The 121,409-nt window shown below is 47.9% G+C and overlaps 26 protein-coding genes across 26 annotated transcripts; 11 read left to right on the top strand and 15 right to left on the bottom strand.

Annotated features, from left to right (window-relative positions):
* Nucleotides 1-2,425: 2,425 nt before the first annotated feature.
* Nucleotides 2,426-6,219, top strand: VC83_01902 (uncharacterized protein; the record flags this gene model as incomplete). The annotated part of the gene is made up of 2 exons (XM_024465574.1): nt 2,426-4,115; nt 4,955-6,219. The coding sequence occupies 2 exons, from the start codon at nt 2,426-2,428 to the stop codon at nt 6,217-6,219; spliced, it is 2,955 nt and encodes a 984-aa protein (XP_024326519.1).
* A 158-nt stretch (nt 6,220-6,377) lies between these two features.
* On the bottom strand, nt 6,378-10,369 carry SMC2 (Structural maintenance of chromosomes protein 2). Its single transcript, XM_024465573.1, has 5 exons — nt 10,293-10,369; nt 10,197-10,237; nt 10,022-10,142; nt 6,878-9,963; nt 6,378-6,818 (listed from the first exon to the last, which is right to left on the bottom strand). Exons 1-5 carry the CDS (start codon nt 10,317-10,319, stop codon nt 6,554-6,556), a joined length of 3,540 nt encoding a protein of 1,179 aa, XP_024326520.1. The 5' UTR covers nt 10,320-10,369; the 3' UTR covers nt 6,378-6,553.
* A 77-nt stretch (nt 10,370-10,446) lies between these two features.
* On the top strand, nt 10,447-11,655 carry VC83_01900 (uncharacterized protein). Its single transcript, XM_024465572.1, has 4 exons — nt 10,447-10,505; nt 10,562-10,971; nt 11,104-11,413; nt 11,473-11,655. The coding sequence occupies exons 2-4, from the start codon at nt 10,861-10,863 to the stop codon at nt 11,562-11,564; spliced, it is 513 nt and encodes a 170-aa protein (XP_024326521.1). The 5' UTR covers nt 10,447-10,505; nt 10,562-10,860; the 3' UTR covers nt 11,565-11,655.
* Nucleotides 11,656-12,394: 739 nt separating this feature from the next.
* VC83_01899 (uncharacterized protein) lies at nt 12,395-14,084 on the top strand. The gene is made up of 2 exons (XM_024465571.1): nt 12,395-13,685; nt 13,741-14,084. The coding sequence occupies exons 1-2, from the start codon at nt 12,584-12,586 to the stop codon at nt 14,043-14,045; spliced, it is 1,407 nt and encodes a 468-aa protein (XP_024326596.1). The 5' UTR covers nt 12,395-12,583; the 3' UTR covers nt 14,046-14,084.
* A 485-nt stretch (nt 14,085-14,569) lies between these two features.
* On the bottom strand, nt 14,570-16,722 carry OLE1 (stearoyl-CoA 9-desaturase). The gene is made up of 2 exons (XM_024465570.1): nt 16,128-16,722; nt 14,570-16,069 (listed from the first exon to the last, which is right to left on the bottom strand). Exons 1-2 carry the CDS (start codon nt 16,411-16,413, stop codon nt 14,934-14,936), a joined length of 1,422 nt encoding a protein of 473 aa, XP_024326597.1. The 5' UTR covers nt 16,414-16,722; the 3' UTR covers nt 14,570-14,933.
* A 753-nt stretch (nt 16,723-17,475) lies between these two features.
* Nucleotides 17,476-20,565, bottom strand: VC83_01897 (uncharacterized protein; the record flags this gene model as incomplete). The annotated part of the gene is made up of 2 exons (XM_024465569.1): nt 17,476-19,262; nt 19,314-20,565. The coding sequence occupies 2 exons, from the start codon at nt 20,563-20,565 to the stop codon at nt 17,476-17,478; spliced, it is 3,039 nt and encodes a 1,012-aa protein (XP_024326603.1).
* A 1,612-nt stretch (nt 20,566-22,177) lies between these two features.
* PIM1 (ATP-dependent Lon protease pim1) lies at nt 22,178-25,554 on the bottom strand (the record flags this gene model as incomplete). Its single annotated transcript, XM_024465568.1, has 2 exons — nt 22,178-22,342; nt 22,396-25,554. 2 exons carry the CDS (start codon nt 25,552-25,554, stop codon nt 22,178-22,180), a joined length of 3,324 nt encoding a protein of 1,107 aa, XP_024326604.1.
* A 349-nt stretch (nt 25,555-25,903) lies between these two features.
* On the bottom strand, nt 25,904-29,604 carry BRO1 (bck1-like resistance to osmotic shock). Its single transcript, XM_024465567.1, has 4 exons — nt 28,875-29,604; nt 28,388-28,817; nt 27,146-28,303; nt 25,904-27,096 (listed from the first exon to the last, which is right to left on the bottom strand). The coding sequence occupies exons 1-4, from the start codon at nt 29,150-29,152 to the stop codon at nt 25,993-25,995; spliced, it is 2,970 nt and encodes a 989-aa protein (XP_024326602.1). The 5' UTR covers nt 29,153-29,604; the 3' UTR covers nt 25,904-25,992.
* Nucleotides 29,605-30,221: 617 nt separating this feature from the next.
* Nucleotides 30,222-32,439, bottom strand: VC83_01894 (uncharacterized protein). Its single transcript, XM_024465566.1, has 3 exons — nt 32,028-32,439; nt 30,708-31,969; nt 30,222-30,660 (listed from the first exon to the last, which is right to left on the bottom strand). Exons 1-3 carry the CDS (start codon nt 32,235-32,237, stop codon nt 30,459-30,461), a joined length of 1,674 nt encoding a protein of 557 aa, XP_024326954.1. The 5' UTR covers nt 32,238-32,439; the 3' UTR covers nt 30,222-30,458.
* A 140-nt stretch (nt 32,440-32,579) lies between these two features.
* On the bottom strand, nt 32,580-33,616 carry VC83_01893 (uncharacterized protein). The gene is made up of 3 exons (XM_024465565.1): nt 33,253-33,616; nt 32,926-33,196; nt 32,580-32,875 (listed from the first exon to the last, which is right to left on the bottom strand). Exons 1-3 carry the CDS (start codon nt 33,475-33,477, stop codon nt 32,832-32,834), a joined length of 540 nt encoding a protein of 179 aa, XP_024326600.1. The 5' UTR covers nt 33,478-33,616; the 3' UTR covers nt 32,580-32,831.
* A 5,527-nt stretch (nt 33,617-39,143) lies between these two features.
* On the top strand, nt 39,144-40,811 carry VC83_01892 (uncharacterized protein; the record flags this gene model as incomplete). The annotated part of the gene is made up of 2 exons (XM_024465564.1): nt 39,144-39,224; nt 40,629-40,811. The coding sequence occupies 2 exons, from the start codon at nt 39,144-39,146 to the stop codon at nt 40,809-40,811; spliced, it is 264 nt and encodes an 87-aa protein (XP_024326601.1).
* On the top strand, nt 40,346-45,218 carry VC83_01891 (uncharacterized protein). The gene is made up of 6 exons (XM_024465563.1): nt 40,346-40,570; nt 40,629-40,911; nt 41,223-41,678; nt 41,748-42,758; nt 42,813-43,144; nt 43,205-45,218. Exons 3-6 carry the CDS (start codon nt 41,335-41,337, stop codon nt 44,770-44,772), a joined length of 3,255 nt encoding a protein of 1,084 aa, XP_024326598.1. The 5' UTR covers nt 40,346-40,570; nt 40,629-40,911; nt 41,223-41,334; the 3' UTR covers nt 44,773-45,218.
* Nucleotides 45,219-55,412: 10,194 nt separating this feature from the next.
* On the bottom strand, nt 55,413-56,848 carry VC83_01890 (uncharacterized protein; the record flags this gene model as incomplete). Its single annotated transcript, XM_024465562.1, has 3 exons — nt 55,413-55,966; nt 56,049-56,468; nt 56,608-56,848. The coding sequence occupies 3 exons, from the start codon at nt 56,846-56,848 to the stop codon at nt 55,413-55,415; spliced, it is 1,215 nt and encodes a 404-aa protein (XP_024326599.1).
* Nucleotides 56,849-58,164: 1,316 nt separating this feature from the next.
* On the bottom strand, nt 58,165-60,804 carry VC83_01889 (uncharacterized protein). Its single transcript, XM_024465561.1, has 3 exons — nt 60,627-60,804; nt 58,780-60,523; nt 58,165-58,726 (listed from the first exon to the last, which is right to left on the bottom strand). The coding sequence occupies exons 2-3, from the start codon at nt 60,476-60,478 to the stop codon at nt 58,524-58,526; spliced, it is 1,902 nt and encodes a 633-aa protein (XP_024326832.1). The 5' UTR covers nt 60,479-60,523; nt 60,627-60,804; the 3' UTR covers nt 58,165-58,523.
* Nucleotides 60,805-61,435: 631 nt separating this feature from the next.
* NOG1 (Nucleolar GTP-binding protein 1) lies at nt 61,436-63,502 on the bottom strand (the record flags this gene model as incomplete). The annotated part of the gene is made up of 3 exons (XM_024465560.1): nt 61,436-61,477; nt 61,534-63,317; nt 63,373-63,502. The coding sequence occupies 3 exons, from the start codon at nt 63,500-63,502 to the stop codon at nt 61,436-61,438; spliced, it is 1,956 nt and encodes a 651-aa protein (XP_024326831.1).
* Nucleotides 63,503-64,104: 602 nt separating this feature from the next.
* On the bottom strand, nt 64,105-65,477 carry DDI1 (DNA damage-inducible protein 1; the record flags this gene model as incomplete). Its single annotated transcript, XM_024465559.1, has 2 exons — nt 64,105-64,808; nt 64,871-65,477. 2 exons carry the CDS (start codon nt 65,475-65,477, stop codon nt 64,105-64,107), a joined length of 1,311 nt encoding a protein of 436 aa, XP_024326839.1.
* Nucleotides 65,478-65,734: 257 nt separating this feature from the next.
* Nucleotides 65,735-67,042, top strand: VC83_01886 (uncharacterized protein; the record flags this gene model as incomplete). Its single annotated transcript, XM_024465558.1, has 4 exons — nt 65,735-66,144; nt 66,401-66,805; nt 66,857-66,943; nt 66,998-67,042. Exons 1-4 carry the CDS (start codon nt 65,857-65,859, stop codon nt 67,040-67,042), a joined length of 825 nt encoding a protein of 274 aa, XP_024326838.1. The 5' UTR covers nt 65,735-65,856.
* Nucleotides 67,043-67,168: 126 nt separating this feature from the next.
* RRP8 (25S rRNA (adenine645-N1)-methyltransferase) lies at nt 67,169-68,734 on the bottom strand (the record flags this gene model as incomplete). Its single annotated transcript, XM_024465557.1, has 1 exon — nt 67,169-68,734. One exon carries the CDS (start codon nt 68,732-68,734, stop codon nt 67,169-67,171), a length of 1,566 nt encoding a protein of 521 aa, XP_024326841.1.
* An 11,193-nt stretch (nt 68,735-79,927) lies between these two features.
* VC83_09598 (uncharacterized protein) lies at nt 79,928-82,899 on the top strand. Its single transcript, XM_024473011.1, has 4 exons — nt 79,928-80,573; nt 80,624-80,834; nt 80,893-81,853; nt 81,901-82,899. The coding sequence occupies exons 2-4, from the start codon at nt 80,691-80,693 to the stop codon at nt 82,314-82,316; spliced, it is 1,521 nt and encodes a 506-aa protein (XP_024328779.1). The 5' UTR covers nt 79,928-80,573; nt 80,624-80,690; the 3' UTR covers nt 82,317-82,899.
* A 1,249-nt stretch (nt 82,900-84,148) lies between these two features.
* On the top strand, nt 84,149-84,982 carry VC83_01884 (uncharacterized protein; the record flags this gene model as incomplete). The annotated part of the gene is made up of 1 exon (XM_024465556.1): nt 84,149-84,982. One exon carries the CDS (start codon nt 84,149-84,151, stop codon nt 84,980-84,982), a length of 834 nt encoding a protein of 277 aa, XP_024326840.1.
* A 685-nt stretch (nt 84,983-85,667) lies between these two features.
* VC83_01883 (uncharacterized protein) lies at nt 85,668-87,488 on the bottom strand (the record flags this gene model as incomplete). The annotated part of the gene is made up of 1 exon (XM_024465555.1): nt 85,668-87,488. The coding sequence occupies exon 1, from the start codon at nt 86,838-86,840 to the stop codon at nt 85,668-85,670; it is 1,173 nt and encodes a 390-aa protein (XP_024326835.1). The 5' UTR covers nt 86,841-87,488.
* A 20,617-nt stretch (nt 87,489-108,105) lies between these two features.
* On the top strand, nt 108,106-111,834 carry VC83_01882 (uncharacterized protein). Its single transcript, XM_024465554.1, has 6 exons — nt 108,106-108,464; nt 108,532-109,770; nt 109,819-110,473; nt 110,521-110,583; nt 110,634-111,378; nt 111,433-111,834. Exons 1-6 carry the CDS (start codon nt 108,332-108,334, stop codon nt 111,790-111,792), a joined length of 3,195 nt encoding a protein of 1,064 aa, XP_024326834.1. The 5' UTR covers nt 108,106-108,331; the 3' UTR covers nt 111,793-111,834.
* PUP2 (proteasome component pup2) lies at nt 111,835-113,100 on the bottom strand. Its single transcript, XM_024465553.1, has 4 exons — nt 112,900-113,100; nt 112,820-112,832; nt 112,221-112,746; nt 111,835-112,150 (listed from the first exon to the last, which is right to left on the bottom strand). The coding sequence occupies exons 1-4, from the start codon at nt 112,922-112,924 to the stop codon at nt 111,977-111,979; spliced, it is 738 nt and encodes a 245-aa protein (XP_024326896.1). The 5' UTR covers nt 112,925-113,100; the 3' UTR covers nt 111,835-111,976.
* On the top strand, nt 113,084-116,494 carry VC83_01880 (uncharacterized protein). The gene is made up of 2 exons (XM_024465552.1): nt 113,084-115,638; nt 115,692-116,494. Exons 1-2 carry the CDS (start codon nt 113,272-113,274, stop codon nt 116,097-116,099), a joined length of 2,775 nt encoding a protein of 924 aa, XP_024326836.1. The 5' UTR covers nt 113,084-113,271; the 3' UTR covers nt 116,100-116,494.
* VC83_01879 (uncharacterized protein) lies at nt 116,416-117,429 on the bottom strand (the record flags this gene model as incomplete). Its single annotated transcript, XM_024465551.1, has 2 exons — nt 116,931-117,429; nt 116,416-116,860 (listed from the first exon to the last, which is right to left on the bottom strand). The coding sequence occupies exons 1-2, from the start codon at nt 117,032-117,034 to the stop codon at nt 116,416-116,418; spliced, it is 549 nt and encodes a 182-aa protein (XP_024326725.1). The 5' UTR covers nt 117,035-117,429.
* A 1,450-nt stretch (nt 117,430-118,879) lies between these two features.
* VC83_01878 (uncharacterized protein) lies at nt 118,880-120,774 on the top strand (the record flags this gene model as incomplete). Its single annotated transcript, XM_024465550.1, has 13 exons — nt 118,880-118,890; nt 118,949-119,075; nt 119,143-119,304; nt 119,469-119,534; nt 119,750-119,769; nt 119,823-119,875; nt 119,931-119,993; nt 120,053-120,118; nt 120,172-120,330; nt 120,395-120,475; nt 120,535-120,617; nt 120,672-120,685; nt 120,735-120,774. 13 exons carry the CDS (start codon nt 118,880-118,882, stop codon nt 120,772-120,774), a joined length of 945 nt encoding a protein of 314 aa, XP_024326726.1.
* Between the last annotated feature and the right edge of the window lie 635 nt (nt 120,775-121,409).

Genomic DNA, 121,409 nt, shown 5'->3' with positions numbered 1-121,409 from the left:
TTCAATGATAAGGTATGTATATCACCCCTCCTCCCCTTATCTCCATTGCCTCATCCTCCCCCACCCCCCTTTAATGGCTATGCCTTTGGTTGACCATTATAGCAAGCATTGTTGCTACATTTTAGTCAATAGCGCTAATCTTAGACTCTAGGTCCTCAAGCTGCCTCTTGATGACTGCATCTAACTCCTCCCCCCCTTCCTCCCTTTGTGGTCTGCCTATCCAACTAGTGACAGTTTCTGACACTTATAAGGCATCTAAGCCCTATAGTGATAGGGTCCTCTAGGTCTAGAGGCATGCTAGGGGCGGCGGATGTAGTGTGCCTTCGTTAGCGTTGTGAGATGTGAGGGCGATGGGTTGTAGGGGGCAGGGTTGTAGAGTTAGACGTTCTAGGGTCTAGGGTTGTTTAGGGGGGGCTGCTAGCCTCACCATCTTCCTCTCTTTAGGAAGAACGAGACGCTACTTGTAAGAGCTGCATCTTGTCTGTCCAAAGTGCGAGAGAAAACTGCTGCCATGCTACGGATGCCTTAGTCTTAGCGTTCGCAGCCCCTTAGGCATTAAGTCGAGCCTTCTAGACTTTAAGACAGGCATCTTAGACAGCGATCTAGCTGTCTAAGGCATCTGTCATCAAAGACTGGTTATCATGCTCTCTGCTTAGAAGGAGAGCTAGGAACTCTCACCTATCACAGACTGCCTTAGCTACCACCTAGTGGAGCGTCTTATTCTCTTTGCCTTGGGATTCGAAGAGGCAGCAGCTTATTAGCCACTAGAACATCTTGTCAGTCTAGTGACTGAAGGCAGCTTGCTCTTAGAGGCAAAGCTGTAAGACGACTAAGACATCGTCATCTATAAGGCGGACAAGCCTCTAGCCTACTAGCATACTGCTGCTTTTAGTATTCTCGTTGTTAGTAGTTAGCTAACGCACAGTCTGCTACATAGAGGGGCTATGGGGGAAAATGGATTCATTAGTAAAGGGGTCATAGAGGGAAATAGTTGCAAAGTAAAAGGTAGTGGAAATGGTGGAAAGTGGCCGACTCACTTAGGTGGCTAACTCATATACATGTATGTTATAGGAGATAGCCCTAACTAGTAATCGTCATAACCAAAATTTCGCTGCATTAGAGCAATTTAACAACTGTTACTATTATACTTTTAGCATGTAACAGTAACATATTTAGTAAGGCGTACCTAATGCCAAGGTGCCCACTCTAGCCCCACATGCCCAAATAGAAAAGGGGACTGTCACACTATAACCGAACTCTGTCGCACTGTAGACCCATCTCTACCCTAGTAAATTATTAGTGTATCGTATGTAGTTAGCCATAATCAACAATTTGAACGACATCCTATGCTTAAAACAGGTGAATACTATATATTACTCTATGATAACTATAGAAGCTGACCCCTACAGATTATAGCTGGCAATGTAGATGGTGTTGAAGTGTATGATATCACTTGCAGCGGTAGTATAAGTCATCAAGTTGAGTTGAACAACAGTTCACTGGAATATGTGTTGTATTGTTGTTATTCTGAGTGAAGCTATCTACAGAACTATTTGTGGGTGGTCCGCAACCCGATTCGGTTGGCGAGCCACACGCCCAACCAATCAGTCTGAGCAACCTCCTCCTTCAACAACTATAGGGTATAACGCCCGTACGTGCGAGAGGCGCTAGGAATCAATTACAATTGAATAAGGGTCATTATGTAGGGTGGTGTAGTAGTAGTTGTAGTGATAGTTAAATTTTATTTTTGCTGGCGACTCGCTTGGGATGGCGACTCGCTTGTCAAATACGTTAATTATCAGAAGGGCACGGCTGAGCAGACTTCTGCTCAGTCGTGCCTTCTGATTACTAAAACGAGCAGTCACGGAGGCACGAAAATAGGGGCTGACCGGGGTGAGGCAGGGGTAGCGGCTTAGGCGGCTTGGCAATTACTACTACGGGTAATGGTCAGGCCGAAGGCCAGTCTGCTAAAACCCTCTAGTTATAGAAATATAATAATCAATTGAATATCTACTCTACTAGATAGGCTACGTGACTATCTACATGATTCCTGGGGGGTGGCCGAAACCCCGAGTTTCTTGACAGCTGTTGGTTATCAAACCAGTGAACCAATGGGATAGGCTTGGGAAGCGCCCGCAAAAACAGAACAAATTCATTGACAAATCCCGCATCATCCCCGGAATCTCCATCAGAATGCAATTTAAAGTGGCCCCATATAGAATGCATGCACTCTAAATGACCACAGGTAGAATGATGCACTCTAACTTATCGCCTTGACCCTCCTACAAATACCTGTCCTTGCCACCACATAACCATTCACCTTATTACGCTTCTCACCTAAACAAAAGCGCATGCTGAGCCTCAATTGCACTTAATTGACTTCACTCCTATTTATGCGGAATTATTTCATAAAACACGGCTCGATATGGTGTCTATTCCGATTCGTCGTTTCACTAATCTTCGTCATGACCGTCCTGACATTTCTGATTCTATGCTACTGAACTCCAATAATCAAACCGAATTTACAGGAGTTGCTGATGTTGTTGTTGCCGGTGCTGGGATCATTGGGCTCTGCTACGCAATTCACCTTAAAAACATTTCCCCTCACTTGGAGATAGATGTTTTTGAAAAGAGCTCCTCACCTACGCAGAAGATCGGAGAGTCGACACTATCTTCTTTCTCGAGATTTGTTAGTGGAGATATTATTCCTCACGACTACTTTCTTCGTCTGTTTGGCTTGAAAGATGGATTACAGTTTTATTGTGTCGATGAGCGTGGTTTATCGGTTACATCAGAGGATATTGGAGGACTTGACCTGTCGTTTCAGCTTGATCGACGGATGTCTGAGTTGTTTTTGACCATGTGGGCTCAGAAGATAGGAATCAACGTATACCATGGTGTCGGTACTGATTTCAAAGTAATGCCGGAGGATGCTTTTGCCATATCTACTAATGGTGCTAAAGACGGCGCTGCTGCTCCCAACCAAGATAGTGGAACAGCAATGAATTATTTCATGGCTCCACGGGTCTCGCTAGACGACGCTTCGCATTCTCTTGGAACTTCTGTGAAAGCCAAATTAGTTTGCGATGCAACCGGATTTTCGAGGAGATTGACTTCCAAGTTTGGAAATCGAGAGACGTTTGGGGGGTGGAACTGTGATGCGTATTGGGCATATTTCCAAGAGACGGGCGTTAAAGCAGAGGATCGCCTTGCCCATTGGAACTACCCAGCAACCAAGCATATTTGCTTTCCAGAGGGCTGGGGATGGTTCATCAAGCTCATCTCTTGGGAGAAATCGCCACTGAGTAATCTTATGGATCTGATTTCCTATGTGATCGACAACGCTAAGCGTAATGTTGCTGCGTGCGACATCCCCTCGACGAAGGTTCTATCCGAAATGTTTGATTGTCCTTACGAGTTTATAACCTCTATTGGATGGGCAGTTAGGAACGATCACGAATTCCCCGATAATCTTGAAGAATACGGGGCTACTGAATCCGAGAGAAAATTCACCTATTTCAAGAGAAAGTACCCAACTTTGGAACGCCTTATGGATAACAGCTACGCTATTCTCCCTAACTACTACGGGAGGAAGACTTACTTTGTAAGAAAGTCCATGGCTTTCCAGAGCCCAGTAGTAGCCGGGGAGGGGTGGCTTGCGATTGGAAATTCTGCAGGTTTCACAAATCCTCTAATCTCACCTGGAATTAATGCTGGAATTGGTGGAGCATTTTATGCGGCTATGCTTACCCATGAAATACTTGCTGCGCCAGAGGGGAGCTCGTGGGCGATAATGAAGAAAAGTGCCAACGCATTCCAGGCTTATCATCACGATTTCATGATGCCTCGGCTCAATCAGATGAATAGGTGCTGGTACAACATGTTTCGAGACCACAGACTATTTGAGGCTTTGATTCCATCTTTCTGGGCGGTTGGAGTCCAAGAGATTGACTACCTTTACGGAGCTAGTTTTGTAGCTGAGGACATCAACTGGGTTGTCGGTGCTGGGACCGCCGACTTTCAAACATACTCCAAGGCGGTTTTAGATATCTTGGAGCCGTCTTTTGATGGTGTTGCTCCAACTGAAGACGCGGTGGAACAAGTTCAGGCTCTCAGTAAGCAATGGCGACAGCGTCTGCATGACAGGTATCCAGGGAATAAGTGGGGACGTTATCTTCGGAAATACGATGATTGTCTTCGTATCGTACCAGGAAAGCATGAGAGGGATATAGGCGGCAAGTATACATGTATACAATGTGTTGGATGCAAATATTGGATGCATAATTTCACCGATTTCTGCCTCGTCTGTGGGACTCCTAGGTATAATTAAATAGACAAGATTGCCTGCCGGTAGATTAGTTAAGAGTTATTTGAATTTCTATTTCAGGGGACACTCGCTGGTGTGTTCTTTTCTCCGTTGGCGACTTGGTGTTGTGTTTGACTAAATAAATATTGGAAATAAACCAGAAAATATTAATTCTGTCCAACCAACTTAACTGAACATAGCAAACTATGGTTGTCCTCCATATCGAATCTGTCGTAAACGTATAGCCATCAAAAGCCATCCCAAGACCATATGCACAGTATCAATCCTACCCTACTGCCGTACAATACCTTATAATCATCTAGCCCGCTTGTCTCCACAATTCAAGACTCTATCATGATATCATAGAATACGCAAGGCTATGACGTAGCCTTGCTTACAACCCCCACCATCCACCTCGAAGACTGAGTCACTGAGACTTCAATACTCATACTCGACGATTATAGAAACGGAGCATCCATTATCTAGTCAAATGACCAAAAAACGGCACCAAAGCTTGTACTCGAAACCCGCCAGCACAGCCCCTCACTCCTTCTCCACATCCACTGGCGCAACTGGTATTACCCCCCACAACCCTTCACGAACCCCTCATAGACCCCTCAAAGCACAGCTTGACCTAACTGCCGATAGCAAGTGATGCACCATCATCTGTCAATGATCTCCTGAAGACCCTGCGGCGATCTTATATCTCTCCCGAAAGCAGTCATGAACCGACCGTCCAAACACCCACGTTGCCACCCTCCCTTCGAAACCTCCTCGACCTCCCCTCCACCCCAACACCAAGGCCTCGTCGGCCGCAGCGCCTAGATGCAAATGGTCATAGGCTACCTGCTGGCCCTGCACCCCCGCAGAGCTGGCTCGATTCATCACGACACGCGCCCAAACCTGAGACGGAGAGCCATGGTGTCCAAGGCAGCCGCCGGCCGGCGCTGCACCACCTCCCTGGCATAACACGGAAGCCACGACCGGGATCGTTGGTAGGTTACAGTCTGCGGCGCATGGCGGAAGACTGGGACTTCCAGAACGAGTACAACCAATACCATCTAGCGTCCCTACCGACGCGACTGCGCACCTTGCTGCTCTCATATATCGCCCGCTACGGACCCGTGGACGGAGTGGGATACATCGGGCTGGAGCGGCTCTTGCAGCTCCCCGAAGATGACGATAGCGGACAAGAAGTTAATAATGAAGACTTCACCAGGCTGGATCTGGCATCCGCCGTTGCTAGCTCTGTCAGCCTTAAACATGTTATGCGCCTCATACACCCACCGACCAACGACTCCACTCCTGCCGTGGTGAGCTGGGACGCTCCATCACCACCCCAAAGCATCCGCGCCTCGCCACTCATAGGACTCACACACGTCTCGCTCGCCAATCCCGGCCCCGCAGCATCATGGGTTGCCCTATTGGCGTTTGCAGCCGCAACACCAACGCTCACACATGTGTCTCTTGCGTCGTGGCCAGCGCCAAACCTGACGCCGAATGCAACGGCGGTTAACGCAAAGATGAGCGCGAGGGGCTCGCCGGTGGTGAATCTCGCTGCGGAGGACAGGTATGCGCATTCTATTGATCTGGACTTCTCAGCTGCTGCGGCGATATTGCGGAGGCTGGCGAGGAGGTGGTATAGTCTTGAGTATCTGGATGTGGATGGCTGCGCGGAGTGGTGGAAGGCTTTGGGTTGGGGTACGGAAAAGGAGGGTATTGACTGGGCTGGTGACTGGGCGAGAGTGAGGTGCATAAGTATGAGGAATATGGAGGGAAGTCGGGGCGTTCGTACGAGTAGTCCCTTCGGTAAGTCGGCGGCGGCAAAGACGTTTGTTAGGGAGTTTGAAGCGTATGTGAGGAAGCATAGGGGCTGGATTGATATTATTAAAGATGAGGATAATGTGGTATGAGGTTGTTAATATGGGCATGGTTACGGCCGTGGGCAGTACTTGGAGTATGGCATGGAACTCCACGTTTCTTTCGTCAGAACAGTTGAGAATAATAGCATCAGCGGGGGTGTTTGAGATAGGGGGTGATGATAAAATAGAGTCTTCAGTTGTAAAGAATATGCATATAGTATAGTTCGAGCGGCATCACTCGTATTCTCCCAAAATAACTCCTGCTATCGATATACAAATACCCTCATTACTCGTTATAATATACCCCATCCCAAGCCTTCGAATGCACCTTCCCTTCCGTTCAACGCCCAAGAGCATGCCGGCTTTCCAGGCTCTAGCCTCTTATCTACTTGAAATCCGCCGCAGTCAATGCCTGCACCACACTCGTTCCCTCGCTGAAGCGCGTCCTGAAAATCCGATTCGCGTTTTGGAACATGCCGTCCTTGAGACTGACAACAATGAATTGAGAGCCCTTGAACCTAGTCTTGATCAAGCGCCCGATATTCTGCGTGTGCGACAGATCCAATGCAGCGTCGACTTCGTCCAAAATGTACATCGGCGCAGGTTTGAACTGAAGTAGAGCCATAATGAGTGAAAGTGCGATGAGAGACCTATTATTGAATCAGTGACTGTTTGGTGGATAGAGTAGAATATGCGAGGGAGAACATACCGCTGGCCACCAGATAACTCTGTTAGGCTCTGCTTCCATACTTTCCCGAGGGAGACCTTCACCTCTAGCCCCTCGTTAATAGTCTTCCCCTCGGGTGGGTCCAGTTTCGCAAAACTACCAGGTAATAATTCTGCAAAAATCGCACCAAAGTCTCCATTAACCTTCTCCCAAGTTTCCTGCAGAGCCTTCTTCTTGTACTCATCGAGGCTGATGATAGTCTCCTCAATCTTCTTCTTGTCCCGGATGACAGTCTTCATCATGTTCTTGAGGGCCACTTCTTTCTTCTCCACAGAATCAATCATATTCATAACCTTGGGGTTGATCTTCTTCTTCATTCCTTGGAAGCGCTCGGTCAGGTTCCGCAGACTGGCCTTGCATTCCGCAATATTCTGTCCTTGGAAATCGTATGGCGTGCCGCTGCGTCCAAAGTTCACCTTTTCATCTGAGATCCAGTCATACTCTTTTTCCATGTTTGAAATAATTTGGACCGCTGCTTGCTGCTCTTTGTTGAATTTCTCAATCTGGTGGCCGAGTTTCTGCATCTCGAGACCCTCTTCAGTAATCCGGCACGCCTTAGACCGAGACGCGTCTTCGAGAGAGCGCAGCTCATCATCGAAGCCAGACAATTTCGCTCGTTCGTCATTAAGCTGAGCCTCCGCAGCGTCGTGATCGCGTTGTGCTTGGCGGCCCTCCTTCATAAGTGCGTTAATTTCCTCGTCTTGGGTCTTCAACGCCAGCTCGGATTCTTGAAGTTGCTCCTGTGCGGCTGAGAGTTCTCCACCGATCTGTTCGGAGTCTAATCTCCACCCCTGGAGTTCTTTTTGCAAAACCTTGACTGCTGCCGAATCTTTAGTCAATGCTTTCCTTAACGTATCGAGGCTCTTCTGAAGTTCCACAAGCTTCCCGTCTTTATTGTTGTCAAAATCCTTCATATCCTTTTCAATGCGTTTGACGTCCTTCGTAGCCGCTTCTTGACGTGCCTTTGCTTCTGACAAGTCGGATTTGAGTTGAACAATATTTTCCTTCATGTTCTGTACCTCTTGGATGATGGAGGACGAAGAATTGCCGCCAATTTGTTCCTCGGTGAGCTTAATTTCGTGGCTCTTCAAATCCAGCTCTTGTCTAATCTTCTTCGCCTGGTCGAGCTTCTTCTGCTCACGTGCCATGATGGACTGGAGCTCTGCAAGCCTTTGCTCTGCCATCTTCAAATCCCTGGTCAACTCATTGAGCCTCTGCAGGGTCAGAAGAACGCCACTGGAGTTCGGGGCACTTCCTCCGGATAGTGTTCCGGATGGGTCGTACGAATCTCCCTGGACAGTAATACTCCTCATTCGTACGGATGGGTCAAAGGTAACACGTTTGGCTGTCTCGGCATCTGCACAGATCAAAGTATTTCCGAAGACATACTCCATTGCCGTTGACACCTCCTCATCATATCCGACCAATGACAGAGCGAGGTGGACCTTCTCCGGCGCAAGTTTCTTTGCTGCGCCAATTTTCTCTGCTGAGGCTTTGAACGCGGCAATCTTGTTGAGGGGAATGATCGTAACACGCTTCTTGAGCTTGCCCTTCTGTAACAACTGTGTTCCCGTAACTTCGGTGTCCACTACAACATTGTATAGGCGGCCACCAGCACAAATTTCAAGCGCAGTTCCTGCTTCAGACTTGTCCTTATCCAGAGTGAACAGTTGGGCAACCAATCCCTTTACCTTGGAGCGGTCGAAGTTGGGCGCAGGGTCTGAATAGTTGAAGTCGATATTTGCTACCTTCCGCCTCACTGTATCCGACTGCTGACGAAGAGTGCGAATTGTTTGCTGCAGCGAAGATTCCTCTTTGTACATCTCGTCTTCCTTTCCGGCTTCGAACCCAAGTTTGTTCAGGTTTGACTCTAACTTTTGGGCTTGACTCTTCAGTCCCTCGAGATCGTTGAGCAAACCCGCATTCTGTTCCTTGGCCTTTTTCGCCCGCGGTTCTTCTTCTTTGATCCGCTTCTCCAGGTGGGTTATCTTGAGCTTTGCTTGTTCTTGCTCTGTCGAAGCAGCACTGGCTCTATTCCTGGCGTCTTGGATTTGGCCTTGGTATCCACTCTCCTGGCCTTCTTTCGAGGCAACACCAGTCTGCAAAGTTTGCAAGAGCTCCTCCTTCGTTTCCACTTCTATAGATTGCTTCTCCAGTGCATCCTTTGCTTCCACAAATTGGAGTTGTAATTTGTCATAAATTTTCGTCTTCTCTTGCAGCTGTTTCTCCAACTCAGATACAGTCTTCTGCACCGACAGTTTCCGCTCTTTCTCTTCTCCCATGCTCGTTCGCTTCAGCTCGATCACGGTTGACAAGCGCACAATATCATGGGTGTGGTCTTTGACTTCCTTTTCAAGTGCTTGTGCCTTTCCACCCTTGCGGAGTTCCTTGTCGCGCTGACCCTTTACTCTTTTGATGTCTTCCTCAAGATTTGTGATTTCGGTCTTCATCCTCTCTGCCCCCTTTTCCAGCTCGGCCATACGTTGCTTCTTTGCTTCGAGGTCAGATGCGGACAACTTCAGTTTCTCCTGGTTCTTGATGTAGTCATGTGCTACAACAACTCTCGTCAGTCTCTCTAGGTCGTTTTGAGTTTGCTGGAAGTCCAAGAATGCCCGCTTCTCCGTCCGAAGTTTCTCCAGCTTCGGTTCGATTTCATCTTTGAGCAATTCCGTAATTTCCTGGACTTTCATCTCCTTCTTCGCCATAGTTTTGAAGGCCTTGTCCCTCCTATCCTCAAACATCCTTGTGCCGGCCGCTTCTTCGATCATAGCCAGAATCTCCACCGCCTTCATGTTAAGGACCTTCGTGATTCGTCCCTGCATAATGAGGAAGTTGGGGTTATTGATGTTGAGTTGGACCGATTGGAAAAGGTTCTGCACCGTCTGCTGCTGTGCTCGGTGGCCATTGATGAGGTATTTGCTGGTTCCTCCGAGGACAATCTGGCGAGTAACGCTGATCTGCGCATATTCTTCAAAGCCGATGGGCGACTTCTTCTTGTCTTTGTTGTCAAATACTATCGTCACACTTGCCTTGGTAACACCCGCTTGCCCGCGCTTATATATAAGATCCTAGAGTTCGTAAGCTTCCAGTTCCTGCAGCGTTGTTGTGTCCCACTGGGTTCTCTACCTGTAAGTTTTGGGCTCGGACTGTTGTCATGTTGGTGATACCCAGGACAAAACATATTGAATCGAGGATATTCGACTTTCCACTTCCGTTCAGACCAGTGATAGAGTTGAAGCTCTCGTCCCTATAGGTTATCAGTATACTTGTTGAGGAAATAGTGTCGGTTGCCATTGTTTACCATCCTGAAATGACTGTGCGTACAGCGTAGGACTTGAAGCCCTGTAATGAAGAGTAAGCATGCGGATTAAAAAATCGGCAACGAAAAATAACATACATCTATAATAACCTCGACGACCCTCATTCTGGCGACTTCGTAGATGTCGTGGGCTGCCTGGTGAGAATGGCTTATCGGGTCGTTGATGTGGGGAACGCGACTTGGACGTAAACAGACGCGACGAATTTCCACAAGGCTCAAATTAAGGCACCAACATATCCCCAGCATGCTCAATATCAACGGCATTTATGATCAAAACACAAATCTACACAGGTATTCTCAATCTTTTGACTTCTATACAATTTTCTGCTACTAAATAAACTCCATAGCCAACACGTTATCAGATTATTATAGTGACGATAGTCGAACTCAAATCCCCAGAGTATGGTAAGACCGAGAACAGGGGTACAAAGGTACGTACCAAGCCGAGGGTTGCTTCAATAGCCGCGGCCTTTATTTCCAGCGAAGGGGTTAGTTCGGACCTGTCAGTCACGCCCCCATTCCTACCTCTGTGGTCCATCTTACTACAAGATAGACATCATTTTTCTATATCCTGTGTATTCTGCGTATTCTGTGTATTCTTTTATCATTTAACGCTTCTTGTAATTCGAAATACCCCCGGCTACCAATGGCTAAATCCGATACCTCGCCTGCAGGCGCCAATGTCGCGGCAGATGAAGAGCACCGCCTCCTCGTGCAGGAATTCTTAAAGTCCGCCTCGTCAACAGAGTTGGGGAATGTAAGCTACTACTCCCCCAGTCCGCAGACAATGAAGAGAGAGGAGTCCTAGTTAGGTCCAAGAAATTCCCGGCTCTCAAGTGTGCCTGAGCCTCTCTATCGCATAGTATTCACATGACTGATTATCATCAAGGTCTGGGGAGAGTCAATCTGCATCACGGACTTGAAAGTCATCTCCGCCACGGCCAAGCCAACCGGAAGGGTGGTATTTGAATATACCTGCCAGGCCAGCCACGCCAACCGTCTGGGAAACCTACACGGCGGATGCGCCGCCACCCTCTTCGACATCGCCACCACGACAGCGCTGGTCCCCATCTCCAAGCCCGACTTCTGGAAATTCCTCGGCGTGAGCAGGACGCTGAATGTGACCTACCTGAGGCCCGTGCCGGTGGGCGAGACGGTGATTATTGAATGCGATGTTCTTGCCATTGGGAAACGATTGTGTAAGTAACTTCCCTGTCTTGAGATATATGGCGGTATGAGAAGCTCACTGTGGTTGTAGCTACGATAACAGGCACTATGAAGCGCAAGTCTGACGGCGCTCTTACTTGCATATGTGAGCATGGAAAGGTAAACATTGACGCGAAGATGTGATCTGCCTTATATGGTGTCGAAGGTTTCATAGGGACTACTGTATATAGACGCGCCGCACCTCATAGAATTTAGCGAGGATAAATGGGGTAGTTCTTGCTCGTAACTTTGTCTAGATGTATTTAGCTATATATTAGAAATATATGAGTGTGACTGTTGTTACGCTCCCCACGGTCTTCGTTCTGCCGCCCGGTTTCCTGGGGGTCTGACATGTATTCCACAAAATCTCCTCGGGTTGCGTACACGGATTTTGGTTCTATAGGCGTAGAATATTACAAGAGTAAAGGATTTATATACCCTGTATCACTCCTGTAAATATTCATCTGCCCACCGAATAATTTCCGCACCACCACCATCATCACCACGCCACCACCAATTCGGCCGCTCTAACGGCAATCTAGACGGTGACGAAGATACCGCTGATTCGCCAGCTTCAGCCCTCATTGTGGCCATGGCTTCGCTGCCTCTTCTCTCGGTGCCTGACCATGGCACCGTGTTCTACGAAATGGACGACGTCGTCCATGCCCTTGACGACTGGGCCGTAAAGGAGAAGTTCGTCTTCTGGGCCTAAGCGTCGAGACGCTGGCCGAGCTTCCTGGATTTGTGAGAAAGCTGCCCCTGGCGAGGTCACGGCAGCAAGGTCACGGCACGGAAGGCGGTGGGGTAGATAAATATTTACAGGGTAGATGTAGGGTATACGAATCTTTTACTCATATTACAAATGCGGTAGTTAGTTAACTTAATTACTATTTCATAAGTGTATGTCACGTGGCTGTGACCCCGAAATTTGTCTGTTCTCGGCCAATTTTTGTGTACGATCCAGATGAGCTCCCGCGGATTTCTCGGTGACTCAAATTTCTCTTCGTTCAATTCAATGATTTTCTATTATTTTCGTTTGTTCTTGTAACGTCATTCTGAACTACTTGGGAACTGTGGAAAACATACCACGCCAGGTCCGAGAACGGCCAATCGATCCAGCAATACCCTGCCACCTGCTTGCATAGCCTGAGCCTAGGGGCTCTATGTCGAACATGTCGTTCCTAAGTTTCCATACCGATACTCTCGATGTCCTTAATGTCGGCCGTTTCTTCAATCTTCAAGAGTATGATGGCAGCTACTATCGGCAATTACACTCTACCGTAGCAGATCTTCCAGTCGCAGCACTTTTTATCACACTACTCTTGATATGTGCACCTCTGATCATCGCGCTGGGTGTCTATGTATCCAACGCCGCAAAGGCAAAGGAAGACCAGCCCAGAGGTTGCCGGAAGTTGGGAATAAAGACCGCAAGCAACTTATGTAACGAATTTGACAAGAAATTCGCCCTGGGATGGCCACTCTCTACCAGCGAAGCTCCCACAAAGCGCTGGACTGTACAGAGCATGTGGATCTACCCCATCAAGAGCTGCAGAGGCGTAGAACTCGATCATGCAGACATCGTCACTACCGGCATGGAATACGATCGCCAATTCACTTTTGCCCAGCTGAAGAACCCTGCTCCGGCCGCCAAGACGGAGGAGAAGCAAACGGTACGGACGTGGGAGTTCATCACCCAGCGCAAGTTCCCGAGGCTCGCTACGGTCAAGGTGGAGGTATGGGTTCCTGATCAGATCAGTGCGGGTTATGACCCTGACAGTGATTATGTCGAGGGAGGCGGCGCTGTTGTCATACGCTTCCCCTACCAACAACCTGGATGGAGAGGAAAGCTTGAAAGGCTGTCGGCGAGACTCAGCGGATCAGTCCCAGAGAAGCAGTTCCGAGTCCCCTTTGACCCAACCCCTTCACAGGTGCAAAAATCTAGGTATAAATACGAAAACGTCATTATCTGGAAAGACACCGTCAACGCCCTCAACCTTGAAGTGGACGTCCCCGCAGAGTTACAAGAATATCTTGGTGTCACCAACAAACTGAGCTTGATCAGAGTCGACAACTCCACGCTGAGAGAAGTCTACAGATGCGCCCCCAAGGCCGAAGACCTGGGCTACCAGCCCGTAATGGGCTTTCAGGATGCGTACCCTCTGCACATCATGAACCTCGCCAGTGTGCGAGATCTTGAGGGGAAACTGCCCAAGGTCAAGGGCGTGCCTGGTTTATCGGCGAAGCGATTTCGTGCAAACATCATCGGTGAGAAATCATCCCAACCAATCCCATTCAGCTATAGGACTAATTGATATGCTAGTTACTGGACCAGAACCGTACGAAGAAGATACCTGGAAGAGAGTCCGGGTCGGATCCTACGAATTCGCCATCTCCTGCCGGACGGCGCGATGCAAGCTCCCAAACGTCGACCCAGTTTCAGGGGAAGTGCATGCCTCTGAGCCAGATCGCACGTTGCGTCGACTCAGGAATGTGGATGCAGGAGCTGGCAAATACGTCGGCTGCCTTGGTATGCAAGTTGTTCCGATAAGTAAGGAGAGTGTAATGGACGTTGGGGACGAGGTTGTCCCGCTGGAATACGGAGAGCATGTATACATAAACCAATAACGTTAGCTTGAATAATGATAGAAAAATGTTAGAATGAGAAACTCCAAAGTATCATAAACTTGTATTTTCACATGCCAATTGTTGACGTTGATATGGCGTCTGTGCGCATCAGATTTCATTCACACGTCGTCAATGTGGGGTACCACAAAAACCAGCAATATTCATTCCAACACAACACAAGACTTCTAAACATTGTTGAAGCTGTTACTCGAGTACATTCCTTTCTCAAAAGTCTCCACGGAGACTCCACGGAGACTTTTGAGAAAGGAATGTACTCGATTCAACAAGCTCTTCTGGTTTCTGTTGGGAGACCAGGGTGATGTGTGCCTCGGTAGGAACCGGATTTGCTTGTGAGAGATATTGAGCTCGCTCATTGATATGGATGAGCAACGACGTCAATATACTCCACGCATCGTATATCGCCAAGTGACGAATAACGCTTTGAGCCAAGTATAGGGGTATTATAGGGGTTTACGCTGATATTGTCACAGTGGTGAGATAGGTTGAAGTCACAGTGGTGGGAATCAATGAACACATGATAGGTTGGTCTTCAACTTCATATCATTTTTTAATAAGAACTATCTCTATTTTAAGGAGTCAACTATTCGCTGCTCCGAAGCCACCCCGCCACAACCCATTCAAAGGGGATATGGTGCCGCAAGTCATACATGTAAGTACAAGGATTCAATATTCGTGAATTAGCCTTTCCCGAAACGCCTCCCAGTTCTACGCATTCCAACGCTCAAAACAAATTGTGGGGCCACCATGAGTATCAATTTCTCAAGTTTGTGTCACCACGTAACTCCTCGCCTCCCTTCTCTGGCCGTCGTCGTCGTTACTGTAGCTCCGCTACATGATCCATCCACGCCGATATACTCGGTATGTAATCTAGGCGGCATCTGCTGATGCTACCGGCTCCGCAATGCGGGTGACCTGGCTACCAGCGCGGATGATCTTCTTCCCAGCGGAGTCGCTGACGAAGGAGATATCCTTGTTCTCACGCTGTGCCTGTTTCCAGATCTCAACCTCGGATCCTCCACGGAGGACACCGACACGCATCGTCGACAACAAGTTGTGTGCCGCATTGGAGTGGTTGTAGACGCCACCGTTGAAGATGGCCGTGGCATCCTTGCCAATACCGGAGTTGATCAATGCCTTGCCACCAGGGTGGTCCTTGATGAAATCACCAACGTCGTGAATGACACCGGCAACAGCAACGAGGGCGCGGCCGTCCTTGGCCTCCTTGACGTAGTCGTCCCAGCTAATGATGGGGAGCTGCTCGAGCGGAATGCCCCAGTTGAGAGTGGCGCGCTTCTGGTCGAGCTTCTTCTGGAGCTGCTGGACGCGGCCCTTCTCGATCTCGTTGGACTTGAACTGCTTGAGGTCGTAGGCGAGGCCGAGCTGCTTCCACACCCAGATGCTCCACTTGGTGGGATCATATTGGTGCCAGGTGATGGCGTTGCGGTAGTCGGACGGGAACTCGTGGTGGAAGTTGTGGTAGCCTTCACCGAGGGTGACGATGGCAGTGATGAAGTGATCACGGGGAGAGTTGCGGTCGTCGAAGGGCTGGTCACCGAGCCAGTGAGCGAGGGAGTTGACGCAGAAGGTTGCCTGCTGGACAACGAAGATTCTGAGAATTCCAGCGTAGACGAAACCGCCCATCCAGTCACCCCATCCGAGGCCGCAGACGAGCATAGGGAAGATCATGCCCATGGTGACGACAGTCTTGATGTAGTTGCGGTGTTGCCACACGACAATCGGGTCCTCGTTGAGATCGGTGATGTCGGTACGGCCGATACGCTTGGGGTTCTGCCTTATGACCATCCAGCCGAGATGCGAGTACAGGAGGCCCTTGCGGACGGAATATGGGTCCTTGTCGGTATCGGTGTATCTGTGATGAGCACGGTGGTCCCTCGCCCACCATCTGATGGAGCCCTCTACGGCACCGCCACCCATGGCAGCGAGGAAGACCTTGAGGGGAGTTGTTGCCGAGTACGAGCTATGGGCCCAGAGACGATGGTAACCTGTGTCATGTTAGTTGGGCTGCTCGACCAGAACGGATTTCAATGCTCGTCAACTTACCAGCAGTGATGCCGAGACCGGTCATGAAGTAGTAGGCAAACGCCCAGATGGCGGTCTTCCACTGAAGCGGAGTCCAGTATGCCATGACCATGCCGTACAGCGGGATGCCAATGATCATGACAACATTGAGCCAGTTGATGTGCTTGTACCAATTGGCAGCAGTCATGGGCTCCTCGGTGATATGAGGCTTCTTGGGGTCATATTTGGGGTTGCGGACAGGCTCCGTCGAGGAGGAAGCCATGTTGGAAGGCTGCTGATCAGCCGCCGTCTGAGATGGTTCTGCCATGGTCGTTTAGAGTATCGACACAGGTGGTGAGGTGAAGGAAAGAAGGGAAGATGGAAAGAGGGAAAGAAGGAAAGAGACGGGGAACTATATACCAGGGAGCTAAATAGTTTTGGTGGCCCAAGAAGTCAGCTCACCTGTGTACTCCTTTTTGGTAAGGCAGAGGAGCACGACACCACTGGATTCGGACAAGCAGGTCACGCAAATAGAAAAAAGAGGGGAAAGAAGAGGTGATGGAATTTAATTAAGAAGCCGAGAAGCCTAGGTAAACGATAATTGTTGAGGTTTTCGGTGAGAAACCATATGAAGGACGTGTGTGGGTTATACCACAAGAATACATGGGCTCACAGCATAATTAGTGTGTGAGAATAGGTACTGCTACTTCGACTACCACTAGAATGAAGTCATTTGCTCATTGAGATATAGTCTAGTTTTTGTATATACTTGCATTCCAAGTATTCCACAGCATTCTATATGCTCAGATGTACTTATATCGTTGTACCATTCCTGCGATCGTCCCACCTTCCCGCTGCAATGCCGTGTTGGGACTCTCTTCCCCAACAATTCTTTTCCGCCCCGTCCCCTGCTCCTCCGCCCCGTCCCCTGCTCCTCCGCCCCGTCCCCTGCTCCTCCGCCCTGTTCCTCCGCCCTGTTCCCTGCTCCTCCGCCCCGCCCCCTACTCCTCTGCCCCGCCCCCTACTCCTCCGCCCCGCCGAATGACTGAATCAACTGTCCGCTGATTGGCTAACAGTCACGACAGGCGCCAAAATATTCTCAACATCACCATCAAGGAATGTGAATGCTTCTCTTTTTGCACATACAGAGAACATATATCGTCGCAGCAGTACATATATCGTCGCAGCAGTACATATATATCGTTGTGATACCTTTTGTAAGAGCCTCAAGTTTCTTTTTGAATTTTTGTAACCCCAGGATATGCTATACAATTATACACAATAACAACACCATAACAACACAATAACGCCCGCCAAATAATCAAAAGCAAATCGCTACTAAATACAATGGCGTCCTGTAGTATCGTCCTGAATATCATCCCGAGTATCATCATCGCATGTCGGTCATTAAATCATCGTCGCTAATTCCCTGAGGAATCTGAGAATGCTCTAGGGTGCTGTGTCCCCCAATACCTGTCAGGTCGCCAATCGCTGCGTCCATCTGTTCCAAATTGTTGTCCTGGTGCTGCAGGCTGGTGCCTGTATTCGTTCTTAAACCCAATATCACAAACTCCTCGGTCGCGACTTCCCCGCACTCTTTTTCTTCATCACCTGGGATAGCTGATTGCCCCACAGCTTCTTCAGAGGCAATGCCGTTCCCTGTGATCTTATCGCCCGTGCTGTTGCTTGAGCCTCCAAGAACGGTATCGTCCTTGATTTTATCCTCTGCGGTATCGTTTGCATCCCAATCAGCGTGTTTGACGACCACGTTCTGCGTCTCTTCGATTCCATCTCCAGGGGCTACGTCGCGATCCTCGGCCATATTTCCAGTTATATAACTGACATCTCCGCTCATAATCTCGATATCGTCGCTTCTATACCCGGCTACAGTGCTGTTGTCCTCGGTTGCACTTTGGGCGTGGCCTGAATAGCTCATAACGGTCGCCGCAGAGTTGAGAGTAATTTCGCCGCCATTGTCAGGGGTAGCCACGTAGCTCTCTATAACATCTCTTTCCTTGTTGTCTGTATCTTCATGCGCCACTGTTGCGGCGAGGATTTGGATGTTTTGGTGGTTTCTGGAAACAGCGGTGTTGCTTTCGGTGGCATTCCTAAGAGACCCGAGCACGTCTTGGCTCTCGTCTCTAAGAGAAATGGCGCTGGCCTCAATTGCATCTCCATTAATTATGCTTGCATTTTCATTTGCAATTGCAGTGGTTATGTCTTTGGTGACCACAATCTCATGTGCAGGGGAGGAGGTGACATCCTCGGCCGCATTGTCGATATGACTCATATCCTCTGGTGAATTTTCTGTATGGTCGATGGCATGTCTATTCTCCCCTGAGTTGGTATGTTCATTATCTCCAACTACATCCTCAATATCAAAATGCACGGTCGCTTCGCCGCCACCAATGGCATCGTTGTCCGCTATGTCATGTGGCACTACAAAATCGTCGACCACGTTATCTGGCACACTTTCATTGACCTGGTATTCTTCCAGGTAGTGCCTTCCTGGCGATACGGTGACAATTCGAGGCTCATACTCATGCTCTTCAACGGCACTTCTCGGTGGAGACCGGCCTCTCCTAGGAAAGAAGTAAGCCTCGCCGGACATGTCAGTTGGTGCATTCACATACGTGTGTGTACCAGTTGATGGTGCCATCCCGCCTCTCTCGCTTGTTTGCGAGTCCATAAGTCGGAAATTATCAATATCATCCCTCTCCACAGCATTGGCTGGGTCGATATATTGGGACTCGGCACGGTCTGATGGCTGGTTGCCGTAATCCCTCCCGTGGTCATCGCTCTCTATTTCCGGAAACAAGCTCAAAAGTGACGTTGTGTGACACCGGGTTCTGGGGTCGTCGCTAAGGCATATTCCAACCAAGGCACGATAGTAGCTCGGAATCTCTTGCGGGGCAGAGGCAAGCGTAAGAGGTCGCGGTTGAATTTCAGGCTCGTCTTGCTGCATGGCCAGAGCCCATAAAACCATACCGAGCTGAAATATGTCAGACTTGACGCCAATGTACATCGAAATCCTTTGCTTGCTGTCGATTAGAGCAGCAACTTCAGGTGGCTCCCATCCGACTGGGCAACCTCGTCGGTTGATGTCAATAATCTTTGCATTATCCTCGCCATCGATGACAATATTAGATAGCGTGAAGTCTCCTTGTACAAAGCCAGCTAAAAGAAACGTCAGCGTCAGGCATAGGCAGTTTGGGAGTTGTTAAATACCTTCATGAATCTCTGATAATCCTTGGACGATTTGTTTCGCCCAGCATTCACGTCGCGGCCATGACAATTGGTCTTTACCATCGTAAATAACGTCGATCAAGGCTCCCTTCTCCGCAAAACTGATCAACAGACCTTTCAGCTGCGATCCATCATTACTTGTAATGACGCCTCCAAATTGGATAACACTGTCCGAACCAGAAAGTCGATGAAGTGCATTGACTTCATATAAGAATTCTTCCACCGTGTCAGGCCCCGGAATCTCCTTTTTGATAAACACACGCCCGTTAACCGTGACTTTGTAAACAAAGCCCGAAAGATGAGAATCGAACACAAGGTCTTGCTCCTTGACCCTCTGACAGTACAGATGATTAATGGCTGAGACTGGTGGAAATTGAATGACCTCGTGTATGTCTTCCGTGACATGCACGTGCAGCCTGTCGCTTTCCGTTTGAAGCTTCAAATTCGTGACAGTATCATAAAATTGGATGTCGGGTAGAGACTCCCGAATTGCCAGGTAGATCCTGGCACTTTTGTCACGTTGATACTGGGTCTTTTGCAGTTCTTCCTCCAATGAGCCCAGCGGTGCTTCCCGATAATCAAGAGATATTGTGACTCGGCGCCAGTGAGTCGGAGTTTCCGCATATGTAACGAAGAACTTCTCTCGGTTCGATCGATCTCGAAAGTGCATACTGAGATTGAGGATCCATCTCTTGTCGAGCTCCTCGTCGAGGAGTTCATCGGATCCAGCGATCGAATGTGGTCCAGGGTGCTCAGCAAAATCGTCTCTCAGAATTTCGGGCTCTGCTAATTCGGGGATCGCCTGTTGCTCCTCCGTTGTAATATCAGCATCATCGGTAGCCACTCCTATTAGGGTCGGTGCAGAGTTTCGCGGTAGAGACAATGTGGACGTTTTCGGCGAATCGCAGAGCTGGTCGGCACTATGAGGGTCGACTGAGAAAGCTCGCCTCTCATTCTGTTTGGCCTTCGCCGCCTCTAAATTATGCCGGAGCTCAGATTGCCGCCTCTTGAAGGTTCCCGGTCTGGGTAGCCCTGGTATGGCCTTCCTCGATATCCTCCTAGCAAGATTGGGACGCGGCGCTGCTGCTGCTTGCTCGTCGGGTCGCGGGGTGAGGGGTTCCTCCCTCGCAAACCACCTCTTCCATGGCCAAACTGACCGGTGATCTGTGTCCAGGGTCTCGTGCGGAAGGAGCATTTGCGTCGTCGCGTCTTGGAATGGCAGGAATTTGGCCATTGGACAGCCTCACCCGTCGGATTCTGTCAGAAGAAGCTCTAGTACTCCAATCATTAGTAGTTCCTGTCGTTCAGGCGAGGATCTGTAGATGTCGCGAGGGACTGGCGGCTGTCGGTTTTTGGGTGCTTCGATAATCTCTCGGCTCAGAGCCACGTCGTATTTTTCGGAGAATTCCAAACGCGCAGGTGGCTCCACGAGGACTGCAGACCCCGCGTGGCGGAGTAGAGCAGAGGCCTGGTGGTTGGACTTGGTTTAGCAAGCATCGATGTTCGACGGGCGGTGAGGCGGCTGTTCTCGTGTGTGAACTTGTTCTGTGGACCTAGTTGCGAGCGGCTGCAGCTATCCGATCTGTGGCCGAGCGTGGGGAGGTTGGAGTTGTCTACAAAGTTATGTAGGAGGATCGGAGGGGCATTATAATTTGAAATTCCCTCTCACGGCGAACAGCAACGGCATCAGGGCTTGGGAGGAGAATCGATGACAACGAATTGATTATGGTAAGTAGCTAACCGCGAGCCCAATAGACAAAAAAAGAGGCGGCAGCCCTGTATATTTCCAATGGCTAGTGGTAGAAGAGAGCCACCGAGCTACTGTATGAGCAGATACTCTTACATGTGCCGCGCATATCAAAGGTGGTTGTGGTTGGGTGTCAATGGTAAAAAAAGGCCGATTTCAGCCATTAGCAGGCGTGGTGAAGTCAAGTACGTGAAGTACTTTCAGGGTGGAAAAGGTGGCAGGGTAGCAGACCGTTTTGCACTCCGACTCATCACCGCCAGATCTACCGAGTCGTGTTTTTGTTTTGTGGGCTGGATATCCATGCCTTATACTCTGTATTCTCCTGAGCTCGACACATAGCAAAGAGCGAAGAGCTTCACCCTTCCAACTGTATCTTCTCACAGTGTCTGCGCCTCAGCGGGGCACGTGTCACCGCCGCTGCTCTGGGGATCACCGAGATGGGGATCTTACCCGCTCGAGTTCGAAGCCCTCAGCTGCAGGACAGGCGCTCTTTCTGGCGGGTTTGGTTTTTGTTTCATTGGATACATCTCCTACACGGGAGTATTGGGCAGCGATGTTGACAGCGAGGCTTTCGTCTTCCGTCCTTTGACGTGTTGTTGTTGCTAAAACCCTAGAGTCGTGCTGCGCTGTACGTGCATGACGAGGCTCATCATCGTCCCCATGTGAACCCGGAACCAACCACGCTACAAAGAACCATTCGCCTCGTAAATCTCGACAGTCTGACTTACCTTCTTGCATTGAACCCAACTGATCATCTCCACAATCATATCAAACGCATGTTTCGTTTGGTCAAGAAACTGTTGTGGAGGAGCGCGGGATTTGGTGGCAAGATTGCACAATAATATGTTTCTTTTACATGGCGAAATGGGTAACCAGCTGTGGTGGACTGGTCACCCAACACCCCGTTCTAATAGTCTAGATCATACACCAGTATATTACAGAAATGCTACCCACGCCATATATATGCAACTCCGAGAGGTGAGGGGATACTCGTCGCTGAGTCCGCGACGCTACCACGCCGAAGCCGATAGGCGCCAATTTCCATGCGCCAAATTTGTCCATCGAGAGGACATTGGTCCGATCATCGGAAATCCCTCAGTCAATCATCGTCCGCCGAGTCTTCGCTGTTATCTTCCTTCTTTGGCTTGGATAGCTGCTTCTTCCAGACGTTGTTCGCTTTCTCAACGTCGAGTTCAGGGAACACCAGGTCAAAGACATCAGAGTACCACTTCGCAGGGTGCCCTTCAATTCCTTCTTTGATATTCTATAGTCATGTTAGCTCTAGCAGATTGGTGGAAATGGGGGAACGCTGCTTACCTCTGGAAGTTCCAGCCAGTCAGACAGGTTGTCATGAGGGAATATAATCTTCTTCGATCCAGCCCGGCGTGCTGCTACGGTCTTCTCGCGGAGACCCCCGATTCTCAGTACCTTTCCAGTGACAGTAAGCTCACCTGTCATGGCAATCGTTGGGTCCAGCGACGTATCCAAGGCCAAGGACAACATGGAAGTTGCCATTGTAATACCAGCCGATGGGCCATCCTTCTGAACGGCGCCCTCAGGGCAATGTAAATGTAGCTTTGCCTTATCAAAGAAGTGGTTTTCTGGGAACTCCTTCGCCATAACTGATTTGGCAAACGAGTAGGCGATTGTGGTGGACTCTTTCATGACGGCCTTCAGGTTACCTGTAGTGGCCAACCCAGGTCGAGATTCCGAATTTAATGCACTCTCCAGAATCGACTCAACGTACAACGCCGCACCGCCCATCTGTGTCCACGCCAAACCCATGGCAACTCCTGGTGGTGTGATATCGTAAAGTCTATCCGATGTAAAGACTGGGGCTCCAACGTAGTCCTTAAGATTCGCTTTGTCGATTGTGACATGGACACTTTCAGGGACGGCCAGACTGGCACGAGGCACCTCAGTTGTCTCCTTCTCAATGTTGCCTGATGTTTCCACTGTGTCCGTTATATCCTTCTTAGAAGCCTCCAGGGCTGCCTTGCCCTCCTCAGTAAGGGCCTCGGCCTCGGGAAGAACATCTTCTCCTAGATCCTGAACTATCTTCAGTGCCGATTTGCGGTACACTTTCTCGATCTGCTTCTTCAGGTTGCGGACTCCAGATTCACGGCAGTATGATTTGATGAGCTCTTCGATAGCTTCCTTGCTGAGGTCGACATCAACATCCTTCAGGCCTGCAAGCTCCTTGGCAGCAGGGCCGAGGTATCGTTGCGCGATAGCCATCTTCTCGTCGGAGACGTATCCAGATAACTCGATCATCTCCATTCTGTCAAGTAGCGGGCGTGGGATTGTGTCAGTCATGTTTGCAGTGCATACAAAGAGTACCTTGGAAAGGTCAACCGGTACATCCATATAGTGATCCAAGAATGAGCTGTTTTGCTCCGGATCAAGTAACTCCAGTAGCGCTGATGCGGGATCTCCTTGATGTCCTCTTCCAATCTTGTCGATCTCATCGATTAATATCAATGGGTTCTCAGTTTGACATTTCTTCAGTGCCTGGATTATGCGTCCAGGTAATGCCCCAACGTATGTACGTCTGTGACCCTTGATCTCAGCAACATCTGTGAGCCCACCAACACTGAACCTGTAGTATTGCCGGTTCAGGGCCCTCGCAATGGACTTTCCTATGCTCGTCTTTCCAACACCAGGAGGCCCAACAAAGCAAAGAATCTTTCCCTCCACGGTCCCTCTAAGCTTGCCAACGGCAATGAACTCTAGAATTCTATCTTTCACATCCTTCAGGCCATAATGGTCCTCATCGAGGACAGTCATGGCATTCTTGATGCTGAAATTCTCGGCGCTACGTTGACCCCAAGGAATTTGGGTCAGCCAATCAAGGTAGTTTCTTGTGACGTTGAATTCGGATGCAGCAGGCTCAAGATGGGCCAACTTGTTAAGCTCTTCGTCAAAGACCTTCTTGACCGCCTCTGGCATTGCCAGTTTCGAGGCCTTGTCCTTGAACTTCTCGACGAGCTTATCTTTCCCGTCGGACTCAATTCCAAGTTCCCTTCTGATCCCCTTCATTTGCTCCATCAGCCAGTATTCCCGTTGGCGCTTTTGAATCTTGTTTTCCACGTCCTTGGAGATTTTAGACTGTAGTTGAGCGTTCATTAGCTCCTTCTTGAGCACGACAAGGGCCTTCTGCAGGCGCTCCTCGATGTTCAGTGTCTCGAGCACGTCTTGCAGCTCGGCAATCTCACCCGAAGACACGGCAGCGGCGAAATCAGCTAGCTTTGCAGGCTCTTGCATGACATTCCCTGCAGACTGGCTCATGGAGAAGGTGGAGATTTGATCCCGGAACAAGCTGTTGAGACTTGCAACCTCCTTGAATACATTGACGATCTCGTTGGTCACAGCGCGAATAATAGGGCTCTTGGAGTCGTGGGCCTCTTCAACGAGGTTTTCGACGTTGACCAGGCTGACCGGGTACTTTCGTAGGAATGCGGTTGGCTCGTACTGAACTGCAGATTCGTCGACGGACTTCGCCTCAGGGGGGATCTCCTCGAAGCTCGCTATGGCGTCGCCTTTCTTCTGGGAAGGTTCGGCGGCCGTCTCTGGATTTGTTGGTATAACATCGGGAATAATAGGTTCAGTAACTGCAGGTTGCTCTCCAGCGGCCTTTGCATCAGTACCTGGCCGATTTGGCGTTACCAGGTCTGATATTCTAATCCTTCGGTGTGGGTACAGAACCGCCGTCAGGGCATCGGGCTCGCCATGGACAGGGAATGCGCTGGTGATCTGGGCAAAGACTCCAACGTCGTGCACATCATCCATGTTCTCGATAATGTCCTTGTCCGCGTTTTCATCTTTGAAGAGGAATGCACCGATATATGGTTGTCCCCGCTTTATCATCTCTTGAATTGCCGCAGCGACATTCGGGTCCCTTATAGTGACTGCCTTGTAGAACCCAGGGAATAGCGGCCTCTTGGCAATCGGAATCGCCATAACCTGGGGGTATATTTCGGGAACCGTCGGTTTTTGTAGAGCTCGTTCGTTCGCAGACTTGCGACCCCTGCGGCCGCCATCGCTTCCGGATTGCTCGCCACCGCCGCTAGTCGCACTGCTGCCCTTCCCATCTACTGGCCCTGCCCCTGATGCGCCAGCGGTCGGTGAGGAATCGGAGCCTTTGGACTTTGTCTCCGCCACATCTTCGCGCTCCTTTTTCCGTTCTAGCTCCGCCTTCTCCTTAGCTGCCCGAGCGGCAATCTCTTCGGGAGATATATCTTTCGAGTCGTCTGAGGAGTCCTTGAGGAGACGGGAGAAGGTTGTGAATGTCGACGTAGAACCTCGGCTCACGAGGGGTACGGCGTGCCTCCGCGAGGCCGTCAACTGCGACCCATTAAGTGACAGCTTCCTGCCGCCCGAGTACGGCCGCAGAGCACCAGTCCTGCTATGCTGTGATGTGATCCTGTATACATTCCGAAGCGCAGGCCGCCATGGCAGGTTTTGGCTGTATAGCATACTCAGCCGAATGGAATCGCGGTCGAGAACAAGGGCGCTTGCGATTCAAGTTTTGAACTATTTCGGACCTTCGTAACGGGCGCCTACAGTCCGGCAGGGGTTTACAGAACAAAATAAAATAAAATAATGCGAATATGCGAATATGGAAATTTAATTGAAGGAGGCGGCTACCGAATCCCCAAGGCACGCACGAGGTGTCATCGAATGGCTTCTTTTTGAATTTCCACTCACTAATCCCGATCGGCGCTTGTACGAATCTGGGCTAGTTTAGGAGCTCCGCGACCCGAACCACCCGCCAGTCAGCGTCGACATCCGTATCGGCCGAAGGCAGGGCCCAAGTTAAGAGAACATCGACTTTCAGATTCATTTTACCAATGCGAATACACAATTGCGCCCTTAACATTTAAATGCAGCTTTATATTTATCACGTAATCTAACCTATTTCCACGAATTCAGCCCCGCCCACGGATCCTGCGCACCGGACTGCTGGCTCATCCTGGACTGAGTAGCGGGATAGCCATCTCGGCCGTTCCCCTGTTGATACACTGACCCTGGTGGAGAAAAGGTCTGTTGAGGACCAAGAGGTGGTGGACCTGGAGGTGGTGGAGGCGGGACGTAGCCGGCTGGGACGAATTGTTGCTGTTGCATTGGCTGCGCAGTGTGGTGTTGGTGTTGCTGGTACTGGTACTGAGTGGGGGAGAAGTGCTGTTGAGTAGGAGGAGGCGACGTGGGTTGTTGATTGTATTCACGACGAGCAAATGAGCTTGGATCGTAGCCACCCTGTTGAGCCTGCGATCCCGGCCTGGATCCATGATTACCGTATTGATCAGTCCTCTGCCCACCTTGCTGCTGATAGAAGTTCCCTGGCGGTGGACTGCTGTATTTTGGGAATGTCGGTTGTGCTTGCTGTAGAGGAGTCGCCGACGGGACTTGATAGTGGCCGGCAAAATTCGTTGGTGGGTAGTGTGCGGAGGGTGAGATAGATGGCTGGCCTCTAGATGAAGGAGGGTTCGCGTTGGATGGGGACGTCGATGGGTCCATCGACATCCTCTCCATCAGCCCTCTCAAACGTTCACGCTCCCTATCTTGCTGTCCCCCTGCATTGGCAGCCCTGTCATGCTCAATCTGGTGTAGAAGCTGCGCTCCCTCCGATCGGCGGTTGTTGACGAACGTCTCAACATTCTTCTCAAGGCTGTTTACCGTATCTTTCATTTCCTTATACCACGTCTGGGCGTCACCGAGGCCGGTTTCCAGCTCCAAGAACTCTTGGTATACTCGTTTGTACTTGCCGAGAACAGTGCCTCTTTGCCTCGTGATGGCCTCATATTTGCTTTGCTCGGATCGGACTCTCTTGTCTTGCAAGAGGCTATTGAAGTTGGTCGTGAGTTCTTTCATTAATGATGATTGCTTGTGGTTTGCTTGGAGAAGTCGTGTCTGATATGGTCGGAACTTTTCCAGTTCTGATTTGAATAGCTGCGTCTCATGACTTGAAACGGCCTTTTTATTGAGAATAAGGATCTGCGAGATATCGTCGTTGTGTGCCTGAAACAGCGTCAACTCCTATCTTTCTCTGGTGGGGGATATTACATACCTTCTCCTTCAGATCTTTAAGGACCTGGCCTCGTTCTCGCTTAATCAGGTTGAGTTTCTTCAATACATCTTCTACCCTGTTAACCTGATCCATCACACTGAGGTCGTCATCAGCGAAATCGGCGTCCAAAAGATTGCCATCTAGTCCCCCGGATGCTGGGCTGCCAGAATTATTCCGCTTGCCGCCTACTTTGATCAACGCTCGTTGGAAGAGCACATCAGCCTCGCCAGTTTCACCCGCTGACCTCATCTCGTCAAAGTCGACTTCGTTTTGCCGCATTTTGGAATATAAAATGTTATCACTCCTTCCTGCTTCTTCCAAGGCATCGCGGTAGTTCTTGATATCATCCCTTAGCGTCATAGTCAATCGCGAACTTGGTTGTTGTGTCCACTCCCCTTCGTATTTGGATCGCATCTTCTCGCAAACACTTTCTTCCATATCAAGCTGCTTTGTGCTCTTCTCGAGTACCCCCGTTATGGATTCTCTGCTACTAGTTAGGTATTCAAAAGTTCCACCATATGGCTCATGGCCAGCAAGCTCGTCGCACCACCCCTTAAACTCATCATCCGAAAACACTTCCTTATCAAAGCCACCCTTGATAACCTGTAACGCGCCTGGTAGTCGAAGGTAGTCCAGGCTTGCAGCCATCTCGGAATTGGCAATTTCTACTCGCTCCGTCTCTGCACGAACCATCTTTGCCTTCTCTTCATCGTACAGACTGGCGGACTCAGTGACAGACATTGGTATTATCTTTTGGAATATGTCTGGACCCGTGATGCGCTGGATATCCTGGCCTGCGTACAACTCGCTGACGGGAATTGCTTTTGCCGCAGGGAGCTTTAGAATAGCCGTCAGACCTGCTTCTGCGGGCACTGTCTGATGATAAATATAATCATTATCCTTTACTAGCCCCACCAGCTTCTCCTGAACGGTTGTGAGATGGCGTTTGGTTATCTCCACCAAACTAGGTCCGGTTTCGGAGCTCAGATTCGAGTTCGCGGGTACGTTATTAGGGAAGCTATTCGATGCCCGCTGTGCGTCTTTGGCCATGGTTTCTGCAAGCTGAAGTCTCGCAATGGCAGTACCGTGAGAATTTGCGTCGTCATCAGCTAGGGCCTGGTAATACTGCGCCAGAGAAGCCATATAATGAGATTTGATCTAATTCTGTGTCAGTCTCAAAGTATTATACTGGGAAGGGCACCTGTTGCACAGAGCCTATGGGAATTCTCTTTGAGAACGTACCTGTGTGACGAGAAGCCAAACCTTCTCAAAAATGGCTTTATTCACATTCTCCTGAACACCCTCCACTGCTTGAGAGTATAAATAGCCAGCCTGGCTTGCGAGCTTAGCCAACAAGCCTACTTTCTTACCGTCCGCAATTTGTTTTTCCAGGAATACCTCTTGCCCTTGTGCAAGCATAATCTGTATTAGCGTCTTCACAGTGTCCCTGCTCAGATCCGTAGATGGCGCGTGGAGGAAGTTCTCGTTTATATATGTGAACATTCCAGCGGACGCCTGGAAAGAGTGGTATGCCGTTTTCAACCCCGTATCCTCGGACCGGGACTGGTTCGCTGCGTGGCATGAGAGCACCGCAGATATGTTGAAAATAATTGATGCCTTTTCGTATGCCAGAGAGTATTGGGATGTCGGCTTGTGGGTGAACGCATCGAACCTGTAATTACAATGTTAGAAGTGACTTTTTGTATGTGAGTGTATTTCGGCAACATACCATGTAAACGATATCTTGATGTGGTTTTCATCCACCGGGAATCGAAGGTCCAAGAGCTCCAACTGACCATAATATCTGTATAGTAGGTCTCTTCCTGCAGCACTATCCTTCCCAGCACCTCTCATATCCTGCCGGAGGCGATTCAGCGTGGCACATTCTTCCGCATATCTCTCCGGGTCATCGCCATACGTCTGACGGATGTAATCCTTCAAGGGCGGCACCCAATCTATTTCATTCGTAGCCTTTAGAGGAGCTGAGATCATGGGCGACGAAGCCATCGTGGTTGCTCTGCGTGGCGCTCGCCCTGCTCCTCAAACGTTGCGACCCGCAGGTGAGAGTGGACGTTGAGCTACAGCCGGAGCCGGTGATGATGGTTATGACTTAATTCGCGCTTTGGCGCCAGCATCTGCCTCCGCGGCTAGGTGGGCTCCCCTCAGGAACTAGACTCTGCAAGCAGCATAAGTCTGTGGAAGACGAGCGGATAGTCGACGATTGATGTAGCCAGTCCTTAGCTTGGTGCTTATCGAACTTCAGCTGTTTGCTGGCGCTGGGTTGCCGGGACAGCTGTTGCAGAGGGCCTGGGCCACGTTGGTGGTCGGTGGGGGGGGGGATTGAGTAGTTCGAAACCCGACACGGACAACGCAGCGATGAGATGAGGCAGCAATGTTCGCCTTGGGATACGGAATCGAGGATGTTGGAAGCTTTGAGTGTACGGACTTTTATTGTGGCTGGGCCAAGATGTGGTTTTGGGAAACCGGGGGGTGGGGGGGAGGGGAGGGGGTGTGGATGGAGCCAGTTATCGATTGCTATCGGGTTTGGTGCCAGCGAGTCTCGTCATAGGCACTCCAAAACCTATAGCATTTCCCAAAACCACCATGACAAACTAAGTGATTGGGCACGAGCAAGGATTTATGCTCAAAAAGAAAGTAAATAACTTAATCCTAATATGCCGTACATAATAACTCGACATATGTATCGCCGTTTACTCCTGAACAGCATGTATGTGTGCACCACGTATGCACCATCTTGCGCACCCTTTCTAGGGGGAATATTTGCGCCATATTTCGCTTTTCACTGTCCAGAATCACATTCACGGTTAATTCCAATAGATGTCAAAGTGGCACTCATGCAAAGTGATGGGTTGTGATGGCTGTCTTGGAGCTGACACAGCATACGATTGGGTGTATCGGCCTCGAACTACCAGCATGGCAATCACACTGGGAAACAAGCCTTGCCCGTATGACCAGGTGTGGTTGATTGAGGAAATATCAAGGGGGGCTTTCTAGGATTGTCAACCCAACCACACGAGGGTTCACTCCGGAATGTTTTACTTGATAAATATATTTTGGTGGTGATTTCTAGGAGTGTCCGTCTAGTTTTGCTACATGATATACATACATTGTTACATACAAGTTATTACAGTAAAATGATTGGATGCGACTTGTACGGCCGCAAAACCATCATCTTGACCAGGAAAGCGTGCCAGGGGGCTTTCATGCCCAACCAGCCAATTACTCTAGCAGGTAACTAGGGCTGCCTATGACTGACTAGAAGTCATAGAGCGCAGCGGGGTGGCCATCTATCTCACAACCCGGAATCGGAGCCCTTCTTGGGCGACTTTCCGTCTTTTTCCTGAGCGCCGCCGTCTTTGGGGGCATCTTTGCGTTTGGCATCCTTCGAATCAGGTGCAGTGGTGCTACTCGACTCGGCGGGTTTGTCGGTCAACTTGTGCCAGATCGACTTGATAAACCCTTCATTCTTCTGAGAAGTTTCAGTTTCGGACGACCTATTAACGTTAGCGAGGCCTCGTCCAGGAGTTCGTCAGGAACTTACTTGGAGCTGTTGACATTCATAACCCGCTTCGCCGTTTTGTCACCCATCTCATCCGCGAGAATCTCTAGAATAGTTCGCTGCTTTGCGCTGAGGTATTTCGGCACCGCAATCTTGAACTCAACCTTGAGATCTCCGTTGCCAGCCCTACGTGCATTAAGCTTTTTCATACCCATGCCACTGAGGGTAATCTTGTCACCTGCCCCGGTTCCCGTAGCAACCTTGACATCAACGTGCCCATCCAGAGTTGGGATTCGTACTTCACCACCAAGCAGGGCGGTAGTCAGGGGTATAGTCGCGGTATAAAGGACGTCCGACCCAGATCGGCTGAATTTCGGATCGGGAGCAACCCGAACGTGGACGTACAGGTCTCCAGGAACCGCTCTAGCTCCAGGAGGTGCCGCAGCGCCTGTAACTGGTGCATCACCCTCCTTGTCGAGACGGAGCCTCATTCCGTCTTCAATACCGCCAGGTATGTCAACATTAATCATCTTGCGCTCTCGAACAACTCCGTCGCCATCGCAAGTCCCACACTCTGATCCTCGGGGTATCGTAACACCGCGTCCACCACAGGAGCCGCATGTCGAGGCCATCTGGAAACCTCCCTGCATGAAGTGAACCCGTGTCCCAGTTCCATCACAAGACTTGCACTCGGTGCGCTTCGTGCCTGCCTTCAATCCAGTCCCGGAGCACGTCTTGCAAGTCGTCATAGGCGTAATAGGTATCGTCTTCGTAACTCCCTTAGCTGCTTCCATAAAAGATATGCTGGCTTGCACCTCGATGTTGTCGCCAACGAGAACTTCCTCCTGAGAAAATGGCGACCCTCGACCCCCTCGGCCTCCTCTCTTTCCAGCTTGTCCACCGAAGGCCTTGAAGAGATCATCGAAGGAGAAATCTGCCCCAAAGCCCCCAGCGCCACCGAATCCTCCTCCCCCGCCACCAAAACCGCCGAAGCCACTTCCAAATGGGCTGCCTGCGCCTCCGAAAGGGTCTCCGCCCGGGCTTGGACCGCCGCCTTGGTTGAACGCAGCTTCGCCATACATATCATACGACTCTTTCTTCTTCGCGTCGGATAAGAGCTCATAGGCAGACTGCGCTTCAGCAAACTTGTCTTTCGCGGTGGGGTCTTTATTCGTATCGGGATGGAACTTCTTAGCCAGTCCATAATAGGCCTTCTTTATATCGGAGGCAGAGGCATCCTTGCCAACCCCAAGAACTTGGTATGGATTCTTCGTCGCTTGAAGGTTGCGCGATGCGTGGAACGCCTATAGTTACATGTTAGAAAAGTGCATGATGCTTCAAATATCATAGCTGTCAACGTACCCTCCTTGGCGATGACCTCAGACGTGCGTTGGCTGAAGCTGCCAGGTCCCTCCGGGCATTTTGCCTGGCAGTGCAGGTTGTGTAGGAGCGTACAGCGGCCTTGTCTAGTGCTCCATCTGGGTATCGTGATCGCCTGCACACGCGGCTGGAGGCGCGGTAGCGGATCGAAATAGAAGCCTTCTTCAAAAGGCTAGATGTGCCAGAGTTCATGATGATGCCCAAGCCGAGTGCATCAAAGATTGCCGCGCATTCGAGGATCCGGCCGCGAGTAGGTTCTCAAACTATTATTAAATATGGCGCGTATATGTAAGATATTAATGTGTAGCGGATACCAAAACTCAACTTGAGACAGTAAAGTATTGAATTCTCCAAGTCAAGGTGCGGAATGTCGCCCTTTTTTTTCGGCTGTATGTGATTGGCTGGATGTTACTATGGAGCCTCGAATTATCGTTATCGAGGGGCGCCTCGAAACCTCCCAAGGTTGATCACGCATCATCGGTGCCTGTGAACATACCATAGAACAAATGAAGCAGATGTTAAATTGAGATTCTGTCATGTCAAGTGTAATACTATTGTTTACTTAATACTATTGTTTACTACTTAAGTGTGTTTAAAAAAGTATAGAATGTACAGCCAGTATTGTCCCATGACAACCAAGCTTATCACAACACCAGACGCCATTTGGCAGCACCAATTCCAAGGGCGCCGCTGCGAATTCGCAGCCTCCTTCCAAAGTATATTCTAGTGTACACGCAGTGTAAAACCAATGGGGAGCCTAATTGGGTATTCGCGGGATCGCCTTGTTCATCGTGGTTTGTTCGGCGCAAATCGCATGCGAAAGTTTTTGTCTGTACTCTTATCAGCTCTGACCTCTCCGTGGAAGCAAATTACGACTTACCCTGCCACTTCACTTTGTATAGGAACTCAACAATGGCCTCATTCTCTTGTATACCCAAGCCATTGAAGTGTTTGCGAACGGTATTTGACAGCTGGTCCTTGCTCTGCCTGTGCTTTTCTCTGCGTCGCGCCATGGTGGGTGAAAAGCGACCGATGCCGGGTCCCGTAAGCATGAGTTGATTGTAATCGCTGATAAACGCCGGAGGAGTGTTCAGTTGATAGGCGTGGCTATATGCTTGCAGAATTTCTGGGTCTAGAGTCGACCACTGCATCTGGGGAGTATCAGCATTCGAGCTCTCATCGCGAACGTGAAGAGGAATCAACGTACCCCCACATTGGCTTCCTGGGCAGCTCCATTCGGGGCAGACGTTACGCCCGCCGCTACTGAGCCAGCTGTTGTCACATCTCGTAAAGAGCTGGAGGCAGCACCGGTCCCACCTCGTCGGCCCTTGGTGTTCGTAGTAGTATGGCCTGAACCTCCATGTCTCTCTCTAGTGCTAGATGCCTCAGACCTCGAGTCGTCTGGGGCGGCGCGTGCCTTCGAGGGAGCCATTGCCCTGTATGTGTTAAAGAGTGGCGGGCCGCATTCGTAACATTCGTAACTGGGTCGTTGAACGCTGGTGATGGGGAGAGGGACGAGTCTTTGGTGAAGCGGATTCGTGTTGGACCACACGCACGACGGCTGAGTGCCGAGGGCGTGGTGCGTGTACCTTGGAGCAGCGAGACGACGGCCACCTTATGTAATACGACAGCACTAACTTAGCTAACGTATTCCACCCGTAACCCGTTAACACCCGTTAGCCGTGAATCGCGAACCCAAAACCACGCGTTTGCCATAGTTAATCGTTGGTGGTCTGCACCGACCACTTATGTAAATTAAAGCTATTATCCCCCTAGAAAAGCCCTGGATCTATTGTATCAAAATCCTGTACCTTATCTAGCCCCTCAAAACTGATAAAGTCGTCGCTTTCGTGGCCTAATTCCAAGCCCAATTCCTGCCCCGTAATTGATACTAATTACTTGCTAACCTCCTCTTGAATTTCCTCCTCCTTTGCAGCCTTTTTCAGGTCTATAATTGGCTCGAGTAGCTTAATTGGCACCTCCTTATTCTCCTTCTTTTGCCCAATCTGTTTCTTCCTCGCTAGCTGAGCTCTACGTGCTATAACCCCCCTTTTATATAGCTCTTTCCATACCTTATTAGTAGCTACTCTAGTCTTATATATCAAAGCCCTCTCCTTTGCCTCGTTTTCCTTCCTAGCCTTCTCTTCCTTACGCCTCCAAGCCTTAGCTGTTAAAGGGCTAGCATTAGCCTTTAAAACAGCACAGCTATTTAGCTTCTTCTTTTGTTAACTAGCTACCTTTGTAGAAAGCAGTGTATATTGTAATACAGCTAATTCCCCTGTAGCTAGTACCTCCTTAGTTCCACGTACAAATGATTCCCAACTAGGCTGTGATGTGAAGGGCTAGAAAGAAGAGTAGGCACTCTTTTCTCCCAATGTTCTAACAACATACCAGCTTGTACAAACCTAGTTGGTGTTTTAGGTAGCTGGATAGGCGTTTGAGGGCGTTCAATTGATGTATATACTTTTATCATCTTAATAGCTTCATAGCTATTAATTGGCCACATTCCAGCTTAACAAAAAGCTTTTTAGATAGTACCTTTCTTAAAGGCTGAAAGAAAGATGCAATGTTATAATCAACATCAAGATGTCATACTGACATTCGTTGCACTCAGTTTGCTGTCAAACTCAAGAGCAAACTTAGAAATCTACTCCTCAAAACTACAAGTCACTATACATATTTTGGCTTATCACACCAACAACAAGAGCAATACTACTCAACGATTGCTATAACCCTCTATGATTCATTACACGTCATCGCTCCTTAGTTACCCACAATATTGGTTAAGTTATGACATAATTTGTCTATAGGGGTACTCTGACCTTGGACCTCCTTTCACTTCCTATAGGCTAGGAACCTAGGAGATGGTTCTATGGGATTCTCTTACATCGACTACAGTTACCAAGCCTGGTTAGTCATGGAAAGTCTTGGAAAATGAGAGAACTACACTCCTTTAGCATAAATAGGATTGCCCTTTCCTTAAGAAAGGGCAAGCATGTCATACTGACATTCGTTGCACTCAGTTTGCTATCAAACTCAAGAGCAAACTTGGAAATCTCCTCCTCAAACCTACAAGTCACTATACATATTTTGGCTTATCACACCAACAACAAGAGCAATACTACTCAACGATTGCTACAACCATCTATGATTCATTACACGTCATCGCTCCTTAGTTACTGGGCCGATATTACCACATAGCATATCTCTACAACCCTCTATGATTCATTACATGACATCACTCATACTACCACATGACATATCTCTACCAACTAGAGGCCTAGGAGCATGAACGATAGCTCTAAAAGCTCCTACGAACCTCTATGATTCATTACATGTCATCGCTCTTTAGTTACCCACAAGATTGGTTAAGTTATGACATAATTTGTCTATGACATAATTTGTCTATTGGGGTACTCTGACCTTGGACCTCCTTTTACTTCCTATAGGCTATGAACCTAAGAGATGGTTCTATGGGATTCTCTTACGTCGACTACAGTTACCAAGCCTGGTAATCATGGAAAGTCTTGGAAAATGAGAGAACTACACTCCTTTAGCATAAATAGGATTGCCCTTTCCTTAAGAAAGGGCAAGCAGACAATACAGTAAATCGACTATCACATACTTCCACGTCTTTTCCACGCTTCCAAGCATTCATCTTGTTACTCCTTGTTTCTGAAAAGTCAGTGAGGTGTTAACCTCTGACTTACCCCTGAGTTCCCAGACTCAACATTTGTTGCAACTTGTCTGAACCACTTCACTACATCACACACCTGATTGCTGCGTTGTGGAATAGTCTAAGCTACGACCCTTTGGCTCTGTTTTCTAAGACAGTGTGTTGTCTTAGTAAATTCATCCCTTCCTTGGGTGGCTAGATTCTCACATCTGGTGCACCCACCATTACAAAGCAGACAATACAGTAAATCGACTATCACATACTTCCACGTCTTTTCCAAGCTTCCAAGCATTGATCTTGATACTCCTTGTTTCTGAAAAGTCAGTGAGGTGCTAACCTCTGACTTATCCCTGACTTCTCAGACTCAACATTTGTTACAACTTGTCTAAACCACTCCACTACATCATACACTTGATTGCTGCGTTGTGGAATAGTCTAAGCTACAACCCTTTGGCTCTGTTTCCTAAGACAGTGTGTTGTCTTAGTAAAATCACCCCTTCCTTGGGTGGCTAGATTCTCACATCTGGTGCACCCACCATTACACAAGAGCACGCATTGCATGTTATACAGCTCTTTTATGCTAGTGTTTATAAGGCTATAAAACACCAACATCTAGAGGCTGCATTATATGCGTTAGATGCAATGGAAAGGCATATAGAAAGACATTCATATGGAGGTGTTGTTCATAAGTTTTGTGAGTGGGTCATGAGATGACTGGGGGTTGGGCATGGGTTGGAGCATGGGTATGCATAGGCTTGTTTGTACCTTTTTAACGCGTCAAAATTCCTACTATTGTATTTTATATGTAGGAAATTCATACTCTTTCAATAACTTCAATGCCTCATCTTACTCGCAATGAGCGGCTTCATTGCGCACTACTACGCTCCCTAGATTGGGAGTTCCAAAAAATTGCAGCCTATATTGGCTGCACGGAACGGCAGGCTTGGTATGCTTGCCAGGGCCCTCCAACTCTGAAGAAGCGTTCGGGTAGGCCACTTATCCTATCCGATGAGCAAGTTCAAGAGGTTATTGAGTTTATAGCCTCATCTCACACGAATAGGCATATGCCATATACAAATATAATACACATTCTTAATATTCCATGCTCACGGATTGTCCTAACCCGTGCTCTGTCTGTGAGAGGCTATAATCGACGTAAGTATCCCTCTCTACTTTACTACTATATAGACTAATAATTATTAAGGGATTGCTATGTGGAAGCCTATTATCTCAGAGACAAATCGACAAAAGCGACTTGCATGGGCTATTGAACATAAGGATTGGGTACAGAATGATTGGAATAGGATACTTTGGACTGACGAGACGTGGGTAACGGGAGGCCGCCATACTCGTACGTGGGTTACTCGAAAAGCAGGGGAAATGTGGGATGATACATGTGTTGTAGATAGAGTACAATGGAGAAGGTAAGAGACTCCTATTTACTATAGGATTTACTAACAATCCCTAGAGGTTGGATGTTCTGGGGCTGCTTCTCAGGTGGTCTTGGAAAGGGTCCTATACTATTTTGGGAGAAGGAATATGGGAAAATAGGAGCTGAGTCCTATATGGCTCATACTGTCCCTCTAATCCACGGCTGGCTACGCCTACACCCAGGCCTTACATTGATGCAAGATGGAGCTCCAGGTCATAGAGCAGATGCAACATATGAAGAGTTGAGATCCCGTGGTATTTGCCCTATAGAATGGTCCCGTATTCACCAGATCTCAACCCAATTGAACGGGTGTGGCATATTATGAAGAATTATCTACAAGATAATCATCCAGAACATATGTCCTATGACCAGCTCCGTGTAGCTGTTAAGGAAGCATGGGAGCAAGTTGGAGAAGCTGAGCTTAATGCTCTCCTTAATAGTATGCCTACACATATGGCAGCAGTAATTGCTGCAAATGGTATGCACACAGAGTACTAGGCTTATAGTATAGTTTTATATAGGGGTTTAGGTATCTACTCTACTCATTATTCTACAGAATTGATTGCTCTCACACTCAAGTGTTCGTGACGCGTGAGAATCGGTACTTTGGCCAGAATTGCCAAGCCAGCCTACGCAGGGGGCCCTAGCCCGATCCACTCACAAAACTTATGAACAACACCTCCGTACATGCCGAATTGGCAGCTACTCGAACAGAGGCACTCGGTACTGAGCACTCCACTACAGATATATTGATTTGCAGAGAGGCTCATCGTCTGTTGTGTTGGTATAGCAAACAATACAGAAGAGTAGGGAGTACGACTTTATTTTCTATGTGTAGGGGTATTCTGCGGCAAGGACACTGGGGATGGGGATGGGGATGGGGATGGGGATGGGGATGGGGATGGGGATGGGGATGGGGATGGGGATGGGGATGGGGATGGGGATGGGGATGGGGATGGGGATGGGGATGGGGATGGGGATGGGGATGGGGATGGGGATGGGGATGGGGATGGGGATGGGGATGGGGATGGGGATGGGGATGGGGATGGGGATGGGGATGGGGATGGGGATGGGGATGGGGATGGGGATGGGGATGGGGATGGGGATGGGGATGGGGATGGGGATGGGGATGGGGATGGGGATGGGGATGGGATGGGGATGGGGATGGGGATGGGGATGGGGATGGGGATGGGGATGGGGATGGGGATGGGGATGGGGATGGGGATGGGGATGGGGATGGGGATGGGGATGGGGATGGGGATGGGGATGGGGATGGGGATGGGGATGGGGATGGGGATGGGGATGGGGATGGGGATGGGGATGGGGATGGGGATGGGGATGGGGATGGGGATGGGATGGGGATGGGGATGGGGATGCGTGCTAGTCCAATCACGGTGTAGTGTCATGCAAGGCAGTACAAAATATAAAGTACAAGATCAGACATCTCCACATTCTCCAGGTTTCCCTGTTGTGTATGGCCAATAGGAGTGGAGCTGTGCCATTTGTGAAGAACCCTTTCATCCCTGCAGGGATTTTGTTGTAGTGGGACTAGCGAGGGCAAGGGGAAGGATGAAGGATGAAGGATGAGAGTCCGTACTCCGTAATGCGGTACGTACGTATACGTACAGTAGTAGTAGTAGTAGTACTATTACTACTACTAGTACTACTATTACTAGTAGTACTACTATTACTACTACTATTACTACTACTATTACTACTACTGTACTACTAGTAACTATTACTACTACTATTACTAGTAGTAGTACTATTACTACTACTACTATTATTAGTAGTAGTACTACTACTATTACTACTACTACTATTACTATTACTACTACCATTACTAGTACTACTAAGTTACTGGTAGTAGACACAGTGACACAGTAGAGTAGAGTAGAACGATGGCTACACCCTCACCAGGCACGCACGGCAGTACTCTATATTATCGAATACTTTGACCTTTGACCTTTAAATGTGCCTGAATCACGACATGTCCAACATCTCCGCGGGGGAGATCTTCATCGATCTCCACTTGGGTACCAGCGTTGGATTTCCCGCGACGCCTTACTATGTACGGTGTCGACGTACGAGGACCCATACGTTGACATCTCGGCTGAGACCGAGGGGTCCAGAGAGACGATCAGCGAGGGAAGCCTGTCCAGTGCTGTCCAAGAGCCTGTCCAGTGCTGTCCAAGAGCCTGTCCAGTGCTGTCCAAGAGCCTGTCCAGTGCTGTCCAAGAGCCTGTCCAGTACTGTCCAAAGCCTGTCTTTCCTCATCGTTCCCTCCATCTCTCTCTCTCCTCCATCAAAACCCAACCAAGTTAGCTGCCGCAAAGTACTTCTCCGTAGTGGCTGCACCACATATGTACATGGGGCAAAGCCAAGGTTCTAACCCCCAAATATGACTCCCCTCCAGTTTTGGACTCTGCCAATAGTGCCGTAGACTAGAAGTAGTGAAGTGGTGAAGTAGTACCTGTAGAATGGCAACTGCCAAATCTGCCAATACTAGAGGCGCTATTATTATTTCATCTGTGGAAAAGATTTTCCCCCTCTGAGCCTTGGTGGTGCATGCCGGTGCATGCACCGCCTGCACCGCATGTTGACACGCGGGACGATGGGGAGGCCTAAATATCATCAAGATAGTCCCCGCCGTTTTTGTCAAACCGCCCTCCCTCCCTCGCCCCCCCCGGGAACCCGCCCCAATCCCTCAATCCATATCCGCCTCATTCTCCATCTTCCCTTCTCCCTTCTCCCTTCTCCCTTCTCCCTTCTCCCTTCTCCCTTCTCCCTTCTCCCTTCTCCCTTCTCCCTTCTCCCTTCTCCCTTCTCCCTCCTCCCTCCTCCCTCCTCCCTTCTCCTTTCTCCCTTCTCCCTTCTCCATCTTCCCCATACCATTCTCCATCTTCCCCATACCATTTTCTCCTCCTCGTCTTCGTGACATGAGAGCCTAGTTACATCGTCTCGCCGCCGAAGCCATACTCGAGTAGCTTCGCCGGACCCGGATGCCCACAGTCTCACTCCTGCTGTACACTCCCGCCCGCCGCCCCTCACTATAATCGCTCCTCCGTCTGATCTACTTTCGCCAGGCGCCCTTGGCTTCCTCTCTGGCCGCGACACGCGACCTCATTTATGTCGCCGTCAGCGGATCTTCTTCTGTACTTTATCCTTCTCCAGCTCCATCCATCATCTACTGTACTCTGTATAGTACTCTGTATAGTACTCTGTATAGTACTCTGGACGTCCGTATACTCCCAAGGCGCTACCCGAAGTCGCCTCTGTTGCGCACCCGCTGCATCGACAATTCGATCCACCGCCCGCCCGCTGCTAACTCTTGCTTGAAATCCCCACCATCCGTCCCGTCTACGATAATAGGCATCTATTACAGCGATCCCTATCAATTACTGCTGGCGCAGGCAGGTCCGTAACAATCCACATCATACCTCTTCTTCCACCATCATGCTGATTCTGTATTTAGGCGGAGATCCGATTCATAGCTCCCCCCGCAAATTCTCCGGCCTGTAACATCCCGCGCAACGTTCCCCGCGCCTCCGCCTCCGATACTCGACCTGATAAGTTTTCCCCCGCGCCTGTGAAACCAACCTATCGACCTTTGGAAGCGGCTACAATTCTGGATGAGATGCAGCATCTGATCTGCTGAGTCGACGCCGTGGTCGCTCAAGCGCACACTTTGCCAGCTCTATCAGATCTAGCGTTGACTTGTATGCCTTCGCTGTGAGTTTGGCTACTTTCTTGGTTTGGTAAATATATTTCATCTGTTTGAGCGTGCTTTAACCAACCTACCTTCACGCGCATCAAGCACACTCCTTGGCGACGGCGCGCGACAAATGCACGACGAATTTGATGCGTTGCAAAAGCAACCCCTACGATGCGGCCCTTCCTGTCTCCAGCGAGCAGCGGATGTTGCGCGTTGGTCGCGTGCCCTTGAGCCATTTCTACCTCCCTCACTCTGCAGAATCATAAATGTTTTAGTACCACATTATACAATGTTTCTCTCTCTGCATCCGTGTTTGATAATCTGGGTACCTGGGGCAGAGCTGACGAAGGACAGTAAATGTAGACGGGTAAAGGACCCTTATGTCAGGACCCTTCTTACACATACGCACCGGGAGAGCTTTTATCACCTTTGATAATTTTAAATACCCGTCCCAGCGACACAGATAATGACTTCGATTGTTGCCCAACCGATCCAGATCCACCCCGCAAACGTGACCCAGTCGTCCGTGGTAATGGACATACCGCTGGAGTCTCCTCTGGTGCTATCGAAGATCAAAACGGAAAGCGAAAAACCGAGGGGAAGGCGGCGAAGCCGGACTCAGATTACGTCGAAAGATAGTAATGGATACGACTCCGGAGCTGATGGCGATGAAGGACAGTCGTCCGGCGGTGATGGAACTGATGGGCCTGAAGGTGCCAGGAAGAGACGACGAAGCCGAAAAGGCCTTGACAAGAAATTTGAGTGCCCCCAAGGCGGATGCGGTAAAAGCTACTCCAGGGCAGAGCATCTGTTAGTCCAAATCCCTTGACGAGCAGCACAGAGTTTCTGCCTTCTTTACTGACCCAGGCGCGATCCTAGCTATCGTCACCAACTGAACCATACCCCAAAGCAGATATACAGCTGTGATTTTCCGGATTGTGACCGCACGTTTGTCCGCCAGGATCTATGCAACCGCCACAAAGAACGCCATACCGCCAAAGGGTCACAGCTGCAGAGGAAGGATGCCATGCTGAGCAACGTTTCGCCAATAACAAGCAACAACACAAATATGGCCTTCAAAGGCTCCATGTCCCCTGAAGTCGGACGGCCTGGTAGCAGCGGCTTCAAGCCAAGGACTGCACAAGCGCCATATCAGTCCCCTGTGGAAACCTTGCCGGGTCCATTCTCTCCTGTTGGCGCCCATACCTCGTCGGCATATCTTCGTTCAGGGTCACTATCAGCTACTGTCGACCCCAGCAATGTATACCCCCCAGCGGGTAGCCCTTACAGCATCCAGTCCGCTCATGGTCTCAATGCGGGCTCGATGCAGCAAAATGCAACCGGGCAAGGGCGCCATACGGGAATCGGTGGAGCAGATGGCAACATCCAAGATAATACTTTATACGGGAGACAATCTCAGCATTCGACGAACCCTGGCTTTGATTCTCTCTCCCCGAACCAACGGCAACAATCATACGTAAACAATCATAACAACGGAATGCAGGTACCCATGCAACCATATGTCAACGCCCAGAATTTTACTCCGTTCTCTTTACCGCCACCGGGCTTCTCACCTGTGGCTGCACCAGCGTCAACGACGACATCACGGGATACTGAATCCTCATATGTCATCTCGCCACCACAGACTTCTATGTCGATCAACTACCAAGGCCGTGATACTAGTCATCCACAACAATCGGGGCCTGATATGATGCTGCTAGACCAGATGGCTGCCGTAAACACTATGCCCGTGTTTGGTGGAGAAGGTTATAACAGGTCTCCTTTTGCAATTCCGGATGACTTTGTTGCCTTCCTATTCAGCGGACAGCACCTTGACAATTCATCGCCAATGTCAAATCCGGCGCTTGGGACGCAAGGCTACTCATCAAAGTAAGTTTGATACCTTATTCGTTGAGAAGTCACTTTACTAACACCCATATCCAGCTATCCCGATGCCCAGAACCAATATCAACCGTATTTTGCAAATGAGATTAACCTCGGTGGTTACTTTCCGCAGAATCCACAGCACCCAATGGCTGTCACAAGTCTGCTAGATACGTCTACTCCAGAGATGATATTGTCAGAAGACAAGAGCCAAGAGATTATCGATCTGATCAAGGAGAGGTTCAACGAGACGGACCACGCACCCGTTGCAAAGCAAAAGGAAGCACTACTTGACGGCGACCGCACCAATGATTCTCATATGATGAGCAGGAAGATGATGCAAACCTATATAGGAAGCTTCTGGTGGCATTTCCATCCTCAGTTGCCAATCTGTAAGTTTCCCCGAATCTACTTCGGCCCTACGAAAGGAACTCTATGCTAATTAAATACAGTGCATAAACCCACATTTTCTCCTGAAAGGACTCCAAACCTTCTTCTCATTGCAATGATGGCCATCGGCGCGTCTTGCCTTGGTAAGATGCACGGGTATCATATCACCCAGTCCGGTGCTGAGCTTGCAAACTTTCTTGCTTGGCACTTGAGATGGGAGATATTCAGTGATGTCCACTTTCGACCTCCAGCGAAACTATGGGTATTCCAAGCACTACTTCTCCTCGAGATTTATGAGAAAATGTACTCCACCCGAGCGCTCCATGAGCGCGCACATATACACCATGCAACTACCATCACATTGATGCGGAGAGGCAGTTCGTTGATAGGAAGATCTGCATTAGATTCTCCGCCGAGCGTGAGAGATGAGAAGCAAGGTCACAATGACTCTATACAATCGTCGGCTTCAGGGGCAAATACACCAGATGAATGGTGGAACCACTGGGTCACAAATGAAGCGACCCGCCGGGCGGCTTTTGCTGCCTTTGTGATTGACTCTGTACATGCTACTATGTTTGGGCATTCAACAGTTATGGTTGCCCATGAAATGCGACTCCCGCTACCATGCGACGAGGCACTCTGGTCAGCAACGAATAGCGCCGAAGTTGGCAGAATCGAGGCAAGCCTCCACGCCAATGGCGTCAAGCCTGTATCATTCCTCGAAGGCCTGAAGAGGACACTAAACGCGCAGGAAGTGCGAACAAACGCCTTTGGACGAAGCATTTTGATGGCAGGATTGCTAAGCGTGAGCTGGCACATGAACCAGAGAGACCTCCAGGTCAATTCGCTAGGGGTGTCCCAGGTGCTCGGAGGACGTGATAAGTGGAGAGGCTCCCTGACACGAGCCTTTGATCTATGGAAGCAAGATTTCGACAGGTCGTTGGCCCACAATACGGAAACCAATTCGGCCCCCTATACGTACTCCAGCAAGCAGGATGAAGATACCGTCTTCGAAAGTAGAACGGTACTTCATCATCTAGCACACATGGCTATGCATGTTGACATCGTCGATTGTCAAATATTTGCACGAGCAAAACGACTACTCGGCCGCACTATTGGCACTCAAGATCTCAAATCTACACAACGAAAAATGAAGGACATCTGGGCTCCAACGGCCAAGGCTCGGGACGCTACATATTATGCCATTCGGTTCTTATGCACAGTACTGTTACCGGAAGACACTTCATCTGGTATGCAGATGTATGACCAGGCCGACATCGATTTCGACTATTCAGCCCGCGATGATGTTCTCATGAACCGCTCATGGGTCCTTTACTTTGCTGCCTTGATCGTATGGTGTTACGCCTTTGCCTTGGAAGGTCCCACGCACGAGGAGATACCATTAGCGGGCGCATTCCAAGACCAGGTCTTCGACATGCGTGTCTATCTCAGGAGACTGAGCAACGTCAAGTCCCCCGAGGAGCTCAAGTCCGTCAGCAACCTCAATGGCTGCACCGGCATGCTCATGGTTCTCCGCCACACGTTTGAGAAGACCCGCTGGGAGCTCCTTCACGAAGCTGCGAACCTCTTGACAAATTGCATCCAGCTGATCAGCACCAACAGCGCTTAAAATTCTACTATACATATACGTACATATGGAGAGGGTGGTGGATCATTTTCATATTTTGCATTGGTTTGCGGGCGTCCTGTTTTTATACACTATAAATTTGACCTCGTATCTATGGGCATGTGGATACAAAAATGGTCGGTCGGTGGTCGGTGGTTACCAAACTACAAGCATGGCCGCTGGATGGATGTTTTTGAGGCGGACGTTTTTTGGTGTAGGGTATGGTGACCCAGATTGGTGATTGACCGACCCAGTTTGGTGATCGACGAAATGCGTCAAGAAATATTTCTATAGTTACCGTCAGCAAACACTAGCTGTCATGCATAGTTTTACTTCACCTTTTTGGCAGGTCCGTGTAAAGTTCAATGGTAAAGTTGTACTTTGAGCTATAATGCTTTGAAGCTTAGATTTCCACATAATAGGGCCTTTAGCTAGGTAAAATATATGGGCAAAAACTCCATATACCCAGTAAAACAATAAATAAATTCTATATACCCAGTTCCATCCGACGTGACCCGCCCAAGCCCAATCTACAAACTCTCCCCGTTCTCATATGAAAACGGGCTGTAAACCCCCACTCCCCACGCAAGTGTGTGTCCCCCAAACGACGACGAGCTTCCATTGCTTGTCGTTGGGGCTGGCTCGGACACGCCGGGCACAGCCCTCCTCGGGATAAATGGCAGTTGCCCCGTCTTTGTCCCTCCTCTGGAGCCGCCAGGAGAACTTCTCCTTGACGGCCCAGTCGTCCAGGGCGCGGGACCAAGCGTCCAAGTCGAGGAACTCGCTACCGCCGTCGATAGGGGCAGCGAGTTCGGCTAGCGAGGCCATCCTAGGAGGCAGGGGTGGGGGAGGGGGGAGTTTGTGCCTCGCGTGAGGGCTTCCGAGGGGGGTTTCGAGGGGATCGGAGGAGGGAGGGAGCCTGGGAGGTTGCCGCACCCTAGCACCAACGCTGAACTGGACTAGTACTGCTCGACATCCGCCTTTCCTGGCTGGCTACAGGTGTGAGTGGTCCAGAGCAGGGATGTTACGTTCATGAAATGACTAAAATAACGTAGGTCGTGGTGTACCGGGTACCAAAATCAAGGTCATGTGACCATATTTTAAACCTTAGTAACTTTTGTAATAATGGCTCTAGAGCTTAATACTCTTAGACTATGATTCCTTATTTCATAATCTAATACATATATAAATGCTACTAGTACTAGCTTTGTTTTACAAGAGATATTAAGGTTTAAACTTTTACCATATAAATATTAGTATGGCAAAACTTGAACTATAAACAACTTATTGATAAGACTAGCTTCTGTGTCTCACAGATTTAATTATATTGTATTGGTAGTTAAGTTAGCCTAATTAGGGAGTTATTAGTAGGTTAAGATTTACAGTACTAAAATTTTGTATGGTAAAAATTAAACTATAAATAACTACTTAATAAGAAGAGCTTACACTCTAGCAAATTCGGCTATAAGAAATAAGACTATAGAGAGTAATAGTCTAAGAGGATTAAGTCCTATAAGCATTATTACAAAAGTTATTAACGTTTTAATTTTGGTCATGTGACCTTCGTTTTGGTGGGGTGCGGGTGGCTCTGGCAAAGCGTCCCGTTACGCCATCCGTCCCAGCGCGTTGATACATAAACTATTCTTATATATAGTCCTTATATTTAAGACGAATAAACTTTAATAATATTATTAGAGGAGTTATTTAGGTTTAAAGTTTCTGTTTTTAAGTAACGTAAGTTGTGGCATAGATGCAGCAATGGCGTAGATGCAGTAATGTGCCTTTACATACAAATTCATATGCAAAGGTACTTTACACTTAAAATTAAAAGCTTAAGTAGCTCTACTAATAAAAATCGTAAGGCTTAGCTACTTAATATATACGTTCTATATATAGCTTTTTATAATGTATAAAAAGTCTAGCAGTGCTAGTTCCATGGTTATTATTCTATTAATTGGATGAAATCACCCATACAAATATTTGTATGAGGAAAACTTTAATGTTAAATTAATCAGGTAAAACGACGCTAGAAGTGTTACCATTTCTAAGTTAAGTAAAGGTCTATATATAGAACCCTAATATGGATCATCTAAGCAGTACGATTTTTATTAATGGAGATATTTAGGTTTTTAGTTTTGGAAGTGTGAAGTACCTTTGCATATGAATTTGTATATAAAGGTACATTATTGCATCTACGCCATTGCTGCATCTACGGCACGACCTACATTACCTCCACATACAAATTTGGCTACAAAGGTACATGGGTTATTTACCACATTAGACCACTTACGACACGACCTACGTTAACACATGAGAAGTATGAGGAGGTAGTATAAGGAGCGATATTTGATTCTGTATACAGTGTGATATGAAGCTCCCGCTTATATGGCTATCGTGGCCATGGCAAATAAGGAGCCTTTGTTGTAGTTTTCCATTTGAAAGTGTTGCTTTTGCTCTTGTAGAAGGCTCAAAAACGTGTTTTAGCCACTCATATCCATGAAGATTGCTTGTCCATCCTTTTGTATTTGCAGAGAAGTGCCATTTGCTTATAACATCCTTTGGAATCCAGCTCTGTAGTACATTCTGTCCCTTGAAGATAATGAGGGGGTCGGTGGTTGTTCCATCCATGCAGATGCACTCAACAGCAGACACCCATTCCTGCCGGCCTGGATGTGCTTGAAAACGCGTCCTAAGGCTTGAATCCACAATAATTCTTGTTGATTGCATTGTTCCAATTGAAAACCCAGTCTCATCCATGTTGTAGGTGTTGTGATTTTCGATTTTTAGCTCTGTTGTGAGGCTCTTGTACGCGTCAAACCACCCCTTCAACACCTGGTTTGTGGCCCCATTCATCCTTTGTGCTTCAATCCTCCTGCCTAACTTAACACGTAAGTTAGGATGCCTTTGAATGAACCGTGGAACCCAATCTTGCCCAAGAGGTAAGTTAGGAATGTGCTCTTGTTGAGTTTGCGTCTGTTGAGTTGGTCGGGTCTGCTGGGTCGGTCGGGACTGTTGAGTCAGTCGGTTCTGCTGGATCAGTCGGGTCTGCTGCTGGGCCGGTTGGTTTGATGGGGTCTGCCAAGCCACTAGTTAGAAATAGCCGAGTCTGCCAGTCTATGGCAGGTTTGATGGGTTGGTAGTTGACTTGACTGAGCTGGTCAACTCTGTAGGTCGGCTCGCCTGGGTTTGGAAGACCCGACACTTGTTTGACCGGACTTCCTCTGCAACCTCACGTAATATCCGATGGCTAGGAGCGTAACCACTTCCAGTAAGCTGCTTAATCCACTTTAAGAGGATAATTTCTTGGTTTTTTGATAGGAGCTGATGGGGTAATAGCGCTTCTGCTTGCGTATGCTGCACACCACTAACTTACATGTCTACGCACAGTGTCTGGCCTTAGCCCTAAGGCTACAGCTGCAGCATTTGCAGATTTGTATTTTCCAGTCTGTATTCCTAAAATAGCTTCAGAAAGTCGAAAATCTCGCTCCTGAGCCTTTATACTCCTGCGCCTGACCATTGTAACTAGTGTTGGTGGTGGTGGTGGTTGGTTTTGGTGGTCTGGTCCTCAATTTTGGTCGGGGTAGCCAGTCTGGCCATGTAGCCGGTCTGACCATGACCTACGTTAATGTTCTTAAACTTAGATAATTTATATACTTATACATTATAATTAAAAACGCTAGCATATAACGTAACGTAAGTCATGGCATACTGTCGTTAATGGCGTACTGTCACTAATGTACCTTTATAGCAAAAATTATATGTAAAGGTAATGTAGGTCGTGGCGTAAGCGGTCTAATGGTGCAAACGCCCTATGTACTTTTGCAGCTAAATTTGTATGTACAGGTACTTATTGTTGCGAAAATAAAAGGCCTTATAACTCCTCTAATAAATATATTGGGGTTTAACCCTCTTATATCAAAGAAGCTTATAAACTCCTGTGTTATAATCAATTAAGCTAGTATGTACGCTAGCTGTATAAGGAAGTTATTCACAATTGTAGATTTGTCATACTAATATTTTGTATGGTAAAACTTAAACCTTTAATAACTTAACGTAGGTCGTGGTCAGACCGGCTACATGGCCAGACCGGATATTAGTACCATCACATACAAATTTGTATGTGGAGGTACTTATGCTTGCGAAAATTAGAACCTTAATAACTCCTTTAATAAAAAGGCTAGAGCATATTGCTTGTATATATAGGAACTTTAAATAGTCATCTACTACATATAAAGACGCTAATAATACTAGTGTTCTTTTTACATAAGTTACTAAAGGTTTTAACTTTTGCCATAACGTAGGTCGTGGTCAGACCGGCTACATGGCCAGACCGGCTATTAGTACCATCACATACAAATTTGTATGTGGAGGTACTTATGCTTGCGAAAATTAGAACCTTCATAACTCCTTTAATAAAAAGGCTAGAGCATATTCCTTGTATATATAGGAACTTTAAATAGTCATCTACTATATCTAAAGACGCTAATAACACTAGCGTCTTTTTACATAAGTTACTAAAGGTTTTAACTTTTGCCATATAAATTTTTAGTATGGCAAATCTAAAATTGTTAATAACTACCTAATAAGGCTAGCTTACATGCTAGCATTTCTAATTATAACATATAAGTATATAAATTATCTAAGTTTAATAACATTAAGCTCTAGCAAGTCAATTAAAGTAATTATTACAAGTTTGAATTATATATCACGTGATGTGAATTTGCTTGTGAATTTACCTGTAAAATTGAAATAGCCGGTCTCGCCATGTAGCCGGTCTGACCATGATCTACGTTATAAATTTTTAGTATGGCAAATCTAAAATTGTGAATAACTACCTAAAAAGGCTAGCTTATATGCTAGCGTTTTTAATTATAATGTATAACGTAGGTCGTGGCCATACCGGGGCCATGGCCATACCGGGATGGTGGGGTAAGCCACCCCTTCAAAATATGAGCAGCTTCAAAAACATTGAAAATAGTTCTACCATTACCATGCTAATTCATCTATATCACTGTCAAATAGCTCCTCCTCACTCCCATCATCAATTAGATCAATTATAGATGTTGTAACTTGTGGAGTTGTTGATATTTTCGACTTTTGTGATGTAGCTGTTGTTGCTGCTTCTGCTTCTGCTACTTGCGACCGGAGTTCTTCTGTAGAGATGTGGAATTGACCCTTCAAAACAGCTCTTTTACCCTTCTTTTGCTCCCTTCTTTTCTGAATTATGTTGCGCAAGTTATCCGTCTCTCTTTGCTGTAGTATGTGGCGTGTGTTAAGCCTCTCTGTCTCATCTGCTAACTTATGAATATATCGCTTTGTAGGAGTGTTCAAAACACCACCACGACTTATTGTAGAAGAGAGAACTGTATTTGCTTTGTAAAGTGTCTGAAAATGAGGAGGACTGCTATTCAAAAATACTTTCTCAAAAATATCATGCTCTGTTGGAGTCCTTGGCCGTTCTGCTACGTCTGTTGTAGGAAGCGTCGCTGCACGTATGACTGTTTGTGGCTGGAACGGCTGTAGCCCACTCCCTCTCCAAGCAGAAGTTATATTTGAATTTGAAAATGCAGCTGCTCTTGCTTGTATGTATGCATCCATCCATTCTGCTTTCTGTATGCGTAGGAGCTGCGCCTCATTAAGGTGTGAGAGGGCTGTTGTGAGGTGTCTTTTCAAAGGTCCAAAAATTGCAACATCAAGTGGTTGGAGTATATGTGAGGTATGTGGAGGTAGTATAAGGAGCGATATGCGATTCTGTATGCAGTGTGATATGAGGCTCCCACTTATATTGCTGTCATGGCCATCACAAATAAGGAGCCTTTGTTGTAGTTGTCCATTTGGAAGTGTTGCTTTTGCTCTTGTAGAAGGCTCAAAAACGCGTTTTAGCCACTCATATCCATGAAGATTGCTTGTCCATCCTTTTGTATTTGCAGAGAAGTGCCATTTGCTTATAACATCCTTTGGAATCCAGCTCTGTAGTACATTCTGTCCCTTGAAGATAATGAGGGGGTCGGTGGTTGTTCCAGATGCACTCAACAGCAGAGACCCATTCCTGCCTTCCTGGATGTGCCTGAAAACGTGTCCTAAGTGTAGAATCGACTATAATTCGTGTAGATTGCATTGTTCCAATTGAAAACCCAGTCTCATCCATATTGTAGGTGTTGTAGTTTTCGATTTTTTGCTCTGTTGTGGGGCTCTTGTATGCGTCAAACCACCCCTTCAACACCTGCTTTGTGACCCCATTCATCCTTTGTGCCTCAACCCTTCTTCCTAGCTTAACACGTAAGTTAGGATGCCTCTGAATGAACCGTGTCACCCAATCTTCCCCAAGTGGTAACTTAGGTAGTTGGAGTTGTGGTTGTTGAGTTTGTGTCTGTTGAGTTGGTCGGGTCTGCTGAGTTGGTCGGGACTGCTGAGTCGGTCGGGACTGCTGAGTCGGTCGGGACTGCTGAGTTGGTCGGGACTGCTGCTGAGCCGGTTGGTTTGATGGGGTCTGCCAAGCCACTAGTTAGAAATAGCCGAGTCTGCCAGTCTATGGCAGGTTTGATGGGTTGGTAGTTGACCTGACTGAGCTGGTCAACTAACTCTGTAGGTTGGCTCACCTGGGTTTGGAAGACCCGACACTTGTTTGACCGGACTTCCTCTGCAACCTCACGTAATATCCGATGGCTAGGAGCATAACCACTTGCAGTAAGATTTTTGATCCATTTTAAAAGGGTCTTTTGTTGGGTTTGGGAGAGTAATCGATGTTTTAAATGTGCTTCTTTATGTGAGGTATGTCGCCCTTTAATGCGGCTAACAACTGTATCAGGCCTTAGATGTAAGGCCTTTGCAGCAGCATTTGCAGTTTTATATAAACCAGATTTTACTCCAGCTACTGCTTCAAGTATTACAATATCGCGTTCTTGAGCTTTTAAACTCCGTTTGCGTACCATAATAATGGGGTAATTGATAGGTTTGGTGTGTTGGTTGATGGGTTTGATGGGTTAGTTAAGTGATCGCTTACCTCACCAACCCGGTATGGCCACGACCTACGTTAAGTATATAAATTAGCTAAGGTTAAGAATATTAAGCTCTACCAAGTCAATTAAAGTAATTATTACAGTTTGAATTATATATCACGTGATGTGTATTTGCTTGTGAATTTACCTGTAAAATTGAAATAGCCGGTCTGGCCATGTAGCCGGTCTGGCCATGACCTACGTTATGCAACAGGTTGCTAGTATTGCTAGCATTTTGATATATAAACTATTGTTATATATACTCCTTATATTTAAGACGAATAAACTTTAATAATTTTATTGGAGGAGTTATTTAGGTTTTAAAGTTTCCGTTTTTAAGTACCTCCACATACAAATTTGGCTACAAAGGTACATGGGTCGTTTACGCCATTAGACCGCTCACGCCACGACCTACGTTACCTCCACATATAAATTTGTATGTGATGGTACTAATAGCCAGTCTGGCCATGTAGCCGGTCTGACCACGACCTACATTATGTGGCATGTATTGAGCCGCTCTTTCTCATCTGCTAACTTATGAATATAGCTTTGTAGGAATGTTGAGAATGCGACGACTTATTGTAGAAGAGAGTAACGTAGGTCATGGTCAGACCGGCTACATGGCCAGACCGGCTACCCCACCAAAATTGAGGACTAGACCACCAAAACCAACCACCACCACCAACACTAACGTAGGTCGTGGCGTAGACGCAATAGCGTAGATGCAGTAATGTACCTTTACATACAAATTCATATGCAAAGGTACTTCACACTTCCAAAACTAAAAACCTAAATATCTCCATTAATAAAAATCGTACTGCTTAGATGATCCATATTAGGGTTCTATATATAGACCTTTACTTAACTTAGAAATGCTAACACTTCTAGCGTCGTTTTACCTGATTAATTTAACATTAAAGTTTTCCTCATACAAATATTTGTATGGGTGATTTCATCCAATTAATAGAATAATAACCATGGAACTAGCACTGCTAGACTTTTTATACATTATAAAAAGCTATATATAGAACGTATATATTAAGTAGCTAAGCCTTACGATTTTTATTAGTAGAGCTACTTAAGCTTTTAATTTTGCAAGTGTAAAGTACCTTTGCATATGAATTTGTATGTAAAGGCACATTACTGCATCTACACCATTGCTGCATCTACGCCACGACCTACGTTAACGTAGATCGTGGTCAGACCGGCTACATGGCGAGACCGGCTATTTCAATTTTACAGGTAAATTCACAAGCAAATTCACATCACGTGATATATAATTCAAACTTGTAATAATTACTTTAATTGACTTGCTAGAGCTTAATGTTATTAAACTTAGATAATTTATATACTTATATGTTATAATTAAAAACGCTAGCATGTAAGCTAGCCTTATTAGGTAGTTATTAACAATTTTAGATTTGCTATAACGTAGGTCATGGCGTAACGGGGGTAATGGCGTAACGGGGGTAGTGGGGTCGGAACCACCCCATCAAACCGACAACCCTATTAACTACTACTACTACTATGCTAGAATGGTCCGTCAGAAGAGTATAAAGGCTCAAGAACGCGAAATTCAAATTCAAAAAGCTATATTAGCTATTAAATCAAATCAATACAAATCAATATATGCTGCTGCAAAAGCTTTAGGGCTACCAGAGGAGACCCTCCGCTGTCGCATAAATGGAAGGCACACACGTGTAGAAGCACGCCAGCACCAGCAACTCCTATCAAAAACTCAAGAGCAGACCCTCTCAAAGTGGATTAAAGAGCTTACTGGAAGTGGTTAAGCTCCTAGCCATCGGATATTACGTGAGGTTGCAGAGGAAGTCCGGTCAAACAAGTGTCGGGTCTTCCAAACCCAGGTGAGCTGACCTACAGAGTTAGTTGACCAGCTCAGTCAAGTCAACTACCAACCCATCAAACCTGCTATAGACTGGCAGACTCGGCTATTTCTAACTAGTGGCTTGGCAGACCCCATCAAACCAACCGGCCCAGCAGCAGAGCCGACAGACCCAGCAGACCCGACCGACCCAGGAGACCCGACCGACACAGCAGTCCCGACCAACTCAGCAGACCCGACCAACTCAACAGACACAAACTCAACAACCACAACTCCAACTACCTAAGTTACCACTTGGGCAAGATTGGGTGCCACGGTTCATTCAGAGGCATCCTAACTTACGCGTTAAGCTAGGAAGAAGGGTTGAGGCACAAAGGATGAATGGGGTCAAAGCAGGTGTTGAAGGGGTGGTTTGACGCATACAAGAGCCCCACAACAGAGCAAAAAATCGAAAACTACAACACCTACAATATGGATGAGACTGGGTTTTCAATTGGAACAATGCAATCAACAAGAATTATTGTGGATTCAAGCCTTAGGACGCGTTTTCAAGCCCATCCAGGCCGGCAGGAATGGGTGTCTGCTGTTGAGTGCATCTGCATGGATGGAACAACCACCGACCCCCTCATTATCTTCAAGGGACAGAATATACTACAGAGCTGGATTCCGAAGGAGGTTATAAGCAAATGGCACTTCTCTGCAAATACAAAAGGGTGGACAAGCAATCTTCATGGATATGAGTGGCTAAAACGCGTTTTTGAGCCTTCTACAAGAGCAAAAGCAACACTTCCAAATGGACAACTACAACAAAGGCTCCTTATTTGTGATGGCCATGACAGCCATATAAGTGGGAGCTTCATATCACACTGCATACAGAATCGCATATCGCTACTTATACTACCTCCACATACCTCTCATGTGTTACAGCCACTTGATGTTGCAATTTTTGGACCTTTGAAAAAACACCTCACAACAGCCCTCTCACACCTTAATGAGGCGCAGCTCCTACGCATACAGAAAGCAGAATGGATGGATGCATACATACAAGCAAGAGCAGCTGCATTTTCAAATTCAAATATAACTTCTGCTTGGAGAGGGAGTGGGCTACAGCCGTTCCAGCCACAAACAGTCATACGTGCAGCGACGCTTCCTACAACAGACGTAGCAGAACGGCCAAGGACTCCAACAGAGCATGATATTTTTGAGAAAGTATTTTTGAATAGCAGTCCTCCTCATTTTCAGACACTTTACAAAGCAAATACAGTTCTCTCTTCTACAATAAGTCGTGGTGGTGTTTTGAACACTCCTACAAAGCGATATATTCATAAGTTAGCAGATGAGACAGAGAGGCTTAACACACGCCACATACTACAGCAAAGAGAGACGGATAACTTGCGCAACATAATTCAGAAAAGAAGGGAGCAAAAGAAGGGTAAAAGAGCTGTTTTGAAGGGTCAATTCCACATCTCTACAGAAGAACTCCGGTCGCAAGTAGCAGAAGCAGAAGCAGCAACAGCAACAGCTTCACAGAGGCCTAGAACAACACCACGACTTATAGAGGAAGCTACAATTGAGGAAATAGACAGACAGGGTGAAGAAGAGATATATGACAGCGATTTAGATGAATTAGCCTAGTAGTAATTGAACAATTTCAATTTTTTAAAGGTGGTAGTGGTTTGATGGGGTGGTTCCGACCCCACTACCCCCGTTACGCCATTACCCCCGTTACGCCATGACCTACGTTAACCCTAAGTTATTTAACTATCTCGCGGGACGACTCCTATTCCACCTAGCTGCCTCCATTAAATATACTCCCACCGATCACCCCCTATTAAATTCATCGCCTGCCTCCGCCCTTTCGCTGCAAGCTTCGCCTCTATCGTCTTCGCTGCTAATAAATCTTCTGCCTTCCTTGTCGCTTCAATGTTAATCATTTTCACACGGTCTAGTAGCTCCTTCGGCGCTACTGCAGGGAACACATTCCTCGGCACATCGCCCAACTCGCGCCAGATCCCATAGTGCCTTGCGGCCTTTGTCACGCAGCTGAACCCGTCGTTAGGATAGTAGAGGAACTCATTCGCGCAACTGTCCATGAAACCGCGGCGGGTGAGGAGGGGCATTTGGTTACCGGAGATGGAGCTGCCGGTTGGGACAGAATCGAAGATTTTAGACAAGGAAGGTGGCACTATATTACGGAGAGAGGAGAAGGAGGATCTTAAGTCGGTGTTAGGGGCGGAAGGTGGGCGGGGTGCCATGACGTGGTCGATGGATAAATTAATATATTCTTGTCTGAGCTGGTAGTCCGCAAAATCCTGTGGGTTGTAGCCGAAAACGGGTTTAGACATTTGATTTTTCCCTACGAATATTAGAGCGATGGTGATTAGGGGGAGGCTTTAAAGGAGTGGAGTGACAGAGGGGAATGAGACATATAAACGTACAGGCGTTCTGGTCAAGGCTGTAGCCAATAATATCAAGGAAGTCAGAGTACTGCTCTGGCAGTAATAGGCCGGTGCGATTAATATCCAAATGGTTGAAAATTTCGTTAAAAAATGCCATGCCGAAAGCCGTCAGTGCAGTGTTGTTATAGAACGGCTGCCACCCTGTTGGAGCAGCGGAGTGCGTCTGCTCTTGTTGTGGCTGTTGCGTCTGCTGTACCTGAGGCCGCGGTGGTTGTTGTGGCGGCTGTTGGTGCCTTTGCTGTTGTTGCGGTTGAGCGGAAATAGGTTCTGGGGAAGGCGCAAATGTGTATCGTGGTGTTTGCGAGCCAGGGATCGAGCTTGAATGCAACGTATAAGCATATGGCGAGGACCGCGAAGGGCCAGCCTCTGGTGGCGCTGCGTTTGCGCTCAGAGATGAAGCTGCTTAGTTTGTCTGTGGAGATGCCGAGCTTGGAATTTTAGATGCTGCATGGGGACTTGCAGACGGCAGCGGCGTTGTAGACGCACTCACTGACGGGTGTGGTGGATATCGTTGAGGCGGCAAGCCTTCATCCCCAACCTGTTTCAGCGAGGGCAACGGCAATGGCAACGGCAACGGCAACGGCAACTGCGTCGATACCGGGCGTCTCTGCGTTGAAGCCATTGTGCTGACTGGTTGCAGAGGCGGGCGTGGATGGAGCTCCGACGGGGTGCGAGGGAGGTAGCCGCTGTATTCGTAAAGGAGGGAGGGGTGGGAGGCGAGGTGGGGTGTGGGGGAGCGCGAGAGAATGTAGCAGGAGGCACAGAAGTGGGAGGGACATGTGTTGCAGGAGACACGGGGGGAGGATGAAGGAATAGGGAAGGTGCAGGAGGTGCAGTGGAAGGGGAGGGACATGGTGAAGTTGGGGCGTAGTTGGTGAGGGTTGTATGTGAAGAAACAAAAGGTGATGAGATGTTAGTGAGGATGCTATTGGGGTTTGATGACTTGTAATGAGCCTCTCGGCAATAATAGTCACGCTATCTTAACATGTAGGCGTATGCGTAGGTGCCCTTCTAATCTATATGTTCTAGCCTTACCGCCGCCACAATATCGACGTCTACCTAGACGTCTAGCTAATAGTCTGGCCCTCATACCAATATTGGTGAGCTGGCTGGCGCTAACAGCCAATAGTCTAGCCCCCTACATAATGCTTCTAGGTTGCAACTGTTAACTGTTGGAGGGAGAAGGATTCGGCGCATAGTCCGACTCCCAGATTGGCTCGGAAGCTCTGGTGGTGTAGGCCTTATGCAGCCACCGAATTCCAGCTGAATTGTCCAGCGAGTCGCAGTTGTCGGCGAAGATGGTCGCGTCGGTGCGGTCTCCGCCAAACCCCCCGGGCTCAGTTCCAATAGCAGAGAAGACGGTTGAGGCCGACACCGACTTCGCCAGAGGCACAGGGGTTGGCAATGGCGAGTGAGAGGGCGAGGAGGAGGGAGATTGCGGTGCTGGTGAATTGCATGGTGGCGGTTGTGCCTTTGGTGGTTTGATGAGGCAGGTTGTTAGCAGAGACTAGGACTGATGATATGATAAAAAAGAAACGCTGAACTCGCTCTCTCTTTATAGAAATTCGACGATGCCACCACGGCCCTCCCCTGGCTCTTATGATCTGCATCTCCGTGAGAAATTGCAATACGAGTTAAGACTCCTTCTCAGCTTAGTTCGTCGGTCCTTCTCTATATCCGCCAGGCCAGCGATCCTTCCACGACGCTGTGACTTCTAAGAGGACATCAAGGGTCTGTGGTCATCCCTAGAATTTGGAATTCCTCCTTTTATCAGGCTTAGCGACTAATCACTAGGGATTCTATTACGTCCTTCGTAGAGAATGATAGCCCTCGACTATATAAACGTGGCGCCCTTGACAGTTACGACTTCAATCCTACGACTAGTGGCCGGGCCGACTGCCACTTATCTCCACCCCTTTGGCTTTGGTCTTGCTGTCAACCCCCACCAAGCTTTTTACCCATTGCTGCAATAAGCAGCGCCAGGGCAGCCGAAAACAGCAGCCAGTTTACAGCAAGGTAGATAAATGGGGTTGGTTTTCGCCACAATTCAATTACATTTAATATGATGAAGTGCATGCTTTGGATAAATCACCATCCAATATCGTATTTAACGACTTCAACTCATCATGCTTTTTTTATTCTATTTCCCGGCTGATGGGTGTAACATCAGCCCATCTCTTTCCCTCCCTATCTTTCGCACTGTCTAGTTCTACTTGTGTTGCCGTTGAAGGCATTCTCTCCTATGCCGAGCCGGTATATAAAAAATCATGAGGTAATTGTAAAAAAAAGGAAAATCGTGAGATCGTTGAAATCCCCAGGACGCCCGCCAAACTTGTTGAAGTTGGCCCGCGCCACGCTAAATGCAAGAGCCGTGCCCCCCAGGGCAATTGCTCAGAGAGCAGCTGGACGGCCGGAAAATATGAGTTGATCCTATAAATATTTGAAAATCACCAATTATGCCACTGGAAGGACGTTTGATACAATTGTCGGTGGGGCATCTTCGACTTTGTCCCCGTTCGTAGCTGGCACACCAGTCGCAGCAGGCGCCGGGGCAGCTCCAGGTGCAGCAGTACCCTCGGCAGCCTTGTCAATGTTTGGGACAGTAAGGCCCTCAAACAGCGAAAATAGTGCATCGCGTTGATGGAAGTCGTTATGGACTAAATTAAGTTAGTGAATGTCAAGAAAAAAAACACAAGAATAATGGACATACCGATATTAACGAGGTAAAACGTCTCCATAACTCGCTGAATAACATTACGGCTGGGGCTCGAGGCGTCATGGCAATGGGCCCAATCCATTCCTAGACGGAAAGCCTCATCCTTCCAGGCCAAAAAGCTGATCGTTTCCACGATGGTTGGCTGAACGATTTCCTTTCCGGGAAACACACCCCAAGTGACAGCATTTGGAGCATCACTAGGAGCATTGGTTCGTAGCGTGCCTGACTTTGTAACCGCATAATAAGTCACCCCGGGGTCTCTCGCGATTCTATCAAGCAGCTCATCGATAAGTTCCGGTGCAACCAAAAGCTCAAGGTACGCTTTCTGGTAGACGTATCCATTTAGGGGTCCCCATCCATAAACCGGGTGAGATGACTTGACACCATCCACGGCAGGTTGCGAGTTGATCGTAAGCAGTCCGTGCTCATTAAGTTCCACGAGTTGGTTCTTAATAACATCGGCTTCGTTCGAGATCGGTGCCTCGCTCCATGGCAAACTTTCGATGTCGGCATTCAAGTATCGCAGGAATACATTTGCAATGTCCTTGACTGACTTCGGCTCGCCCCATAACTTAATGTTCTGCTCATTGCTCCCCTTCAACCCGATTCCATATGCATCAAGTTCGCCAAAAGCCGGAGACCTCGAATCACCCCATCTGCCGTTGGGGAACTCATCCCACTCCTGAGTTCGCATGACATAAGACTTGTTTCTGTTGCGCCAGAAAATGGGTCGTACATCTTCCCCGCGTCTCCCAAGGCCAAGGGATTGGCGCCATGGTAGAGCCTGTTTCAATGGGCGTTCTTCAGATGGAAGCATCTCGAGCTGTTCAAGAACGCTGCGAGTTGCCTGGGCCAAGTTCATCGTGTAGAAATGCAGGTGGTTGATCCCCGACTCGAGGATAGAGCGACACATATCAGTCACTAATCCTCTCCCGATCTCCCTGACAGCTGCGTCGTCGTTCTTGACGGGTTCCATGACTTCAATCCATCCAGGAGGGATCTTCGCATTCATATGGTTGCACCTTCTCAGGAAGCTGGCATATGTGGAAATGGGCATGATGCCTGGGATGATTGGAATGGTTATGCCCTTCGCCCTAACCTTGCGGACCCAATCCAAGAAGTTGCGAACATCGTAGAACATCTGAGTCACAATGAAAGTTGCGCCCTCGTCGACTTTTTCCTTCAGGTGGTCGAGTAAAAGATCCGCATCTGTTTGATCGTCACAGCCTTCTGGGTATCCCGCAACGCCAATATCGAAGTGGTTTCCGTAGGTTTTGCGAATATATTTGACAAGATCTCTTGCGTACTGGAATCCTTCGTCGGTAGCCACCCATTTTTCCTTCTCGCGAGGGGGGTCCCCACGGAGAGCCAGAATGTTTGTGCAGCCAGCCTTGTATGCGTTCTTGAGGGCATCATCGACCTTCTCCTTTCCCATGTCCGTACACGTCAAGTGCATGCATGTCTCCAACCCGTAAACCGACTGTGCCACACTGACCATTTCACATGTTAGTTGCGCGTGGCGACCGCCAGCACCCCAGGTTATGTCAATGAAGCTCGGTCCCAGCCCATGCATTCTGTCCATGCGATCGTACAGGTTCTGGACACCTTGCGCAGTCTTTGGCGGGAAGAATTCGAACGAGAAAGTAGGCTTCCCCGCCTGCTCCCCCTGGTTTAGCATGTCCTTGATATGCATCGTGAAGAATATGAGTGTGTGTGTGTGAGGAGCCTAGGTTCGGTTCTGGCGCGTAAAATTAGTTATGGCTGTTGTGCTACCGCAGGCCCCGGGAATGATATAGTCGGCATGAGGTGAGGGATGTCGCTGGAATAAGTCTCCGACTTACCATGCAAATTGAAAACCCCGCGGTGAAGCTGAAGTTTGGCTGCTCCTGGTTTATCAGCGTGTCAGCCAAAGTAACGTTTGCGAGCCCAACGATCTGCCTCCTCTCGCTGCATGTACACCACTAACTAAGGCTGGTGGATATGGTGGAGTTTTGAGGTTTTTGATGATGGAGGGGAAGAAGTGGCGGTCGAAGTGGCGGTCGTTGGGTACATAAGCATGTATCGGTGCGACTATCTTGTTTTGAGGTTATAGTGGGGGTAACTAATTAGCCCAACTTACCTCGCGTTCGGAAAGAGCAACAGTTTCCTTTCCTTGCACCCCGATCCCCCGCTACCCAGCCAATTCCATCCCCCGAACCGAAATTATAATTTGATGTAAGCCAATTGAGGGTACTGGACCCTTTTCGTGGGCGGCATCGTCACCCATATGTCCATAGCCATGATGAGGCCTTTTTTGATGTGGCTTTCGGATTCATACCTATAAATCCGATATAAATGGTCGATCCTGTGTGATCGACAATGACATAGTGCTATTATCACAGGCAATCAATCAGCCCACCAATCCCCTGGTTCTATGCCGGCCTAAGGGGGTGGCCGTTGCATCCCAAGACATCATCCTATGCAGCTAGAGTATGCAGTTGTGCAGTGTGATTCGAAAGATTCTATTCATCGTCCGACTAAAACTGAGTCGTGATACGTATGATTTTAACAACCAGCCATTCCCACCCCGTACGCTCCAATTTCCCCCGAAAAAAATGACAACAAGACACAGTAACAAAACCAAGCATCATGTCCCATAAAAGAAAGCCGTTTAGCGACTTTGCGTCTTGCCCATACCGCGCTTTCCAGAAAACTAGATCGATGATTAGCTGAGGCACAAGGGAAGGGGTTATAACAGGCAGGACTTACCAAATGCTTAGGCATGGCAGCCGCAACATGTCTGTCAGCCTCACCAGCACGGGCCATTCTGTTTCTATGCCTCTGGCCCAGCTTGGCAATTCTCTCTGCCTTCGTCCTGATAACTCCCTCGGGAACACCGTCCTCACGACGGTTGCTCTGGCTTCTAGCACGGCTCTTCGCGCGCATCTTGGCCTCGTACTCTGGCGAGTCAACATCCATAACATCCTCAGTTCCAGCACGGCTGCGAACAACACTACGTCCTCTGGACTGCGATCTTGCGCGCGCAGTGAGCGAAGTAGTATCCAGACCAAGCGAGTCCAAGTGATCCTCCATATCCGTAAGCTTCGCCTTTGTCAATGTGCGTGGGATGATAGCCCTGTTCTTCAGGGACTTCTTCATCTTCGCGGCATTTCTGATGAGGATTCTCTTCTCCCTGATTAGCTCAGCCTTCATGCGGATATCGGCATCCTCGGCATCCTCAAGATCATCCTCAGAATCGTAGTAACCCTCGGCCTCAAGCTTCTCTTCCTCCTCCTCCAGCGCAGCAAGCTTAGCCTCAATTTCTGGATCGATGAAGTCGTAGACGTTCTTGCCGTCCAGAACCTCAGGAACCTTATCGTACTTCCACTCGTCGTTCTCAAGCATGTACTTATCCTTGAGGTTGATGTTGAAGACACCAGCTCCTCCGTTCTCCTCCTCGATGTCACGAGCAAGCTTCCGGCGCTCAGGATCATTTTTGTCGTATTTCTTCATCTCCTTGACGGCATCCGGAATAAATGCCTCTCTAACAACACCGTTCATTGGGCGAGCAACGTGGATACGTGCAAGGACATCACCAAGACGACCACCGACTGCGCCATTGCTGTTTGTGCCAGCCTTAAGCTTCTGGGCCACACGGTCCGCAATCAAGCGCTCGCATGCAGCATTCTTCACTTCTTGGACACCTTCCTCGGTAGTGCAGGATAATTGCAGCATCTCAATATCTCCTGGCTTCAGTAGGGACTGGAGCTGTGCCTGGGACTCAGCATCGAGATCTTCTGGGCGCATAACATCGATCTTGTTGATGACGATGAAGACGAGCTTGTTGGCGAAAAGAGGCTTAATACTCTGGAAAAGCGCAATCTGTGCGGCAACAGTGTAACCACACTGCTCGGAGAGATCCATGAAGTATAGAATAGCAGATCGCAAATGGGCGATGGCTGTGATCGACTGCATCTCGATGGTGTTCATCTCCTCCAGCGGGTGATCGAGGATTCCGGGGGTATCAATAGCTTGGAATCTGAGATACTTGTAATCGAAGTGACCAACGAACAAGCTCTTGGTGGTGAAAGCGTAAGGCTGAACATCAACGTCCGCACGGGTCACGCTCCTCAGGAAACTCGACTTTCCGACATTGGGGTAGCCACAGATGAGTAGCGTTCTGGTGTTGGGGTCAATCGAGGGGAGACGGCCTAAATGCTGGCGAACCTGGTCGAGGTATAGAAGAGGGTCCTTAAGGCGCTTGCAGATGGTGGCCATGCGACCAAGAGCAGCACGCTTGAGCTGCTTGCATTGGAAAAGCGACTGGGCGTATTTGAGGAGGCGGACGTAATCGCGGGAGACGGTTTCGATCAGATGCTTCGCTGTCGCTAATTGACCCAGGGCAATACGGAAATGGTCGGCATCGTAAAGAGTATTCAGAAGATCCTTGTGGAAGGGATGGATATCCTGAAGACGCGGGAAGCCATCGAGGATCAAAGAGATCTTCTCGCTGAAAGTCTCCTGCGTGAACTTGACCTTCCTGGTGTAAAAGTCTAGGGTAGTGGTTAGTTTTGTGGTTGTGTTGTGTCGACGATAGAAAATACTCACTTCTGATTCTGCTAATCTGAAATCCTGCACGAATCTGCGTGGGGAGTCTCCTCTGCGTACGACTCAACACAATGTCCAAAAACTCCTGCGAAGTCGGCACCGGCTGGATGTCTTTCCACGTAGTCTTCATTCTGGCGACGTTTCTTACGAGAAGAATGTTTCGAAGTCAAATGTCGGTCGCAGTTGAAGGCCACAAAGTTTCGTTGTGAGCTTTTCTGTGGAGGCGCAAAATCTAAAGTTTAGCGCTAAAATAATCGTACCGTCCTTATCGGAGGAGGATTAGAAAGTGGCACGGAGCAAGCGGCCGCATCTGTACCCCACCGTTACTCCAGTACAACCAACACCAGAGTACGGAGTACGGAGGTCACCAGGAAATATTACAAAGGCTCTATCTATATCATTATGCGGCGAAGCACGAGGTTACATACTACTGCATTATGGAGGCTCCACGAAAGGGAAGTGATCGTTTCTCAAATGTAAGCTATTTGGCTCTATATTTTTCCTTCGCTTTAATGCAAAGTAGCTGGGCCCAATATGCCATGACTGAGTGCGCCTTGAGGGGCCAAGATATCAATAGATCCTGAAGCTATCAAGGGCCATTCAACCCCAAAAGTGGCCAATTTTTAGACCCCTTTATGACGTATGCCATAAGATAGTCTCTCCTTGGCGACAAGATCTTCGATGTCTGGCTATTTTCGTAAATAGCAAACGATTCTAGCTGCTATCGTATGATCATCCCTGAAAGAGTAAACCCGCAGCGAATTCGACGTTTCCATCGCATGCATTCAGTGCATTGACGGCCTCCTCCCTAGAAAAGCCGAGTGCGACTAGCTGGTCGATACTCTCTGCCGAGGGAGCTGAAGCCGGAGCAGCTTGAGGGGGTTGAACCGGAGGCTGCGGTTGGGGAGTCGCGGCGGCCTGCGCAGCCGGTGCTGTAGGTGTATTTGCCGTTGCCGGACCGGCCGGGCCCGATATTGCTCCCGATCGTCCTCCAATGGTAGTGCCACCAGGGCCCTCAACCGTGGGCTCCCTGACCTCTTCGAAACTCCTGGGTATATCTGCTTCGCCAAGGAAAGGTACCTCCACGTCTTGGATAACGAGCTTGTCTTTCGACAAATCTATGCATGCCTGATGCCTTTTGAGCATGTCAAGCCCAAGGAGGAGATCCACATCCTTGCCTTCCATGACAGTGAAACTGCAAGGAAGGAATAGGCTTCCGATTTTGATCTGAGCTGAATGAACTCTGCCTAAGATATTTGCTGTGCCCACACCTCTTGCAATGCCCGCAAAGCGTTTATCAACGAGCCTCATAATCCCGCAGGACTCGGCACACGATGGTGACATGATGGTTGCTTGAGCCCCAGAGTCGACGAAAGCTTTGACCTTGTGGCCGTTGACCTCGACGTCGATATATAACATGTGAACCCTGCCGAACACTAAAACACCACAGTTAGACACTTCTATTGAGACTCATTGCTGGCTGATATGGGCTACTTGCCTTCGGGGTTGTGTTCGATGGCATTCTGGAGATTCTCCTGCACCCGCTCTTCTCTGATCATCTCAGCAATGCGAGTCTGCGCATCGATATCAAACGGATCCGCGTTGAGGTCAGCAAGGTGCTGCTGGCGCATCATCCTTTCTCTGCGTTCCTGATCCTGCATCTGCCTGAACAGCTGAGCAAATCTCTGTGGGTTTTCGACAGCCGCTGCCAATTCTGGTTGTGCTCGCTGAACTTCTTGTCGCATGCGAGGGTTGCCGAGCAGTTGGAGTCGGATCACCTCTGGATCTTGTTCGTTTTGACTGGCAGCTGGCCGTCTGGCTGGTTGTTGTGCTTGGCCTGGTTGAGGGACGCCGGTATTCCCTATTATATCCCTGACGTGTAGTGCGAGCATATCACCATCTACGACTTGTAGCTGCTCTAGTGTCTTGTTGTCGTCCGAGAGCAGCTGCCCGTTGTGGTAGATGTGTTGTGAAGTCGTTGGAATGTGAGCTTCGGCCTGGACCATCCCCTTCAGCGAGCCAACGGTTGTCTGTGTTGGAACCTCTAGGTTGAGAAGGTCTTGTTCGAGGGACTCTTCCGAGGCAATATTCAAAGTGAGCCGCATCCTGGGCGAGCTCTGAGATCGAGAGTCCCACGCCTGGCTTGTCAGTCAATTGGTGCAACGGAGACTGTAGGAGCAGAGCAGCTTGTATCGATATTCACTCTGTAGGTGTTTACGTGGGGTAAAGAACCGGCGAAAGTTTGTTGTGGTGTATCCAGCCAGGCAGGCACCACCGAAAACGAATACCTTGTTATTCTGGCATGAATAGATAGCGAGGAGCGCCTCGATGGTAAGCCTTATCGCCCCCTCATCACCCATCACCCCGCAATCTCGACCACACGAAAAACGCCGCTACGTATGACGATGACCGAACTATCTATGCCTGGCCCTTACGCTTAACATGGCACTCTGACCTGACACTCTCCACAGAAAAACCTCAACGATGCCTCTCGATCCCAATCACCAGGAGGTGCAAGATGCGCCGATAATACAGAACGTCGACGAGCTGGGCGGACCTCCTGCCGACTACTCCGATGACGCTAATAACAGGTTCGTTATCATCAACAACGCGGACGAGGGACAGCACGGCGATGAGGGAGAGGGACAGGCCCGGAGTCTGCGCTCCCTGCACCCGTATACTCGCCCGCTGACCATCTCCGACCTCGACTCCTGCATTGCTCTCGAGAATGCGGCCTTTGACGACGAGAACGAGAGATGCAGCCCGGATAAGGTGAGCTGCTTCTTATATGTCACGTGTGGTCCTTGTTCTTCCCCGTTGCTGCCATTGCGAAGGTATATTGCTATGTACCTGTTGGATTACCTCCTGCCCGAAGAGAGACCAATTGTGGTTTTCTGGAAATTCCCGTCTTGCGCCTTGTCGTTGAAATCTTGCCCGGCGTGAGATACCTCACCATCACCTGAGGATCCAATCCAGCACAGCAAACAAACACAACCAAACAGTACCAACCTCTAACCAACCCAAACAGTTCAAATACCGCCTCAGCAAATGCGGCGAACTCAGCCTCGGCCTCTTCTGCACCGCCACCCCCGACTCCGACATCCCCGCCGCGACCCTCAAGACCGGCAAACCCGTCGAGACGTCGCGCGCCAACGGCGCCGTCAGCGTGCTCCTCGCCCACGTCGTCGCGACCAAGACGCGCGACGGCCTGGCCACCGACGTCGCCATGGACTACCCGCGGGACTGGGAGAGCGTCAAGAGGGACGAGAGTAAGGAGGGGCATCATGAGGATGGGAGGACGATTTGTGTACATTCCCTCGCTGTGCTGCCGCAGTTTCAGGGGTCGGGGATTGGGCGCACGATCATGATGGCGTATATGCAGCAGATGAACGGGGCGGGGATTGCGGATAGGTTGGCTATTATTGCGCATGGAGTGAGTTAGGCACTGCTGTCACTGTTGGGAGATGGATTGCTAACAGTGAAGCCCTTGGTGCCGTACTATGAGAAGCTTGGGTTTGTGAGCAAGGGACCTAGTGAGGCTCAGTTCGGAGGAGGCGGGTGGTTTGATATGGTTAGTTGCTTCCCACCATCCCCATTTGCAACCAAATCATGCTAACTTTGACAGATATTCGACCTCAAATCCATCGAGGCTCGAGCCATGTACGGATGAGTCTAGCGGGCACAGGAACGGCAGCGCCGCATTATATGGAAGAGTACAGAAGGAAGGCACAGGGTGAAGGCGCTGAATTGTATGCATTTGCTGGAGAAATATCATAGTGCCATTCCGGCAATTCAACTATCTTAGTTTGTAAACACACGGTTTCAGCACCATCGCCTCGCTCGAGACCGGCACGTCCTCCTCCTCCAGGAACTTAGGCTTCGCCTTCGGCTTCCACGTCGTCTGGCCCATCTTCTCCATACCCTTAGGCACCGGCACGCACTTCCCCTTCATAGGCGCTAGGGCCTTGACGAAAGCCATCTTGACGAACATCCTGTTACTCAGATCCACCGCCTTCTCGCCCTGTAGCACAAACCCCCTCTTCCGTAGCACCTCCACGAAAGCTGACACGTCCGTCTCGGCCTTGGTATCATCGTGCCCGTCCACCTCGACGAGGAGATCCGCATTATCAGCATCCTCATCCATCTTCTTCGCCGCCTTCGCGGCCGGCTTCTTCCTATTCCCCACGCTATGCTCGACGCGTTTATGCGCGCCCCCAACCCTGCCAAACCGGCTCTTGATCTCCGCAATCCACAACTCCCCCTTCCAATGCAAGATCCTATACGCCTCCTCGATGAAATCAACCCAATTCGTTCCCATGAGCGCTAAACAGAAGATCGCGACATCACAACTATCATCCTCTAAGGGCAAGTTCGAAATATCCGCCTTCGTAACAAACGGACTCGGGTTCTGCAAATCATAGCTGAAAACTTGCACCTTAAGCGCCTTCTTCTCCTTCTCCAGCGCCTGCGTCAGTTTCGCATCTCCACACCCGAGATCAGCAATATAACACGTCCCTACCGTCCTCGGCAACGGCAGCTTATCAATCTCCTTCGCCGTATCAGGATGCTCCCCCTTCCCCCTCTCCTTCGCTGCCACCTTCCCCCGCTTCCGGATCTGTGCGATATACGTATCAACCGGGTTCTCGGGCCAGACCTCGACCTGGCGCCGGAAACCCTCGTGGTACTCGTGGAACATCTCGGGGTTCTCGGAGAAGAGGGATAGGGAGTGCGCGGAGGGCGTGGTGTAGAGGGTTTGGTTGAGGTGGCGGAAGCGCGCGGAGACGAGCTTTTGACGCATCGAGGCTTGGAGGGGGGTGAGTTTGGGTTGCACTTTGGCGGGGGCGGGGGGGGAGATGGTATGTGTTTCTGTGGGTTCGCTGGTCTCGGGCGCGACGCTGGCTTTCGCTTTCTCGCGCTTCTTGTCTTTCATGGTCTTTCTCTTCTGACCTCTTTCAGAGAGGGTGATGGCAGCTGTTGGGTCGGCGGCAGCGGCGGCGGCGGGCTTCGCATCTGCGACTTCGGTGGCTGCTGGTGCATTTGCATCGGGGCTGGATAGCTCCTTCGCTGGCTCTTGTGTGACTTTCTGTCTCTTCTCGCTGGGCTTTGCCTTCGCTGCCTTGCCTCCCTTTGGCGTCTGATCCTTCTCGATAACTGAAGCATAGAGATCCGCTACATTGGCCTCGCTGACATTGACCTGCTTCTGGTCTTTACTCGCACGCTTCCTCTTCTGTCCAGCTGCGCCCGCTGGGCCAGCCTCGTTCGAAGCTCCATCTGCCGCTGGTGTCTGCTCCGATTTGGCCGGTTTGAGAGTCTGTGTTTTCAGCGCGCTGGCCGGAATGGACCAGCCTTTTACCGCGAACATGGTGGTTCGGGTAAAGAGGGATTTTCGTTGGTGTGGTTGTGGTTGTGGATTTTGGGTGGTCTCGTTATCGGTCACCAGCTTGGCCGTGATAAAAAATTAACTTTTCGCTTCGCTCAAGGTTGGAGTAAGCAATGTCGTGCGTCTGTTCACCGCCACTCCATAATAAAACTTCTACCATAGCTACACATACTATTTTATATAGTAAATCTATGTAATTCCTTTAATGGAAAGGACTTCTCTATCAAATGCCTGTGAATGGCTAGCAGAGAATCCCTCTGAAGCTGCAACTACTGCTAGTCGGATTTTCAAGGTTCCTATATCAACTATACGCTCACGCATCCACCGCCAACTAGGCTAACAGCTACCCTAAGGGGGTAAGAATAAGGTGCTCTCTACTGCCTAGACAGAAGCTATTAAGAAATGGATTCTAGAGCAATATCACCTAGGGCTTGGAGCTACGATAGCTATCATATTTACTACTGTCTGTAAGCTCTAGAGCCTAGAGCCACCACCCTCATAGAGCTTTCTTACAAAATATATACGGAATGAGCTTTAAGACTTCCACTTTATTACTACAAAGCTAATTGCACAGCTATGTACAAAAGCTCAAGATGGGTCTAGTATTACAAATTGGTTTCGAGACTACCTTGAGTTTATACTACAGTGTAATATAAAGCCAGAGTGTAGCTTGTCGATTAACAAAAGAACGTCACTTCATTCCGTGCTTCGCAGGTCAAGAAGGCACTACAGCAGAAGCCACAGCGCAGTTACTGCTCTGGCATGTATGGAAACACCATGGCCTTCCAAATTCAATTATTTCAGACAGAGGCCCCTAGTTTGTGGCTACAGTATGGAAAGTCTTATGCAAAGTTTGGAAAATCACAACAAAACTATCTACAGCATCCCACCCTAAAACAGATGGCTAGACTGAGAGGTTTAATGCAGAGCTAGAACAATACTTACGAGCTCATGTTAACTACCTACAAGACAACTAGGTTAGATACCTCTACATGGCAGAATTTGCAGCAAATGCTCTTCTATCAGACTTAACAAAAGTTAGCCCATTTTTTGCAAACAAGGGTTTCGAGCCAAGAATGAGCTTCGATATAGAGAATAGCGAGTTCTAAACTACCTTACAAGAACACAAGGACATAGCTCAAAGCATGAAAGATATTTGGGAATTTCTACAAGATCAAATTACACTCTCTCAATCTCGGATGGAGACTGCAGCAAACCGGAACAAAAAACCTTCACTAAGATATTTAGAGACAGAGTATGGCATCTACTCAAAATATCGAAACCTAGAGGCCATCTAAAAAGCTTGATTATAAGCAAGTTGGTCCATTTAAGATTCTAGAACGAATTAGACAAGTGGCATATGTTAAGATTCTAGAACGAATTAGACAAGTGGCATATGTTACGATATCAAGTGCGCCTTGCAGCTCGAGTAGGGGTTCAGGGGTATGGGGAGCTTTCCGGGGTTGGAGTGAAGTTTTCAGTTGTGGAGTGAATTCTCAGAACTGGTCTCACTAAAGAGAATTCACTCCACAACAACATAGCTGTATATAGATCGAGCCACTGCTCGAGTGCTCCTCTTCTCTTTCCTTCCTTCTCTAGATTGAGTTTAATTCATAATACCCAACTGACTATGCCTTGGTGAACCGTGACAGCATATCGGCTAGAACTACTAGCAAGTATGAAGATACATCCTGTTTTTCATAGCAACTTGTTAAGACTTAATTCAAATGATGCACTACAAGGCTAACACCATGAACCACCACCTCTAATTATCATAGAAGATGAACTTGAATGGGAAGTTGAAGAAATCCTTGATTCTAAACACCTACAGAAGAAGTTGTTCTATATGGCAGCATGGAAGAACCACCTACTAGACAACACTTAGTATCCTGCTGCAAATTTCAACAATGCTCCTGAACTCACGCAAGCTTTCTACCGAAAATACCCACAGAAGCCACGATGATTCTGCTCTTGATTAGGAGATTAATCTTAATTAGGGGGGGTAGTGTTATAATCACTACTTACAGCTGCTTACGGCTGCTAGCGATTAGGGCAACAAGTACCTACAGTAGCCACTAAGTTTACAGGGAACCGCTAAGCGTACAGCTGTATATAATGAGGGATAGCCTCGCTTACTTCCTTCCTTTCTTCTTCTTCTATCTTTAGATTTAATCTAGCTTACTTCACCTAGACCGTTACAGTATTGTAAAGAATACTATATTAAGTTGAGCACAAAGCTCCTATCTAAGGAAATACTATCTATTTATATAGTGGTGTCGTGCTAAAGGGAATAGTTGGAATAGTAGAATCCCTCACTATTCCTGCTATTCCTGCTATTCTGTCATGTGCGTGCCCTAGGAAATAGTTAGAATAGCAAACTCTCTAACTATTCCTGCTATTCCTGCTATTCTGTCATGTTACAGTAGCCATAACAGTAAGGTTTAACTTAACAGAGGAGGTAGGGGATTAGACATAAAGGCTTTCTAAGTAACACGTCATAGTATGTAAAGAATACTATGTTAAGTTAAGCACAAAGCTCCTATCTAAGAACTACTATCTACTTATATAGTAGCATCGTTCCTAGTGGATAGTTTAGATACAGTTACTGACAAAAAGTATTTGCCGAACGTCGTTTTTACACCCAAACTCAACTACTTCTACATGAGATATTAAATTAGGTAATGAGTAAAAAAAACTTGTGTATTATATATTTGTTTATTTTTGTAGAATGAATCTTTTATAACTACAACTTTTTTTAATATATGTACAGTACTAGACCACTGCTATTAACCGAATTCCAATTTGACGCGTAAATCGCGTCGCGTAACCCACCCCTCCTTGTACAACAACCATAATTATGCCACCAACTCGGAGGGCTTTGGCTCCAATTGATGGGAATCGACAGCCTGGTGGCCAATTAAGCCCATACCAATGCGGGCAGATTATTGGGAGGCAGTCAGAGGGTGCAACACCTACTAAGATTGCACACGACCTAAACCTTGACCGCACCGTACGATATACAATTGCAGTTGACTCAATACGCACCGAAGGCAAGAGCCTACCCCATACACCACGGGGAAAGTCATATACAGAAGCAGAGCAACGCCTTATACTCCGCCATGTACGCCTAAACCCAAAGGATACATACCAAGAAGTAAAGGATGCTTGTAATGTTGCTTGCTCAACATCAACTATAAAGAGGATACTACAAGAAGCAGGCATAGGCAATTGGCATGCAAAGTGTCACCCTTTCCTACTGCCAATACATGCAGCTAAACGGCTTGCATGGTGTTTAGCACGGATGAATTGGACAGCAGAGGATTGGGGTCAAGTTGTGTGGAGTGATGAGTGCTCTGTTGAGCGGGGGCGGGTGTTACGACGGAACAAGAAGGCTGGCCAACTACAGGACAGGAAGGAGGGAGGTTGCATGAGACCGGCCCTGGTACCTGGAGGGGCAGCGGGGAATAGTAGTTCCGAAAGTATCACGTGACGGACTCGCAGGATGATGAGAAGAGTCCTAAGAGTCCAGGACTCCGAGGACTCGAGTGAGTTCCCAGGAGTCCACTAGGCACGTGACGGACTCGCAGGATGATGAGAAGAATCCTAAGAGTCCAGGACTCCGAGGACTCGAGTGAGTTCCCAGGAGTCCACTAGGCACGACGCCACTATATAAGTAGATAGTATTTCCTTAGATAGGAGCTTCGTGCTCAACTCAATACAGTATTTGTTATATACTAGTAACGTGTTACTTGAAGCCTTTGTGTCCGATCCCCTGCCTCCTCTGATAAGTAAACCTTTACGCAAGAGAACCTCTGTGTCTTCTATCGTTTAGAAGTCAGCGTTACACTTTGAGCACCACTTCTACGAGGCACTGGCTCATACACAAAGCAACATGTCTGTCGTCAGTTCGAAGGGGAAAACCCCCACCACGCCAACTTCGTCTCAGAGGTCTAAGCCTGAGAATGAAGAGATGCCCGACGCACCCACCGTCAACGAACTCAAGGAAACTCTACGCGTCAAGTTGCCCGACACTTACTCCGGCAACCGAAAGGAACTTGAGGTGTTTTTGCTACAGGTCGAACTGTACCAGCACTTCAATGACGAGAAGTTTCCCACCCAGGAGAGCTATGCCCTGTGGACTGCGTCCTACCTTAGGGGGGAAGCCCTGCGATGGATCGAACCATTCCTCAAGGATTATTTCAAATATGAGAGTACCAATGGAAGCATGGCAACTACGCAGACTATGTTTGGCAGCTGGAAAGGATTCTGTAAGGAAATCCGACGCATGTTTGGAGACATCGATGAGATTAAGACCGCGGAAGACCATCTGTTTGCACTTAAGCAGACTGGCAGCGCCCTCACGTACTCCACAGAATTCCAGAGATACGGCAATCAGACAGGATGGGACGCCAGCGCACTCATCAGCCACTACCGACGTGGGCTGAAGAGCCATATACGTATGGAACTTGCCCGTTTGGAACAACAACCAACGGACATGGTAGCGCTAATCAAACATACGGTCCGAATCGACAATCGACTATACGAATTCCAGAAGGAACGTTGGACCTATGACAAGCCCAAGAAAAGTTACCCCTACCGGGGAAACGAGGGCAGACGACGGGATCAACACCCGCGAGACAACCGTTGGTCGGACCCAATGGAACTCGATGCCACGTTCAAACCTGGACGACCCCGTGACCCTAAGAAAGACAGACAATTCAAGGAACGACTCTGTTTTAACTGCGACAAGCCAGGCCACATGGCCCGAGACTGCAGACAGCCAAAGAAAGGGAACGGCGGACGCAAAGTCGGCAAACAACTCAATGCCACCTGGACAGGACAGTTGAACGCAACGTTTGTGAGCAAACAGGACTGGGGAATAAACGGCGAAAGCACCCCAGAAGACGAGAGCTCAGATGAAGGGTCGGAGGCGGAATCGTTCACCGTCTCAGAACAGGAGACCTTTGATGAACTCGCACCTACGGAACCAATGAGTCCACGGTGCAAGAGCGTAGTAAGACGCATGGCAAAACACGCCCATGCGAAGATTAGGGCTGAACGAGACAAGCCCAGCGGCCAGAGGAGAATCCCCACGCTTAAGGGCATCTACGGGAACCTGTTACAGGGACTTCCGTTAGAGTGCAAGGTGGACGACTGCAAGGATGACCTCTGGAGATACTACGACCAACTAACGAATACCCGCAGGCTGCTTGGCACGTCCCCAGACGTAGCTAAGTTGGAAGCCCAAGAAGCGGAAGAACTGGAGAAGGATGTCGAGCATATGGCTAAACTGAAGTATATGAAAAGCATCGAACTTTACTACCAGGACCACAGGAGAGCCCTGGAGAAGTACGACGAGAAAGCCAGAGGTATGCTGCGACGGGAAAATGCGAGACCCACTCCACGCATCGAAAGGAGAGCCATGGAGCAACTAGACACGTTCTCCACGCCTCCGAGGGAAGATAGTGCATGGGTGAGAGGACAGCGGGAACTATCAACGACAGACGCAACAGAGACTGATCATCCCTGGCACGCGTATGTCTATTGGGAGTATTGCAGCGAAGATGACTGCAAGCTCCACTGGAAAAAGAAACACCAGAATCAGTTGTTTCCCCGATCCTCGCCCAGGATACACTTCAGAGACGCAGAGCAAGTTCACGCCCTCAGGCGAAGCCAGTCTGAAGGGGACTTGCCTATCAAAAGCGAACAGGTATACGAAAGATATCCACACCTGCTGAACGACGCAGCAGAGACAGGGAGACGATCTCCCCCAGGACCTCCATTGGAAGCGGATGAATACTATCCTTCCTCGGACGAGTCAAAAAACTAGGAGTCCTCGACGGTAGGCCACCGGCGAGCGACACGAAGAGGCCTAGTACAGACCAGCTATGCGCCACGACGGGCAGCATGCAACTATATGTGGTCGCTAAGATACAACAGCGACACCTCCGAGCAATGATTGACTCAGGAGCGACGGGCAACTTTATGACAAAGAAAGTAGCAGACACGCAAGGTTTCAAGACGCAATTGAAAACCGAACCATACCCGTTAATGGTCGTAGATGGAGAGCCCATCTCGACTAATGAAGGAATGGTGACCCACGAAACGGTCCCATTGGAAATGGTCATGCTACACGGGCACAAGGAAACGATTCAGTTTGACATCGTGCACATGGACAACCATGCGTGCATCCCTGGTGTGCCATGGCTCAAGAAACACAACCCCCAGATCGACTGGTGGAATGAGAAAGTTGTGATGAGCCAGTGCGCGTGTGAACAACGGACGGACACGCGACAACGGGAGAAACCCTCCCAGGGCCGGAAGGAGTTATGTGCAACCTCCGAGCTCGATGACCTAGCCCAGGCATCCTCACCGACGAGTATACCGGTGGAGTACAAGGAATACGAGCAATTATTCCAGGAAGGCCCTAAGAACGAGGCGCTTCCTAAGCACCAACCATGGGATCACGAGATACCTTTGGAGAAAGACAAGAGTCCACCGTTCGGACCAATATATCAGCTATCGGAAAAGGAGCTGAAGGTACTTAAGGAGTACATCGATGATAACCTAGCGAAAGGATTCATCAGACCATCCACATCACCAGCAGGAAGTCCGGTGATTTTCGTACCAAAGAAAGACGGCTCCCTACGGTTATGTGTGGACTATCGAGCGTTGAACAACATCACAATCAAGGACAGGTATGCCCTGCCGTTAATCAACGAACTACACGATAGATTTCAAGGAGCAAAGATCTTCAGTAAGCTAGATCTGCGAGGAGCATACAACCTGATCCGAATCAAGGCTGGGGAAGAGTGGAAAACAGCATTCCGCACCCGCTATGGCCTATTCGAGTATCAAGTCATGCCCTTTGGGCTAACAAACGCACCCGCATCCATGCAATGACTGATGAATGATGCTTTGCATGAATACTTAGACATCTTTACCATTGTCTACTTAGACGATGTCCTGGTGTATTCAGCAACCAAGGAGGAGCATGTCAAGCATGTCAAACTCGTCCTAAAGAAACTAAAGGAGTACAGCTTACTCCTCAAACCAGAGAAGTGCGAGTTCCATAAAAACCAAGTCGAATTCTTGGGTTACATTATCGGAACGCACGGCATCAAGATGGACCAAGCAAAAGTAACGGCAGTGTTGGAATGGCCAACACCGACCACGGTCAAGGAAGTGCAAGCCTTCCTAGGCTTCGCCAACTTCTACCGAAGCTTCATCTCGGGATATTCCAAGGTAGCTCAACCACTCACGGAGCTTACCAGAAAGGATCTCGAATTCAAATGGATGGACAAGGCAGAGGCTGCTTTCCAGGAACTTAAGACGAAGTTCACGGAAGCACCTATCCTTGCTACATTTGACCCTGCAAAGAAGATCATCCTCGAAACGGACTCTTCTGACTTCGCAATTGGAGCATGTCTGAATCAACCAGACGAGGACGGTAAGTTCAAACCAATCGCGTACTACTCTAGGAAACTGTCACCCGCGGAACTCAATTACGACATCCACGACAAGGAGCTACTGGCTATTGTCGTTGCCTTTGAGCAGTGGCGAGTATATCTTGAGGGACCCACCTACCCTGTGCAGGTATGGACGGATCACAAGAACCTCATATACTTCACCACGACCAAGGTTTTAAACCACAGACAAGTCCACTGGGCAGAAACCCTCGCAGCCTACAACTTCACAATAACCTATCGCAAGGGCTCCGAGAATGCAAGAGCAGACGCTCTCAGCAGACGGACCGACTACGCCGGCCCAAAGGAAGAAAGACCTAGAACAATTCTGAAGAAAACAGATGCAGGAATACAGTACAATGAGTTACTAGCGACGATCTCAGTCATCGAAGATACAGAACTCAAGGAAAGACTCAAGAAAGCTTACGCAACAGACGAATGCGCCAAGCGAGTCTTGTCCAAAGTCGAAGGCGACTTCGCCATCGACGAACAAGGATTGATTCGATACAAAGGGTTAGTGTATGTCCCAAGTCAAATGAGACGCCCGCTGGTGCAAGAACAACACTCGTTACCAGCACACGGTCATCAGGGAGTAACACAAACCTTCGAACGAATCACTCGACACTACTACTTCCCAGGTATGAGGAAGCAGGTAGAGACAGTGGTAAGAGAGTGCGACATTTGCAGCAAGTCAAAATCCAATAGGCATCTGCCATACGGACAACTCAAGTCGACACCAGTACCAAAAGGAGCGTGGAAATCAATAGCTTTGGACTTCGTCGTCAAGCTTCCACCCTCCAAGGACCCGTTAACAGGAATAGAATACGACTCTATCCTCGTCATCACGGAAAGACTCACGAAATATGGGAAGTTTATACCATATCTAGAAGCTAGCGACGCCGAGGCGCTCGCATATACCTTCATTCGAGTCATATTAGCCGATCATGGGATGCCAGAAGAAATCATCTCAGATAGAGACAAGCTCTTTACTTCGAAATTCTGGAAATCATTGATGGCGCTACTGGGAACAAATTATAAGCTGTCAACAGCTTTTCATCCCCAGACAGACGGCCAAACAGAAAGATTAAATCAGACCCTTGAACAGTACCTGCGAAGCTATGTCAATCATCAACAGGACAACTGGGTTCAGATCTTACCCATCGCACAGTTTGCATATAACAGCGCGATGACAGAAGCAACGAAAGTCTCACCGTTCTTTGCCAATTACGGCTACCAGCCAGAAGCATATAGGCAACCAAGACCGGATGAATCACAAGCTGAACAAGCCCTGATCGTGGTGGAACAACTGAGATCGTTCCACGAACAACTTGCGACGGACATCCAATTCTTAAATGAACGATCCGCCGCATACGCAAACAAGAAGCGCAGTATGGAACCTGCCTTCAAGGAGGGGGATAAAGTATACCTACTCCGGAAACATATCAAAACGAAACGACCAAGCACAAAGTTGGACTTCAAGAAATTGGGACCATTCAAAATATTAAACAAAGTCAGCTCAGTTAATTACAGACTGCAGCTACCCAGGAAGTCTAGACTACACCCGGTATTTCATGTCTCACTACTGGAACCAGCAAGAGGAAATACCCCAATTGCGACCGACACCGAACTCCAACCCGAGAATGAGATAATCGAATATGAGGTCGAAGCGATCCTAGACAGAAGGTTAGTAGGACGTCGAGAAGAGTTTTTGATAAAATGGGAAAATTACGAACCTACGGATAATTCGTGGGAACCAACAAGGAACATCAGCAAAGAACTGCTGGAGGAATATCGACGCCGCCATCCGCCAGCCATTGATCCCAAGATGCAGGGGAGTAGGCCAGTGGATCAGAGGAAGCGGGGGTCCCGGTCACAGACGAGGAGGCAGCGCTAACTGCCTGTTCCTCGGCCTCAACAGCGTCACGCTTCTCAGCAGCCACACGTTTGGCCTCCTCTGCCGCATCAAGCTCGTCGAGGGTTTTCAAACCTCGCCGGAGCATATCTTTACCACGGGTTCGGATGAGGCGTTTCTGCTTCCGCAGACGAAGTAACTTCGAAAGGGTTTCTTCCTCTTCGCGATCCAGGCAATCCTCCTCCCGTTCGAGCTTCACCCAGTCGGGATGCTCAGGACCCATACAGTCACACTTTTCTTTCAAGTTGCGACGAACGCACTCGGCGCACCGCCGTGAATCATTTGGAGACGACACGCAAGTAATGTTTCGCCTCACGCAGTTCGAGCAAGAATCCATTTCGGGTAGTTCGTATCCATGGTTCTTTATTCGACGGACAAGATCGTTGCGTTCCTGGAGTTTGCGGGCAGTGTCAGTAGGCATGTTGCATGTTGAAGGACTCGCTGAGGAGCAGCAGAGTCCCGGGGGCATGGACGTACTTATAGGATTCGAGACGAATGCCCAGGGGAAGGGAGCGAGTGTTACGACGGAACAAGAAGGCTGGCCAACTACAGGACAGGAAGGAGGGAGGTTGCATGAGACCGGCCCTGGTACCTGGAGGGGCAGCGAGGAATAGTAGTTCCGAAAGTATCACGTGACGGACTCGCAGGATGATGAGAAGAGTCCTAAGAGTCCAGGACTCCGAGGACTCGAGTGAGTTCCCAGGAGTCCACTAGGCACGACGCCACTATATAAGTAGATAGTATTTCCTTAGATAGGAGCTTCGTGCTCAACTCAATACAGTATTTGTTATATACTAGTAACGTGTTACTTGAAGCCTTTGTGTCCGATCCCCTGCCTCCTCTGATAAGTAAACCTTTACGCAAGAGAACCTCTGTGTCTTCTATCGTTTAGAAGTCAGCGTTACAGCGGGGTAACAGGAGCGAGTGGTGTTTCTGCACACCTGCTCAGAAGTGGCAGCGGGAGATGATCCAAACCTACAGTACAAAGAAGAACATGAAGATCATGGTTTGGGGGGCCTTTTGGGCAGAAGGCCGGAGCAATTTATACCTTATGGACCATGACTTTGAGTCAAAGAAGTTTGGATATACTGCAAACTCATACCTTGAGGTTCTAGAAGCAGAACTCCTCCCTATTTTTGAGAGTCTTGACTCTAGCTACTCATTTATGCAAGATAATGCTCCTATCCATACTGCGGGTATGGTTACAGACTTTCTTGAGGAGCATATGATTACTACACTCTATGGGTGGCCGCCCTACTCACCTGACCTCAACCCAATTGAGCACGTTTGGTGGCACTTGAAAACCCGGGTGTGTGAGATGTTCCCTGAAATTGCAAAGGATAAACCAAACTCAGAACATGCAAGACAGCGTCTAGAATCATGTTTGCAAGCAGCATGGGACACATTAGACAAGTCATTGTTTGATAAATTGTATAAGAGTATGCCGAGTAGAATTGAGGCATGCATTCAAGCAGACGGGTGGCATACAAAATACTAGAATACTCATTTTTTATACTATATACTATAGGGGCTTATTTTGTATAGCTTTCAATTCTAATTACAATGGATCAATGTTTACATCTATCGCTCTAAAATTGCATATGTTACGAGCAAATTAATTATCTACGTTCGGTGGCTTCGCGGGTGGTTTTGCGATTCGGTTAATAGCAGTGGTCGGTGACTGTATTAGCCGTCTTAATATAGTGTGTTAATTTAAGGTAATTTATGAATTTATGAATTTATGAATTTACTGCAAAAATTCACAGTTTATAGAATAAAGCCACTTCTCGGGGTCGGAGCTGCTGGATTTGGCAGGGCGCGGTTGCTGCTTTACGCACCCTTTACCTCCACGCAAACCCAAATGCACGTGATCACACGTCGAATCACAGCCCCATGTCGGTTACCCTTCAAACGGTTCCTGGTTCCTGGTCCCTGTGGTCTGCTTTCTGCTTTCCGTTTCTCTCTTTTCTGCTCACCCCAAGGTACCACCCACTGCCCATCATGATCATGAGGGCCACCACACGATGGGCCACCTGGTGGCTCGGACTGGCCACTTATTTAAATACCTTGCTATCCCGCGGCCTACTTCGAGCACCACCAGGCCCTCGAACAAGTCAGCCTTATACGTATTCGTCTCCTGAAGGCAGGCCCCCGCGACTCAGCATTCGGAGCTCTGCGTTCATCTCATCATCCCAGGTCTATCGCTGAGTCGCCCATCATGCCCACCAAAGGAATGGGCAACCGGCAACTGCCTACTCTGAAGCAGAACATGATAAAGCTTCGTCACCAAACGGACGAGACAAGCTCAACAGCCAAAGAAGCCTAAGCGTACCGCCGAGGACTACCGGGTTATGGGACGAGAGCTCAGCACCAAATCTCAGAAACCCAAGGATGCCGAAGCCACGAAAGAGAATTTCTGAGGCATATGGTGCAAGTGGTCCAAGTAAGTCGACAACGTCCCCCTCAAGGCACCTATCACTTACTCGAGATAAGGTTCTGCGCTTTTCAGGGTATGGACGACGTGTGAGGAGCTATTCAACAATGCGATAAACTGACGACCATGTTGTTCCTATGCTTCATCTGCGAGAATTATAAAGTTAAGGCGTTTAACTCTGTCCACCAGTATCTGCTGCAGTTCAAACAACTCTATAATCGGGTTAATGGGCATCACATGGATACAAACGATGCAAAAGAGGTGTTTAAGGTATGCTTTATATTTAATGTAACTTATGGAAGACATGACACTGACACCATTCTTGTAGTATCTAGATACGACCTTGGCAGACGAATTCAAACTCAGACGGACGATGAAGGCCAAACCAGTGTTGGGAGCAGACGATATCTTTCTCCTCCTCACTCACCTCTGGGCTCGGGATACTTCTATCTTTCCGACTGAGGACCAATGGTTAACGCTCGCAACTATAATGCTCCTGTCTATCTATACAGGCTGTCGACCTGCTGAGCTGGTTGACGCCTCAAAGGGTGCAGGCGGAAAGACTACCTCTCGCAAACGTCCACACACAGAAGTCTGGGATGCCGATAATGACATGGATGAAGATGGTTGTGTAGATGAGGGAGACGGATTAGATGAGCCGAATTATCAAGGGCGAGAGCCATGGGAAAATAAAAACGATACTGAATATGACGATGATTACTTTGACCCGGACACCGTGGAACGGGAATATAAGAGTTTGTGCTACGAGGATATCCGTCTCTGGATTGTTCGGAACCCCACACAGGGAGAACGAGACCTCCTAGGAATGGAGATCACATTCTCCCATCACAAAGGTGCTGATAGGAAACCGAAACCGTATCTCCTTCCACTATGCCTCTGCCTTGTCCCAACTAACTTCGACTGTAGCACGACTTTCCTCTTTCATGAAGAAGCTCTTCCCATACTCTGCCCTATCAGCCATGTCTTGGCTATCGCAATAAAGGATGGTGCAATTGAGGTTGAAGGCTCGTCGCACGCAGAGCCTTTGTTTACAAGTAATCTGCAGCACCCTACGAAAGCCGTATTGATTCACTGGAAGCCAGAGATGCTTAAAATGCCTCTATTTCGTCAGGCGGTGCGCTCGTGCGATTTGTTCCGTACATCGGAGTGGAAGGTTCTACGCTACTCGACCTTCGCTTACTACCTTGATCGTCTAGGCTGGGCGACTGGTTTTGAGCAGAAGTTAACGAGCTACTGTTTTCGCAGAGGCACAGGAAACGCTGTTGACGGTAAACTTCACATGGACCATAGCTTGCTTTAACTGACGATTGTGTAGGGGCTGCGACGACAGCAGTTCGCGACCAGATTCTAAGACACAATCCTCAGACTGGCGTCTTTTGCGGATCATACAACAATGAGAAAGTCAGGTTTATCGTTCAAGATGCAGTGCTAGACCAGCCTACCAATTCTGGCTTCCTCCGGGCCTTTACGCACATGAGTCTCACTTGTGATCCCCGGGCGCCTCAGACAGTGCCGGACGACGTTCGCGATGACCTCCCGCCCAATCCAGAGCTGGTGCAGCTGAAGCTTGAGCAGCAAGAGCTTCGCTTGGAGCTGAAGCGTTTGTATGGACACGCATTTGTTCAGGGTTCAATTGGCACAGAAGCTGGTGAAGAATATCGTCAATTAAATCGACAGATTGCCACAGTAACCAAGACGTTTGAGCGAGAGCTCAAGAGGGAGTACCGCTGAGACTACTTCTACCGTATCCACAACGAAGAACTTGAGAAGATCATTAAGAAGGTCAAAGTCGTGACACCGACTTATGTTGAGCCTGTCGTCAAGCACCAGCTGCCGGAACGGGCCCAGCTTCAAGAAATCATGTGCGACCTTTCTAAGGATCTGAGTGCACGTGATATCGTCATACGACGGATTCATGCCATCGACACAATGGTCGCACTATCTCGTCGCCAAGAAGTCCAGTGTCATAAGTCACGGCTGAGCAAATCGTCCTCGGGGTCCCCTCTTGGAGGGTCTCCCGAGGTGAAGGAAGAATCACCTGTTCCTGAAACATTTCCTGTGAAGTGCAAGAACACTCAGTGCATATTCTGCATTGGCGACGATCGACAGAGTTACGACAGACGGATGCGCACCTTCTCTAAACCTGACAAGATGATGGACCACGTTGAGCGGCATTTGGAAAAGAATACTACAGGGACGATTGAATGCAGGCATCCAGTTTGCAAGGCCGAAGGGCTACTTCTTGGCAACATTATCCTTTTCAAGAATCACGTGGAGATGGTGCACAAGATTAAACTTAGAGAAGAAAAATATATATCTTGAATAACTGGTCCTTGTGACATTGTTCGTTCCGAGAGATTCCGTAACCCTTACGTTCTGTCTTCATTCTGTAAGTAATCGTCGGATCCTTCTAGGGGAGTACATTCAATGCAGCTCCTCCGTGTTGAATGAATGACTATGATACTTTTCGTGATACGTAACAGATGAAGCCATGAACCTGCCGGTGAAGAGAGGTTTGGACACCAAGGACAAAATAAATCTGTAAATAAATAAAAGGACAAAAAACATACAACAGTGGGTATTCGCTGGTGGTCACCCACCCAACTACTAATCCACCGATCTCAAGGTTATGTATGGCAGAGCGGACGGGATGCCCAGTTCTCTTGAGTCTATGGTCGTATGTGATTATCACTTGCTTATTGGGAGATATATACTACAGTGAGAACTGTATCTAGTACTGGCAAAAAGCATATAGAACGCAGCCATTTGTTCTCGGTCACCCTTCTTTCGTCTTTCTTCCCTCCTGAGCGCAGTATTGAGTGCCATCTAGCTAAGGTCACCGCAGAATGCAATTATCCTGACCTTTTGATCAAAAAGCACTTTCCAAATTCATTTGAGGCGTATTATGACCAACCAGAGAAGCGCCACAGCGGTTACGAGCACCCTTTCGCCTCGTCAATCAGCCAGCGTCTCAGTAACTATAGAGAACCATTAAGCACCGCAACCTTGGACACAATCGCATATGGACGCGCATTGTTAGGCGCCGAGTTCTCTAAAGGCGCTTCCACCGGAATGAAGCAATCAGGAGTCGTGTTTAGCGCCTGGAGCTGGCTGTGGTGGGGCGGTCGAAAAAACATCACAAAGCTTGTCGGGCCCGCCGCCACGCAGAACAGCAAGTAGGGTGGAATGCTTCCACGATAAAACATCAAGAATCCCCATGGGGCCCAGTGGTGTGCCTTGAAGCGCATCCTTGGCAAATCAGGCGTTTTCTCCGGCGCATCTACACGATTCCCTCGTGGGAAAGAAAATTCAACTGCAGTGCTCAAACTGAACACGAAGTTCAACTACCAAGTCAAGCATTTGATGGACTCGCGAAATACAACAAAGATGGGATTCTGCCATCATTTTCATTGCGGATTGCAGTTGTAAAGAGAAATAACAAAAGGGACCTGCCGCGAAGTACAGGCCGAGGTTATCCACTAAAGAGCTTATGGCAATGTACTGTCAACAGCTTCAATACGGCCATTCGGGCATTAGCTGCAAGCAAACTACGAGTCAGGCAAATGAATCTTTTCAACGAGCGGGATATGCAGAATTGCAGCCTGTCTTGCGATCAATTAAATATGTTCGACTGGACAGATGCTGGCATCGTTGACTCATTGACAGCGCTTACGACACTGTCAATAAGCCTCACGGATAGAATATTTGCGTTTGATGAAGATGAAGAGATAGACGAAGATTTCAGCGATTGTGGTTCAGAAGACGAAGAAGCCAACCGACAACCAACGCAGAGGGACGCAGAGATCATGGCAGAACCTCGCGAAGAGAGCAACTTCAGCGGTCTGGCGAACTTAATTGCTGCCTGTCCCCGTCTTGATGACTTTGAGCTACATTACTTATCGATTATGTGGCCAAAGAGGCGCCTGTTTGATAACTTCCCACGTCAAGACATACTTCGGCATGTGGCTGGACTCGATAATCCGCCTGTCTTGGGACGATGCAGAATACGGGGAGCCACTGTAAAAGAAATGGACTTGCTTAACTTTATTCACCGGTCGAGGGTCGCGGAGGCATCCATTGAGGTAGTAAGTCTAGAAAAAGGGACTCTTCGACCCGTCATCGATTACTGCATCAGTGAGTCGGCGAGTGTTACCAAGCTCCATATTGACACCGTGTTTGAGAAGAGCGAGGAAGGGTATACTGGATTGGTTCATTTTCTCGAGGAGGGAAAGTCTAGAAAATATGGGGGCAAGTTCGAGGTCGGTACTGAAATCTTGAACCGTGAAGGCGACAACAGGACAACGCCCGTCACCTACTATGTCCGCCGCCCGGTTGCAGAAGGAAACCCGACTATATCTGAATGGAATACACTTCGGAGAGAAGAGTATGGATATTGATATGTCATTTCGAGACAAACATGTATCAGCAGATTCAGAAGGCAATGTTGCAAAGTCAATCCACCTATGGAATATGTAGATTCCTTCCAGTTTGCAGGAACCGTTCCTCCAGCACTGTCAGATGCTCGAGCACAACTTGCAACAAGATGGACCTAGACAACGAAATGTTGGTGACTCATAACTTTTTCTTTTCTTTTTGGAGACGATCATGCCTACCTACTTTCGAGCCTTTGTTCTTCCCACATTCGGTAATCATCTATACCAAAGCCGCGAGCTACTCACAACCGCAAGCAAGCCTAGCCCACATTTTGGCCCAAAAGATTGCCAGTGTTGCTCGATCTCTCATAGAAAAGACGCCAATCGGGTTTACCCTTCCCGTCACTATCCTTGTCGTACTCAAATAACGCGGTACCACGCCAAGGTTTAACAGCGCGGTCTTCAAGACGGAAATCGTAGTTGTACGAGCTGATAGATATACCGGGTATGAGCCCCCGTAGTGTATTGACCCTAGTAAGAAAACATTATTAGATCTTATCTACTTTGCCAAACTAAGGAAACTTCTCCGAAGTAATATGGACGAAGTGAAATAGCTTATAGTGTATTGTATTCCTCTCCAAATATTTGAGTTTTAGCGTCTTGGGGCCTGGCTTCACTGCGCGGCGTCATGATAAAAGCCCATGTCTTATCATCCGGATGAGTGAAGAAATCTCGATTCAACGAGATCCGAACTGATATCGTCCTGTTTCTGCCACGTATTTTCATCATCACCAAAACCTTCCCACTTCACGAGGTACCAAACCACATTACGACGTACTGTCGACTTGGCAAGCAGCGCTTCAACCTCGCAGATCTCATCTGTATCGCTTTCCACTCCTTGGCTGCTACAACGCGGCTGCACTGCTGTATGCTCTTTGTTCCCAGTTGATAGTATGCTTCTGTGAGCACCCTTGGTCGAGTCGGCAGTTGCTGCTAGAAATGGTGTGGAAGGAAGAGCATCTCGAAGCTGTGGATCAACTAAATCCATTGAAAATGAAAACCCTGATGAGCATATTCCCTTGTGTTTCTTGTATTTCGACGTCTGCGAGGGGTTCTTCAGCTTTGTGCAGTAATGCACTTGCAGCGTCCCTTTGGTCCTTCCTGGGAAGAACTCTGCAATTTCGTCCCATGGCAATTTGTCATCCTCTTTCAGCTGTATCAACAGTTCGTCATCAGCTGCTGAATATGTCGATTGCCTACCAGATCTGCTCGCAATTTGTTCTCGCAAAAGCGGTCGCTTTCCCTGTTTCTGCGGAGCTAACGGTGACCTCTTTGCATGAGATGCGCAAACCTGTGGACGAGCTGACCCTCCAACTGATTCCCCGCTAGACGTTGAATTTGAAATGTGGAGACCGATTGATGGTCTGAACGAATCAGGAAGATCTAGCAGCCTGAACTCTAGGTTGTAAGTCGTCTCTCGTCCGATCCTCACACACTTGAGGAAGCCCTGCAAAGGGTATTCTTGGTAGTCCGCGCCTATTGACTCCGCATCGTCTGGTGAACTTCGAGAAACTGTAGAACCTCGAGTAGTGCAGGTCTGGGCTTGGGTCATAGTGGATGAGCGCGTGTGGCCCTTCTCGCGCGTGGCGGTTTCAGTCGCGTCAGAATCCAAGCGGCGCCGCTTTCGCCGTCTTGGAGGCCGCACATCCTCGTCCTCGTCATCTTCATTAACCTCATTGCCCTTAATCGTCGGTGTTCGCACCGACCACCCTACAGGTGGTCGGCGAAAGCGAGTTGAAGCCCGAAAGCGAGATGAAGCACGCCAGGGGTCTTGTACATAGCCGAAGAAGAGATTTACACACAAATTATATTCCCCTTTCATCTATACACTTGTGACAAAACTGATTCGTCGTCGTACTTGAAATCTAATACAATGGATGATGCCCTCCAATTCCTCCGCGACAACCCTTCAGAAAAGCCTATAACCGCTGCACGAATATTCAATATAAATGCGAAGACCCTCAATACGAACCTCCGACGAGCGAAACTCAAAGCCCAGGCACCAAACCCTATTTACGGAGGCCAGAATAAGATACTTTCAGAGGCACAAATCAAGGCTATATACAAATATGTAGAGGATTCATATTTTGCGGGCTATGGGGCGTCAAAAGCGATGGTTTTTACAGCAATTGGCCACTTGCGGGCAGCGGAAATACCGCCTAAACCAGCACCTTCATGGCGCTGGTTTCAGAGCTTTATAAAGAGCTCTTCGATCCTCTTTCGAGTTGTCAAAACGAAGCCAATTGCACGAGTCCGAGTTACGACCCATGATATTTCTGCGGTACAAGACTGGTTTGGAGTGTATTTGGCATGGTGTACTCAACACAATACCCAGCCACAGGATATTTATAACTTTGACGAGACTGGTTTTCGTGTTGGAGTAGCACCAGGGGAGGATGTAATAGTTCCTGTATCTATTACAGAAGTATGTATAATTCAGTACTTGTAACTTAATACAATTAAACTGACACTATTAAAGATGTATGTTCCAATGGCTGAAAACCGCAAATCTATTACCGTGATTGAGTCAATCTGTGCTGTTGGACAAGTGCTTCCACCAATTATCATTGTACAAGGACGACAACATATGGCATCTTGGTATAATGAGAAATTGACTGGCGATGAGCTTGTATTACTTTCAGACTCAGGATATACCAATAGCGAGCTCGCAATGCTATATTTGGAGCATTTTATCATTCATACAGGAGCTGGGCCTGATAAACCTCTAAAGGTCCTACTTATGGACAGCCATATCAGTCATACAACACCAGAGTTCGTTATACGGGTAACTTCAATGAATATCCATCCATATCCGCTTCCTTCGCATCTTACGCACATTATGCAGCCACTTGATGTTGGTGTTTTTCAACCTTATAAACACTGGCACAAGAAGGCAATTCAATATGCTATGCGTAATCTTGATATTGATTATAATATAGCTTCATTCTTTCAGGATTTGAACGAAATCCGCCAGCAGACGTTCAGGAAAGGGACAATCATTAGGTCCTTTCGTGAAGCTGGAATGTGGCCAATCAATTCTAAAGAAGCTCTCAAGAAAATGAAAGTTTATACGATTTGTGAGCGCACTCTTGATCCTCCACAAATTCCACAGACTCCAACAAAATTTGTGCATTCTGAGCTCAAATTACGGCACTTGCAAAGTAAAATACCATGTCTTTTGTCTAGTCCTTCAGCACGAGAATGGGATTCTTGGGCACGTGGTACAGAAAATGTACTTGTTCAAGGAGAACTGGCTATTCTACAGTATGATTTATTATCTACAAAAGTAGCTAATCAACAGAAGGCGAAGCTCAAAAGCCGCTCTGTCGCTCAAGCAAATACTGGTCCATTAACTGCTAAGGATGCATGGAAAAAGATTAATGACAAGGCTAGAAAAGACAAGGAAATTCAAGAGCGAAGGGCGAAATACAAAGCACGAGTAGTGCTTAATAAAGTCAAAAAGGAGCTTCATATTCGTGGAGTTGAGGCCCGTAAAGCAGAGCTTTCAAGAAAGCGGCAAGTTAGCCAGATGTTAAAGGTGAAGGAGGAGGTGCCTGTAATGGTGGGTGCACCAGATGTGAGAATCTAGCCACCCAAGGAAGGGATGAATTTACTAAGACAACACACTGTCTTAGAAAACAGAGCCAAAGGGTCGTAGCTTAGACTATTCCACAACGCAGCAATCAGGTGTGTGATGTAGTGAAGTGGTTCAGACAAGTTGCAACAAATGTTGAGTCTGGGAACTCAGGGGTAAGTCAGAGGTTAACACCTCACTGACTTTTCAGAAACAAGGAGTAACAAGATGAATGCTTGGAAGCTTGGAAAAGACGTGGAAGTATGTGATAGTCGATTTACTGTATTGTCTGCTTGCCCTTTCTTAAGGAAAGGGCAATCCTATTTATGCTAAAGGAGTGTAGTTCTCTCATTTTCCATGACTTTCCATGACTTACCAGGCTTGGTAACTGTAGTCGACGTAAGAGAATCCCATAGAACCATCTCTTAGGTTCGTAGCCTATAGGAAGTAAAAGGAGGTCCAAGGTCAGAGTACCCCTATAGACAAATTATGTCATAGACAAATTATGTCATAAAATCATGCTCCTAGGCCTCTAGTTGGTAGAGATATGTCATGTGGTAGTATGAGTGATGTCATGTAATGAATCATAGAGGGTTGTAGAGATATGCTATGTGGTAATATCGGCCCAGTAACTAAGGAGCGATGACGTGTAATGAATCATAGATGGTTGTAGCAATCGTTGAGTAGTATTGCTCTTGTTGTTGGTGTGATAAGCCAAAATATGTATAGTGACTTGTAGGTTTGAGGAGGAGATTTCCAAGTTTGCTCTTGAGTTTGATAGCAAACTGAGTGCAACGAATGTCAGTATGACAGTGCCTTCTGATTTACTTATTCCAATTCCAGATCCAGAAAAAATTGCGCAGGAATCAGAGCTTCAAGAAGAAGCCAATACTCAATTAATTTCAATGATGGGGTACGAATCACAGGCTGTGACAACGACGAGACACAGGATTTATAAGATTCAGTGGATTGGATACAGACCTATTTGCGGACAGGGAGGACGAAAATTTAGACCCAGGGTTGTTTTAAATTTGGGAATAGGTTTAATTTTATCATATGATTCAATCACTCAATTGCTGGTATAGTTGTTTAGATAGTGGTTGTATTAGATTCTACATAGTTATGATATCTGGTAGGCTTCAACTCGCTTTCACCGACCACCTGTAGGGTGGTCGGTGCAAACACTGACGATTATGATATGGTTTGACGCTGTGTTCGCAGTCTTGTGGGAGAGGGGTCACAACTATGGGCTCGTCTTCCACGCGTTGGTTCGGAAGGCTCTCCTTTCTTTGCTGGCAGTAGCTAATTGGGCCCCTATCCTCACCGCTGGTCGCCCTATGTGGTCCTTGTCTTTGTCTTCTTGCTCTTTTTGTTGGCAATGCTGCTGTTCAATCGTCTTTTCCTGCAATCGTTCTTCTTCGCTCGAAATACCTCGAACGTCTGTATTATTTTGACTTTCCTGGTCCATCTGATTGTATTGGGAGTGAGCTGCGCTTGAAGGCGGCGATCTCCCCGCTTCGACAAAAGTTTGTCGTAGTTCATCCTCGATATTGCAGACGCTGCCACAGTCGCACGATCCACCAGCCCTCTCGCGTAGTGGAGAAGGCCTCATTTCGTCGACCATGGCCTTCTCAACACCCTGGTGAATTTGACCTTGATCCGATGTCTCAGCTAGCTCAGAACAATTTGGCGAAAGTCGTTGAACCTGAATAGGGAATTTCGAGTCCAGCTCTGCGAAAGACGGGCGTTGTTGTCCATCCTTGGAGAAACAATCCGCACTGAGGTAATCCAAGTCTCGAGGAGTGGACGGGCCAAAAAGGCTGCTAGTGGTCGAGGCAGTATCTTGAGTGGCTAGTCCACACTCGCTCGCGTCTCGGTACTCAATGCTGGCAAGGAGATCGCTCGAGGCAACTCCAGCCTCAGCTTCGTCGTCGCTTTCATCGTCGCTGTCATCTTCGATGATTAGGGGCTCTGCTGCGTGGAATTAGTATAATGTATGCGCATACAAAAGCGAGCTAAGGAACCTACTTTGAGTATTGCCTGGCACATAGGCTGAGTTCATAGTTGTGGGATTTGTTTGCAGGCGGCTCTCGTCGATCAGTTGGCGCTTCGAGATATGGAGAGGCTCCTGGTTCTGATGTGGCATCTGAGGGGTGCCTCCGTTTCAGGAGGCCTGGAACAACTCATCAAGAGATGGAAGAGAGTCATCTAACGAGTCGCTATCCTGAACGTTCTGTGCTGACTCTGCGTCTCCAGGTGGTGATATGTTGGGTTGTAGAGACGGTAGGTGCTTGTTTAACACCGACCTTGTCAGCTGAGCGTGTGGGATCTTCAATGCGGGATTGGGGTTATAGAATTCAACACAGTCCATGTTCATGGTAGCCATGCTGAACAGAGTAGGACGCTGATTTGGAGAATGGTCTTTAAATCGAGTCTCTCGAGCGGAATGAAGGAGCTTATATAGAGATTCAGACGGTCGCTCCGCTCTCTGGACTCGCTGGAATCCGCGAGTTCCTTTGCTTCCCTGGCCTTCATGCTCCATGCGTCACCACCCTTCCTTTTCCATGCTCTGCAGACAGGAGTGAATTTTCTGCCCCAAGCTTGACCCTGATTCCACCAACCAGACGCTTGTGTCAAACAGAGGCAAGACATGTCGTATTTCGAGGCACTCTGGCGATTGGGCTGCTGCAGCTTGAGGGATCTCAAAAGCGTAGTCTCACTCTCAGCTGAACGTTTAGCGCTGCGGTTGGCCCCTCTGCTGCCAGAAATGGGAATTATATCCGGGCTGTGCATGTTGTGAAGGCGATCGCTTAGCAATCACCAACCCATCATGTAAAGGCCGGATGGAGCGGCATCTGAAGTCAGACGACCCCGCCCGCTTGACTCCAATGATTGACCACTCTCTGTATCCATTTGTCCGCAATCCCGGTAGTATTCCCCAATGAGCGCATCCAAACGAAGGTGAACGCTAACAATTTGCAACACAGGGATGTCGCGGTCGCGGCGGCCTTCGAGGAATTTCCGCTTCGATCTCAAATCGGCCCTTCTCTCAAAGATCATCCTAGACTGAGGCAGAGATCGCTGCAGTGCCTGTAACTCGCAACGTCGGAAAAGGTGAAGTGCGGCGGTCTACGCAAGGGCCTGCCACGTCACCGCGAGGCATTTTTGCGATTGGCTAGGTCGTCGCGCAAGACACTCTCGAGGCAGATTGCGCATGCCACATTCGCAAGAGGCTTCAGATGTGTGCAGCGACGAGGAAGGGGGCCAGAGAGGCAGGTCGAGCAGAACGCAGCTCAGCTCGATCTCGCATCTTGACCGATCCGAAGACCAGACGACCAGAGATGCTCAAAGGGCTCGTTGCCATCGCAAAGAGCTCGGTGGAAAGGGTGTAAATTGAGGTTGTAGCTCTGCAAAAGCGTTCATGTGCCACTGCGGGTTCTCAGCTGCGGTGAGGCCGAGCAGGTGGATCCGTTGGGCGGGGTCATGCAGTATGAAGGGGGCCAAGTGCGTACGATGAGCGCAGAAGGTGCAAGAATGTTGGGAAGGAGGAGCGACGGTGGAGAGGGACAGAAGTTGAGGGGGAGGGAGTGGCCCTTTTATAGAAGTTGAAAGCGGCGGCAGGCCCATGCACGCACCTTCCCCGATCGGGAGGGCGCCAAACCCCGCCTGGCATACCTTGCGACTGAGATTATTACAATTATTTTAATGATCCTAAGGAATTTAATATAATCAAGATGAATATTTGTGCAAAATTGAATAACTCACAACTAGACAAAAGTACTACTTCGGGGCTATGCTTGTAAGGATGCCTTCTCGTCTCTCATTCTAGGGAGTAGACTCCGGGTAGCCGCGGGGTCACGTGTGATCATTTGGGTGGCCTAACCGAGTCAGAACCGAGTCGGATGGGTTTCGGATACTTGAGAAAATCGACTGACAGGGTTCCCCATCATCTTTTTCGTATCCTTCATAGTAGACCTATAGGATAGCATCCGTTTAGCCTCCGACTCGCACTCTCATATGCTATTACTGTGAGCTGGGTGCCCTGTGTCCTTACAATGCTATGGCTAGAGTTGCCATAGATCGGATCGGAGAGTGGGCAAAAGTCACATTTTTGGTGTGATTTTTGCTTTCAGCTAATACTTATTGTCTAGTACTGTAGTTAGATAGTCTAAACTATCCTAACTATCTAACTATCCATCTAATAGTGGCATTGTACATAGATCAGATAACTAGTTGGATAGTCTGAACTATCCTAACTATCTAACTACCCATTTAATGAGTCATGCTACTTTAGCCTAGACTTGTAACCCGGGTCATAGGGTCCTGCTATAACACTTATTATCTTCAAAGGATAGAATATACTACAAAGCTAGATTCTAAAAGAGGTTATAAGCAAATGGCATTTCTCTGTAAATACAAAAGGATAGACAAGCAATCTTTATGGATTAGAGTGGCTAAAACATGTTTTTAAGCCCTCTATAAGAGCAAAGGCAACACTCTTAAATGGAAAACTATAACAACGGCTCTTATTTATGACAGACATAATGGCTATATAAGCAGAAGCTTTATATCACACTATATATAGAATTGAATATCACTCCTTATACTACCACCTTATAATCTTAGGTGTTGCAACCACTTAATGTTGTAGTTTTTAGTCCTCTAAAAAGTCGCCTTATAGCAGCCCTCTTATACCTTAATAAGACACAACTCTTACGTATATAGAAAGCAGAGTGGCTAGAAGCATATTGTAACACTGCTTCCTACTAATAGGATGCATATAGAGGTTTCTTATGTAAGGTTTAACTTAACAGAGAAGGCAGGGGATTAGACACGAAGGCTTCTAAGTAACATGCTATAGTATTGTAAAGAATACTATATTAAGTTGAGCTCAAAGTTCCTATCTAAGGTAATACTATCTACTTATATAGTAGTGTCATGCCTTATGGATAGTTCAGATAATTAGTGTCATACTGACATTCGTTGCACTCAGTTTGCTATCAAACTCAAGAGCAAACTTGGAAATCTCCTCCTCAAACCTACAAGTCACTATACATATTTTGGCTTATCACACCAACAACAAGAGCAATACTACTCAACGATTGCTACAACCATCTATGATTCATTACACGTCATCGCTCCTTAGTTACTGGGCCGATATTACCACATAGCATATCTCTACAACCCTCTATGATTCATTACATGACATCACTCATACTACCACATGACATATCTCTACCAACTAGAGGCCTAGGAGCATGATTTTATGACATAATTTGTCTATGACATAATTTGTCTATAGGGGTACTCTGACCTTGGACCTCCTTTTACTTCCTATAGGCTACGAACCTAAGAGATGGTTCTATGGGATTCTCTTACGTCGACTACAGTTACCAAGCCTGGTAAGTCATGGAAAGTCATGGAAAATGAGAGAACTACACTCCTTTAGCATAAATAGGATTGCCCTTTCCTTAAGAAAGGGCAAGCAGACAATACAGTAAATCGACTATCACATACTTCCACGTCTTTTCCAAGCTTCCAAGCATTCATCTTGTTACTCCTTGTTTCTGAAAAGTCAGTGAGGTGTTAACCTCTGACTTACCCCTGAGTTCCCAGACTCAACATTTGTTGCAACTTGTCTGAACCACTTCACTACATCACACACCTGATTGCTGCGTTGTGGAATAGTCTAAGCTACGACCCTTTGGCTCTGTTTTCTAAGACAGTGTGTTGTCTTAGTAAATTCATCCCTTCCTTGGGTGGCTAGATTCTCACATCTGGTGCACCCACCATTACAATTAGGGATAGTTAGGATAGTTTGATAGTTCTGATTATCCTAACTATCTAACTATCCACTAGTTTCCCAACTATTCACTAGCTAGGTCATGCTACAGCCTAGCTCTGCTAGCCTTATGACTTATGAGTTACATTACTAGAGCCTAGCCCCACTAGCCCTATAACCATGACATCACGTTACTGTAGCTGTAACATCATAACTGTAGCCTTCTAACAGGTTAGGTCATGTGGCACTTGCCCCCATGACTTCCTGTGACTCATCCATTTCTTGACTTAGTGCTGCTAGTAGAGTAGGCAGTAACACATATATACAACTAAGAGAAGTTGTATCTTGTAACTTAAACATAACTTCTACATAGAGAGGGTGTAGGCTATAGCCATTTCAGCTATAAACAGTCATTTGAGTAGCTACACTTCCTATAATAGATGTAATATTAGAATGGTTATATACTCCTACAGAGCATTATATTTTTAAGGTGTTTTTGAATAGTAGTCCACCTGATTTTAAAACACTTTATAAAGCAAATACAGTTCTCTTTACTATAATAAGTCATAGTGTTATTAATACTCCTATAAAGCGATATATTAATAAGTTAGCAGACAAGACAGAGCAGCTTAACACATGCCATACACTTTAACAAAGAGAGACAGATAACTTATGTTTAATTATTCAGAAGTGTAGAGCATATAATAAGGGTAAAAGAGTGATTTTAAAGGGTTAGTTCCACATCTCTATAGAGGAGTTGTAGTCATAAGTAGTTGAAGCAGAAGCAGTAACAACAGCAGCTTAAAGGTCAAAAAATTCAACTATACCATAAGCTATAACATCTATAAATAACTTAATTAATGATGAGAGTGAAGAAGAGAGCGAAGAGAGTAAAGAAGAGCAATATAATGATGATTGTTATAGTAGGACCCTATGACACTTAGTTACGAGGCTAGGCTAAAATAGCATGACTCATTAGATGGATAGTTAGATAGTTAGGATAGTTTAGACTATCTAACTATCTGATCTATCCCTTAGCATGATGCCACTATTAGATGGATAGTGTTAGGGTTTGGGCTCAAGTAACAGGATAAAGGGGTCTGTATTCAATGATATAGTGCAGGTTGTATTACAAGACGTTCCTTAAGGAGAGGAACATAGACTATGATCTAATTCTCAAGTTATATTCAGCTTCCGGCTGAACTATTGTCCGTGAGCGCTAGTTCCTAAGGATGTTAGGCTAACTCCTGACATTACCCCCCTCCTAGTCGAGTGAGCTCCTATGAGCTTATTTACTAGAGAGGTTGTTAGGACCAGGTTTATCAGGGTTCGTAAGTTAGGTCATTGTACGTAGACCATTTGAGTAAGTATTTCAAGGTAGGCTTGCCACAGCCTCAGCATTCAAGCTTACAGTCGAGGAGTTCATCAACCTCTTACTCATTAAAGCCGTCGACTTCAATAGGTGGGGGAGGATCTAGGTGTTGTCTAGGCAAAGGATCAGTAGCAGCAGGGCGTAACAGGCTAACATGAAACATAGGATGTACTTGCAATGTAGCAGGGAGCTCTAGTTCATAGGCGTGGGCACTGATCTTCTGTGTGACTTTAAAGGGGCCGAGGTTCTTCTAGTCTAACTTCTTAGCAGGGCGTCTTGTTTTGAGGTTCTTAGAGTTAAGCCATACTACATCTCTAACGTGATATGAGTATGCTGGTTTTCCATGTCTGTTGGAGGCAGTCTCTTGTGCTTCTTGTGCAAGCAACATCTCTGCTTAGAGATATTTATTGATGTCTTCCATCCTGTAGCTAAACTTATTAGCATCTAAACTCTAAGGGTCCTAGGGTTCTAGTGTGGGCTCGAAGCCAAAACAGGGGTGGTAGCCTTTGTTTGCAAAGAAGGGGGTCATCTTTGTAGTTGCTGATTCCCATTGGTTTAACGCGAACTCAAACATAGGTGTCCAATCCAAACAGTCATCTTGCTAGTAGTTGACAAAGCTCCTAACTGTTCTAAGATTTCATTGGCATTCTCTGTTTGACTATCTGTCTGTGGATGAAAGGCCATTGACAAACAGGCCTTAATCTACAATCTCTTGCACAGGTGTTTCCAGAAGCGGGATATAAACTAGGTTCCTCTATTAGAGACAACGCTAAGGGGGAGTCCATAGTCCTTCTAGACATAGCGTATAAATAGCTTCGCTAGGTCTTTAGAGTTGCAGTCTGAGTTTAGCTGGCATACTACAATTAGTATAGCATCGAACCCAGAGCTATTAGGGAGCTTGGTAATGAAGTCCATAGATAGGTCTAGCCATCTTTGCTGTAGGACTAAGAGAGGGTGGAGGAATCCTTATAGGGCTTGTTAGGAGGGCTTGCTTCTTTGACACGTGTAGCAGTTCCAGATATATCTCTTGATCGTTTATGCCATGTTTAGCCAGTAGTAGTCTTAGACGTTCCTAGGTGACCGACAACTGGTTTTTCATGCCATAACTCTAGTAATTGGAGTTTGAGCTCGTTATAACCTAGTACATATCTCTTGTTTTTGTAGAACAGTCTTCTGTCTCTGTCCTTACAATCCGCAATGGTGATTTCCACTCTTCTGTACATTGTTCTTGATCATGTTAAGAACTTTCTGTAGGAAAGGGTCCTTTTGGTATCTAGTGATAAACTGTCTTCTATTTCTTCAGGGGTTCTAAAGTGTTCTCGATTCTGTGGTTCAAAGGTCCTATTCGTAGCGGTCGTTGGTTCTGCATTCTGTGGTTTAGAGTCCTTTGGTTCTGTGTTCTGTCGCTTAGTGTTCTGTAGTTCTGTGTTCTGTGGTTCGATGTTCTATGGCTGTATGTTCTGAGGTTCTGCATTCTGTGGTTCTTTATCTAGTAGTAGGTCATCTTCTGTGTCTGTTACTGTGGGTTGATATTTCTTCTAGGAGCACAGCCTTCTTTCCTAGAGTTGAACTTGATCTGGTTCCCCTGTGCCTAGGTTGACAAATGTCGAATTAGCAGGGGTTGGTTTGACATTTGTTGTCTTGTCCTAGGGTAGCTTGTCCTCGAGTATCCTAGTATCAAGGTTCTCCTGTTTGAGCATTGTCTGGTTCTAATGCTGTAAGCGACTATCCCGTCCTAAGGGAGGTCACCTAATCTCCTAGTAAGCGTGTCTAGCTTCCCACCAAAGGTGCTAGGTCAGTAGTGAATAATGAAGTTGAAGCGGGAGAGATATTAGGACTAGCGGACTTAGCGGCGGTTAAATTTCTTAGTTGTCATAAAGTATTCAAGGTTCTTGTGGTCTATAAGGACTTGATAGAGAGGGCAGCTCCTTTAAGCTTAGAGCGTCAGTCTTCGAAGCAGCAGATGATGGCCATAAGTTCTTTATTGTAGATTTTATAGTTGCACTCTATCTTGGAGTGTTTTTTTGAGTAAAACGCGACTAGGTGGAAAATGTGGTTGTCATTGTATTAGGACAGGACACCTGTGGAAACATAGTCAAAGGCATCTGTCTTAACGACAATCTCCTGGCTTAGGTCAAATGAGCGTAGAGTTAGGGCTGAGGTAAATGCTGCTTTAAGGCTATCAAAGCTCTCCTGGAATTAGGGGGTCCATTAGAACTTAGTGTCTTTCCATGTAAGGGCAGTGGGTAGGGTGTAATGGTGGGTGCACCAGATATGAGAATCTAGCCACCCAAGGAAGGGATGAATTTACTAAGACAACACACTGTCTTAGAAAACAGAGCCAAAGGGTTGTAGCTTAGACTATTCCACAACGCAGCAATCAGGTGTATGATGTGGTGAAGTGGTTTAGACAAGTTGCAACAAATGTTGAGTCTGAGAACTCAGGGGTAAGTCAGAGGTTAGCACCTCACTGACTTTTCAAAAACAGAGAATAACAAGATCAATGCTTGGAAGCTTGGAAAAGACGTAGAAGTATGTGCTAGTCGATTTACTGTATTGCCTGCTTGCCCTTTCTTAAGGAAAGGGCAATCCTATTTATGCCAAAGGAGTGTAGTTCTCTCATTTTCCATGACTTTCCATGACTAACCAGGCTTGGTAAATGTATTAGAAATCAAGTGCGACCCACAACTAGCTTGCTAATCATGTAGTGAACGTAAGAGAATCCCATAGAACCATCTGTTGGGTTCCTAGCCTATAGGAAGTGAAAAGGAGGTCCAAGGTCAGAGTACCTATAGACAAATTATGTCATAACTTAACCAATCTTGTGGGTAACTAAGGAGCGATGACGTGCAATGAATCATAGAGGGTTGTAGAAGCTTCTAGAGCTATCGTTCATGTTCCTAGGCCTCTAGTTGGTAGAGATATGCCATGTGGTAGTATTGGCCCACCCCCTTAAGGAGGAGATTTTCTTAATAACTTGTTCAATGAGTGTCCAAATGATATGCCGTGATGTATGTAGCATAAGCAGATGTAGTAGAAGAGTTTGCAGCAATCGTTGAGTAGTATTGCTTCTGTTGTTGGTGTGATAAGCCAAGATATGTATGGTGACTTGTAGGTTTGAGGAGGAGATTTCTAAGTTTGCTCTTGAGTTTGATAGCAAACTGAGTGCAACGAATGTCAGTATGACATAGGGCAAGTTCAGCCGTTAATTTAGCTTTTACAAATTTCGGGGGAGTGTGACAGGGGGGTGTGACAAGTCACTAATGAGATGCAGATTGATTCTAATTGTGGCCCCTAGACCCGCTGATGTTTAGGGACTCCCTGTTTTCTAAGTCCAAGTCTGAATGGTGTAAGTAGGAGTCTATTGCTACTTAGAGTCTAAGGGGTTCTCTTCCTTGCTGAGAATTTAGGGGGAAGTAAGGGCATTGTAGTGACATATGTCCTGGTTTCCTATAACGGAAGCACACTCTAAGCTCGTGTAGGTGCTAACAATCAGTGTCTATAAGAGGCTAGAGGGTTCTGCATTAACTCAAGTCCATTGGCCCCCCCCTAGGTTGACAAATGTCAGATTAGCAGAGGTCGACTTGACTTTTGTCAACTTGTTAGGCAGATTTGGTAATAAGGGGATTGCTGTGTTCTAAGTCCATGTCCTAGGCACTAGGATAGTGAACTTCTAGTTGTGGCGATCTAGCTCATAAAGGTGCTGGATAAAGGCAAAGTATTCTGTGTCTAGGGGAGGGATGACCTTCAACATGGCTTGCATTTCGCAGGAGAGCTTATCCTCTAGCATCATTAGCAAGGCAGCCTTGGGGTATCTGCTCTCTACTACAAGCTGCTGGAATTCAGCGAGAAAAGTGTTGAAGTCTATGTTGTTCTGCTTTAAGGATATGAGGCAGCAGCAGGCGTTATCAGCTCTGTTAGGGTCGCTAAAAGCCTTGTCTAGCAGCTTCAACACATTAGTGTAGTTAGGGAATCGCGAGTACGTGTCATTTATATAGGGCATTACTTGTCTTGAAGCCTTTACTAAGAGTTGATTAAGAGTGTAAGCTACCTAGTCATAGGGCTCTAGGAACCGATTAGCGTTTGCCTTCATTTTTGCAACCATCTGTGATGTGAAACGTTAGAGGTCAAATTTTTCGCCATCAAACTTGTTGGGGTTAGGAAATCTTTCAGATAATCAGCTAGAGGTGTTGGTAGGTTAGGCAAGAGAAGTTGTAGTTGGAGAGCAGAGAGGTACTGTGGTCGGCTTAGCACCCTGTGATAGCAGAGGGGAGGAGGCTAGGTTGGCATGGTGTTTGTTTGCTACAGCTTTTGCGAGCTTGTCTTGTAGTTCCGATATTAACTGAGATTGGTATTCCTTGATTAACCTGATAGTTAGAAGGTCTCCCTGGTTCCTCTAGGACTGCTCTTGAATATATGTAACTTGGAGTTCTAAGGTCTCTTTGTAGGCACTGCTCTGTTTTATGTACTCGAACTAGGCGTGTAGGTTCTCTAAGGCATGCTGTGCAAAAGCTTCAAAGCTATTAGGGGATATAGGGGGCAGTGGTCGTGGCATTGTAGTAGACAGGAATTAGTTAGGGCTCTGTCTAGGCAAGAAGGAGGAACGTAATGTCAGGGTTTAGGCTTAAGTAACAGGATGAAGGGGTCTGTATTTAGGCTTAAGTAACAGGATGAAGGGGTCTGTATTTAATGATATAGTGCAGGTTGTATTACAAGACATTCGTCAAGGAGAGGAACATAGACTATGATCTAATTCTCGAGTTGTCAGGCTAACTCCTGACAGATAGTTAGATAGTTAGGATAGTTTAGACTATCTAACTATCTAAACTATCCACTAGGCATGACACTACTATATAAGTAGATAGTTAGTTCTTAGATAGGAGCTTCATGCTCAACTTAACATAGTATTCTTTACATAACATTAGAGGTAGTGTAATGGTCATGGTGGCATAATGGTCACCAAAACCCCACCTTATAACTTTAAACTTGTAAAAAAACAATGTTAAGACGAAGGAGCCTTTGGGTTTAGGAAAATGAGGCGCATATAGCTGAAGCTACAGAGGCATACAACAATTGACAATTTACAATTAAAGGCTGTAGCAGAACACTTTGAAGTTAGCCGCTCAACATTGGCACGTTAGGTGTTAGGACATTTTTCTCAAGTGTAAGCGCAACATAACCAACAACTTTTATCTACAGTTGAAGAGAGCACTTTAGTGAAGTGGATTTGTCAATTTTCATCTATAGGACGCCCTATTAGACACTAGCTAATTAAGGAATTGGCAGAAGAAATCAGGATCCAAAGAGTGCAATGTGTTAATGACACGTCATCCTAAATTATACGATATCTACTAATTGGTTAACAATGGATTTAACGCTTTATTCAACACTATATAGAGCTCTTTACAATTACTACTTAACAAATCGAGTCTCTATAAGACATTAAGAAGCAATGTTTAAAGTGCTTAAACACTGGTTTATAATGCTATAAGCAAAGACGCAAGAACAAAGCTATGATATTTGCAATGTGTATAACATGGATGAATTAGGTTTTGGGATTGGAATGAGTCACATGTAGTAGTTGAAGCAAAATATGTGTATACATTAGAAAGTTGTTCCTAGCTGTCAAGAGTGGGTGTTAGTCATTAAGTGCATCTCTGTAGATAAACACGTCTTGCTACCACTTGTGATTTTTAAAGCTAACACTATTAACAGCACTTAGTCTACAAATCCACATGTGGAGGATTAGCGATTCTTAGCAAGTACGAAGGGTTGGACATCAAACATCCATGGATTACAATGGTTATAGCAAGTTTTTAAGCTAGAAACCCATAAAATTACAGATGGCAAACCACAGCTTTTGGTTGCAGGTGGCCATAACAGCCACATTTCCGCAAACTTTATTGCTTATTACATGTAACATAATATCGACCTTCTTATACTTCTGCTACATTGTTCCCATATCCTTTAACCTCTTGATGTTGTAGTGATTAGACTGCTAAAGACTGCGCTTGTAGGCAAGACAGACCAACTTACACAAGTTGGAGTAAGGCGTATACAAAAGGTAGAATGGATAGAAATGTACTACAAAGAAAAGTTATGAGTGATATCGCAATACAACATTCATCCATTTAATCCTCAAAACGCATATAAATACTTGTTAAATTTACACACCCGCTCTTCTACGACTTTAACAAATGCCTCCACAAACACCAAACCATCGCTTATTGTTCCTTAGCTCCCTACCAAGTAGTACAGAGTTGCGCAGCTTAAACGCAGCTCTTAATTTGATGTTATAAGCTCAAAATGTGCTTGACTTACTAACGCGCAAATATATCTCACATCTTACACACATAGCTGAAATCTTAAGAACACAAAACACATTATTATTAAAGGAGCTATAAGATACACAAAGTGTTCTATCTACATAGAGAGCTAATAAGCAAGGCAAAAGAGTAGTGTTAAAAGGAGTTATTGTGATGAGTACTTAAGAAATCCAGTTAGTAGTTTCATAGATTGAAAATGAGACCTGTAACAACAAGGGCAAAGGTCAGGCACAAAGGGTTAAACAAGATAGTATTATCAATTAAATTAAGGAGGACCTACTTATAGATGATTTGTCTGACTTGGAAATGGGTACACTTAGTTGTATTATAGTATAAAATTAATTTGAAGTTGTCGATTCAGATTTTGGTGACCATTATGCCACCATAACCATTACACCACCTCTAACGTTACTATAACATGTTACTTAGAAAGCCTTTGTGTCTAATCCCCTACCTCCTCTGTTAAGTTAAACCTTATGTAAGAAACCTCTGTGCATCCTATCATTTAGGAAGCAGCATTATGATATAGATGAATTAGTGTCATACTGACATTCGTTGCACTCAGTTTGCTATCAAACTCAAGAGCAAACTTAGAAATCTCCTCCTCAAACCTACAAGTCACTATACATATTTTGGCTTGTCACACCAACAACAAGAGCAATACTACTCAACAATTGCTACAACCCTCTATGATTCATTACACGTCATTGCTCCTTAGTTACTGGGCCAATATGACCACATAGCATATCTCTATCAACTAGAGGCCTAGGAACATGAACGATAGCTCTAGAAGCTTCTACAACCCTCTATGATTCATTACACGTCATCGCTGCTTAGTTACCCACAAGATTGGTTAAGTTATGACATAATTTGTCTATAGGTACTCTGACCTTGGACCTCCTTTTCACTTCCTATAGGCTAGGAACCCAACAGATGGTTCTATGGGATTCTCTTACGTTCACTACATGATTAGCAAGCTAGTTGTGGGTCGCACTTGATTTCTAATACATTTACCAAGCCTGGTTAGTCATGGAAAGTCATGGAAAATGAGAGAACTACACTCCTTTGGCATAAATAGGATTGCCCTTTCCTTAAGAAAGGTAAATCGACTATCACATACTTCCATGTCTTTTCCAAGCTTCCAAGCATTGATCTTGTTATTCCTTGTTTCTGAAAAGTCAGTGAGGTGCTAACCTCTGACTTATCCCTGAGTTCTCAGACTACATTTGTTACAACTTGCCTAAACCACTCCACTACATCATACACCTGATTGCTGCATTGTGGAATAGTCTAAGCTACAACCCTCTGGCTCTGTTTCCTAAGACAGTGTGTTGTCTTAGTAAAAGCATCCCTTCCCTTGGGTGGCTAGATTCTTACATCTGGTGCACCCACCATTACAATTAGGGTAACATACATGCATAGCGAAAGCTCTAGCATAGCGAACGCTCCACTCTACTACAATTTACCATCTTCCACCTTCTAACCTCGTTTCCATCACCTAAGCCTCAAAAAAATAACGATATATAATTAAACTTAACGTGGTTTATCAGTACGTCGGACATATCAGTACCTCGGACACTTTTCCCGAATTTCCTACCCTCTAACTTCACAACGCGTTTTTTCCACCTTTTATTATGTCAGTGATTACCCAAGAAGCAAAAATCATTCTAGCTATCGAGGCTATCCGAACATCAAAAAATCTAAGTCGTCGGAAGGCTGCTAAGCTCTATGAAGTACCTCATTCTACACTCTGCGACAGAATGAACGGCCGAACTACTGTCTACGAACGCCAGCCTGCAATGATGAAATTAACTATACTAGAAGAGGAGGTGGTTATTCGGAATATACTTGATATGGATTTAAGAGGATTTGCACCCCGGCTTGCTGGTGTAGAAGATATGGCAAATTTTATACTCGAGTCGCGTGGAGAGAGGCGCGTCGGGAAGCTCTGGGCCCACCGATTTGTACAACGACGTCCAGAATTAAAGACGCGTTTTAATCGCGTTTACGACTTCCAAAGGGCCTTGTGCGAAGATCCTGAACTAATTGGCGCGTGGTTTCGACTAGTGGAAAATATGAGGGCAAAATATGGTGTTTTGGACTGCGACTTCTATAACTTTGACGAAACTGGGTTTATGATGGGTGTGATTTGCCCTGCAATGGTTGTTACCCGTGCAGATCGACTTGGCAGAGGTAAGGCAGTTCAGCCAGGGAATCGGGAATGGGCTACAGCGATTGCTTGTATCAACAGTGACGGCTGGAGTATTCCTCCATTTTTGGTAGTTAAAGGCAAGAATCATCTTGCAAATTGGTATACAGACGGCGGCCTTCCACACAACTGGGTTGTTAAACCGACAAGCAATGGATGGACAAACAATGAGACGGGTCTAGAATGGTTGAAACACTTCGACAAACATACTGCTGTTCGTGCAAGGGGTCCATATCGAATGCTGGTGTTAGACGGGCACGAGAGTCATGAATCGGCCGAGTTCCAAGAGTACTGCAAGGCACACAACATTATAACTCTTGGACTACCTCCCCACTCGTCTCATTTAACTCAGCCACTTGATGTCGGGTGCTTTAGTGTGTTGAAGCGGGCATATGGTCGGCAGATTGAGACCTTCATTAAGGCTCATATCAACCACATTACCAAGGTCGAGTTCTTTCTCGCCTTTAGAGCAGCATATCTGGAATCCATGACAGCCCAAAACGCCCAGTCCGGGTTCCGCGGAGCTGGCTTAGTGCCTTTCGACCCGCAAGCAGTGCTTTCAAAGCTTGACGTGAGGTTACGGACTCCAACTCCCTCTAGACCCTCTACTGCCAACACCAACCCTTGGGTCTCCCAGACCCCTTCCAACCCAACTGAAGCTCTTTCACAAACAACCCTCGTTCGAAATCGAATTGCCCGTCACCAAGGAAGCTCGCCAACTCCACTCTTCGGGACAGTTATTGCATTGGCAAAGGGTACGGAGTGACTAGCACATGAGAACACCCTTCTGTCTGCTGAGGTACGTACCCTTCGAGCAGCCAACGAAGCCCTTAGCAAACGCCGCAGGGCTAAAAAGGCTCGTGTCCGTGAAGGAGGTGCACTTATAGTAGAGGATGCACAGGCTATTATCGCACAGAAGGATGTGGATGAGCAGGTACGACGCGACGTACGTGCTGTTGGGGGTAGTCACAAGGAGGGGCAACCGTCTAGGCGATGCTGTGGGATCTGTGGAAAAGCTGGTCATAATGCGCGAACTTGTCAAGAAGCTATAGATATGTCTAGTTCATCTGATTCCGCTTAGTTATAGTTAATTTAATATGTTATGGTTGATTTATTGATATTCAAAGTAGAATGCCAATGAAAAGTGTCCGAGGTACTGATATGTCCGACGTACTGATAAACCACGTTAGCCTTATTAGCTATTAAGAATGATTCTTCGTTAAGTCTTAGGCGCGCAGCTGATATCTACAGAGTACACCATACAAAGCTAAGCCGTCACATACATAGAAAGCAGTCACGACACAACTAAGTAGCCAACTTGATGAAATTGACCAATCTAGAAGAGTCTGTCATTATTCAATACATATTTAACTTAGATTCGAAAGGATTCCCTCCTAGACTTCGTAGTGTGGAAGATATGACCAACCACATCCTTATAGACTGCAACACACTACGTGTTAGACCATGTTAGACTTTAAACTTCATTAGGCGACCAACTATGAATAAGCTTTGGATCTTCACATTTAGCCCTCGAATAGTCGTATTTTCGATTAATACACATGTTAAGTGCTGGTTGTCTATGCTTGTGCAGAACACAATTGTGAAATACGCTATTTAAGATGTAGATATCTACAACTTTGATGAGACTGGGTTTTTGATGGGCGTGATCTTAACTATAACAGTAGTTACAAGCTCTAAGCAATAGGGAAGGCCAGAATCAAAGCAGCCTGGCAATTAGGAATGAGTAACAGTAATCCAAGGTGTTAGTGCGCTTAGCTGGGCCTTACCACCGTTTGTAGTTGTAAAGGGCAAATTCCACCTCTGATCTTAGTATGAGGATAGGCAACTACCTAAGACTTAGAAGGTCTATCTAAGCGAAAATGGGTATACAACAACTGAGATCACTCTAGATTTTAAGCACTTCGATCAATATACTAGGCCACAGACTATTAGTGTATATCACCTTTTAATCCTTAATGGTCATGAGAGCCACCACTCTGTCGCCTTTGAGGAATACTCCAAGGATAATAGCATTATTACTCTCATCTCCTCCAACCTCTTGATGTTGGCTGTTTTAGCCCATTAAAAAAGGCCTAGGTTGGCATTGTTAGAAGCAGAGAACCAAATGCTCCGAACGAATGTAAGGACTGAAACGCGCCCTCAGCGTTATGGCAACTGCAGGGAGGCTGGACATAACACGAGGACCTGTCAGGTAGTAGTAGAAACATCCGAGGAAGATGATTCCACGTAGTTTGAATTACTTAAGCATTGTGGTTTGTGTAATAGCTGTTACAAAATGTGCAGGCTGGAGCTTTCACTAACTTTATGCATGTACAGTCACTGACCACTGCTATTAACCGAATCGCAAAACCACCCGCGAAGCCACCGAACGTAGATAATTAATTTGCTCGTAACATATGCAATTTTAGAGCGATAGATGTAAACATTGATCCATTGTAATTAGAATTGAAAGCTATACAAAATAAGCCCCTATAGTATATAGTATAAAAAATGAGTATTCTAGTATTTTGTATGCCACCCGTCTGCTTGAATGCACGCCTCAATTCTACTCGGCATACTCTTATACAATTTATCAAACAATGACTTGTCTAATGTGTCCCATGCTGCTTGCAAACATGATTCTAGACGCTGTCTTGCATGTTCTGAGTTTGGTTTATCCTTTGCAATTTCAGGGAACATCTCACACACCCGGGTTTTCAAGTGCCACCAAACGTGCTCAATTGGGTTGAGGTCAGGTGAGTAGGGCGGCCACCCATAGAGTGTAGTAATCATATGCTCCTCAAGAAAGTCTGTAACCATACCCGCAGTATGGATAGGAGCATTATCTTGCATAAATGAGTAGCTAGAGTCAAGACTCTCAAAAATAGGGAGGAGTTCTGCTTCTAGAACCTCAAGGTATGAGTTTGCAGTATATCCAAACTTCTTTGACTCAAAGTCATGGTCCATAAGGTATAAATTGCTCCGGCCTTCTGCCCAAAAGGCCCCCCAAACCATGATCTTCATGTTCTTCTTTGTACTGTAGGTTTGGATCATCTCCCGCTGCCACTTCTGAGCAGGTGTGCGGAAACACCACTCGCTCCTGTTACCCTGCCCCCGCTCAACAGAGCACTCATCACTCCACACAACTTGACCCCAATCCTCTGCTGTCCAATTCATCCGTGCTAAACACCATGCAAGCCATTTAGCTGCATGTATTGGCAGTAGGAAAGGGCGACACTTTGCACGCCAATTGCCTATGCCTGCTTCTTGTAGTATCCTCTTTATAGTTGATGTTGAGCAAGCAACATTACAAGCATCCTTTACTTCTTGGTATGTATCCTTTGGGTTTAGGCGTACATGGCAGAGTATAAGGCGTTGCTCTGCTTCTGTATATGACTTTCCCCGTGGTGTATGGGGTAGGCTCTTACCTTCGGTGCGTATTGAGTCAACTGCAATTGTATATCGTACGGTGCTTCGGTCAAGGTTTAGGTCGTGTGCAATCTTAGTAGGTGTTGCACCCTATGACTGCCTCCCAATAATCTGCCCGCGTTGGTATGGGCTTAATTGGCCACCAGGCTGTCGATTCCCATCAATTGGAGCCAAAGCCCTCCGAGTTGGTGGCATAATTATGGTTGTTGTACAAGGAGGGGTGGGTTACGTGACGCGATTTACGCGTCAAATTGGAATTCGGTTAATAGCAGTGGTCTAGTACTGTACGTTGGTAGGAAATAGATTTTTTGTAATTTTTATTTTAGGTGATGGGGTGGCTCTAGTGAGTAGCCTAGTTACGCCATGACCCTACGTTACTCCAACCACTCCAACCACTCCAACCACTCAAACCACACACAACACTGATTGATGGCCGAACAACCATCCCCATCCTCCTTGCTCTCCCATGCCCTTCATAGCCCCATCCTATCTGCCCCCATATGCCATCCTTCCTATTTATCCCTCCGCTCCGCACACCTGCTTGACCGACGACAAACTTCACCTTGATCCTGCCATGCGCCTGCTGTGATTGCCCTGTAGGGGTCCAAACCCGCCGAAGCTATGGATGACGCGCTACACCAGGGGACTAGCCGCGACGACGAGACGCTTGGAAATGCCCCCACCGAGGCCTCTGCGGCAAAGAATGCGGCCAATGCACGAGCGTCGCGACGGCGGACGAAGACGGGGTGTCTGAGTGAGTTCATATCCTTATCATACCCTCACCGGCTCCATATATGCGTACAGAGCTGACTCCCCTCTAGCTTGCCGACGACGGCGAATAAAATGCGGCGAGGAGCGCCCTACCTGCGGCAATTGCATCAAGTCGAAGCGCCAATGCGAGGGGTATAACCAACGTGTTATCTTCAAAGATCCATTGAACACCTACCGAGGCCCGACCAGCAGCATTGAGACCCATTCCGGATTTGTTGCAAGGCCCATACGACAGCAGGGCTCGCTGGGCTCTCATGGTCGACCCGTACAATCGAAGGATCCACCAGGAGTGTCACAGCACAACATCCCGCTCAAGACCAGAGGCTCTTCACAATCAGATACCAGCAGACCTGCGACCGTCTTCCAGGGCTTCGTTCACAATGATTCCGCTACTTTTCAACCGCAGCAAAGCATAGTCAATCCTTTGCGCCGAGAATCGGACATCAGCCATGGAGGGTCAGAAGCATCCGCGCAATGGGACAATCCCGTGGATAGTGCACTACTCTCCGGTCTATTGGATGCCCAATGGACCACAGCCCCACAGCCACCTCAATACCACTATGAGCCTACATACCAGGAGCCTTACGAAGCTCAAGCGCAGACGACCCATGATTCGTATCTGTACGACACGCCAATGCAGCAGGCCTGCAATATGGGAAACAGAAGCTCTGACCTGAGTAACCTTTTGCCCGGGCCTCAGGGGACACACGTGGACAATGTCAATCATGCAGAAGCTTACCAGCAAGAATACCAAACTCCGACTCAGCAGGGCACCTGGAGCCAAGTAGCCCGCCGTATTATGTCATCGCCGCCGTACGAGCCAGTCACCAATGAATTCTATGACACGAGGAATCCAATCCATAGAACAGACGAGGAGGACGAAGGCGACGATGATAGTGACCCGTTCGACGTTTCTGACGACGAGGACGAAGACGAAGACGCACGCAATGACGGAGCTTATGTTGATCCCAGGTCACGAGAGATCCAGAGGCTCAGAAGAGACAATGAGCTTGCGACCGTTGTGGCTATTCAAGCGGCGCAAACTCGAGAAGATACACGGATCCGCACATATCACTCTGTGATAGAGAACTACGGCCCGAATATGCTTGCTAGCTATCATCCTTCAGCCCGGGACTCGCCGTTGAGCAATCCTATTGCGGCGGGGATATTTTGCCATTTTATCAATGTCATTGCGCCGAGTATGTCTATGTTTGAACGTCACCCCACGAATCCATCTATTGTGTTTCGAGGGAATCCAGTACCGAAATCTCAGCAGCATATCTGGTCCTGTAAGTCACTATCTTGACATGAAGAGACCCAATACTAACTTGTTCCAGATACTATGCCTACCATCGCGCTTCGGAACCATGCCCTTTGCCACGCGATGTTGGCAATGGCAAGTCTCCATATCGCAAAGCTAGAAAACGGACCCATCACCGTATCACTAAGACACTACCATATTGCGATCAGGAAGCTGGCAAAGAATGTAGGCTCCTCCACCAGGCGCAAACAGCTGGCGACTTTGGCCACCACACTACTTCTCGGATTTTACGAGGTTATCTCTGCAGACCACAGTAAATGGTGCGATCATCTCCTTGGAGCACATCAGCTGGTTCAGCAGATTGATTTTTCTGGAATAACTCGATATTTGAAGACCAAGAAGGCATATATGGCAAAGTTGCCACCTCCAAATGTATATTATGGCGGCGACATGGCTGCTGATACCCCGATCATATATGGCGATGATAGCATGGAAGATCCGAGTCTATCTATGAACGATGAAGTTGACGAAAACCTCGTTGGAATTATCATGGGGAAGCAAATCAGATATGCCGAATACGGAGAGGTTATTGAGGATCCTGATGGACCGTATATGGGGAATAAAAGGTTTACGCAGCGCGAACTGGATCTATTTGATACCCAGCAAGATCTTTTTTGGTGGTATACCAAGCAAGATGTCTTTCAGAGCATTCTCAGCCAAAATAGGCTATTGTATGTTTGCAACCTCGCGATAACGTACCTACATACTGATCGTTTAGTTTAAACTACGAGAGATGGAGTCACTGTCCTCCACGAGCACCCCTCGGTCGCCGTGATGCTGTGTATGACGGCCTACTTCCCTTATATCTACTGATTTGCTGACCTTTTCTAGATATGGTACATTCGACCATTTGGTGCTATTGCTGGGAAGACTGTGCTGTTTTGTCGCTAAAGACGTGAGGCGAAAGAAAAGAGCAATGGCAGCTAACAGAGGGCAATGGGGACCGCCTCCGGGCCCACCGGGGGCCCCAAATTCAGGGCCGGCAATGCCTCCCAATCAGCAACCTAAAGGCGGACCGGGAATGCCGCCACCAGGAATGTCTGTGCCAGCAATGCCTTCGTTTTCCGGTATGCTACCAGGCATTCGCAAAGCTTCATTACCCAGAGGATTCAGCCCATCAAGTGAAGACTCATCACCGCCAAATAGCGATGAAGGTGACGAACGCCTCAGCGAGCAAACTGCTAAGGCCGAGGAGGAGTGGAACGGGATACGAAGCGTGTTCAGCATGTTCGAACAGCATCTAGGACCGGATTTTGCACCCCTAGGATCTGAATACGCCCAAGAAATCCTATCGCCTTTCGGCCCGGCAATCCAGTATCGTACTTACGGTATCGCTTTGATGTGGCTCACATACTATATGGGCCTCATCGTCTGCCACAGATCACATCCTTCAATGCCCCCATCAGCCATGATGGCAGCTGGGTTTGCGGCCCAGCAAACGGGACTGTTTGCGAATACGATTGGCCGGATATCGGCTGGTATAACGGCCGATACATCGTCGGCGACGCGAGTGAATATTGGAACCGGTGCAGCCCTCAACGACTCCTGCTTTGCCCTCTTTGTCGCTGGGGTCCAGGTGTGTAGACTTCTATTTTAAATCTCATGGACGGATGCTAATATATACATTTAGGTACAAGATCAAGCCCAGCGAACTTGGCTTGTTAAGCGAATGCTGGATATAGAGCATCTCACTGGATTTGAGACAGCTAGCCACATCGCCAGAGGCTGCGAGACTTCTTGGGCAAGGGCCGCGGCGATGGGTAAAGGGGCTCCTTATACTCGGTATACGGAGCAGGCTCCTGTAGACAAAGTGTGGAGCCGAGCGGGCCAGAGAATGGAGCGGATGAGGATCACTGCTGGAGAAGAGCAGCACGTCCATTCTCAGAGCACGGAGAAGGTGGGGAGAGTCCAGTTTGCGGTTGGTATACTTGGAGTTACGAACCACTTTGGGGAGCTGGATTTAGAAAGTGATGATGAGGAAGATCGATGAATGCATGGCTTGGGAGTATGGATAAAGGGGGCACTGTGGTGTTTTGAGTTCCATCGCATCTAGTGTGTAATTCAAAAATAATGACCTCACGCTTCTCTAATCAGCATAAAACATACAGATGCCAGATGCCAGTGACTTTTGCTTTCAGGAACTCCAATCTCTATCATAAAATACATAGCTCAGTCTAGTTCGCTGGTAATCTCTCCACGACCGCAGCCATCTCCTCATCCGTGTAAATCCGGAATCCCCTCGCCTTAGTCACACTCGCCAGCTGAACATTCTTGGAATCGAGCTTCTCCTCCATAACCTGCTTCAGTGTCTTCAGAACCAACGTCTCGGCCTCCTCAATCGTCAGAGACTACACCAACACTATTAGCAACCATCCAAGTCTCCCATCTCTCATCTCATCCCATCACCAGAAAACCTACCTTGTGGAACTCATTCTGCAACTCCGCCTGCGCCCCCTCCGACCCCGACCCAATAGCCTTAGCATCATACCTATAAAACGTCCCACTCGGCTCCGCATGATACAGCTGCGGCCCATCCTCATCAAACCCCGCAATCAACAACGCCACCCCAAACGGCCTACTCATAATACTCTCCTCCCCATCCGCGCCCTCCCCAAACCTCAACGCAAGGTCGCAAATCGCCTGCGTACAGCTCTCCACGCGCAGCGGCTCGTTGTAGTTGAAAGCGTGGTTCTGCGACTCGACGCGCGCGTGCTCGACCATGCTGCGCGCGTCGGCTTGGAGTCCGGACATGGCGCACCCGATGTGCCGGTCGATTTCGACGATCTTTTCGACGGAGGAGGTCTCGAGGAGGGTGGAGGTCACGCGCTTTTCGACGCCGAGGACGACGCCGCCGCCGGTGGCGACGCCGATGGCGGTCGAGCCGAGCTTGATTGCTTCGAGGGAGTATTCGACTTGGAAGAGGCGGCCTTCGGGGGAGAAGGTGCTGGGGGGTTGGTTAGATCGGTGAGGATGTGGAGGGAGGGGGTGGGGGTAGGCTGGAGGGGGATGGGGCTTACTTGATCCCTCGATCTGTGAAGATTTGTTAGTTTGGAGCTGTGGTTTTGGAAGAATGTGGTCCACCTGGGTGGCTACTCACCATATTCCGAACGTGCGATAAACATGCTTGTTTGCTTGCTGGACTCTACCAGGCTTGAGCTGAGGATGTGTAAATGTGAACCGTAGCTTGAGACAGACGTGTATCTCGGTGTGGAGGTTTCTGTTTGCCTGGGTATCACGGAGAAATGGGAGTAATGAGGTTGTTGTTGGAAATCAAAGCTTGGGTCCTGGGTTGATGGCAAGGCAGGCACTGGTCCACGAAGCTGTGGTCGAATGGAGCTAGAGCGTGTCGGCGGGTCGCTACCCCACGCGTCACCAAAGAGCGAGAAATGGAAATGACAAGGCTGAGCTGTTTTCTCCATGGAACCAAAGGATTTTTTTACGACTTCGACAATAACTGGAGAGTCGTATAATGTCTTCATCCTCGAACCAAAGGGCTGCGACAATTAGTGACAGGAGGACTACCAGCGGTGACAATGTTATGAGCTCCAAAGCCCGTCTGGCTTCGACATTGGGAGGAGGAAGCAAAACCGACAGAGATGGACGACAATCACAGTCACCACAGAATGCGCCCGGTGTCTCCCAGCACAGGCGCATGCCATCTGGCTCGCAGCCCCAGCGCTCCAGCAGAACAGCAGTAGAGGAGAGACGAACAGAGCGCCACCAAGTAACAACCCGCGAGACCATCTCTTCACGACCACGAAGCCCTGAGCGACGACAGGCACCCCCCGTGGTGCCGACAAGCCGCGCCAGACCCGTCGACCGTACGAGATATGCTACGCCAGATGTTAAACCGATACCGAGCAAACCTGAGCCTCAGCAGCTTCTTTGGGACCCTCGAGCTGTTCTGATACCCCACACGAGTGCACCATTGGCGGCACGAATCTCGATCCCTCCCCTGGCTTCCCAGGCACCACAATCGCTACAGCCTAGACCTCTGCAGGAGCTGTCACTCGATGCGCAGGAGTCGTCTATTCTGGAGGACCTGCTGTTCGTTTTTATGGGCTACGAGGGACAGTACATACGATTTGCGCCGTCATACAATCCCAGTGCCGAGAAGGAACGGCTTGCTGGTCCGACATTTAAAATACACCCGGGCTTGGACCCGAGTCTGCGCGACCTTACGACGACTATGCTGAAGATGGCTACTCATTATATGGCCGTGGAAGCGTTTGTTGAAGTGCAGAGCAGAGAGGAGTTTGGGGCTGTGAACCATGCTCTTTGCGCGGCTATACGGAAGCTTTTACAGGATTATCTTGTTCTGATCGCTCAGCTGGAGACGCAGTTCCTTACAAATCCGTCGTTTACTTTGCATGTTCTCAACCTCCATACGCTTCCTACGAGTCATATGATGTTCCAGGTTTATTCGTTGGCGCATGAGATATTAAAACGGAATTCCTTGTTAGAAGAGGATTTGGAGGACTCAGAAGGCGATTTCGACGACATTGAAAATATTTTGGAGAATCTCCGAGAGGGCGGTGATCTTGGGCCGGGTAGCATACCTGGCAAGAAGATCTGCAAGGGAGGGAATGTGTTGGGTTTGATGACAAGGAGGCTCGAAACTATGTCGGGAGATCCGGCGGCGAGAACACTGCTGACTGGATTGCTGCGGGATGCAAGCCGGCCTTATATGATGATGCTGAACGAGTGGCTCCATCATGGGAGCATAAAAGACCCGCATGCAGAGTTCTTGGTTAAGGAGCAGAAGAGTATCAAGCGCGAAAGGCTGGAACAGGACTATACCGACGAGTACTGGGAACGGCGATATACGGTTCGAGAGCAAGATGTGCCTCCACAGCTGGAGGCTGTCAAAGACAAGGTCCTGTTGGCTGGAAAGTATCTCAACGTTGTCAGAGAGTGTGGTGGAGTGGATGTGAGCAAGGCCGTCAAGGACGTGCCAAGATCATTCGACGACAATCGATTCCTAGACAACGTCAACAGCGCATACGCACACGCGAACGAGTCGCTTCTGAGACTATTACTCACAACCCATGCACTCCCTGCCCGCCTGAGGTCGCTGAAGCATTACTTTTTCTTGGATCAATCGGATTTCTTCTCATACTTTCTTGAATTGGGAACATCCGAGCTTCGAAAGCCGGTCAAGGCTGTCAACACAAGCAAGCTACAGTCACTGTTGGATCTTGTTCTACGTCAGCCTGGCAGTGTTGCCGCACTTGATCCTTTCAAGGAGGATGTCAAGGTTGAGATGAATGATATCAGCTTGACAAACTCATTGACAAGAGTTGTCAACATCTCTGGCATAGAAGAGGGCGAGAAATTCCAGGCCCCGGCGCAGACAACGGCAGAGACAGAAAAATCGGCTATTGGCTACACATCTCTCCAACTAGATTACTCGGTTCCGTTCCCTGTATCTCTGGTTATCAGTCGCAAGACAGTATGGAGATACCAGGCTCTCTTTCGATATCTGCTTTCGCTTCGCTATCTGGAGCAGCAGCTCGTTTCGAGCTGGCAGACTCACAACCGAGCAACGGTGTGGACTCATAAGAGCTCGCACAGGCCTATGGAAATGTGGAAACGAAGAGCTTGGACTTTACGAGCCCGTATGCTTGTGTTTGTACAGCAGCTGTTGTACTTCTGTACTGCTGAGGTTATTGAGCCGAATTGGCAGGCTCTCATGGCGCGACTGAAGACCAGGGACGAGAATAAGGATGACTCTGCACCGGCGAGCCGCACTGTTGATGAGCTGATGCAGGATCACGTCGACTTTCTTGATACTTGCCTGAAGGAGTGTATGCTAACTAATAGCCGGCTATTGAGGGTGCGTATTCGCTTTATTTAATGTTGTCCATATCAGATACTGACCATCGATAGGTGCACTCGAAACTAATGCAAACTTGCTCCATGTTCGCCAGCTACACGGCATGGCTCTCGAGGGAATTGGAGAAGACCGATACGGACTTGAACGGCCCCAACAAACCAAATAACATGAGCAAGAAGCAATGGCAACGGTTCCAAGACGAGCGAAGCGCGCGACACTCCGACTCGACCTCCTCCAACGCCGGAAAGGTCAGCGAGGCAGCCAGACTCGAGAAAATCAACGAGACGCTCCACAAATACGAATACAATTTCAGCAGACATCTCCAGATTCTGCTAGACAGTCTCAACCACTACGCCGCCACCGAGACCGTCGTGCTTCTCGGCCTTTGCGCCAGACTCAGCACGGCAAACCAAGGAACGCCGTTTAGTGGCCTGAGGACTGACGAGGATGGTATTGCATGATCGGTTGTCTTCTGAATAAGTTGTCTTCTGAATAACATTGAAAGTATTGAGCGGCGTTTGGGGAAAAGGTTTAATGATATCCATGTCTACCAAGAAGTTTCCTCTTGATGAAGCGACCCGTGGAGTTTTACATACCAAGCCAGAATGGGCAGATCCGGTAGTAGTTACAGCCGGGTAGGAGTAGCGTGTCATTAGATGTATATAAATGTACTGTACAATAAGTGCCTCAATGGCACTCACAATATTCTGTCCCCAGCCACCCTCAGTGCCCCATTGCATCGTACAACCCCCCCGACCAGAATCTCCCAACCACCCCCTACGCCAGCAACTCCTTTACAATCCTCGCCACATCCGCCCTCTCCACATTCCTCTCCCCCAACATCTCCTTACTAAACACCTTCTTCAGCACCTCCCCCATCTGCACCTTCTTCCCCCCCGCCTCCGCCCTCAACCCCTCCACCACCCCCCCAACAACCCTCCTAATCTCCTCCTCCCCCACCGTCTTCACCTCCCCAATATACTCCTCCATAACCCTCATCTGCTCCGCCTCCTTATCCGCCAAATCCTGCCTCCCCGCCTCCACAAACCCCGCCGCGGCCTGCTTGCTCGCCGCCGCGTTCTTGCGCACAAGGGCTAGCATCTGCATATCCGTCACGATGGGCGAGTTGGTCTTGGAGGCGTTGAGGGATTGCGAGAGCAGCGCGCGGAGGACGTTGAGCTTGTTCTTGTCCTTGTCTTGCATCGCGGTCTTGAGATCCTTGCTGCAGAGGAGGGGAGGTTAGTGGGGTGTTGCTTGACGGATGGGGTGGGATGGGGAGGTGAAAGCGGCACCGGATCTTAAGCAGCATTGGGGGCGCGGTGCCAGTTCCCGTCGTGCTGGACGAATAGAAGCGACAGCATGGTCGCGCAGCTCTGAATACGGTTCGGGAAAGCATGATGGCGTATATGTGCTATTCGTTGAGTTATCGTGAAGCTGTTGCAGACCCAATGGATCAATCGCGCGGTGCCGTGCAACTCGTGATGTCAACTTTTTTGCAGGCCCGTTACGCGGAATGGGAGGCTAGACGCGCCGTCCGAGACGCGGGCCGTAATCATTGCGGGACCCCTGCAATCATGGGGGGGGAACTGTTTTAAGGTTTCATTAACTCGCTTCCCGTCTGAAGTCCCACGTTGTTCAGAGAAATGCGGTAAAATGCGGTACAACACTCTCCTAGGGTGGTGTAATATCAAATTTGGTTTCTTTTGCCCCTGGAGACTGCATATATGGCCCGTCTCTAGCCAGCCAGATCTAAACAAGTCTCAAGAAAATAGGACGGGATGAGTTCTTTTTAATCTCTCGTTCTTATTTTTAGTTGGTTTTATTCTTGAGACACCGCCTGTTCATTGTAATTTACCCACTTTTACTAATTCCACAAGGGCAAGAGAACTTTCCATCGTGATTTCAATAAGTACAACGGGCGTGATATTACCAAAGTAGACCCGTCCTGCATCCTCGACATATGGGAAAGAGTAGAGATGAGGGGATATTGATATCGAGGGAATAGCATGTGAAAAACAGTCTCAGATGGACAGTAAGGGATGGACAGTAAGGGTGCTTCCACTAGAGATTCTCACACGTTCCATCAGAGTATGCTCCGCAAACCCATACCGTCCCGCAATAGTTGTATTAGAGCCCTTGTCGATTATCGTTTGAAAGTCAGGCCGGAGGATTTTCAGGACCACACTAGAGTATAAGTAGTTCAGTTCCAGGCGTCCTCTGAAGCTTGCACGCAGCCTATGCTATTCGCGGGCCACCTATACCTTTCTGAGACCAAGAACAACTGGTTTTATCTCCTCAACTGGACTCTATTCGACGCCTCATCGCCATGACACCATCAGGACCCTGTATGTCTCCTCAGGGGGCCAAGGAAATTAGGAGAAGGGGAACTCATGGAGGCGAACACTTGCCTTGTTTTGGTCGGTACTCAGCGCGAATACAGCCATACACAGCCATACACAGCCATACGGATGATGCAAGCAACCATTGCTTACAACGTAAGGCAAGGTAATCGGGTCAGACCTGATTTGGCGGGTCCGACTTTGGTGTGCTGTACCGAATTACCGGTATCAAATATTCCACATGGGGCGTTTGACTGGGTAGCACAACCATGCAAGCGTAGATTTTCCCTTGATGTTTAAGACGGCGGGATGTCGGGCCAGCCAAGGCAAGTGGTACAGTGGTAAAGTACAAGGCTAGTAACGGGTGTAGGCGCCATCGTCTTGTCCAACGTGTGTTTCTGGCTCCTCCAGACGGTCCAAAACAGACTATCCTATATTCCATTCGCTTCAGCCAACAGGCCCACTTCGACGTACTGTAGTTCCAAAATTCCTGTAGGAGAAATACACCAAAGTCCCGGGAGGCATGATGTCCAGTTGGCAGACGCCCTGTAACCTTAGCGGCAACTGGTTAACACCAAGTTGAACGCTCCGCCATTGTCTGTATGATTAGCCAGAGTCCGTTGTCGGTATATCTCCGCATATCTTAGCTTTTTGTAAGCAATTCTATTGGGTTGGACATGTCACCCATCAGCAACCATGTCAGCCCTTCCAACGGCTCAATAATAATTCCAACAGTGTGATAATTAGTTCCGGTTGGTGTACAGTAGTTGGGCTGCCTATAAAGACTGGCAGGAGAAGTCCATCACATCAACGACACCCAAGGTTTAGAAAAGTACAAGCCATCGTCCCAGCGAATCGGTCAGAGTCTGACAAACGGTCGGAAACATAGCACTCCTCCCAAGATGTCGTCCAGGTAAGCTACCGATTTAAGTCCATCCGCATTAATACGTGCGGAGTTGACGTCGGACAAGTTCTCGTGAGCATGATGAAGGCACCACCGAAGTTGACCCCCGCTATCTGGAAACGGTCACATACCATAACAGGGAGTTCCAACAGCATTCCGTAGAGAATTCAATATATTTCTCGCCTATTGACGAGGTGATAATCGACATGCCTCCAGCAGGGGCCCTCCTGATACCCTAAGGTTGTCGCTAACTTGTGGTAGGACGAGATTGAGCGCCTGACGCGCCAGCACAGGCTTCTTTCCATCGTCTTCGACGAACGCCTCGTATTCCCGCCCGTCAATAACCCAAGAAGAATCCTCGACTGTGGACATGGATCTGCGTCATGGGCTGTCGATGTAGCTGAGCAGTATCCGCGCTGTGAGGTTTGTAGACGTTCATCTTGCAACAGCGATACTCCTGAATCAGCATAGCGAATGGTCCTCCGTGCAAGCGACAAGGAGCGACAAGGAGCGACGAGGAGCAATGCAAATTTGACTATAACCATGCCTAGAGGATCAACGAGCTGACTTTCCTCCAACCACTTTAGGTCTATGGTGTCGACATAAGCAGCCACATGCAGCCAGATGAAATACCTGTCAATCTCCATCTCCAGGTATGTTTCCACACTAAATAGTACCCCTCTTTCCAGCATTCTCGGTCGCTGCTTGCCCTTGATATTGCAATTTCGCAAGCTGAACTTTGCCATCACACCGCGAGTTACGATCCCACAGCCCAAGGCCGGGCAATGTGGACAATGACGTCCATAACCCGTCTTTTGTTACCCGCACAGCTGCCAACACAACACATGCTGATGAGCTAAAAACCTAGGTCGACGATCTCAATCGAAGGTTAGTAGGGCTCAGACTCTTTGATCGAGGCTATAACCTGACGAGAACTCCAGATTCACCTTCGCTCGAAACTCATTCGACATAGTCCACTCCCAGCTCGTAGCAGGTGACGCTGAACCACGCTGTGATGTCCAAAGACCGAAGCTGATGAATCCAAACAGGCGGCATCAACGCAGCGCGATGGACCACATACCTTCGAGACCTATTCCGCGTCACAAGACCAGGTGCGAAACAAACCATTCGAAAGATAAGACTAGCAGCTGTTGATTTGTGCGCTCCACAGGTGGTTGGTGTCAAATGGTCGAAGTCTATTACCAGGTTCAGTCGTACAACGGCACGTTGACCGATGGTATGCTGTTGGCGTCTCGAAATAAACTGGCTGAGATGTTGATTATACGGCAGAACATGGCCTTCGACAGTGGAGCACACAAATGTTCCAAAGCATGGAAGGCCTCAAGGATCTCAGGATGCCTCTGCACCTGGCCAATGCAATGCGGACCGCCGGGTTCGTGGATATCGATCATAGAATGATACCTTTGCCCACGTGCGCATGGTCCGATGGTGAGTTGAACTTCGGCCAGCAATGCAAATAGTCGTCAGGCACTGACTGAAATTATCAACCAAGACGAACGAGAACGAAGGATCGGCGCCGAAAATAGAGACAACGTCCAGAGCTTTCTATCCTCTCTGGCAATATACCCGTTAAGTATGTTACTCTGCTCGGATCGTCGATCAAGAGAATCTGCCGTTAACACAGTCCCACAGCTGAGAGGCTCGGAATGGCACCGAATGACGTTCAGCTTCTGATAGCCCATGCCCGAAATGAAGCGGATAACCCCGTGTTCAAGGTAAGTGGCATGACCAACAGTTGGTAGCATTTCTAATCCAGTGGGGGTTCGCAGGCGTATTTTCCACTGTAAGTACAACGCCCGTGTTCGTTGTATATGGCTGACAATGCCCGCAAGATATGTTTGCATTGGTCGAAAGGCGCCTCAGTCACGATAGCTTCGGCGTCGAGCAGAGGTGTACGGTGGTACACACTGGCATGAGTTCCATTGTGTACGAGGTTTTGTCGAGAGGGGGGTCGCCATAAGCGGGACGCTTTGGATATCGTTGTTTGGGGCAAGAGCGCTTGGTAATATTAGTAAATATATCCTGGTGTTACAATCTAGAGCCTACATACCAATTTCGATTGGGTTGGTATGAATGGACTGACGCTTGTGAGAGGCAGGTGCGTTCAGTGAATGCTCATCGTGGCTTCCAAAGCATCGACTCTGACTGCTCCTTTCTTGCAAGACTCTTCATCGCCATCCCACAAAATAATAACAGAGATTCCGAACCGATCTACTGAGTTCCGTGAAGCCCATGAGACAGAGTAGCAAAGCTGCCTCCACGATTGACGTGTTACTCCCAGTGAAGAAGCTCTGGCTTCATAGGTCAGTTCGTGTCTCCAATCTCTCTGTGAGGGCCATTGTGGATGGATAATTGATAGGCTGTCTGGCTCTGAGCATGGTTGCGCAGGTTTGCTGCCTGACGAGACCCTGCAGAAGGTAATGATGACTTTTATGAGAACCAGGTCGACGAGAACGCCGAGAAGAGCGCCTCTACCATCACAAATGCGCGTGGGGGGCGTAGGAGAG

Source organism: Pseudogymnoascus destructans, assembly GCF_001641265.1.
Source record: "Pseudogymnoascus destructans isolate 20631-21 unplaced genomic scaffold scaffold_4, whole genome shotgun sequence".
NCBI classification, from domain to species: Eukaryota; Fungi; Ascomycota; class Leotiomycetes; order Thelebolales; family Thelebolaceae; genus Pseudogymnoascus; species Pseudogymnoascus destructans.
The sequence above is the reverse complement of the archived record's forward strand: the minus strand, read 5'-3'. Positions and strand labels throughout refer to the sequence as shown.

Excerpts from the sequence above, each read along its gene's own strand:
- VC83_09598 (XM_024473011.1), top strand. The coding sequence starts at position 80,691 with ATGTTGTTCCTATGCTTCATCTGCGAGAATTATAAAGTTAAGGCGTTT. Across the intron at positions 80,835-80,892 it reads ATGCAAAAGAGGTGTTTAAG|TATCTAGATACGACCTTGGC; the intron begins GTATGCTTTATA and ends CCATTCTTGTAG. Across the intron at positions 81,854-81,900 it reads CACAGGAAACGCTGTTGACG|GGGCTGCGACGACAGCAGTT; the intron begins GTAAACTTCACA and ends ACGATTGTGTAG.
- VC83_01891 (XM_024465563.1), top strand. The coding sequence starts at position 41,335 with ATGACTTCGATTGTTGCCCAACCGATCCAGATCCACCCCGCAAACGTG. Across the intron at positions 42,759-42,812 it reads ACGCAAGGCTACTCATCAAA|CTATCCCGATGCCCAGAACC; the intron begins GTAAGTTTGATA and ends ACCCATATCCAG. Across the intron at positions 43,145-43,204 it reads CCATCCTCAGTTGCCAATCT|TGCATAAACCCACATTTTCT; the intron begins GTAAGTTTCCCC and ends AATTAAATACAG.
- VC83_01882 (XM_024465554.1), top strand. The coding sequence starts at position 108,332 with ATGGATGACGCGCTACACCAGGGGACTAGCCGCGACGACGAGACGCTT. Across the intron at positions 108,465-108,531 it reads GACGAAGACGGGGTGTCTGA|CTTGCCGACGACGGCGAATA; the intron begins GTGAGTTCATAT and ends ACTCCCCTCTAG. Across the intron at positions 110,584-110,633 it reads CTCGGTCGCCGTGATGCTGT|ATATGGTACATTCGACCATT; the intron begins GTATGACGGCCT and ends GACCTTTTCTAG.
- OLE1 (XM_024465570.1), bottom strand. The coding sequence starts at position 16,413 with ATGGCAGAACCATCTCAGACGGCGGCTGATCAGCAGCCTTCCAACATG. Across the intron at positions 16,070-16,127 it reads CGGTCTCGGCATCACTGCTG|GTTACCATCGTCTCTGGGCC; the intron begins GTAAGTTGACGA and ends AACATGACACAG.
- VC83_01899 (XM_024465571.1), top strand. The coding sequence starts at position 12,584 with ATGTCGAACATGTCGTTCCTAAGTTTCCATACCGATACTCTCGATGTC. Across the intron at positions 13,686-13,740 it reads ATTTCGTGCAAACATCATCG|TTACTGGACCAGAACCGTAC; the intron begins GTGAGAAATCAT and ends TTGATATGCTAG.
- SMC2 (XM_024465573.1), bottom strand. The coding sequence starts at position 10,319 with ATGAGGGTCGTCGAGGTTATTATAGAT. Across the intron at positions 10,238-10,292 it reads TCGTCGAGGTTATTATAGAT|GGCTTCAAGTCCTACGCTGT; the intron begins GTATGTTATTTT and ends TCTTCATTACAG. Across the intron at positions 10,143-10,196 it reads CGCACAGTCATTTCAGGATG|GGACGAGAGCTTCAACTCTA; the intron begins GTAAACAATGGC and ends GATAACCTATAG.
- PUP2 (XM_024465553.1), bottom strand. The coding sequence starts at position 112,924 with ATGTTTATCGCACGTTCGGAATATG. Across the intron at positions 112,151-112,220 it reads TGCAGAATGAGTTCCACAAG|TCTCTGACGATTGAGGAGGC; the intron begins GTAGGTTTTCTG and ends GTGTTGGTGTAG.
- VC83_01893 (XM_024465565.1), bottom strand. The coding sequence starts at position 33,477 with ATGGCTCCCTCGAAGGCACGCGCCGCCCCAGACGACTCGAGGTCTGAG. Across the intron at positions 33,197-33,252 it reads CCCAGGAAGCCAATGTGGGG|ATGCAGTGGTCGACTCTAGA; the intron begins GTACGTTGATTC and ends GATACTCCCCAG. Across the intron at positions 32,876-32,925 it reads ATACAAAGTGAAGTGGCAGG|ACAAAAACTTTCGCATGCGA; the intron begins GTAAGTCGTAAT and ends ATAAGAGTACAG.
- VC83_01880 (XM_024465552.1), top strand. The coding sequence starts at position 113,272 with ATGTCTTCATCCTCGAACCAAAGGGCTGCGACAATTAGTGACAGGAGG. Across the intron at positions 115,639-115,691 it reads CTAATAGCCGGCTATTGAGG|GTGCACTCGAAACTAATGCA; the intron begins GTGCGTATTCGC and ends GACCATCGATAG.
- BRO1 (XM_024465567.1), bottom strand. The coding sequence starts at position 29,152 with ATGGCTTCGTCGCCCATGATCTCAGCTCCTCTAAAGGCTACGAATGAA. Across the intron at positions 28,818-28,874 it reads ATCAAGATATCGTTTACATG|GTTCGATGCGTTCACCCACA; the intron begins GTATGTTGCCGA and ends TTGTAATTACAG. Across the intron at positions 27,097-27,145 it reads TTAAAGATCTGAAGGAGAAG|GCACACAACGACGATATCTC; the intron begins GTATGTAATATC and ends ACGCTGTTTCAG.
- VC83_01900 (XM_024465572.1), top strand. The coding sequence starts at position 10,861 with ATGGCTAAATCCGATACCTCGCCTGCAGGCGCCAATGTCGCGGCAGAT. Across the intron at positions 10,972-11,103 it reads CGTCAACAGAGTTGGGGAAT|GTCTGGGGAGAGTCAATCTG; the intron begins GTAAGCTACTAC and ends ATTATCATCAAG. Across the intron at positions 11,414-11,472 it reads TGCCATTGGGAAACGATTGT|CTACGATAACAGGCACTATG; the intron begins GTAAGTAACTTC and ends CTGTGGTTGTAG.
- VC83_01889 (XM_024465561.1), bottom strand. The coding sequence starts at position 60,478 with ATGCATATCAAGGACATGCTAAACCAGGGGGAGCAGGCGGGGAAGCCT. Across the intron at positions 58,727-58,779 it reads GTTTTACCTCGTTAATATCG|TCCATAACGACTTCCATCAA; the intron begins GTATGTCCATTA and ends AACTTAATTTAG.
- VC83_01894 (XM_024465566.1), bottom strand. The coding sequence starts at position 32,237 with ATGAACTCTGGCACATCTAGCCTTTTGAAGAAGGCTTCTATTTCGATC. Across the intron at positions 31,970-32,027 it reads TGAGGTCATCGCCAAGGAGG|GCGTTCCACGCATCGCGCAA; the intron begins GTACGTTGACAG and ends ATGTAACTATAG. Across the intron at positions 30,661-30,707 it reads ATGAATGTCAACAGCTCCAA|GTCGTCCGAAACTGAAACTT; the intron begins GTAAGTTCCTGA and ends TAACGTTAATAG.